This window comes from Antechinus flavipes, chromosome 1 (assembly GCF_016432865.1).
Source record: "Antechinus flavipes isolate AdamAnt ecotype Samford, QLD, Australia chromosome 1, AdamAnt_v2, whole genome shotgun sequence".
Taxonomy (NCBI): Eukaryota; Metazoa; Chordata; class Mammalia; order Dasyuromorphia; family Dasyuridae; genus Antechinus; species Antechinus flavipes.
In genome coordinates this window covers 698,159,431-698,280,027 of record NC_067398.1, presented here as the reverse complement: position 1 = coordinate 698,280,027, position 120,597 = coordinate 698,159,431, and the positions used below count along the sequence as shown (strand labels likewise).

Here is a 120,597-nt window from a genome sequence, read left to right as displayed (position 1 = left end):
TAGGGATTGGAAAAGTGAACACAGAGTACATGCAACAGATGTGACCACAGATATAACTTCATTCAACAAGCCTCTGATTATTTAGATCAAGTGAGGCATACAGAGGGAAGATGGATGCTTGCCCGGGGAGTTTAGTGCACACTTTTTTAAATCTAGAAGTTTTAATGGGCTGTGAGCACAATGTGATAGGATTGTCCCGGAAGCTGTCTTTGTTGAATCATGGAGGACAGGGAGGGTGATAGATCCGCCTTCTGCTCTAGTCAGAACACATTTGGAGTACTGGGTTCACCTCTGGGAATTACACTTTAGGAAGGGCATTGATAAAGCCTGAAAGCATCCAAAAAGGGCAATCAAAATTGTAAAGAGAGAGAGGGAGAACAAATATTTATATAACACCTACTATATACTAGGCATTGTGTTAAAGATTTTTACAAATAGTATTAAGATCTCAGCTCTTTCTGGTTCCAGATTCACCCTGAGGTTATGCCATGTTTGGATGCATTGCACAGTACCTAGCACCTCTAGAAGATGATAACTAAATGCTCGTTGTTAGATTGATTACTGGAAGGAAATGAAAATCTTAAATCGGAAAAGAAAAGCTAGTGAAAAGAAAGAAAGAGAGAAAGAAAGAGAAAAAGAAAGAAAGAAGAAAGAAAAAGAAGGGAAGGGAGGGAGGGAAGGGAAAGGAAGGAAGGGAAGGAGGGAAGAAGGAAGGAAAGGAAGAAGAGGTAGGGAGGGAGGGAGGGAGGAAAGAGAGAAAGAAAGAAAGAAAGAAAGAAAGAAAGAGAGAAAGAAAGGAGAGAAAGAAAGAAAGAATTGTGTTGTGTGTCTTCAAATACTTAAAAGGCTGGGGGGCAGAAGAGGCAACAGATCTGAGCTGTTTTGAACTCTGAAGACTGAGTTAGGTGTCATTTATGGAAGGCTACTAAGCTAGTGGGTTTCTCTTCCTTGGGGATTCTTTAAGCAGAGGCTGGAAAACCACTGGTTGGGGAAGGGGATCCTAATAGAAGAATTCTTGTTTAGATACTCTCTCTCTCTCTCTCTCTCTCTCTCTCTCTCTCTCTCTCTCTCTCTCTCTCTCTCTCTCTCTCTCTCTCCTCTTCTTTCAGAGTTTTTTTCTGATAATTTCTTTCTTTTCTTTCTTTCTTTTCTTTCTCTCTCTTTTCTTCCTTCTTTCTTTCAAAGCTTTTTATTTCCAAAACATATGTAGGTAATTTTTCAACATTGACTCTTGCAAAACCTTGTGTTCCAAATTGTTCCCTCCCCCCCCCTTTCCCTAGATGACACCTAATTCAATACATGTTAAATATGTTAAAATATATCCGATATATGTATACATATTTATACAATTATCTTGCTGCACAAGAAAAACCAGATCAAGAGGAAAAAAACTAAGAAAGAAAACATAATGCAATAAAACAACAACAGAAAGAGTGAAAACGTTATGTTGTGATCCACACTCAGTTCCCACAGTCCTCTCTCTGGATGTAGATGGCTCTCTTAATTATTGGAACTGATCTCATTGTTGGAAAGAGCCATGTTCAGGTAGATTTCTTAACCTTGTGGTTGAAAAGAATCTTTTAAAATTAATTTAAATAAATAAAATTAATTAAATGAATAAATGTAAAGATAAAATTATCATGAAAACCATCATATTGAAATGAAGTTATTAAAAAAATTTTTAAATGTTCACAAATGCCAGGTAAAAAGTCCCTAAGCTAAAAAGATGATGAGATTTCTCCAACCCTCTGGGATAGTTGATAAGGCAGTTGTGAGACTAGCATGAGAAAAAGGAAAGGAAGAAGAAATAACCATTTCTATAGCACCTACTATGTGCCACGTATTAAAGTACTAAGGGCATTATTAATATTAATTTATTTGATCCTTAATTCAATAAATCATTATTAAGTAATTATTTTGTGTTGGGTACTGTGCTAAATGTTAGGGATACAAAAAGAGATAAAAGGTAGTCCCTGGCTTCAAGGAGTTTACAATCAAATGAGGGAGAAAACCTGAAACAAAGAAAACTAGAGATAGGATATACTATACTATACTATACTATACTATACTATACTATACTATACTATACTATACTATATTGTGTTCCACACTCAGTTCCCATTGTCCTCTCAATGGGTGCAGATGGTTTTCTCCATAGCAAGACCATTGGAACTGGCCTGAATCATCTCATTGTTGAAAAGAAACACGTCCATCAGAACTGATCATCATATAATCTTGCTGTACAGAGTTCTCCTGGTTCTGCTCATTTCTCTCAGCATCAGTTCCTGTCAGTCTCCCCAGGCCTCTCTGAAATCATCCTGCTGATCATTTCTTATAGAACAATAATATTCCATAACATTTATATGGCATAACTTATCCAGCCATTCTCCAGCTGATGGGCAGAGGAAGGGCATATCAAACATGGGGAACACTATGTTTAGAGATGAGAAACTGAGCATCTTGTTTCTGAAGCAGCCAGAAAATCAGTGTCTCTGGATTGGAGGATATACTAGGGAATGAGATATAAGAAGTCTTGAAAGGTAGGAGGGGGATCCTCCCAACCACCCTAGGAGGTAGATATTCTTATTATGGCCATTTTATAGATGAAGAAACTAGGGCAAGCAGAAGGGAGGAAGGGAATAGAATAAAGATTTATATAGCACTTACTAGGTGCTAAGCACTTTATAAATATATCTTATTTTATCTTTTGTGAGGTAAGTACTCTTTTTATCTCTATTTTAAAGAGGAGACAGTAAAATGCTAGCAAACTTACCTGTCACACAGTAGACACTTAATAAATGCTATTATTTAATGACTGCTATTGTTTATTTCTTGGCCTGGGAATTAGAGGGGAATTAAATTCAACAAACATTTTTGAAGCTCCTATTCTATGCAGGACATTGTGTTTGGTTCTCAGGAAAGAGAGGAAAATCTGACATAGAGAAGCCTTGGTCTGATCTTTGCCCTTAAAAAGCTTATGTTTAAGTTAAATGGATTGGGAGCCTCAGAGAACCTAAGTTTAAGTATAAGAGTATTTACTAGCTGTATTTCTTCTCTTTGCCTCAACTAAATTCCTTCTCTTTGCCTCAATTTCCTTATATGTAAAATGAGAGGATAGACTAGGTAATTTCTATGTTTCTTCTAGCACTAAAACCATGATCTTGTGTCTTAGCTGGAAGTATCATGAAGTAGCGGGAAAAGTCTAGGACTGGGAATCAAGATTCTGGGTTTTGTCTTAAATCTGACCCTAAATCACTAGATTATGGTGTGATCTTTTTTCCCTTCTTTGGGAATGATCTCTTATTTCCCTATTATCTCTGAAACTCTATGCCTCCGTGATTATAAGATATCTTGTGCTTAAGGGCGGAGAACAATGAAGTGAGAGTTTATGGGGAACAGAGACAGAGGCTTCACTGGAGTGGGGTAATCCTGGTATGTCAGGGAACTGAGATTTTGAAAATGTTAACAGAGCTTGTGGCTCCTATAGCAGGTTGAAACAACTGCATTCAGGACATAGTTAATACAAATAATTGGAGAAGGAGCCACTCTGCTATCTTTGCCAAGAAGCCCCCAGTGGGGTCGTGAAGAAGCCCCCAGTGGGGTCGTGAAGAGTCATTCATGACGGAAATGATTGAACAGCAACAATAAAGCATGAACAGTTAATTAAAATAGGAAGCCATCTCCTATTATGATCCTGTCTAAGGTGAATTCCTTCCCAGCCTGGTGCTAGCCCAGTGATGACATCCCTAATAGCTCCTGATTTCATTCTCATTCATCAGGTAATCTTAGAGTTCCCCATATCCTCAGATCCTGCTGTCTGAAGTCTCCCCTTCCACTCCATTTTGTCCTGAGCACTTTTGGAGAGCTTGCCTTGGATACCTAGCTACAGCATAGGAGATGATATCAGAAAATCTGGGAGGTGGACTTAAAATCATTGGGTTTAATGCTAATAAAGCTTCTCTTAGAAGACCAGAATTGAGACTCACTGCCAATGTTTATTAGTTTTTCAACCTTGGACCAAGTCACTCCAACTCCAGACCATCAAAAAACCATTGACTCTGTAAGATGGAAGGTGTAGAGGGCTGGAACTCTGAAAAGGTGTACTTGAGTTTGAGACAGCAGAATGCTTATGGCTAATTCTCTGCTCCATGTGAGATAATGGTTCTCTATACATATATTTAGATGGATGGTGATGTGATAGCTCTCCTCACCATTGGTGGTGAGGTAATCGTTGGGAAGGATTGGAGGGCTGAGGGAGAGGATCAGAATCTCTCTACCAGCAGCACGCTCAGGAGGGAAGACTCCAGGTTCCAGACTCCAGAGTCCAAGGTCCACCTTTGATGAGCCTTCTGGCAGCTTGCCTGCCTTCTTCACTTCTCCTCCTAAAGACCAAGGACTTTGACTGATCTTGACTCCGACTGATCCTGACGCCCTCCAGAGACTTAGCCCCAACATTAGAGGAAGGGACTTTGACAGCCATATGATCCTGCCCACGAGGGAAAAGGGTCCTCACTCTAACATCCCTGATAGGTGCTTATCCTGCCTTTGCTTGATGATAGCATGGGTTCAATATTGATCCCTGGGGCACTCTGCTGGGGACCTTCTGTCAAGATGACATTGAACTATAAACTCTGTGGTTCATAAAGGTTATTCCAAGTGCATTGGTGTGCTATTAAGTTTTGTTAAATGTGCCACAAATTATACAGAATTTACAACTGCAATGACATGGGAGTCTCTCTCCTGACTTTCTTTCAATGTGCCTGTTTTCCTTACACCAAAGAATAATAAATCTCATGTTAAGGTTTTTTAAAAAAAGTTTGAGAACCACTGTATGGAGACTACTCTTTGAGTCCAGGTGTTCAAATCCATTTGAAGCCATACATTTTGTAATATTTTATTACTCTACTCTCCATCTTCCCTAGCAGAATGGCATAACAACAGATCCTGCTGAGTCCCTGGGAATCGGATGCTGGCACTCTCCCATTAAAGGAACCCTTTCTCTAGACCTGGAGTGGTTTGGGTGCTGGAGAAGTCTGGCATCTAAGAGAGAGCTCAAGCTCTTTTTTAATAATGTGTTTTGGCTCAAAAGCTCCATCCTGGAGCCTCAGGAAAAGTCACTCCAGGTTCTACTATGTTCATGTCTAGGGTCTCCCCCAAAAGTAATACTCAATGTGCAACATAGATCATATATAAGAAAACATTTTTTCCACCAAAAAGGACTCCAAAGAATTATAATCATCCTAGCAGCATCCCAGAGACAGTGTCGACTGTTGGCAGTGTCTGCATCAGGAACTAAAAGCAGACTGTGATGAGGAAAGTCAGGTTCAAGGCTCTCACAAAGAGCTCCAGAGCTATAACATAACCTAAGCAGAACTTCATGAGTACCATAGGAAAGAGAAAAGGACTTCCAGCAACCAGAGGTCTCCCTCCCTCCTTCTCTCTCTCTCTCTCTTTCCCCCTTTCTCTCTCTCTCTCCCTTTCTCTCTCCCTCCCTCCCTTCCTCCCTACCCCCTTTTCCTTTCTCTCTCTCTTTCTGTCTCTGTCTCTCTCTCACCCTTTTATCACATATACTAAGTTTAAACCCACTTTCCCTTGGAATTCTGAATGTACTTGTTGGAGAATATGTTATGGACCTCAGGGATGATGTTTTGTCCCAGTTTAGTAAAATAGCCCTTTCTAGAAAGCCAGTTAAGAATGGCTGACTGATATGAATCAATAACCATGAAGGCAGGACGCACCGATGGGGGCTTGTGAATTATAGAATTAGAAAGAAAGGTATCCTCAGGATAGCTTTAGAAAACAAGAAGTAGTCTTGCTCTAGGGACTTATCCTGCCCAAGGGGCCCCAGAGTATGTGCTGCATATGTCCAGTGTCAGTATTTCATGTCAAAGTATACAGACCTTAATTTTTTTTGGGGGGGGGGTGGTTCCGAATCCCTTTCCAGGATGGTTGGGTCACTTCACACCTCCATCAATAGTGCATTAGTGTGCCTATCTTCCCATACCCCTTTAAACAGATGGTATTTTCCTCTTTTATTTTATTAGCCAATCTGACACATGTAAGATACAACTCAGAGTTGTTTTAGTTTGTATTTCTCTTATTCTTAGTGATTTGAGTATTTTCTTCCATATTGTTGATTTCTTCCTCTGAGACCAGTTGATATCCCTTAACTCCAGACTTCAGTCTGTAGGCTTTGCTGTTTTTCAGTCATTTTTCAGTCATGTTTGACTCTTCATGATCCCATTTGGGGTTTTCTTGGAAGAGATAAATGAAGTGGCTTGCCATTTCCTTCTCCAATTCATTTTACCAATGAGAAAACTAAGGCAAACAGGATGAAGGGACTTGCTCAGGATCACACAGCTAGTGTCTGAGACTGGGTCTGAGCTCCAGAAGATGAGTTTTACTGACTCCAAGCCTGCCTACTGCCCCACTAGCTGGGCTCTGAGATTCTCTCAAGCTCTGTGATCCCTACCATTCTCTGAGAGACTTTTCTGGTCTTCCAAATTAGCTGAGTGAATGAAAAAATTAGAGAGAGGTTTGGGAGAGTTTTAAAAAATATGTCAGGCTTTCTCTGGACTTGAAAGGCTTTGGCTTCTGGTTCTGTGCTCAGCTCCTGCATTAGGGTCCATGGGCTCTCTTCCTCAGGAGCTTCTTCAGGACTCGGGGCTGGCAGATGAAGGGGGCACCCCTGCTGATGGCAGCATCTCCACCGCTCTCATGCCATTGCCTTGCTTTTCCAAGCTTGTTGCTCTCCTTCCCCATGGAGCTGGCAGGCTTAAGCCATCCGAGACGTGTGACTGAGGGTGTGAGAGAGGGAAGGGGGAGGGGGACCACTGCCGGAGGAGTCACAGCTCCTTCAGGCTGGGCCTGTCTGCCACCACCTCGTGCTCTTTCCCTCCCCTTCCTTCTCCCCCTGAGGGAGGGATTGATTGGTATTTTCTTAAGGATGAATATCCCCATTCTCAGTTTCTGTTTAGGGAAACCTGTCTCAGCTCCATTTCCTAGATAGGGAGAAGAAGAGTTCAAGGTGGAGTGGGGGTAGGAATTACAGGCCAGAAGTGGCACAGGGAATAGGGCCCTGCATCCCCAGATATTCTGTCCAGACGCCCCTGTTTGAAGGAAATCTCCTTTGCCCCTCCACGCAGGAACTTGGCCCTGTTGAGGAAGAAATCCTAGGAATTTCAGGGTGGGAGGTCATTTAGATCATTCCCTTCTCACCCCACCCCCATCCCCACAGATTTGGGGATAGCTGCAGCCAAGCAAAGAGCTTGGCCATCCCCAACGTTTAAGGGAGATTTTGCAGTTCTTGTTCTTTGGGGGGAAGCTCAAGAGACTCCAGTGGCCTCAGGAGGCCTGTTTTTCAGTCCTTCTCCCCCTTTGAGCCCCGCTTCCTTCCACTTTCTGCCAGGGAGTGTGAGAAGACTGCATCATCTGGCATACATTTGGGTTAAATTAGGAACCATAGGGGGATGGGAGAGAGGATGGGGAACTGGGTGGGGAGCAAGAGGCTCCTTGTTTTGCTGGATCCCAGGCCCCTCCCTCCCAGGAGTCTTCTAAGTTTGCTTAGAGATCTGGAAGGGGCTAAGGAGGCCCTCTGCTCGCCCCCAGGAGTGCCCGACCTGGCCAGCCGGAGAACTTTACCCGAAGGCTCAGATGGTCAGCCTCGAGAGGATCGGGGAGAGGCCCCTGGGCCAGGGGGACACTGGGGGTACCTGGAGAGGGATTGGATGGAACAGGGATGGGGGAGGAGACGTCTTTACGATTCAAACAACCTGCCTCCATCCCTAAACTGGCCTCGGAGGGATGAAGGCAAAGTCTTTCTCCCCAACGTCCTTAATTTCCCATGCATTCTCGTCCCCAGAAGCCGTGGAAAACTTCGGGTCTTTCTGGCCCGTGCTTCATCCCCGAAAACCCGGAACGGAGCCCGTCCCAGGCCAGGCTCTCCCTCTATCCCGGGGCAGAGCAGAGTTGGCCCTCCTGCCAAGCCCAGTCCTGAGGTGGGCGAGCCACAGACCCGGGGCCGAAGCGAGCGCGGGCAGTGCAGACCGGAGCTTGAGCCTCCCGGGAAGTCCTCTCCAGAGGAACCCCCACTAATCCCCGGCCAGAGCTGCGCCCCACCCATCCCGTACCAATCCCAAGCAGAGCTGGCCCCCAGCCCCACTGGTCCCCTCCGGGGCCCTCGGGCTGAGACTAGCGCTTAGCCTCTGTCCCCACCCGTGCCCAGTCTCTCCACCACCCAGTCCCCAGAGTTAAGTCCTTCTCCCCGCGCTCTTCCTCCCCCGGGTCAACCCCGCCCCCCTTCCTGGCTTGCTCGACCCGAGTTGCACCTAAATCTCCAATCTGGTTTCCACATCCCAGTCTGGGGCCGCACCCCGAGTTCCAAACCGGAGCTGGAAAAAGGGAGCTACTCTGCCCCATCCCACACCGCAGCTGCTTCCGCCCCACCCCCCAGCTCCCACCAGAGCTAACCACGTCTGAGCACCCCCTTTCTGTCCCGATCCTGGACCAGCCCCTCCCTCGCATTCCCACTTTCCCCTCTCCCTAGGGTCCGGAACTGAGTCCGGTGGCCCCTTCCCCATTCTGGATACGGAGGGCGCAGCCTCATCTCCGCCAGAGCTAAGGATTCTCCCAGATCCCACAGCGGCGCAGCAGCCCCAGTTCCGGGGGGATCCTCCCCCATTTCTGCCCAGAGTTGCGTCCCTCGATCCCAGCTTAGCTTTGCTCCCCGGTGTGGGAGACGTCAGTCTAGGGACGGAGCCAGAGAGGAGGGCGTGGGGCAGATCTGGGGGGCAATCAGCAGGGGGCGTGCTTGGGGAGGGGGGAATTACGATCTTGGAGGGAGTGGGGGGAGGAGAATTCTCCTGAGCCCGCCCCCTCCTCCGCCCTCCCCTCTACTGCCCCGCACCACACCCGCCTGTTCTGCGCTCCAGCTGGCCCGGGTGGGGCGCGGGGGGCGGGCCGAGGGAGGCGCTCGGGCAGTGCGGCGCTGGCTGCCGATGCCTCCTTCTTTGCTCGCTTCCACCCTCCGGAGCCACCTGTAGAGCCCAGGCAGCCGTTGGTCTCTCTCCCCCCCCCCTCCAGGTCCGCTTCGCCCCCTGCCCCTGCCCCTGCGGGCGCCCCCGCACCCCCCGCTCCCCATCCTCGCTCCACGGCGATCTGCTCCCCCTCTTCCCCGCCCCCGCTGCCTGGGGCGCAGCGCTCCGGACATGTAGCTGCCTCGGCTGCGGCCGCCCTGGGACACCCGGCCCCCCGTACCCCCAGCGCAAAGGGAGACCATGGCTCGGAACATTTCCCTGAATTTCCGCGTGGTGGAGGGACGAGACCTGCCGGCCAAAGACGTGTGAGTCTCCCCGCTCCCCGGCCACCCCATTTCTTTCTGCGCCTCCTCGCTGGTTTGTTATTTTTTTTCGGGGGGGGGGGAGGGAAATGAAGCCAAGCGTGTCACAAGTGCCTACTATGTGTCCGACACTGTGCTGGGCACTAGAGGCGCCCTGTGTCCCTCCCCCCTTAATCTAGGTGGGAAATCCTGGAGAAAAGCAACCTGTCCCAACCACAGCCCCACCCTTGCCCCCGCAGAGCCCGTCTATTCTCCCCGAAGTTTGGGGGAACAAGTCGTGCAAGCTTCGACCCCCCGGGGTCATTGTTCCCTCACCCTTCCTCTTACTCCCCTCCGCTTTCCCCCACCCCCCTCCCGTGTTCTCCCAGTCAGTCCAGGCAGATGGCTTCTCATTGTAGGCTGTCTGAAAATCAGGGCATCTCTCCCCAGACAGTCCTGGGGGAGGGAGCTATGGAGTTTAAGCTGAACTTCTCTCCCGGGGCTTCAAGGGGAGGGGGTGGAACAGTGGGGCAGAATAGATCCCCCTCCCCCAAGACTCGTTCAGCTTCAACTTGTTGGGGGCTATGGTAGATGGAGGATGACCCCTGGAAGATGAGATGAGCTGTTGGGGCATCCTCTTCTGTGCTTAAGGATCTTGGGGTGGGCTCCCCTTGAAAGGGCTTCTGGTCCTATGATTCTCACTCCCATACTCCTCCTGGGGTCTTGGGTTCAGTAACTTTTCATCCCCAGTCCCCACACTATGTCAGCTGATCGAGCTTGTTCTCAGCCATGGGCACATTTTACATTCCCCCAGGGTGCCCAGCCAGGTTAAGGCTATTTTGGGAAGGAGGAACAAGTAGTCTTTCATCCTGTTCCTTTCCTAGTCTAGACCTCAGCACTCCAGGGTATATCTGTTCACAGTGGCCTCAGGTGCTGTCAGAGGAGGTGGATCAGAGATTGGCCCATGGTTGGTATTGGTCTGATTGGAGCAAGAGACCCTTGGCTCTAGAGCTTCCATACTCCTTGTTTGTATGATTTTTTCTCTAGAGGCATTGGGTCAGCACCAATGTGGAACACAGTCTCCACCCCCTTTCCCAAAGGGCTTGTCTTTATCAGGGAAGGGACTGTGCTTGTGATTCAGCACCTAAGGATGGCTACTTTACAGAGGAGAGGAGAGAATCCCTGCTGAAGTCACTGGGAGTGTGTATGTAGGGAGGGGATTTCTACCATGGGTAGCACTCCATTTTTGGAGCAGCAAAACAGTATGCTTGGAGTAAGAGAAAACTGGGTTCCTGTATAATGGAATGGACATTGGACCTAGAATCAAGAGGGACCTAAGTTTGTATCTCAACTATAACCTTGGGTGAGCCACTTCAATCAGTCAAGTCAACAAGCATTTATTAAGCACTCGGGTACAAGGAAAAGGCAATTATGCGTCAAAGTGGATGGAGTGCTGGGTTCGGAGTCAGAAAGACTTATTTTCCTGAATTCAAATCTATCTTCAGACTCTTTATTACTACCTTAGTGATCCCAAGCAAGTCATTTAACCCTGTTTGCCTCAGTTTCCTCCTCTGAAAAAGGAGCTGGAAAAGGGAATAACTTCTCCACTACAGTATCTCTGCCAAGAGAACCCCAAATGGGGTTGAGAAGCCTGAGCAACAATAACATATAAAGATAAAGAAGGAAACAGTATTTGCTCTCAAAGAGTTTACATTCTAATGGAGGAGATGAGATTATATATCAGTACGCGGTGTGAATACAAATTAGTCCAGAGCAGCAGTTAGATACAAGGTAGTCTGGGAAGAAGGACACTGAAGTTGGAGGGGTTGGGAAGGGAAGGGAAGAAGTGGGAGCTTGAGTTGTGCCTTAGGGGAAGAGAGGGCTTTATGAGGAAGAGGTAAGTAGGGAGAACATTCCAAGTATGTGGGATGGCCAGTGTAAAACCACAGAAATGGGAAATGCGGTGGTGTAATAGAGCGGCGGAGAAAAAGTCACCTTGTAGGAGGGAGAGCCATGTCTAATGAGTCTGGAAAGGTATGTTGAGGCCCTCATGGGGTTAACAATATCAGCCGTACCTGGCTTATAGGGTTGTTATGAGACTCCAAGGAGATCATGAATATAAAAAGCAGGTTAAAATGGATAAAGTGAAATGGAAATTCCTGATATCAGTATTATGTGTGTCACAGCTGGGAGTGATCTCTTTTAATCCATTCTCATATTGAGGAAATTGAGGCATGGAAAGGCTAATGTGTTGGCCTGTCGGAGAGCCCGCCCTATCCTGAAGGGCACAGATATGTCTTGTCACCCATGCCCTGGTGGTTTGGAGCTGGGAGACACTACTGTCCATATTACTCGGTTGGAGTTGAGGCGCGCGTGCGCGCGCATGTGTGTGTGTGTGTGTGTGTGTGTGTAAAATGCATCAGGGCATCGGGCTTGGCTTCTGGCTCTTTTCTCCAGACACTTGGATTTAGAAGTTTAACAAGGAAGCTCTGAACAGAGCCACCTGGATGGGGGAGAATGGGGTAGGGAGAGCCCCGGGCTTTCCCAGGCAGGTGGAGGGCACTGGGAACCTCAGCTTCTCCCAGAACCTTATGTCCTAATCTTGCCCTACCCACACTTTCCTGGCCAGGAAATGCCATCCTTTCCCACAGATCCAGTTTTAGTCCCAGAGAAAGGTCCCATATATTGGAGACTTCCCTTTGGTGAGGGGGAAGGGAGTGGTATTCCCCTTCCGCCACCATAGTTCTGTGGCTGGCTTCAGAGACCATATTTGACTCAAGTCTAACTTCTTTGGCTCAAAGTACCAAAGCCAATTCTTTTGGCTCTTTCCCCCGATACTTTGATTTAGAAGTTTAACAAAGAAGATATGAACAGAGCCATCAAGCTGGGGCAGAATGAGGTAGGGAGAGCCCTAGGCTTTCCCAGGCACTTTTTTGACTGCTTGAAAATTGGTCTGAGTACCTAGTATCTCCCCTTTTCCTGGGAAAAATTGCTTTTTTATAATCATATTTTTTATTTTTCAAAATAGATGCAAAGATAGTTTTCAGCATTTACCCCTGCAAAACCTTTTGTTCCAAAATTTTCTCCCTCCTTTCCCTTCTTCCCTCTTCCCTAGATGGTAAGCAATCCAATATAGATTAAACATGTGCAATTCTTCTAAACATAATTCCACATTGATCATGCTACACAAGAAAAACCAGAAAAAAATGGAAAAAAAGAGAAATCAAATCAAAAAGGAAAAAAAAGGATAAAGAAAAAACAAGCAAGCAAAAACCAACCACAACAAAGGTGAAAATACTATATTGTGATCCATACTCAGTTCCCATAGTCCTTTGTCTGGGTGCCAATGGCTCTACCCTTCAAAAGACCATTGGAACTGGACTGAATCACCTCATTGTTAAAAAGAGCCACATCCATCAGAATTGATCATTGTATAGTCTTGCTGTTGCTGTATACAATGATCTCCTGGTTCTACTTACTTCACTTAGCATCAGTTCATGTAAAGCTCTCTAAGCCTTTCTGAAATAATCTGAGCAGAATTTTTTAAAGAACAAAAATACCAGTTTGGAAGTCAGGATGCCTGGGTTCTAGTACTGAGGAGATTTTTGGCTCTGTCACCAGAACTTGGGTTCAAATATTGCCTCTTTTGCTTGCAACACCTGTGTGATTAGTTTCCTTAGTTGGATATCTGAGATCCCTTCCAGGTCTAGATGCGGGAGCCTACAATTCTGTGTCTTTTTTTTCTCTGAGCCTCAGTTTCCTTTTCTGTAAATAAGAAGTTTGGACTAGATGATCTTTAAGCTCTGGTATTGTGTAGTGTTACATTTCCTCCAAGCTTGAAGTCAATAGATAGGATTTGGGACAGAGTGATCCCTTCCAAAGGGGATTTGGGAAAATCTGGACTGGACTAAGGAAAAGCAGCTGATATGATCTTGTTCTGAATTGTGACTGCTGTTGGCTTCAGGCAGACTCCATTGCGCTGCCTCAGTTTCCCCATCTAGCTGCCACCATCCACAGAAGGGGAAACTGAGGTACAGAAGGGGAAAGTTAGTTATCAAAACCAGGTAGACTGCTGATACCTTCAGCACTAGTTAATATGACTACTTCCTATTCTAAAACTCTCCAGCTTTGAAAGGAGTTTAATTTAGGACTGATCCAGAGGTCTTGGAAGAAAGACCCTCAGATGTCATATATCTTTACTGGACATGAAAAAATGGGACAGAGGGAAGTTGTAGTTGATTTCCCACAAGTAAGGAGCAAGAGGACCCGGTTCACATCCCCGTGGGAAAGGCTAAGGGGCCAGGGTTCAGGGCAGATAGCATCCTGCTGAGTAGGCACTTTCCCTGGGTGACACCGGATCACCCCTATGTGATGGGAGCTTGATAAGGACCTTTCCTCACGTCAGCAGCTCAGGGTGGAGAGTTGGCTGGGAGGGAGGGAGTCTTTTCAGAGTGGGATTCAAGAGACAGAATTTTGGGAGGTCAGAACAAGGGCATCTGGGAGAGCACTTTATTTATGGGATCTCCAGCCCGATCCCAGCCCTCCTCAATCGATTGATCCAAACGCTGAGGCAGAAGGGATTAAAACCGTTCACTCAGTGAAAGGAAGGCCGTGAAGCAGGAGTGGGCTTCAGATCCAAAGTGCTCTATGAATGCTTAGGTCGTACAGACATTGAATAAAGAGGTAGGCTTGGACCCTAGGTATTCCTGCCCACACTCTGCCCCAAGCACCAGCCCTTCTGTGTGGGGGCTGTTGTTCAACACTTGTCGTAGCTAGAAAATCATCACTTAAACCAGTCTTTTTCCCTGTGTGACAGAGAACCCTTTTTGGAGTCAGAGAATCTGAGTTTTAATTCCAAATTTGCCACCTACCCACCTGGATGAGAGCTCCTGGGCACGTCATTTCACTTTTCCAGGCCTTTCCCCTTTAAAATGAAGGGCTTCAAGTAGGCAGCTTCTATGGTTGCCTCCAGAGAGAGTTAGGTCCATAATCCTACAATTTGAGATTGAATTCCAGCTTTGCTTTGTACTCTCTTCATGTTGCTGGGCAAATCAATCAATCTCTGTGGTCTCCAGTTTACTCATCGATATAATAGCTTTTATTTTTATGATGCCCACTATGTGCCAACACTGTGCTGAGCATTTTATTTATTCTCTCCTTTGGTCCTTAAAACCCTGGGAGGTAGATGTGATGATGATCCCCATTTTACAGCTAAGGAAACTGAGGCAGACTTGAGCACAGGTAGTAAGTCTCTGAAATAGGATTTAAACTCAGGTTTTCCTGACTCCAGGCCTAGGGTTCTATCCACTGAGCCACCTAATTGTTGTGTGGACAGACAGAGGTTAAGTTACTTACACAGCTAGTAAGTTCTGAGGCTGGATTTGAAGTCAGAGTTTCCTGCTTCCAGGCTGGGTTTTCTATCCACTGTACCACTCAGCGATCTGTAAAACGAGAGGGTCGGATCACATGGTGGATGAGCTACCATCTATCTGATGCTGTCCATGATCCTACGCTCAGAATTAGCACACAAAAAAAGGATTCACATAATAAAGTTACAGTATATTTAGAAGGAACGGCAGGTTGTACATAGTAGATTTGCAGTTTCATGTGCCTTTATCTCATGTTATAGAAATGCTTGTTTTATTTCATAAATTAAAAACGAAATAAACAAACGTGGGAAAAAACAAATTAGCGCGAGCTTAAGTAAGTATTTAATAATTGCCTTTTGCTTCATTGCTTTATTCTTGGATTCGTCCCATTGAAAGGAGGTAGGGTTTTAGGAGGTGGTCATGGACAGCCGGCGCAAAGTCCCCGAGGTGGGTCATGCTCCGTTGCGTGTGAGGAGCTCTTAGGACCATCCTAACTGTAAGTGAGATAAAAGCTTTGGCTGCTCTGAAGGGAGGTGCTCTCTCCACAGGTCGGGCAACAGTGACCCTTACTGCATTGTCAAGGTGGACCACGAGGTGGTAGCCAGGTGAGCATTTTGGAAGCTGCCCGGCCACGGCAAGAGTGGGGGGGGGGCTTCCCTGGGCACTGGGCACAGCTCTCTGTCCTCAGAGGTTATTGACCTATGCTTGTGACCTTTCTGGGAAAAGGGCAATTCACCCTGACATTGGTTCATTCATTCATTTTTTTATTAAATGCCTTTTCATCTAGATGAGAAGCCCTGTGCTAGGTGTTAGACCTGGTGTTTAATGCCATTGTGCCTTAAATGGTTACTTGGGGCAGAGACTTAAGAGTCCTGGGTTCTATTCCTAAAAATGTTTAGAATCCAGGTTGTAGCTGTAGTGTTACCTCTGCCTACCCACTACCCTGGACAGCTCACTTTATCCTGTCTGCCTCAGTTTCCTCATTTGTAAAATGAGCTGCAGTAGAAATGGCAAACCACTCCAGTGTCTTTGCCAAGAAAACCCCAAATGGGATCGTGAAGAGCTGGATGACTGAACAATAAGAAGCTTTATGACTTTAACTAAGATTATTCTCCTTGTCCCGCCCCTGCCTCAGTTTCCTCTGCTGTAAAATTAGGTGACTTCTGGGTCCCTCCCTGATCTAGAGTTCATGATTCCCGTGTGGGATACATGACCCACATCTTGGCTCTTTGGGGAAGTCCTGGGTGTGACATCGATGGAGCCAAGCCCAAAGGGATTGACTCAGTCTCCCTGTCATCCATCCCCAAACCTGTGTCTCCATAACCTTCTTCTGCTCCTTCTGGCCTCCTCCCAGGGCTGACTCACCAGGACTCTTGCCTGCCACCCCTCCCATGGCTGTCCTGTGACATCTCCTCCTTCCCAGGCTGAGCTGGTTCCTTTCCTCCCCACCCCCAGCTCTAGCTATACTGAGGCTGTGTGAGTTAGTGTGTGTGTGTGTGTGTGTGTGTGTGTGTGTGTGTGTGTGCGCGCACACTCCCGCTTGGGTGTCCAGGTGCTCTCTTTCAACCCTCCAGGACAGCAACTGTGTGGAGAAACCTGAATCCTTTCTGGGGAGAAGAGTACACCCTGCATCTGCCGCTGGACTTCCATCATTTGGCCTTCTATGTTCTAGATGAAGACACCATCGGGTGAGGGCCCCATGGAGTGATCTCGGGCAGAGCTAGGGGCCACCTGAAGAACCCATCACATGCTAGCAGTGAGCGGGCTCAGCAGGAGCTGGGGATGATGGTCCTTCTCCCTGGGCAAAGCTTGTCTGGCTCTCAAAAAAGATGGCAGAACACTAAAGTGGGAAAGGCATTTAAGAGTAGTCAAGAAGACCTAAAGAATATGGCATGGGAGAGCTGGGAGAAGCCTTAGAACAGGGGATATCAGGGCTGGAGGGAAATTAGAACAGGGGATGTCTGGGCTGGGAGGGGACTTAGAATGGGGATGTCAGAGCTGGGAGGGGGCTTAGAACAGGGGATGTCAGAGCTGGGAGGGACCTTAGAACGGGGGATGTCAGAGCTGGGAGGGGGCTTAGGACAGGGGATGTCAGAGCTGGGAGGGACCTTAGAACAGGGGATGTCTGGGCTGGGAGGGGGCGTAGAATGGGGATGTCAGAGCTGGGAGAGAAATTAGAACAGGGGATGTCTGGGCTGGGAGGGAAATTAGAACAGGGGATGTCTGGGCTGGGAGGGGACTTAGAATGGGGATGTCAGAGCTGGGAGGGGGCTTAGGACAGGGGATGTCAGAGCTGGGAGGGACCTTAGAACAGGGGATGTCAGAGCTGGGAGGGACCTTAGAACAGGGGATGTCTGGGCTGGGAGGGGGCATAGAATGGGGATGTCAGAGCTGGGAGAGAAATTAGAACAGGGGATGTCTGGACTGGGAGGGAGCTTAGGGAATATCTAGTCCCACTGCATTATTTCACAGAGGAGAAAACTGCAGTCAGTAGAGGGGGAGGAATTCCTCTAATGTCCCACAACAAGCCTATAGCATCTTGTCTTCTGCTGTTCTGCCCATGGTGAAAAGGAGCAACTGTTAGGGACCTGAGTCTGTTTCCTCCTCTGTAAAGTGATGAACTTGGGACTTATTGCTTTTGCTATTTCTTCTAGTTCCAACTCCCATGATCCCACTTTGGTGGGAAGATCCAGTCATCCTAACAGGTCAATAGATGGCAGTGACCCTTTTGAATTCTAGATAGGCAGTGCTCATGGCAAAGTGACCACAGCCCCTGCTTGAGGAAGGGCTCAAAGACCTCCACTTGGTCTCACAGAGGAGGGCTTAGAACAGGGCAGGGAACTCCGCCAGTGATATCATTTGCATAATCAGGCTCAGGGATGATGAGCTGAAAGCTAGGGACAACAACCTCCCACTGTTTGAGTTCTCCAAGTTGGTAGTGTTGTATGGCCCATGAATGATGTTATAAATATCTAAATAGCCTTGGCAGAAAAAAGGTTCCCCAGTCCTGGTTTAGAAGGAGCAGGTTCATTGGCCCTCTTCCCTGCTCCCATCAGACTCTCACCCCGGGTATCCCTCACCATGTTCCCCGCAGACACGATGACATCATTGGCAAGATCTCACTGAGCAAAGAGACCATTGCAGCTGCAAGCCCCCGAGGTGAGAATCAGGGACTGATGGGAACATGGGAGTGGTGCCCAACTATGGGGAGTCATGCCCAAGGGCTGAGGGTTCCCAGAGAATCAACTATCAGAGCCAAGAAGTGTCTTAGAACAGAGAATGTCAGGGCTAGTAGGAGTCTTAGAACATAGAATCTCAGAGCCAGTAGGAGTCTTAGAACAGAGAATGTCAGAGCCAGTAGGAGTTTTAGAAAATAGAATGTTGGAGCCAGTAGGAGTCTTAGAACATAGAATGTCAGAGCCTGCAGGGGTCTTAGAACATAGAATGTTGGAGCCAGCAGGAGTCTTAGAACAGAAAATGTCAGAGCCAGCAGGAGTCTTAGAACATAGAATGTCAGAGCCTGCAGGGGTCTTAGAACATAGAATGTTGGAGCCAGCAGGAGTCTTAGAACAGAGAATGTCAGACCCAGCAGGGGTCTTAGAACATAGAATGTCAGAGCCTGCAGGGGTCTTAGAACATAGAATGTTGGAGCCAGCAGGAGTCTTAGAACAGAGAATGTCAGACCCAGCAGGGGTCTTAGAACATAGAATGTTGGAGCCAACAGGAGTCTTAGAACAGAGAATGTCAGACCCAGCAGGGGTCTTAGAACATAGAATGTCAGAGCTTGCAGGAGTCTTAAAATAGAGAATGTCAGAGCCTGCAGGGGTCTTAGAACAGAGAATGTCAGAGCCTGCAGGGCTCTTAGAACATAGAATGTCAGAGCCAACAGTTTTAAAACAGAGAACATCAGGGCTAGTCAAGGGGTCTTAGAACGCAGAATGTTGGTGCTACCAAGGGCTTGAGAATGAAGACTTTCGGATCAGGGAGGGGTGCTAGAGCAGAAGATAGAGCCTCTGGTTGGCATTTTGAGCTTCTCACATGTCATGGGGAAAGATCCAGCCTGATCCAGCCAGGCAATGATGTTCCTTCTGACCTTTTCTGATACAAGGGATCGATAGCTGGCTCAATCTGAGCCACGTGGACCCCGATGAGGAGGTGCAAGGGGAGATCCACCTGGATGTGAAGCTCCTGGCAGAGGCCCAGGGACCTCGGCTCCGCTGCCACATCATCGAGGCTCGGTACGGTCCCTGGTGTGGAGGGTAATGGGGGATGGGTGGAACCTCCTTGTATCTGGGGGACAAAATGGACACAGTGAGAAAGGGGGGGCCCTAGCGTTGGAGGATTCCTGCTGAGACACCTTGGGCAGCTGCTTCTGTCGAGGTGCTCTGAGACTGGGAAAGGTTATGGGCAGTTGGAAGTGGGCGCTAGTGAGTGGGTGGATGGTACCGAGGAGGCGGCATGGCTTCGTGCCAGCCTCGGGGGGCTTGCCAGTGTTGTCTTCCTCTGACTCATCCCCAGCCTGGCATCGTGAATCAGCTGTGGCCACTCTTGGAAACAGTCGGCTAGACCAGCTGTCTCTTCCCCAGCAATCTTCAACTCAGACCATCTTGCTTTTCATCCTTCTTCCTTCCTCCCCTCTCTCCCTCCTTCCTGCCTTTTTTCCTCTGGGAATTGGGACAGAGAAGCCAGCTCCTCTTCCCTTTGGGAGCCTTCTCTCCCGCCCCCCACCCTAGGAGTCTCTGTTCTCTGCAACGTAATAGGGTGGCCTGTGAGTGACAGACCGTAGCGTGGAGGAGGGGAAGCGGTTGACTCCCGAGAGCCTCTCTAGTGCCCCTCAAGGCTCATGGGACCTTGGCAGCATTGTCCTAGGCAGTGCTCTCCAGTATCCTTATATGGCATCTTAGATGCCATCCTGTTTTAGAGCATCTTTTCATAGGGTCATAGGAATGTAGAACGGGGTGGGGGAGATTTAGAACCTGGAATGCCAGAGCTAAGAGACCTTAGAACATGGAATGTCAAAGCTAAAAAAAGACCTTTGGATGTGGAATGTCAGAGCTAGGAGGGACCTTAGAATAAGGAATGTTAGAGCTGGAAGAACCTTAGGAACAGAATAGCAGAGCTGTAAAGGACCTTAGAATGTGTAATATCGGAGCTCAGAGGGAGCTTAGAACATGGAATGTTAGAGCGGGGAAGGAGCTTAGAACATGGAATGTTAGAGCCGGGAGGGAGCTTAGAACATGGAATGTTAGAGCGGGGAAGGAGCTTAGAACATGGAATGTTAGAGCCGGGAGGGAGCTTAGAACATGGAATGTTAGAGCCAGGAGGGAGCTTAGAACATGGAATGTTAGAGCCGGGAGGGAGCTTAGAACATGGAATGTTAGAGCCGGGAGGGAGCTTAGAACATGGAATGTTAGAGCTGGGAGGGAGCTTAGAACATGGAATGTTAGAGCTGGGAGAGAGCTTAGAATGTGTAATGTCGGAGCTGGGAGGGACCTTAGGGATAACTTTCATTTTAAAGTTGAAGAAATTAATTCATAGAAGTGATTTGTTCAATGGTCATTCAGCTGGCTACTGGGAGAGCTAGGAACGGAAGCCAGATCTTTGGACCCTACGTTTCGTGCTCCTTTCCGTGCCCAATATTACCTCTCAAGGAGCCCGCGGTACCCATTCTTCCCTTAACCTGGTGGGGCAGCGATCTGAAGGGCATTACTGCAAAGTGATCAAAGCCCAGGATGGTGGTGAAGTTCACCTTCTAGAGTATATATGTGCTCTAGTTAGCTCAGGTTCTCCAGAGAGCTAATCAGGTCAGGAGAATTGGGAATAGCACCCAGGAACTAGCCAGTCCCTAGCAGGGCTGAATCTCTTACGATACCTCTAGAAAATGAGATTAGAAAATGAATTCATCTTGAGGAGGCTCGTCTGGGATGTAAGGGGAGAGAGTATGGATGACTCAGTGCGCCCCATCTCCATTCCTGGAAATACACCTGCCAGGGCACCCTCAGGGGAGTGAGGGGGGGGAGAATATCTGTGCTAGTGAAGGATGCTACCTCCTCTCCATATGCCTTGTGCACCCTTAGTCACGTCCCCTCCCATTTTCACTCCCACAAGAACTCATTCAACCCCACCTCCCTCTGCTTCTAGATGGCTTTCATATGGGTCCTGTTCTTGGAGTCAGAGAGATCGGAGTTCAAATCCGTGCCCCGCTGCAGCCTCCATGAACTCTCCTGTGAAATGGGGCTAATAATAACACCTATCAATAATAAAAACACGGTTTTCAATCCATGCCCTGCTGCAGCTACTAGCTGTAAGATTCTAGGCAAGTCACTTTATTACTCAGCCTCCATGTCCTCTCCTGTGAAATGGGGCTAATAATAACACCTGTCTTCCAGAGTGGTTTTGAGGCACAAATGAGAGAGCATATGTACAATGCTTTGTAAACCTTAAACTGCCATTTGCGTGCTAGTTATTTTTGCTCTCATACTTCAGGTTTGTGACTTCAAAGCATCATGATGCTAGACAAGCTCTCCATGAGCCTCTCTTTCCTTGACTATAGTTAGATTGAATAACTTCTTACATCCCTTTCCTCTTGCATATTCTGCCCTGCAGAATTTCTTTATGTTCTTTCTGAGAGACAATTCATCGAGTTCCTGGCTCTGCCCTTGGCTTTCTGTGGGAGCACGGAGTCAGAGCTCTTTCTTCTCAGTGTTTCCTCCCCCCATCCCCCACAAAGCATGTGTGTGTGGGGGGGAGGAACTTAACCTAATATTGAATGTGGCTTTGAAATCATTTGAATGTAAGGCGGAAGATTGATTGATGTCATATGAAAGGGCTTTGAGGATGGAGAAAGGGGATGAATATGGAGCATTGAGAAGATAGGATATGAGAGCTGGAAGGGCTTTTAGAGTAGGCAATGTCAGGGCCAGGAGGGATTTTAGAACAGGGGATGTCAGAGCTGGGAGGGGTCTTAGAACAGGGGATGTCAGGGCTGGAAGGGGTCTTAGAACAAGGGATGTCAGAGCTGGGAGGGGTCTAGGAACAGGGATGTCAGAGTTGGAGGGGCCTTGGAACAGGGGAATGATAAAATCTAGGCAGAAGAGATGGTGCTTCTGATCTGCTCATTCCTAGTTAGGGGGCGGAATGGAAAAGAGATTTCAAGCCTTGTTCTCTGCCCTTGCTGCCCTCCACCCCCAAAGTGAGGCTGTGTGGGATCCTAGCACTAAGAGAAAGGACCATTGTATCTTAGCAACCAGACTCAGCTCCTAGGAAACCAAGGAGGGGGCCAATGGATGAGATATAGGGATGGGAGAGGAGGGGCTGGGCTGCTACTGGTGATGGCTCAGAGTGGGAAGAAGCTACCCCAGGGTCTCCAAGTGACTGTGACCTCCCCACACCCATTGCGCTTTGAATAGGGGAGGAGGTGACAGAGTTAGCCTTAAGAGAGATGAAATAAAGTCTGGATTGGAATCTTACTCAGACACTTACCACCTGTGTAACTTGGGCCCGATTATTTCCTTTCTCTGTGTTTCTTCTCTATTTCCATATTTTTATGATGAGGGATTTCAATTAGATAGTTTTAAATTTCCCTTCGAACTTCCAAACCTTATGATCCTTTCTTTTAGAAAATAGCTCCTCAGACTCCAGTGTCTTATTTCTCTCTTCTCTTTTTCCCTCTTTGCTTTTTGTTTTGCTCTCCTCTGGGGGGAAGGAGAAATGGTGTGTCCCTAAATGAAAAAAATGAACCCTTTAAGCCATTCAAGAAGAGAAGCTTGTAGAATCCTAAGGGACTGAACTGGAGGATCTGTCTGGGATCCAGTTGTTTGGATGTTGCCATGGTAACAGGGAGCTTTGAATCCATCAAAGAGGGAGGATGGAGGGGTAGAAGTACACAAGGCTTCTCAAAGAACCATCACCAAGGAAGGGGCCCTGATTCCCCGACACTGCATTGGGCACAGTATATTTTTGGTCTATGCTTCATGAGTTAATCAATGGGACCTGCTGCCTACAGTTGAGTTCTTCCTGCAAAGACTAGCTTTTCTGCTGGTTCTGATAAGGTAGCATTGTTTGCTTAGAGTAATGCACCCCTCCAACTCTTTGCCATCCTTGTTATACCCTTTGACCTTTGCTTCTTTGCCTTAGCAACATGCCTTCTGCACCTCAGAGTTTCCAGGGCTAACACTTCTTTGAGGGTCACTTGCCTTGACTATAAGAAAAAAGGAGTTAGATAATAAACTTCTGTGGTCTCTATAGGATTATTATAGATTTAAAGCTGGAATAAGCTTTAGGGATCATCTAAACTCCCACATTTTATAGGTAAGCAATATAAAGTGACTTAGCCAAGACCACACAGGTAAGGAGCAGAGAGAGGAAGTGGGACTTGAAACAGGGTCTTCTGACTATATATAATCCTCTTAATGCCATATTCTCGATGCTAACCGTCACCTCTTAGAATCCTAGAATCAGGAGCATGTGTGGTGTTGTAGAAAGAACACCGCATTTGAATTTATGGAACCTGTATTTGAATTCCAGCACAGCCATTTAACAAATGTATGACTATGGATTTTGCTTTCGTGCCTCAGTTTACTCATCAGAAAATAGGGATAATAATCCTTAAACCATTTATCTTATATGTTGGGCATGACAAATGTGCTTTGCAAACCTTCGAGCACTATAGACATATGGTGTTATCCCCTTCCTTTTCGGTCTTCAGAGACTTGGCTCCCAGAGACCTCTCCGGCACTTCGGACCCCTTTGCCCGCATATTCTGGGGCAGCCAGAGCCTCGAGACGGTGGTGAGATGGGTCCCATTGGAATCTTGGGAGAGTGACAGGGAATACCTTGGTTTGGGGAATGAGCTGGGGAGAAATGATACCTAAACTATGAGTCTGGGGCTATGGAGGATGGGGGATCTGAATTGGGAATAGTAAAGTTGGACAATCTTATGGGCCTGGTGCTCTGGGCCCATCCTGGGGGGGTGGATCTGAGTTCAAGGTACTAGGGAGTACTTTTGCAGAAAAAAAAATACCTATCTGGGAAAGAAGCTGAGATGCTACTTCTCATTATCACCTGCTTATTCCCTTCTTCTCTTCCCTTTTGTTAGCCTTAGTTTCTCTCTAATGGGAGTGATAATAAAATTGTCTTATGATGATTATTCCGGGTGATCCAACCCTGTTGGTAAACAAAAGCACCTATGTGCTTCCTATGGGCTGCCTCTGTGTGGGGAGGAGTGCCTGGAACTATCTTGGGATCAGAACAGGGCGAATGTTATGATCTAGGTCATGTATTATTGGAGAGAAGGGAAGGAAATCCAGGGAAGCAGCTCTCGGGTAGGTAGGACAGGCTCCCCTTTCTCTCAGCCGGCCTTGATGCTCTTCTCGCAGACCATCAAGAAGACACGATTCCCCCATTGGGATGAGGTGCTAGAGCTTCACGGCGAGGAGGGCCCACTCCGAGTGGAGGTGTGGGACTGGGACATGGTGGGCAAGAATGATTTCCTGGGAATGGTGAGTCAACCACCAGAATCAAGAACTCAGTTGTACGTACACCCCACCCCAACCCCAAGCGATGGAACCGTGGGACAGGAGCAGTTATAAGCAGAGGTTGGGGAGAGTGGGACTGGGAAGCCTGGAGGGAGAGTGTAACTGCATTGGGGATGAGAAGTAGACAGAAGCGGGGATGGGGAGGAGAGCAGAAAGGATTTGAATGGCAAGTCTTATAGACCTTGATTCGGAGATTCTAGAAGAAGACGGCATAGGATAGTCGATTTAATGCTAAATTCCACTCTGCCGTTATTTAATAGAGGATGTTCATTCATAGGGAAGTCACTTATCTCTTTCAATCTTAGCCATTCCTTTAAAGCTATAGGCAGATGACTTGAAGTCACGGGTCATAGAACCACCAATTTGGAGCAGCCATCAAGTCTTCTTATTTCTTATAGCACAATGGGAGATAACTTAGTTACAGTGCTTTGCAAATCTTGAAGTGCTATATATTATCAGAATATTATTATGATATTTATCATTTTTATTTATATATGATATTATATCATTTATACTTATCATCAATTACATTTAATAATTTAATATTAGTTCTATATCATAAATTGTTATTTTTATTATTATAATTTGTCCAGTCGGTCCCCAACTAATGGGGCACTTCTTTTGTTTCTAGGTCATTGCCACTACATAAAAAAGACAGCTACAAATATTTTGTTTATATGCAAATTACATTCTGCTCTCCTCCTCCCCCATTTTACAGATGAAGAAATAGAGCCAGCCAGGCAGATACAGGGTAATTTGCTCCGGGTAATGTAGGTAATAAGGATTAGAGGTAGGATTTGAACCCAGATCCTCTGACTGCAGATCCTATGCTTTTTTTTATTGCGACATGACATCCTGTGTTCTAAACTCCCCCCCCCCCCCCAGTTTCACCCTACTTTAAATGGTAAATAGAAGACTTGCTATTTAATCACAGGTGGAGTTTCCTCCTGATGTCCTGCTCCAGTGTCCCCCCAGTGGCTGGTTCCGTCTGCTACCCTTTGCCAGTGCCGAAGAGGATGCTGGGTAAATGAAGGCTTGAGAAAAAAGGGCCCTTGTCCTGGATGGGATGGGATGGCTAAAGATACAATGTTCTGGAACCTTTATAGAAGAGGGCCTCGGAATTCCCGATATCCCCCTCCCCCAAGTATGTTAAGAACTATCCAAGCTTCCTATAGAGCCTTGGTTGAGGTCTTTAGACCCCTTTTCTACTCTTCCCTTTCATCCCAAGAAGCAGGCAAGGAATTTAGGTCTCTTCATTAGCATGGAACTCAAACCTATGTCTTGGGTCTTGCCAAAAAGTTCAATAGCTGATGCCTTATCCATTGGGCAAGAACTGTGGTGGTGGTAACTGAATTCTAGATGGGCAGAAGACTCGGGTTTGAGCTTGTTGAGATTGTGCCAGCCAGGAGAATGGGCACAGGCATATCTGTTGTATCTTTGTATATCTATGTATGTGAGCAGTAGGAAAAACCCAAGTTGTGTGGCCCTGGGAAGTCCCTTCCCTTGTATGTGACTCAGTTTTTTCCTCTGTAAAATGAGAAGATTGGATGGGGTGGTCTCTGAGGATTCATCCAATCCTAACTATGATTTTAAAATTCTGTGGTACTTGAAGGAGAGATTTTAGTTGGTGGGTAATGAGGATGGCCTTTCCATTGGCTAGCTCCTCATCCTTTGTCAGAAAAGCTGTAACTGAGATATATCTATGTAGTCCTCTCCCACTTCAGACATTATCCCAGTGTGAAGACTTGCTGTGTGCCCTACCAGCTTACATGTACTGGTCCTTCTTTGCAGGGGGAAACTGGGGGCCCTGCGGCTCAAGGTGCGCCTGGCTGAGGAGCGCATCTTGCCTTCTGTGTATTACCAACCCCTTATTGAGTTGTTGGTGGAGTCTGTTCTGTCCCCGGCCCAGGTAGGTTCCTCTCTCAGGGTCAGGGATTGGTTTCCCTCCAGTCAGCTGGAGGACTGCCTAGGCTGAATAGGATAATGGATAGAGATCTGCTCTTGGAGGATGGAAAACCTGAGTTTGAATCTCTATTACCTGGGAGAGTTATTTATGCTCTTAGAGCCTCAATTTCCCTTTTAGAGAAATGGAAACTATAAGACCTGTAGTGACTGTCTTAACAGAGTGGACAGAGAGCTCATCTACAAATGATACATATTCATTGTGACTCTGGACAAGTCATCTGACTTGTCACTGCTCCATGAAACTCTTAGACCAGAAATGGTAGAGGGAATTTCCTCACTGGGAGTTCCCCAAACCAGGGAAATCCCAGTACTTTATAAAATACTCATCTCACAAGTTTGTTGAGATAGCAAGCAGATGTTGCATTTAAACCACACTGTATCAATGCCAATGAGGATGGTGAGGATCTCTTACCTATTTCCTTTTCCGTCTCATCCCTCTTCCCACCTTCAGTTCTTACCCACTTTGACTCTCTGGGGAGATCACATTCCCATCCCACAGAGCATGTGTGATTGGGCTTGTGGAGGCTGGGAATTCAAGGAGAACTTCTGGGATTATCCTTTCCTTCCCGTGTGATGTGTCCTAGGATGACACCGTGACCCCTTTGGCCATGCTGGATGAAGTGAGCTCTGGGGAGAGTCGGCAGGATATCGCAACCCAACTGGTGAAAATATTCCTGGGTCGAGGTCTGGCCGTGCCCCTCCTGGACTACCTCAATCTTCAGGAAGTATCCCGGACCAGTGAGTGACCCCTCCAGCCTATTTCCCACACGTGGGACTTCTCTTTGCTTCCCAGAAAGAGCTGATCTGCATCAAAAAGCTAACTCTTAGGTGACAGCCCCTCCTTCCTAAAAGCCTCCAAGGGAGTGATTATCTGCCTACTCAACTTTGGCAGGGATATCCCTTAGAGGTAACCCTGGTATAATGGGGTATAATGGGCTTAGAGTCAGAGGACCTGAGTTTGCTGTTCAAAGTACAAAGTGTACTTTGCTGAGTACTTACTGTGTGGGCCTTCAGTAAGTACATTTCCTGGGCCACAATAACCTCATGGGTGAGATGAAAAGGTTGGACTGGATGAGCCATAAGGATCCATTCTAACTTAGTCCTTCTGGGATTTTGTTAGGAATCTACCAAATAATATCTATCTATCTATCTATCTTTATCTGTCCATTTATTCATCCATCCATCTTATCTCTTTATCTATCTATCAATCCATTCATTCACTCATTTATTCATCCATCGATCCATCTATATATCTACTTTCTATCTTCCTCTATCTGTTCATCCATTCATCTACCAATTCATCTGTATCATCATTTGGAAATGAGGGAGGGTATTTCAGGCATGAAAAATAGCCAGTATAAAGGCATGGAGTCAAGAGGTGGAATGTAGAGGCCAAAGAAGACTGATGGGCTGCTGTGGCTGGGACATAAGAATATGTGAAGAAGGAATAAGATTAAATAGGGTGGGAGATGTACAGGGGAACCACATTAAGTTCCAAGTTGAAGCATTTATATTTTATCTTAAAGGTAATAGGAAGCCACTGAAGGCTCTTGAGCAAAGAAGGGACATGGTCTTACTTGTGTGTTTTTTCTTTTCTTTTCCTTCCTTTCTTCCTTCCTTTCTTCCTTCCTTCCTTCCTTCCTTCCTTCCTTCCTTCCTTCCTTCCTTCCTTCCTTCTTCCTTCCTTCCTTCCTTCTTCCTTCCTTCCTTCTTTCTTTCTTTCTTTCTTTCTTTCTTTTTTCTTTCTTTCTTTCTTTCTTTCTTTCTTTCTTTCTTTCTTTCTTTCTTTCTTTCTTTCTTTCTTTCTTTCTTTCTCTGAAGCAATTGGGGTTAAGTGACTTGCCCAAGGTCACAGAGCTAGGACATGTTAAATGTCTGAGACCAGATTTGAACTCAGATCCTCCTGACTTCAGGGCTAGTGCTCTATCCACTGCATCACCTAAATGCCCTTGTCTTGTTTTAGAGATATTAATTTGGGAGTTGTGAGAAGGAAGGATTGGAAAGGCAAAATACCCAAAAAGAGAAATATATTAGGAGCCTTTACGGTAGCCCAGGAAAGAAGTTACAAAGATCTCAACTAGGCAGTATCCTCATGAGGATCAAGAAGGAGGCAGATTTGAGAAATGTGGAAGTAGAATCAAACCTTGGCAAATGCTTACATATAAGGGTTCAAAAAATGAAGCGAAGGATCGTGGGTGACGCTAAGGTTGCAAACCTGGTATCTCGAGAGAAGATGGGATTTTTCTTAACAAAAATATAAAAGTTTGAAAAACGGCTTGGGGGATAGGATTGTGAGATGATAAATTCTGTTTGGTGCATGTGGAGTTTGAGATGGAAGTGGGACAGTTGCGTGGAGCTGTCCAGCACACAGTTGGAGCTTTGTTCAACAGAGAGATTCTGACTGCATATACAGAGTATCCCAAAGTCTCAGTGCAGTTTTAAACCTTAATAATCAATAAATAAGCAATAAGTATTTATTAAGCACCTGCTATGTGACAAGCCACAAGATAAATTTAATAGATTAAAAATACACTAAGATTTTTGGGATATATATACATTTGGGATTTGTCTGTATAAAGATACTAACTGAATCTGAGGGAGCTAATGACAATATCAAAAGAGGAAGTATATAGAGATGAGAAGAAATAAGACAGAGCATTGAGGAATATTCATAAAAAAAGAAAGAAAAAACATTCTATTTTAAATGTTTTTATTGATATCTTTTGTTCCTCACATCTTCATAATTATCCTAATATCTACTCCCCTCTACCTCCTGGACAGCCAGTCCCATATATTGAATAGTATTTTTATGGAAAAAAATCAACACAATTGATTGAAACATTGGAAAAGTCCAAAAACATTTGAAGTAGATAATACCTGTGGACATTCCACCTTCATTAATGGATAGGCTGAGGCTGTCTTTTCATGTTTGTTCATTCTAGTTCCACTTGGATCTTTATAATTTTGCAACATTTACTTTTGATTTGTTGGTGTGTCATCGTTCTTCCTATTTTTATTGTTATAATCATAGTATATATCATATTCCTGGTTCTGCTGATTTACTTCACTGTATCCATTCATATAAATCTTTCTGTGTTTCTCTGTATTCACCACAAACATCATTTCTTTCAGCACAGTCATATTCCATTACATTCACGCATCACAATTTGTTTCGCCATTTCCCAATTAATGAACATCTATTTTGTTTCGAGTCCTTTTTTCCCCCCACAAAAAGTACTACTGTAATTATTTTGGAGTATATACTGACTTTCCTCTTATTGACGGCTTCCTTGGGGTACAAACCCAATAATGGAGTCTCTGATGCAAAGGGTATGGGCATTTAGTCACTTATTTGCTTAACTCCAAATTGCTTTCTAAGATGATTGTACCTTTCATGGCTTCACAACAATGTATTACTGTGTCTGTCCTTCCATAACTCCTCCAATATTGACTATTGCCATTTTGGCCAGTTTGCAGAGTGTAAGGTGCACATTTGCACATGTACTTACATACATAAATACATATACATATATGTGTCTATGTGCATCACACACATACGTGTGTGTGTGTGTGTATATATATATATATATGTATGTATACATTATATATACATGTATCTTAGATAATAAATCCTTATTGGAGAACACATTTTTTCCCCATTCAGCCATCAGAACCAGCATTTATTAAACACTCACTTTGGGCCAAGTACTGGGCTAAGTATTTTATAAATATTATCTCATTGGATTCTTACGACAATGCTAGAAAGTAGATACTATTATTATTGCCATTTTACCATTAGAGAAACTAAGGCAGACGGATGTGAAATGACTTGCCCATGGTCCCCTTTCTGAGACTGAATTTGGATTTAGGTCTTCCTGATTCCAATCCCATCACGTTACCTAGTTGCCTCTAGTTAGATAATGATCTGACAAAAGAAACTGAGGAGGAGCAATAAGGCAGATAGGAAGGAAAGCAGGAGAGAGCAATGTCATGAAATCCAGGAAAGGGAAAGAGCTATAGGAAGAAAGGTGACTAATAGTGTCAAAAACAAATTTATACATCGAGTGAGAAGAGATCCAAGAAAAGGCCATTGACTTGAGTGTTGAAGATAAGAAGCTCAGGACGTGGGGAATCAGGACAGCTTGAATTCAAATGTGACCATAGACATTTACTAGCTGAGTTACCCTAGACAAGTCACTTCATCTCTTTCTGCCTCAATTTCCTTATCTGTATACTAGGGATAATAGCATTTACCTTCCAGGGTTGTTGTGAGGCTCAAATGAAATTATATATACCTTGAAGCACTGCAAAAGTGAACCATTATCAGCATCTTTAGGGCACTGTTGCTGCCACTGGATCTGTCTATGGGAGGATCCATTGGGATCAAGCAAACTTTTCATTGTGTCCAAGTTACTCAGCATCCAATGACCATTTCACTTATCATAGAATTTACAACTGGAAGGGAGGGGGGTGGAGTAAAAAGGGGTTGGATCTTCGATCTCATAGGAATCCTTTGTGTATTTGAATAATTTATAGTATGGAGAGTAAACTAAAGGCACTAAGAAAGGGTGGCATATAGCCAGGATGCATCACAGCCAGGACTTGAAGCCATATCTTCCTGACTGCAAGGCTTATCCTTTGTATGATTCAACTCAATCAATTATCAGACATTTACTGAGTGTCTAATTATATTCTAGGTACTGGGACAGGGAGTAGGGGGCCATATAAAGGGAGAAGTAAAGCAGGTCCTTCCCTAACAGAGCTTATAGTTCATTTGGGGATATGTACAGGAGAAGTGAAACCGATCCTGCCCTCAAAGAGCTTCTAGTTCATTGAGAGAGATAACATGTTCATTTGGAGATACCTCTAAAATAAATACAGTGTATAAAGATAAAGATAATAGAAATGGAAGATGGAATATGATACATGAAGGACAGAAAAAGTTGGCACAGAAGAAGTAATGTGTAATAAAGTTGGAAAGGAAAGTTGGAAAAGACCAAGTGTTTGGACGTATTTGTTACTATCTGTTGACGGCATGGTTAGATCTGTGCTTTAGGAACATCACATTAGAGCGAAAAAGGGAAAGACTTGACGCGGGAAGATATCTCTTAAAACTGAAGGGACCTTTAATGTTAGCTTGTCCGTCCTTTTCATTTTACAGCTAAGGCAAGTGAGGCACAGAAAAGTGAAAGGCCTTGGCCACAGTCACCAGATTTAAGTGGTAAAGTTGGGCATTGAGGACTTGTCCTCTGACTCCAAATCCAGTGCTTTTCCCACTCTGTTAGACTGTCTCCCTTCCTGTCGGTCTGTTCCCAAAAAGCCTTATGGAGGAGAGAAGTTACCTGGCTCTGTGTAGCTTCTTCTCTTCAGAAACCATCCCATTGACCGCCTAGGGCACCATACTGGGGATGCCCCAGACAGTATCCTGAGACACAGGAAGGTGCCCGGAGCATAAAGCTGTCCCCTGCTCCAGGGGCCATGTCCCTTCTCTTCCAGCGGATCCCAATACCCTGTTTCGCTCCAACTCTCTGGCCTCCAAGTCCATGGAGCAGTTCATGAAGGTGAGTGCTATCAAAAGGTATGAAACCTCTGGGACTGTCCCTGCTCTAGATTCTAGCCCTAAGATGTCAGACTTAGATCTTACCTGAGTTAGGATAGAATTTTGCCGAGTTGAATAGGGGAGGGGAGATAGAAGTCTAGTTTCAGTCAGTAGGGCAGCCTGGTGTCCTAGCTCTCATATCGGTTCCCTAAGCTGGTCTATCATAAAGTCAGAGAACTTGGGTTCAAATCCCATATCTGGTGCTTCCCACTTGTGTGTTCTTGGATAATTTGCTTGTGCCTCAGTTTCCTCAATTGTAAAGTAAAAAAAAAATGAATAACAAAGAACTTCTCAGATCCCTCCCAGCTCTCAAACTCTTTTCCTGAGTCCTATTCCAAGATCTGGCTCACCTTTCTCTCTGGGTTGTACCCTCTTTTTTCCCCATCTCCTTCCTGCCTGTTCTTTTCTGCAGTTGGTGGGCACACCTTATCTCCACGAGGTCCTCAAGCCTTGTGTCAATCGCATCTTTGAGGAGAAGAAATACATTGAGCTGGATCCAAGTAAGATAGAGCTGACCCGGACCAGGTGAGTAGGGGTATTGGCTTAGACCTTTTGGAGGCAGAGAAACTCATGGAAACAGAATAAGGAGGTGGGGAAGGGGGAGGAAGAAAAAGAGGAAGAGGAGGAGGAGGAAGAAAAGGAGAAGGAAGAGGAGGAGGAGGAGGAGGAGAAGAAGAAAAGGAACAGAAAGAAAAAGAGATTGATGATTAAGTAGGTATGTTCCCCTTTCATCCCAGAACTCATAGGCTTATATTTAGACTTCTCAGCCTAGTTCCTCCATTTTAGCCTAGGTTGGATCCTGGATGTTATCTCCACCCCTCCAATTCTGGGAACATGTTTTTGTAGGGTAGCCCATTCCAGACCCTGAATTTCCATTGTCAGTGGTTCAAATGGTCCTGGCCTGGTTTGTTTATCATTTATCTGACTTTGGTCCAATTCAGAGCTAGAAGGACTCTATTTAAAGGCCATAAAGTTCCCCCTTCCCACTCATTTTTACAGGTTCCAGAAATGTTAAATGACTTGCTAAGGGTCACACAGCTCATATAAAGACTGCTTGGGGAGGGCTAGATTAAAATTCCTCTTAAACACTTAGTAACTCGCTTAACTTTTGTTTGCTTCAGTTGCTTAATCTGTAAAATGAAAAGGTTGGGCTCACTCTGGTTCTGAAATCAATAGTCCTTGTGTGATCTATGATCCTCCATACCTGAGGAATCCTTTCTAGCCGCCAAAGCCTAGAATCCTAACCATTATGCTTCATGTATTTTAAAAGAATTTCCTGATGAGGGAAGGCAGACCAAGAAGGGAAAGGGAAAGAGCCAGAGCACAGATTCCTGGGATATTTATGGGCTACCAGAGGAGCAGGTGAAAGGGCACCAGGAAGTTTGAGACAACAGGGGAGGGGGCTCTCAGGGAGAACTACTTGGGAGACCTCAGAGCAGAGTGATGAGAGTGGAGAGCTTGGGAGATTCTCTAAAGTAGAGAATTGCCTTTGAATAGCTGGAGTGAATGGAGCAAAAGCTGGGAGAAAGGGGGATCATGGGAAGTCAAATCAATCATCTACAAACATTATTAAGCCTATGCCATGCACTGTGCTAAGAACTTGAGGATAGAAAGAAAGGCAAAACCAGGGTCCCAGCTCTCCAAGAGCTCTCATTTTAGTGGGGGAGACAACATATAACCACGTATATGTACAAAAAGAAGGTAGTCTCAGAGGGAACGAACCAGTCCTGGAGATGCACTAGGGAACAGGAAGGGACTCTCACTGGAGGTAGAATGAGCTGGGTCTTGAAGAAAGCCAAAGGAACTAAAAGGCAGAGGAGAGGAGAGTTCAGTGGGCATTGGGGACAGATAGTGCAAGAGCATGGGAATGGTAAATGGAGTACTGCGCTCGAAGAACAATGCTTCATTGGATTAAAGACTGGGAGTAGAGAGGATTAAATGAGAGTGAAAAGTAGGAAGAAGCTAGGTTCTGGAGAGTTTGAAATTTGATGTTTAATCCTAGAGATAATTAGAAACCACCGGGGATGGTTAGACTTAGACTTTAGGAGTAGTTACTTGATAAATGAGTGGAGGATGGACTGGGGCTGGGGGAGACGAGATGGGATACCAACGGGGGGATTGTTGTAGTCGTCTAGAGAAGGTGAGGAAGGGCTGAGCTGGGATAGAGGCAGTGGGAAGGGAGACAAGGGACCCGGAAGGGAGGTGTAGTAAAGATAGGAAGGAGTGGTAGGAAGGGAGGAAGGGATCATCAGTCTGGAGGTGGAAAGGATCTCAGTGGTCACTGAGGCAGATTAAATGATTTCCCTGCAGGTAAATATCAGACATGACATTTACACAGGTAAATTACACAGGTCATCACCCAGGTAAATGTCAGCTGTGGGATTTGAATTGAGATGTTCTGAGTGCTCCTTTCTTTAAACCATACCGCCCAGGTGATGTTCCCTTAAAGCAGCTCACGGGTGTGTGTGTGTGTGTGTGTGTGTGTGTGTGTGTGTGTGTGTGTGTGAGAGAGAGAGAGAGAGACAGAGACAGAGACAGAGACAGAGAAAGAGACACAGAGACACAGAGAGAGACAGAGAGAGAGAAGAGAGAGAGAAAAGAGACAGAGAGGAGAGAGAGACACACAGAGAGAGACACAGAGAGACAGAGAGAGACACACAGAGAGAGAAACACAGAGAGAGAGAGACAGAGAGAGAGATTGAGAAGAGGAGAGAGCACAGGGGGGAGGGAAGGAGGGAGAAAAATTTCATTTTGAGGGGGTGCTAATGAAAGTTGTGAAAATAGAGAGTCTTGTAAGCTGTGGCAGGACCTATAAATAGATACCCTGGGCCAGAATACAGGAGTGGGCAGCTGATATATAAGGCAAGGGTTCACAGAGAGGGTGCAGTTAAGGATTAGCCAGTAAGACTGAGAATTCTCAGACAGAGGGCATTCTCCATCCATCGAGGTCTCCCCAGAATCCACATTTCAAGCTTCTAGAAAGGAGGCCCTATTTCCTCCCATCTCACCAAGGTCAAGACCCCCGTTTCATCCATTCTCTTTTGAATTTCCCCAGAGGCATCGGAGCTGGTTGCTAAGCAACTGATCTCAGGGGAAGCTGAGGAGGGTGGGGTCTTTCCTCCCATTGGCTCCGAGGCACCCAGGGGTCTAGGACATCTCCTTCCAGGGTCTGGGAAACTCATGCCGACAATTTGTTAAACTAAGTCCCGTTTATGGGACTCAGACCTTAGGAGTTCTTCTTCATCTAAGCTCCATGTTATTCCACACAATCCCAGCCTGCCAGTTCTGGAAGGAAGGGCCCTCAGATTAGAAGCTAAAATGGTGGAGCTGGAAGGAGCCTGGGAGCAGAGGATGTGAGAGCCAGGAGAGAGAGTCTAGTCCAGTTGGCTCAGCTGATGGCTGGAGAAGCTCAGAGAGGGGGAACGTGATTTGCCAGAGATCATACCAATAAATTAATGGTAGTCTCCCCTTCTAGACTATAAGCTCCTTGAGGGCAGGGCTATATTATATTACCATAGTCTCACAGAACACAGAGCTGGAGAAGCACTTAGAAATCTAAAATGTCAGGTTTGGAAAGGATCCTAGAACGTGGATTGTCAGAGCTGGAAGGGACCTTGGAATACACCTGGAAAAGCCTTAGAATGGGGAATTCCAGATCTGGGAGGGAGTTTAGAATACAATGTCAGAACCAGAGGTTCAGTCCTCTCATGGGGACTGATGGGGAAACTGAGGCCCAGAAAAGGGGAAGTTACTCGCCTGTATCACACAGACATAAAGGAGGCGATATTTGAATCCAGCTCTTCTAAACCCTGTGCTCTTTATGTGACACTCCCTCTTCTAATCAACCTTCTACTCCCCTGGATGCCAACTGTGAGACCTTGTGGAATGGGTTGAATTCAGTTAAGCTTCATTGTCCAGAGCAGGAGATCCTCAGAAAGCCCAGGGGGGCCTGAGGGAGGCTGCGGGGACAGCTCACTCCATCGGCCTGGCTCGGGTTCTGTCCCTCTAGGAGAATCTCCTTCAAGGGCACCCTGTCTGAGGAGCACGTGAGGGAAAACAGCCTGGGGTTGCTGACGGGATACCTGGGAGAGATCCTGGAGGCCATCACAGCCTCCGTGGACAAGTGTCCTCCGGCCATGAGGGTGGCTTTCAGACAGCTGCACCAGAGAGTGGAGGAGCGATTCCCGGAGACCGAGCACGAGGTGGGAAGAGGCGGGGAGTGGGGTGGGAGATAGAAGGGGAGAGGGAATGGGCTTGGGAGCCCCCAGTGCGGGGGCAAGGGGAGCAGACAGAATCAGGCCACTTCACGTAATTCAATGCCTTTTGAAATTCTTTTCACAACTGATTCATACACAAGCTAGTGAGGTACCTTGGTCAGGTGCTGTTATCTGCGCTCTATAATTGGGGAAATAGAGGCTCAGAAAACATAGAATATCAGAGCTGAGAGGAACCTTAGAATAGACAATGTCAGGCTGGGAGGGCCTTAGAACAAGGGATGTCAGGGCTGGGAGGGCCCTTAGAACAGGGGAAGTCAGGACTGGGAGGGAGCTTAGAACAAGGGATGTCAGGGCTGGGAGGGAGCTTAGAACATGGAATGTCAGAGGTAGGAGGGGGCTCAGAGACTCCGTTTAAGCCCCTTGTTTTAAAGAGGAGAAAACTGGGGGTCCAAGGAGTTGTGCCAGAACCAGGCCCAGAACCTGGCTGCCTTGTCTCTCAGCCTCTGCTCTTTGCCCCACACCACATGCTCTCTCTTGGTAGATAAAGATAGAGGAGATGAGACATGAAGAAATCCTCCCTACTCCCTCCATTAGGGAACCCTGGACTCTCTTCTCTCTGTAATTGGGACTCCTTGGTCTCTTGGACCGGGTCATGCTGGGAGCTAACAGGGCTACATTATTTACATCCCTTGGGTCTTACAGTTCCAACCTAATGGATTTATATATAAGAGATACTGAAGAACCACTCACTGATTGATTTTCTTATATTCCCCAGTGGAGCTGCCCGAGCCTGTGGTCCCCTGCATAGGGACTGATGTTCTTCTGTCTCTCCATAGGGAGAACCTTAGAACATAGAACAGTATTTCCTCAAACCCCAGCTCATTAACTGGGGTCCCTTGCTCCAAAATGAATGAAATGTGTGACTACCTGGACTCATAAAGTTAAGTTAGACAGCTAGATGGTTAGACAGATAGAGTAATGGACTGAGTCTGAAGATCTGAGTTCAAATGCTGCCTCAGACACTTGCTAGCTGTGTAGTGCTACCCAAGTTACTTAACTACTCCCTGCCTCAGTTTCTTCATCTGTAAAATGGGGATAATGAGGCTCAAATGAAATAGGTAGGAGCTTTGCAAGCCTTAAAATACCAATAATACCAATAGCCAGTATTTCTAGGATACAAAGTGCTTTTACATTAGTTATTTCATTTGATCCTCATGACTGTGAGGTAGAAGCCGTGATTTTCCCTATTTACAGATAAGGCAGTTGAGACCCAGGGAGGTTAATTAACTGTTTCCCCTGAGGTCGCCCTGATTGTTTCAGAAGTGCTATTTGAACCCAGTAGAACAGGGTGGTATGAACCTCTTACCAAGCAGTCCAATTCTGACGTGGCCCTCCCTTCCCCCATCCCTCCCCAGGGGATCGAGTCAATGAGACACTGGGAGAGGCTAAAATTAGCCTCGAACAATGGAGGTGAGTGGGAGGCATTGAGGAAGCTGTGGGGAGCAGGGATCTCACTAAGAACAGCCCAAAGATGCCTGGGGGAAGCAGGCTGGGAGGGTCTCTCTCTCCTGGCATCCCCCCTCCCAGTGTCTCCCTGAGGGAGGTTCCCAGGGAGCCAGGACACCAAGCTGAAACATAAACACCCTAAATCATGCTGGAAGGACCATTTTCCAGATGTGGCTATGGGAGAACAAGATGTCTCCCAGGGTGCTGGCTCAAGCAGGGAGATAGGGATGTAATTCTTGCCCAACATAGGACTCCAGAACATTAAAACTTCAGGACCCCAGAGCCCAATGAAGCTACCCCAGCCTCGAACAGAAATCGCCCCCATGGCATCCTCAGCAAGGCATTGCCCAACCTCTGCTTGTAGAGTCAATTCTCTGCCCCTTTGGGACGGCTCCAATTGTTAGGAAGTTGATCCTGAACTTTTCTCCGTGGCTTTTACCTTTACTCTCCCCCCACTCCCCATCCCAGGTTCTGTTCCAGTCTCCAACTTAAATACTATCCCTTAAAAAAACCCCAAATGCCACCTCCTATGTACCCACCAGTGCATACAGACACACAAACAAATAAAGCCTGAGTACTCTTCTCAAAGGCTAAATATAACCAGGCTTAGGGGTGTGGCAGGGTGGGCAGGGAAGTGGGAAGCTGGCATTTCGGGCTGCTGATAAATCTGACTCGAGATGCCAGCTGCATCCCGGATGGGATGTTCATGGTTGGGGGGGGGCTCCATTGGGACTTCTCCCCAGAGCCGTCATGGCTGGGGACAGACAGCTCTAGAGAGCACTGGATCTTTGGCGAGCACCCTGGATTTCATGCCATCTTCAGGGGGATCGATTGTGAAATTGTAGGATCACAGGATGGAGGACTTTAGAAAGATCTTGTCTGACTCCCTAATTTTTACAAATGAGGAAACTGAGGACCAGAAAAGGTAGCTCACTTTTTGGGGGAAATAATTTATTGCTCAAGCAAGCAAGCAAAGATTTATTAAGTACCCACCAGGCTTTGTGCTAGGTGCAAGGCAGATAATGATAAAAATGAAGAGTCTGTCTTTAAGGGCATTGCATTTTATCCATGCTCTTTTTTTCCCTTTCCACTAAATCCTTGGGACTTCCTGTGACCCACCCACCCCTAAAGGAACCCTTCCTTATTATAAAGAGAAGTTCAGTTGAATCAATTTATTAGCCTTGTCTGAAAAGATATGTCTTATTTCATACCTACTGCTTCTGCTTTTCGGTGTCACTGTCAATCCTTTGGAAATTACAATTAATTATCCTTCCATGGATTAAAGTTCTGAAACCTTTCAGTAATTTTGGGGGGATATTTTTTGGCCCCATTGTGGCCACTGTATAAATTATTCTTTGGTTCTACTTATTTTGCCATGTATCACATTGTACAAATCTCCCCGGGTTTCTCTGAAACCTGAGACCATTCCCTGGGACTTATCTACCTAGTCTTTGGGTAAGATCTACAATGGCAGAGGGAGTTCCTAGACTAGGAGTTCTCCTAAAGTGATTTTTTCCAAAGTCATGCAAGTGATAGGAAGTTTCAAGTGGAAGCCAGGTCTTCCCTCTGCAAATCTACTATTCTTTCCCATTGTACTATGCTGCCTCAGTTTCCCTGTCTTGCAAAAGAAGGAGAGGTGTTGAGGAGAACAATAGGGAAAAGCTCCGAGCTCCCTAGCTGTGACTGCAGACATCTACCCTTGCCCTCCTAACATGGGGCTGTTGTCTTCGTGTCCAGGATGTGAAGTATGTGGCCATCAGCGGCTTCCTCTTCCTTCGATTTTTTGCTCCCGCCATCCTCACCCCCAAGCTCTTCGATCTCCGGGACCATCACGCCGATCCCCAGACCAGCCGCTCCCTGCTGCTACTTGCCAAGGTGTCTGTGGGGCTGGTGATGGTGGGGCTCACTCCGTAAGGGATGGATGATGTGAGAAGTTGGAGAGATCTCCCCCCAAATGTGCCAGATGCCTCTGGGAGACAGCACGGATCTTGTGCCCATTAGTCATTCACTCAGTCTCAGTATGATTCAGTTGATTAGACCATTCTTAACATCGGAAGCTCAGGGAAGTTTTGGAAGGAGATGGGATGGATACGTCTGGAGCAGGGTTCTCAGGGCTGAGGGAGCCAGAGAAAGGAGAAGGGATTACAGATGAAATTGTCTGAGTCTGACTGGCCTGCCTCAGGCAGGATCTTATCCAGAGGGACGCCAGAGCCTCCTTGGCTCCTTTTTTACTTAGTTACATTAAAATTGGACTGGAAGTTGAGACACTGGACTTTCTTTTGGGTCACCAGAGATGAGAAGTATGGCCCCCCCAATCTTGCCCTGGCCCCCACCATCTTGTCCCCCCTTCCCTTGCCAGAATTTTAGCCTTGAGCCGGCCCCTCTTCTGGGGACAGCAATGGGGAACGGGCCAAGGAGAAACTGCCTTCTTGATGACTGGAGTCCTGCTCCATTGTTCCCCTCCCATCAGGCTGTACAGAGCATTGGCAATCTGGGCCAGCAGCTGGGCCGGGGAAAGGAGCAATGGATGGTCCCCCTGCATCCCTTCCTTCTACAGAGCATCGCCCGGGTAAAAGAATTCTTGGACAAGCTGGTGGACATCGATGCTGAGGGTGGTGAGTTCTGCCGACCAGGCTGTGGCCATCCCCTCTCTCACGTCTTCAAGGCAGCTTCTCATTCTGTCCTGGGATATGACTTGAATCTTAGCTTTCTCCTCCCCCTTCCCCTTCCCATCTTTCTCCCTCTCTTTCTTCCTCTCCCCCTTTTTATTCCCCTTTCTTCCACTCCCCCTCTTTTTCTTTTTCTTTCTTCTTCCTTATTTCTCTCCCTCCCCCTCTCTCTCCCTTTCACCTCTATTCTTTTTATCCTCCCCCTTCTTCTTCTTCTTTTTTTGGAGGCTTATGGATGAATAGTGAGTCGATAGGGTGCTGACCTTGGAGTTGAAGTTCTCTACATCTGCCACATCACTGGTTAAGATCTGCAGTGGTGGAGAAAGTTCCTAGACTGGGAGTTCTCATATTCTGGCAAAATCATCATGTTTAAATGATTTTGTCTATATGTGGATTTTTTGGGGTCTCCTTTAAGATATCTCATTTTGGGTTATATTAAATGGAATCATAGATAACGAGAATGTCAGAGCTGGGAGGGGCCTTAGAACAGGGGATGTCAGGGCTGGGAGGGGTCTTAGAACAGGAGATGTCAGAGCTGGAGGGATCTTAAAACAGGGAAAGTCAGAGCTGAAGGGGCCTTAGACGGGATGTCAGGGCTGGGAGTGGGCTTAGAACAGGGGATGTCAGAGCTGAAGGGGCCTCAGAACAGGGGATGTCAGAGCTGAAGGGGCCTCAGAACAGGGGATGTCAGGGCTGGGAGGGACCTTGGAGATCATCTAGTCTACCACTTTATTTTACAGTTGGGAAAGCATGGGGCCCAGGATAGTGAAGAGTCCCACCCCATAATATATAGCCCTCATATGGCAAATTGGAGAGTAGAACCAAGCCCTCACCCCCAATGCACTGTCCTTTTCCCTTTGTTGTTCTGCTCTCCTTGAGGTCATCAGTATTCAGAGCAATATAGTGAGAAGCCTTAGTCAGTGTCAAATGACTGAAGTGGGTGGAGACCTCTGGGTCTTCTTCAGTCTTTCAGCATTCAGTGGGGCAATTGTGGTGGGAGGGAGCGGCGGTTCCACCCCCATTACTGGGGTACTTGTTGGGCCTCCTTGATCTAGGAGCCCAGTCTAGGAGTTTGCAGCTCAGATCACTGGGAGAGTTGAGAAAGCAGATTTCCTGGGGTCTGGAGGGTTGGAGACAGGCTATGACCTCACGGCCCCCCATGTCCTTCCCTACCCCTCACCCCCCCAGCCCTCGAGGCCCAACCACGGCTCCTGTTCCCCCCATCGGCAATCATCAAAGAAGGCTACCTGCATCTTCGGAAAGCTGAGGCTGGGGCCCTTGTCCCCCGCTTTGCCTTCAAGAAGAGATACTTTTGCCTTAGCAGTGAGACCTTCTCCTATTCCAAGGCTCCTGAGTGGCAGGTAAGGCTGCTCTGGGAGGCTTGCCTTGAGGGAGGAAAGGGGAGGGGGAGAATATGTAAAAGGAAGAAGGGGGGAAGAGAGGGGGAAAAGGAGGAGGGGGAGAAGGCAGAGGAAGAGGAAGGGAAGAAAGTAGTAGAATGGAGAGGGAGAGGGGAAGGAGAAGGAGAGAGAAGGGGAAAGGAAGGGAGAAGGGGAGGAGAAGGGGACCTTCAGTGCTCTCTTTCCCCTTCTCCTTTCCTTCTCCTTTTCTCTTGTTGCTACTCCCTCTGTCCTCAGCTCTGGCTGCTGGGCACTGTAGCTTGCTCACTTACTTACATGGGGACCGGGGGATCCACCCCCTGCTCCGTTCTCTGTTTAAATGAAGTTGGATTAAATGATTATGAAGATCCCCTCATAGCTAAGTCTCTGACCTTGAGTGGTCAGCCTAGGACATGTGGCAGATGTTACACACAAGTAGACCCATGCACACCAGCCCATTCCCACGAGAAAAGTGCTCACCAACTTTCTTCATTCTGCCAATGGGTCAATCGAGCAATTATTAATGGCATTCTGTGTGCCAGATATTTCTACTAGGTGTTGGGGACATGAATGGGTCCGGTCTTTCCCTTTAAAGAGTCTATATTTTATCTGGGGATATATATTTCCATATATATATATATATATATATACACACACACATATATATATTTCCCTTATTATATATGAAATATATAAATAAATAAATTATATAAATTAAATAAATAAATAAATATATTAAATATATATTATATATTAAATATATATATTTCCTTTAAAGAGTCTGTATTTTATCTGGGGATATATACATGCATATATACAAAAGGATTTTTATTATATTCAGCTTTAAATTTCTCATCTATAAAGTGGGGACAGTGATGACATCTACCTCTCAGGTAGGGATCAAATATTTGTAAAGTATTTTGTGAACCTCAAAGTGTAATATAAAGGCTAGATATTTTTTATTAGTAGTACTAATAAAATCAATAGTAGTACTACTAATATTATTATTATATAATATATAAAATAATAATATTAATAGTGATAGTAATCTTAGTGATATTAATAGTAGCAATAGTAATGGTGTAATATTAATAGTAGTAGTAGTAATAGTGATAATAGTAATGGTAGTAGTAACAGCAATATTAATAGTAGTAGTAATATTAATATTAGTAATAGTGGTAGTAATGGTGATAATAATAGTAGTAGTAATATTGACAGTAGTAGTGATAGTAATGATGATGTGATAATGTGATCATATTGATAGTAATAGTGGTAATAGCAATATTAATAGTAATAGTAGTAACAGCAGTAGAAGCAATAACAGTAGGAGTTGTAGCATTTTACTTGAGAGGGAGGCACTGGCAGCTAAGGAAATAAGGGCTTCGTGTAAGGTGCTATTAAGATCTTCGTAAGATGAAGGATAGCACTAGCCAGTATCTAGGATCTCTTAAGTTATGAATTCTATGATCCTAATAATAACATCATCGGATCACAGGTTGAGACAGGGAAGGGACCTCAGAGGTCCACTGAGGAGAAGTTGTAAAGGGCTGAAACTCTGAGTAGATGCACTGAGGTCGGACAACCGAGCATTTAAGGCTAATTACTGATTGGACAATACTCTATTAGCATATGCTTGGAAAATGGCCCTTCCCACTATTCTGTGCTGGTTCAATCTTTTGGTGTACACAGAGAATTGTGGGAAGGATTAGGGGGTGGAGTGAGACAAGCCAGAGTCACTTTGGCGGTAGATGAGGAAAAGGAAGGTCTCAGAAATCATGTGTCCATTCCCTTCACTTCTATCCTAAAGACCAAGAATAAAAACCAAGGACTTTTGCTTACCCTGACTCCGGCTGATTCTAAGGTATCCAGGGGGCTAATTCGGTCTTCATAGGAAGTGACTTGCTCACATTACACAGGTTGTAAATGTCCCAGGAAGGACTTGAACACCATAAGTCTATGAAACAAGCTGTATAAATATCATAACCCTGCAGAGAAACGAAACTTGACTATCTTGCAGTATCCCTGATAATTAGAGATGAGTGATAAACTAATTCATATGAAATTACAAAGATGCTTCATGAGACAAAATATTCTTGAAAATCAGAGGGGGATATAGCTGAATTCGAATAGGAAACATAGATATCATAGAATGTTATAGCACTCTTAATGTCTTTACACTATTGCTTAATTGATTCCTCCTTTAAACCTATAGAAATGTAAAGTGGTAGGTACCATGTAGAATTGGGGCAGCTAGGGGGCACCACAGTGCACAGAATGCTGGGACTGCAGTCGGGGACACATTCAAATTCACCTTCAGACATCTACTAGCACTCTGAACAATTCATTTTACTTCTGTCTGTCTCAAGTTCTCATCTGTAAAATGAGGATGACAGCACTTACTTCCCAGATTGTGAGGGTCAAATGATATAGTATTTGTTAAGGCACAGTATCTGGCACATGATAGATACTTAATAAATTCTTTCTCCCTCTCTCCCTCCCTTTCTTCTTTTCTTCTTTTCTCCCTTCCTTTCTCTCTTCCTTCCCTCCTTTCCATCCCTCCTTTCCTTCAGCCCTCCTTTCCTTCAACCCTCCTTCCCTCCCTCTTTCCTTCCTTCCTTCCTTCCTCTTCCTCTTTTCCTTCCTTCCTTTCTCCCTTCCTTTCTCTCTTCCTTCCCTCCCTTCCTCCCTCACTTCCTTCCTTTCTTCCTTCCTTCCTTCCTTCCTTCCTTCCTTCCTTCCTTCCTTCCTTCCTTCCTTCCTTCCTTCCTTCCTTCCTTCCTTCCTTCCTTCCTTCCTTCCTTCCTGATTCTGCAAGTCATTTAACTCCTCAACATTGGTTTTCTTATCTGTAAAATGGGCTTAATAATACCTCCTGGGATTGTTGTGAAGATCAGAAGAATGCAATTTATAAAGCACTTTGAAAACCTTAAAGTGCTATATAAATGCTATCTGTTGCTCTTGCTATTACTATTATTATCATCTTCATCACAGTCTGTTTCCCTTTGTTCAAATAAGGAAAATATTTTGGCTTGTATGACTGTGATTCATTCTGATTTTAAAGATTCTTCATTTTTCAAATGAGCAAACTGAGGCAGACAGAAGTGAAATGACTGTTGTAGAACACACGGGATGGCAGCATCTAAGATAGGGTTTCAACTTGGATGTTCTTGTCGGTGAGAGCTCTAGCCACACAACCCAGTGCCTTTCTAAGCTCAGGTCCCAGAGGCAGCAGCACCCTCCCTTACTCACATCTTCCTGCATCCACACAGACATTCACTTAGATGCCCACACTCACTCATGGCTAACCAAGGAGCCAGACCAACTAAGGAGCCAGACCAGAGGTGCTCAGAGGGCCCCTGGATATCCTCGGCCCTGCAGCTAGAGCTCTTGGATAGAGTCAGTTGGTGGGGCCATGTTGGAGACAGGGGTTGGGTGTCGGGGTGGGAGAGTGGGTGGAGGGGAACCCTCCTTCCCTTCCTGCCTCCAGCTTGGTGTGAGCAGGGTGTGGGGGCTGGCCTGGGGCAGGTGCGGACCTCCATCCCGGTGTGTAGGATCTGCGCCGTGGAAAGGGTGGATGAAAATGCCTTCCAGCAGCCGCATATGATGCAGGTCATCACCAAGAACAGGGACGGGCAGCTGGACACCCTATACATTCACTGCAAGGTGCGAATACTTTATCTCCCTTCCTCTTCCTCACCTGCAATCACACACCTAAGTACTCTTGCCCCTTAGGTCTCAGTAGAGACCATAATATCATCTATTCTGTCTTTCCCCGGTACCACCCTCCCCTTCCATTTTATATAGGGAACTGCTTCATGAGGAAACTCCCCCTCCAACATAGATCACCACTCCTCCTTTTAAAGGCCCCTATAATATGGAAAAGTTAAGTGACTAGCCCAGATTCAGAGGCAAGAATTTAATTCAGGTCTTCTGGATTCAAAGACCATATCTCTATCCACTATGCTATCATCATCATCATCATCATCATTTCTTTTCCTCCTTTTCCTCCTCTTCCTCCTCTTTCTTCTCTTCCTCCTCCACTTCTTCCTTCTTCTTCTGCTTCTTCTTCTTCTTCTTCTTCTTCTTCTTCTTCTTCTTCTTCTTCTTCTTCTTCTTCTTCTTCTTCTTCTTCTTCTTCTTCTTCTTCTTCTGCTTCTTCTTCTTCTGCTTCTTCTTCTTCTGCTTCTTCTGCTTCTGCTTCTTCTGCTTCTTCTTCTGCCTCCTCTTCTCTTTCTCCTCCTCCTCCTCCTCCTTCTTCTTTCTTTTTCTTTCTTTTCTTCTTCTTCTGCTGCTACTACAAGTACTACTATGACTACTACTGCTGCTGCTGCTACTGCTATTGCTACTATTGTGCTCCCTGTCTAACCCTGAGCATTTGTTCCTCCTCAGAATGTGAATGAGCTGAACCAGTGGTTGTCGGCCATCCGCAAAGCCAGTGTTTGCAACGAGGGTATGCTGCCCTCGTGCCATCCGGGGACCTTCCGAGGCAACCGCTGGACCTGCTGCCTCCAGCAGGATCGCACAGGTGACCCACAGGCTGGCCCAGGGGTACGGGCGGGCTCCCGCATGGGGATGGGTCTAGTGATGGCCGAGGTGGACCCGAACTGGGGCTTGTCTGTCAGATTCGGGCTCTCCCCTACCAATCTGGTCCTCCTTGCCCTTCTCTGGCAGTCCAGGGCTGTAGCCGCACTCACTCAGCCGTGACCCTCGGAGACTGGAGTGACCCGCTGGACCCCGACGCAGAGGCCCAGATGGTGTATCGGCAATTGCTTCTGGGGAGGGACAAGCTCAGGTGGGTGTGCGGGAGTTTCAGGGAAGGGAGGAAACTCTAGGGTGGGGAAGAGAGCTGGGGAAATGCAGTAACAGCTCTGACCACCAGAGGCCAGCACTGTGACCAGAAATCCCTTTCAGGTTAGGAACTTGAAGGAAACTTAACCTTATTTTACAGATGAGGAAACTGAGACCAAAAGAGAAAAAGGGACTTGCTCAGGCTTACATAGGTAGTAATTAGCAGCGCCAAGATTTGAATCCAGAGCTCTAAATTCCAAATCCACCATTCTTTCTGCTACCACGGGGTCATGGACTCAGAGATAAGAAAAGACTAAAACATTTAAATAGAATAATGATGATAATAGTTAATTAATGTGCATATACACAAAGTAACAACTACATAGCATTTGCTACATATCAAGCACTGTGTGTATATATTAAAATGTAACATTACATATACAACACATATAACATTGTATATATAAATCACACATGTATCACATACATGTAACATATACAAGGTTATATATACATGTAGCAGATCGCTAACATTATACATGTAACACATGCCATGACAGTGTAACACATATGTATATAATATGCATGTGGCACATATGTTAAGGATTATGAAGACTTTACACACATTTCACTTAATCTTCAGCATAGTTCTACGAAGCACTGTTGCTTTTGTACCCACTTTAAATGTGAGAAAACTGAGGCTCCAGACCCTGGTCTTCCTAACTCTGATGTCCCCAGTATTTCTACCATATTACACTGATCTTTGAGTGTCAGAACTGAGGGACCGCAGAACATCATTTGTAAAGTGGAGGATGTTGGACTAGCTGGCCTTGGAAGTCTCAACTTAAATCCAATTAACTCCCGTGGTTCTATTGAGTTGGAAAGGACTTTAAATTCCATCTAGTCCAACCCCCCACTTTACAGATGAAGAAAATGGGTCCCAGAGAAGGAAAATGACTTGAAGTTTTCACAGGTATAAGTGGTCTTGGGCCCAGTCCTCTGACTTTCCAGCTGCGTGTGTCTATACGTCTGCGTGTTGGTCTTTATCTGTTTTTCTCTGACTCTTTCTGTTTTTGTCTCTGTCTTCATCTCTTTCTGTCTCTCCCTTTCTCTCTGCCCAGGAAGAAATATGTAGAGTTTTCTGAGGAGATCAAGCTGGAACAGGAGGCGACGCAGGTCCAGAGTGGCCAGGAAGGTGAGAACGTCTGGCTGGAGTCCTTTTCTTCTCTATTCCCCCGTGGGTATATTTTCATCACTTATCCCTATGTGGGTCCAGCACCAGGGTTTCCTGTGTCACTTCTGACACCTCCTAACCAGAGCTCTTGGGGGACTTTGACTCAGGGTGGAAAATTTAAAAAGCTCCCCCAGCTCCATCTGGCCCCAGTTCCTCAGTTGCGCTGCTTTGCAGAATTCCCAGTGGCAGCACCAATGCACATACGCTCCTTTTCCATCTAGTGGCTGCATCCTAAGCGAGCACCCACTGGTGGTTTGTCTCAAGCACAAAAATCCATGCTTCCAACAAACACTGTTCTGTTCTCAACCATCTCCACAACCAACTTGGGAGGCAGAAACTTAGAACTAGCATGTTCTCTGCTGCACTCAAGCACATGTGGGCCTAGGATCCCCATCACTCATCTGTGGCCATGATCTAACTTCATCCCACCTTCCCAAATGTCTGTGCACTCCAGGAATACAGACTGAATTTAGTATTAGCAGATTCTCACAGGTGTATCTCCCAAAAAGGAAGCTTTATAATATTTTCCGCAGTTCAAGGGATTGTTTTATTTGTTCTTTGGGCCCTTATTCTCCTATTGGTTTGGATGGACAGTTCATCAGATTTAGAGCTTTGAACTCATGTCCAGCTGATTGATTTTCCAGAATAGGAAATGGATACCCACAGGAGTACAGTGATTATTAAGCCTAAGGTATTGAGTAACAAATATCAGAGTCAGAATTTGAACTCAGGTCTGTGATCCCAAACCAGTGACTCTGACCCATTTGACTTCGGCCTAATGGTCACGGTGATCTTCTCTTGACCATTTTCCTTCCTTTTCTCTTCCATCAGGAGAGATATCTGTTGTTCCCGAGCAGCAAAGCCCCCCCACAGCCTCAGCTGCTGTCCGTCTACTGGCTGTGATTGAGGACCTGGAGCAGGCCCACAAGACCTTTGAGCAGGAAGAGAAGGAGCAAGTAGCTAGAGTCTCCCTTCATTCCTAAGATCTCCAGCCTTCAGTCCGGCACACTGTCCTCTCCCTGTAGTCCTGGACATTTTTTTTTATCAAGGAAGGAAGAGCTGATGTCCAGTGAATAGTGAATAGTAAAGGGCAGGAGCCCAGAAGACAGCTGGCCAGGCCTTGTCTCTCTTCAGGGCTGCTTCCTGTCTCTCTGGCCCCTCCCCTTTACTTACTCCTTGGTTGCCCAGAGACGCTGAACCTGGAGACTCACTTGCCTGAAATGACCACTCCACCTCTCTACTTGCCATCGAGGCTGAGTACTGGGATCACTGACTGAGGAGGCTGGACTATTTCTCAAACAGCCCACACTGGCTCAAATCCTCAGAGTGCCCTCTGGGGTCCCTTCCAGTGTATGGTGCTGACATTGACAGCCATGCTATGAGCCCAGGATCCTGTGTCTCAGCTCGTACGTATCATCCTAGAATGGAGGACAAAGCCATGTTCCATCCAGAGGAGACAAGACTGAGCTCTCTCTGGGGCTCATAGATGAAGGAACCCCAGGAGTCATCCAGTTTACCCCTCATTTTACAGATGAGGCAACAGAGCCTAGGAGTGACTTGACCATGGGCAGGAAGAGTTAGGGTCAAGCTTTTAAATGCAGGCCTGGACTCCAGAACCAAGAACAGACTTCTGGGAACTAGACATGTCACTCCAAGAAGTGGATGAAGGAGGATTTGGATGCTGATGGATTGGTGTTTTCAGGAGAGGAGATGGAATTGCTTGGAATCATTTCCACTCTCCCTTGAGAATGATGGCCTGCACTGGCAGGGAATGGCAGTAGGGGAACAAAACATTTTTCTAACCACTCCAGATGGGAGCAAACCTCAGTTTCCTTAGCAAACCAGTCATCCTCTAAGTTGGTTGAACCAGTCTGATCCCTATAAGTTATGGTGGCCTATGGTCATGAGATGTGAATTCTTTTTCAGTCATTTTTAACTCTTTAGCTCACTTACAGTAGCTGCTCATTGCAGACCCTTTGCCCCCATTCAGAGGCACTCACCAACCCCCTTTTTGTTTATTTTTTAACCCTTGCTCTTCAATCGCCACCTGATCATTGAATCCCAGATGGAAAAGAAATCTCCAGAGGCCATTTCTGTCTCTGTCTCTCTAGATCAGTGGTCCTCAAAGTGTAGTTCAAAGAATTGTTGGGGTCTCTAAAACCCTTTCAGAGGGTCTACAAATTCAAAATTATTTTTTATTTCTAATGTAGTAAATAGCTATAAATATAACCCATGTGAACAAAAACTCTTTGAACTGATCCTCGATAGTTTTTTAACAACATGAAGATACTGAGAACAAAAGTTTGAGAACCACTGCTCTAGATGATTCTAATCCTCCACAACATCCCAGACAACATGACATCAAACTTTCTCTCGGAGACCTTCAGCGATGGGGAACTTACTACCTCCTGAGGCAATCCCTTCCATCCTGGACTGATATCATCATTAGCAAGCCTTTCCTGACATTGAGTCGAAAAATGTCACTGTGTAGCTGCTGGCATTCTGCTCCAAGTTAGCCCCTCTGGGGTCTGGCAGGACCCACCTAATCCTCTTTCTTTTGTCTCCTCTCTGGGCTAAACATTCCCAGTTCTTTCGATCGGTCCTTGTCTGGTCCAATCCTTTGTTTCTTCTTAGTGCCTCACGGGGCCTACCTTTGGACCTCCGCGGCCAATTCTATACCCACTTTGCATGAACCTTCTTAGTTCTAGGCTGTTAGTCTTCTGAAGGAGGAGGAGATGGCGCTCCCTCCTCAACCCCAACCATAAACCTCTAGTTTTGGTGGTAGATAATATTGTTGGTCTGTAGAGGCTCCGGAACCCACCCATTCATCCGGGTCCTTTCATGAATCAATTTTGGGGGATGTCTTTGTCCCATTATCTATCAATTAGGGGCTCCTCCCATGACCTGTTGTGCTTTGAATGGGTCCCCAGCTCTAAATTTGGGGACTGAGTTTTTAGAAACAAGAGGGAGATAGCCCACACTATCCATGCTGAGAAGGCTAGGAGTGGGGATGGGATATTGTTTTTCAGAAGATTCTAGAATTTACTGGCCTCAGACACTTAACATTCCTACTTGTGTGACCCTGGGCAAGTCACTTAACCCCAATTGCCTCAGGGAGAAAAAAAAGATTCTAGGATTTAGATTGGAGAAATGATCTAGTCCAGTCCCCATATTTTACAGAATAAACAGGGCCAAGCTCACCTAGGTAGGAAATGAGAATTTAAATTCAGGTCCTATGACTGCTGGCCAAGAGCAGAGATTCTGGAGTCTGGGATTTGATTCTACCAGAGACCATAAAATGAATACACTGGAGAGAATCGTAGGCTGAGGGTTATCAGGGATCCCATCTCCCCGTTCCTCCTCAGGAGCTGGGCTTGAGAAAGGCAAGAGTAGATTTAGGTTTATCGGGAGGGAGGGGCAGGGACAGTAGAACCTGGAAGGGTCCCAGGTGCTCCCTTCATCCAATTTCAGAGCCAACTGAATAAGATGCAGCTTTACCTCTGGCCAGCAGGGGGAGCTGAGCTCCACTTTCTGAGATGAGATTTGGGGCTTCCTAGAGCCTTCCCCAAATAAGCTAGGACGGTGTAGAGGTAGGGCAGATGACCCAACGGGAAAGCGGGGGAAGTCAGATAGGGGTTTTCTGCTAGTGGAGCCCCCCAGATGTAGGCTTAAAGGCACATGTTCTAGGGTCTTTGTGACCATTGGGAAAGGGATCCTCTAATAAACATTTTTTCCCTAGGAGGGGGAGGAGGTGGCTAGTCCCCCTAAATATGCCCGTCGTGATTGGTGAGCTTTTGCAGGGGGCAGGAGGGGTCTCCCAGAAGGGATGAATGAGGGGAGGACGCTGCCAACCCCTGTTCTCCCTCAGTTCTCTAGGGACTACAGCCTGGAAGGGATCCTTGCTCTGACTTTCCTTTCTCTCTTCCAATATCCTTCCAATCAACCTCAGGTACCACTGGGCCCCAAGCTCCCCAAGAGAAAGTACCCTGGGGCTAACGGCACAGGGCTGGGACTTCTTGCTTTTATTAGTTCTTGAAGAACATGGGCTCAGAGAGGAGAGGGACCCCAGAAGCCATTTTTATATAGTAGGTGCAGCAGATGTGTGGAATAACGGATGTGAATGAATGAATAAGTGAATTAATGGCTGAAAACTTGACGCTGTGTGTATATGGTGGGAGGGAAGGTGAAGAGATAATGAGGATATAGACCTTTCTCTAGAACTGACAGGGGAAGATGCGAATTTCACTTGCTATGATTTTTTGGGCTCTCCAGGATTTTCCCAGGGGGTCTTGCTGAACCTGGGTAATAACTCTCTGTGTGGAGCTAAAATCACCTCACCACCTTGTGGTCAAGTTCAGAATGGTATTTCCCTAATATGCTAGGCTGTTTTCCCCAGTGGGGCAGTAATATCTACCCACCCCCTTTCCTTAATCCTTATAAGCCCATTTCCAGAGAGCAAGGGAGTGCTATGGACCTTCCCCTCATACCCATTCCCCAGTCTTTACCAATAGGAGGACAACATGGGGAGGAGAAAGGCGATTTATTTCTCCACCCACAGTGGGACTGGTGTTTTTTTGAAAGAGCAATTGTTGACATCCCTTTAATTCCTGGCCGACGTCCACAATGGCAGCCAATCGACAGAGGCAGAGCTGGTGAGTTGCCTAGGCAACAGGTGCCTGGTTGGCTGGGAACTGTCATATCTTTGGGTTTTTTCCCCCCCAACACCAAAAAAAAAAAAGTTAACTCTTTGTCACCCACTCTCCTTTTTAAGGGTTTTCATGGTAGGGAGGTCTCATCTGAGTCCTTATCCCCCACCCCACCAGCTAGTGATTGCCTCCAGAATGGGGCGCACACGTCTCAAAAGGGGTGGCTCAGAAATCCCACAGTTGGATTGGGAAAGGGTTGGTATGGGAAAGGGACCTCCTGTGTGGTCACATCTGTCACCTCCTATAGGCAGATTGCAACAGGACAGATAGAATACAAGGTGGGAGTAAAAGGGAAGGTGAGACAAAGAGAAAAAAGAAGCAAGATTCCTCCCCTTTCACCCTAGTGCCACCCTCTCCCCCCTCCCCACCCAGGGTTATCCGTTTATCGAGGCAATTATATGTGAATGTTTCCCCTCCCCCACCCCCCAAACACACACAATATAGAACCTAGAATCCACTCTGGACTCTTAAGTCCATCCCTGTCTATTAGCAAGAGACACTGTGGGGAGGGATTGGGAGAGAGGGAGAGAGGGAGAGTGGGGGCGGGGAGAGAGAGAGACAGAAAGAGAATGAGAATGAGAGAGAGAGAAAGGAGAGAAAGGGAGAGGAAAGGGGAAAGGGAAAGGAGAGAAAGGCAGGGAGGGAGACAGAGGAAGGGAGGGAGAGAGGGGGAGATGGAGGGAAGAAGAGAGGGAGACAAAGGAAGATGCTTCTAAACAGGTCTGGGTGTTTTTCTATGGGGTGTGTGTGTGTGTGTGTGTGTGTGTGTATGTGTATGTGTGTGTGTGTGTGTGTGTGATAGCATGGGTGAGATGCTTTCCCCTTAGGTTAGCATGTCAGCCAAGGCACAGATCTGTTATTCCCTGGCTGTGTGGTCTCGGACAAGCCCCTTCTGCTCTAAGCAAATGAGCAGTTCAGACCAGCAGATCTCTGAAGACTTCTTCCAGTTCTAAGTCATTTCCTCCTGCCTGAACTTCATTTATTCATCTGTAAAATGGAACCTGACTTACCCACCTCATAGGGTTGTTGTGAGGAAAGTGTTTTGTAAACTGAATGCTATAAAATGGAAAGTATTATTTCATTCAGGGGTCCAGGGTTTTTTCTTGGAGGGTTATTTTGGGCGTGTGTATCTTTTCTCCCTCCCAAGAAAGCATGTTTGCTTGTCAATCTTACTTGCTGTCATAGAAAGAGGGAAGATCTAAATATTTGTCCCCAGAAAAGACCCTGCTAGGAATGATTTCCACCTTCCCAAGTAGGAGAGGTCCTGGCAGCCTGCTGTTGGAGGAGGTGTGTGTGTGTGGGGGGGGCAGGGGGATAGAGGGTAAAGGGATAGAAGAGTGAGATGTCCATTAGAGCAAGGAGTATGGACAGCCTGGAGGAGGGTCCCAGGTCTCAGTCCTTTGAGGATGGCTCCAAGACCCCTTGGGCTGTGAGCTCTGCCAAGACGTTGTCTAGGTAGTTGGGGTCTGGGTAGCCGTGCCCAGTGAGGTTGGAGCCGAACTCCGTCTTGTGGTGGATCTCGTTCCAGACCACGGTGTCCGATTCACCCGTTGTGTTGGACGTGCCAATGGTGAAGATCAGTCTCCGGTCCCAGGCCATGATGAGCAGTCGGAGCACCTGGAGCAACGGGGACAAGGGAGTGATGGACAGAGCCAGGGTTAGGGATGGGCAGCCATCCCTGTGATATAAAAACTCTTCTAAAATGATACTCTTGCCTGCTGATACTGCTCTTGATATAAACCACTGTCTCTAGAAGGCTCCTTTAAAAGGCAAGTGTTATCCCAAAAGGGAGCATCCTTTAGCAAGAGAGAGACTCTGCTACCATCTTGGTAGGTGATTCTGGGCAAGCCATTTTCTCTCTGAGGCCATTTTCTCTTCCCCTACAAAGTGAGAGGTTACTGTATCCTTACAGGATGTCTAAGGCTTCTCCCAACTCAGAAATTCTCTCTTCCCAGACTCCATTTGGCTGCCAGTAACAGAATTCAATTGGGGTAATGTAGCACCTCCAAACCTGAGCCCTGTGCAGGATCCAGGGACAGGAGATGCACACTACAGAAGGCAGTGGACCCCACAAAGAAGCTCCCAAACCTGTCCACTAATGGTCTCACCAGCCTGAAGGAAGGGCACAAATAGAAAGAAGCTACAATTCTCCCTCCACTCCCCTCAGCCTGTTATGTCGGCTTGTGGGATTCTGGTCCCCTCCCTTTCTTTCCTCACGACCCACCTTGCGGCCCTTTTCGTTGTCAGGCAGATAGCAGTGCCGGGGAAAGCCTCTCGCCGTGAACTTCTTGCCAGGATTGGGGTGCTCAGGACCCTGCAATGGGAGGGAGAATACCAGAGGGGGCAGGGAAGAGAAAAGCCAGATTCAGGGATGGGAGATCTGGCCCTCCCTCAACCATCTGGAGCCTCATTTGTGGGCTAAATTCTGCCCTGGCTGTTCCTCTCTTAAGCCTCAAGCCTTGAATAGTAGAAAGAACTTTGGGAGCTGGGAGAGCTGTAACGGGGACACAAAGGGATTATCTTTGGCAGCCAGCAGGTGGAGCAGACACCAACCTAGATTTATCCCAGGGAGCTCTTGTGGCGGGACCAATCTCCTTGGCTTTAGAAAATCTCCTAGATTCCTTACTATCTGGAGCTCTGAGGTGGTCCTGGGTCCCTATTTTCTCCCCATGAATGGCCTTCCATGAGGGACCCAGAAGATCTATGATAGGTCCCCTAGGACCATCACACCTTGGAAATGGGACTCTTAGGCAGAAGTTTCTGGGCCTAGGTCATCCAGAGGGGTTCCCAGAATGAACTCCTTATGATTTGAACCCCTAATACTAGAGAGGAGAGAGGGAGTTGGGCAGCTGGGGGCAGGGCAATGGTAGACAAAGGTACATCGTGGACTAGGGCAGTTGCAGTCTGGGGTGAAGGGTGTCAATTCACCTGGATCCCAGTGGGGATGTCATAGACGATTCGGATAGTCTGGGTGTCCGTGTAGCCAGGGAGTGAATGGGGGATGAGGTGGAATTCCATCTTCCCCGGGGGTTGAGTTCCTGTTTTCTCCCCATAAATGGCCTTACAGGTGGGGCACTGGAGGCTGCCATCCTGCTGGGCAGAAGACAGAGATCGGGATCAGCACCCTCCCCCATTAAGCTGTTCTCCCATTGACTCTTGGCCTTTTCCCAGCCCAGAGGCCTAGCCATGGCAGAGGTTCCTGAGGTCTGTCTCTCTCTAGCCCTCAGTCTTCCTCTGCTCCCTTCCATCTATTCTCCCTTCAGCCTCTCCCCGCTTAGTCAGTCACTTTTCCTTTATTTTGTCTCTCCCTTATTTAGCTTCTCTCCTCAATCTCTTCCTTCTCAGCTGGTCTCTCCCGCCTCAATCTCTTTCTTGAAATTGTCTCTTCCCCAGTCTGTTTCTCTCCCCACAGCCTCTTTCTTCAACCTCTCTTCCCCCACTCAGTCTATCTCTTCTTGAGCTTGTCTCTCCTCCTGCTGCCCATCCTGGGTTTTCCCATCTTCCCCTATTTGCTTCCCCGAAGCCACCTTCCCCAGGGATACCTTGTTACCATTGTTGTACATGGCCACCAGGCACAGGAGGTGGTACATGTGCCCACACTTGCCCAGCTTGCCCACAAGCTCTGGTCTCACGCCCTTGTGGCGGAGAACGCCCTCGTAGCCCGATGCAGTGACCAATCGCTCCATGCAGATGGTGCAATCCTGCCAGAGATGGGAATAGAGATGGGGCAAAGACTTACTCACAGAGACACAAGATGGAGGGGCTGTGAACAACTGAGGGATCCTAGAATCACTTTATTGGGGAAGTTGGAAACTGGTATCAAGAAGGGCAAGGATCTGATCAAGGTCACACAGAAATTGGCAGAGGCCAGTTCTCTTGACTTCCAATTTGGGCCTCGAAACTGAAATTTAATGAGGAAAGGACTCCGAGAACTACATTTTATTTTGGGGAGGGGGTCCCTACTTGTGATTTCTTCTCAATGCTCTCAGTCAGTCAGCAAGCATTTATTAAGTGCTTCTTTATTAGACAGGTGGCACAGTAGAGAAATATAGCATAGTATGACATTGTTCCTATTTGATTTAGCTCTCCCTCTGGGCCAGAGTTAGGGAGTCCAAATCCATGCTTAAGACACTAATTGGATGTCCTTGGAAAAGTCTATTGTTATCTATTGCTGCCTCAGTTTCCTCCTCTATAAACTGGGGATGATAACAGTACCTATTTCCCAGGATTGTTATGAAGATCAAATGAGTTAACAATTATAAAACATTTTGCAAATCTTAAAGTGTTATGAAAATATTAACTATTATAGATATTATTATTAATACTACATGATAAGCACTGGGGATATAAAGAAACTCTTTTTTCTCTTTTTCTCTTTCTGTCTCTCCTTTCTCTCTCCCCTTGGCTTTCTCTTTCTGTCTCTCCTTTCTCTCTCTCTTTCTCCTCTCTCCCCTTTCTCAAAGCAAACTGGCAACTACTCAATAATTTATAATTTTTGAGAGTTTCCTGGAACATTAAAACTTTCCAGGAGAATCCAGATGGTGGAAATTGAACCCAGCTCTTCCTGATTCAAGAGGCCTCTCTATACATTATGCTACAATGTGTCTCTGAGCAAAGGATTGAGGAGGTGAACTTCTCTTCAGTAATGTTTCATTGGGGGACATCTGTTAAATTATGCAACCTCTGTGGGCCCTCCAAAAGGAATAATGCTATGTTTTCTATGCTAGAATATTTCATAGAATTGTATATTGAAAGCTTAGAAGAGTCCCTTAAGGATAATCTAGTCTGATTCCTTCATTTTAGAGATGAGGGAAACTAAGATTCAGAATTGAGTCACCCCAAATTCAATTTTCTTTCCAACTCTGAGGTCTTCGATTCATTTCATTCATAATTTATCGATTATTTATTTATACTTCCTTGTTGGTCTCCTGCTCTAATTGGTTGACAAAGTCCATGAATTTCACTCCTCAGTGTTTTTAAAACATCTGCCCCCTCTGCTCTCTTCCAACTACCCCTGATCTAGTTTAGGCTCTCATCACTGCTTACTTGAATTATTACAATAGCTTCTTAACTAGATTCCCCTTTCCAATTCATCCCCGACTAAGGATAAATAACCTTAAATCACTGCTAAAATCATTATTCCTTTGCTCATAAACCTTCTATGGCTCCCTGTTACCTAGATAAAAAGTGTCAACTCCTAATTGGTATTCAAGATCTCCAAAATCTGGCTCTAGATTTTGCTTCATGCTACTTTCCTGGACATACTCCTTGCTCCATCAGACTGGATTATCCTCTATATGCTAATCCTATCTCACCTCTCATTTTTGTGCTTTTGCTGTCTCCTCCCTCCCAAATCTTGAGAACAGACCTCTCTGACCCAACTCGAATGCTACTTCCTTTGTGGAACCTCTAGTACCTTTAACATTTCCTCCAGATGTAAAGAATCTCTTGGAACTTTTCCTACATCTTTGCTAGGAGCTGTCCATTGTACTTAACCACTTCCCTTGGCGTTGGTTACTTGTGTGCGTGTCTTCTTCCATACTCCACAAACACACTTTAGACCAGGGATCATCAAACTTTTTAAATAGGGGGCCAATTCACTGTCCCTCAGACTGTTGAAGGGCTGGACTATAGTAAAAACAAAATCTTTGTTTTGTGGGCCTTTAAATAAAGAAACTTCATAGCCCTGGGTGAGGGGGATAAACATCCTCAGCTGCTACATCTGGCCCGTGGGCTGTAGTTTGAGTACCCCTGCTTTAGACTATAAGCTTCTTGAGAGCAGGTCATTTGCATTTTCTCTCTCTTTGCATCCACAGAGCTGTACATGTAGTAGGCACTTGAAAGTGATGTTTTTAAAGCACATGTCACTCCCCCGCTCAATAATTTGTGGCTCCTTGTTATTTCCAGGATCAAAGAGCAGTTCCTCTGTTTAATATTTGAAGTCCTTTAATCTGATGTCAAAAATCAAATATAATTTTTTCTGACACTTGTAACTTTGCCTTTATTTACTTTTCCAATTTTCTTATACTTTACTCCCTTCCAGGAAATCTTCTATCCATTTGCATTGGCTGCTTGCTGGTTTTGCCCTTCACTCTCCACCTCCCATCTATGTGCTTTTTGCACTGAATTTTTCTCATATTTGAAATGACTAAGTATCCCTGGCTCCTTTAAGAGGTAACTCAAAAAATTTCTTCCATAGCAAGTTTTTTTATAGGAGGTATATACCAACATGTATGGACTTAATTATTAAATCTTGTTCACTCCATTAGAATGGAAACTCCTTGTAGGCAGGGACTGGATTTTATCTTTTATTGTATTCCTAGTTCTTTTTTTTCCTGAGGCAATTGCTTAGTATCACACAGCTAGGAAATATTAAGTGTCTGAGGCTGGATTTGAACTCAGGTCCTCCTGACTTCAGGGCCAGTGCTTTATCCAGTTCTTAGCACAATTCCTGGTACATAGTCTTTCCTTAATAAATGCTTGTTGATTGACTAATTATCTCCCCAGCGTTATTAGAGATTATTTTCCTTCCCCTTTTTATTATTCCTCACATATGACACTCCATTTCCCTTCTCCAGATCTTTGCCCAATGGGCCCTCCTTATCTCTGCCTCTTAGAAACCCTGAAATCCCCCAAACTCAGCTTTAATCCTTCTTTCTCAGTGAAACCCCTTCTGATCTCTGCTGGCATCCCCACCCCACAAACATTACTCAGGAATAGGTTTTGTACCCACTATCCCCTAGACCAGAAGTTGCAGGGCCTATGGTGATCTGTTTTATTAGAGAAGATTCCTCACAGGGCATAAGTCTAGACTGAACACTGTTTCCGCAGCAGGTTACGTCTCTCTCTATAGAACGTGAGCTTCCTCAATGTGTCCTGCTCTCCTTCTTCCTTCCTGGACCCAAACCTCCCTTCTCTGAATGGTTCAGGCTCAGGATCTCTCCCACCCATAACCTTAGTCCCAGAGAGCCCCTTCCTGAGGTTCAGGGGGCTCTGCCTCCCTCTCCAAGCTGGGAAAGCTTGGATCCAGAAGAAGAAACCCTTGCTCCATCTCAGACTCAGGTCTGGATATGGCCCATGAGACGGGTGATGGCCAAGCACCCCACCTCACGGGTTCTGCCTCTGGTTTTACCTCATCAGGTGGATTCTTCACCTTCTGCATGTATCTTCGAACCACATCCTCAGGATTCTTACCTATGGAGGAGCAGGGGAGACAAGGGTGGGGCTGGGCCTGGGTCACAAGTCCTCTTCACTCCTTTCTCCCCCACCTCCAGGGTCACCAAGCCCTTCAGGTAAGAACCTCCCCCAAGCTGAATCCCTCAGGGACCCCTTCCCCAGCACTCCACATCCCACATCCCACCCCGAGAGGCTTCCCAAGTTCTTAGGAGTGGAGGAATCCATGATTGAAAGGAGAGTGGAGGGGGAGAGTAAATTGGGAAGAAAGTTTAATTCTGGGGAGGAGACAAGAAGTCCAGCCATACTCTTTTTCAGATGTTTCTTCTTGGTTTTCCGACAGATGCCTGGGATCCCGGGCACAGGTTTGATGTCACTCTTATTAATGGGAGGTGGGTGTAGGATGGGTTTGGGAGCCCGGGTCAGGCAGACCGGCAGCCCTGCTGCACACATCAGGATTCCCGTCATCCCTAGGGAGGAGACGCGGCGATGAAAGCGGAGTCAGCTGGGGAGAGGTGCTGTGGGGCTCTGCTATCCTCCCCAACCCCTCTCTTTCAGGCTCTGAATTAGGAGCGGCTGAGATGGTCATTGTTCCTCCTAGCTGTGGAGCCCCATTCATCTCCCCTTCTCCCGATTAATCTGATTCTCCCTTTTTCATCAGCGATAGCTCTAGAACCTCAGCCATCCTCCTTGAGGACATATCTGGGCGTGTCTGTCTGGGTGAGGGTACCAGGTGTGTCTATCTGCCTGTATCTGGGTGAGCATAAAGATGTTTGTAAGAATGGATGGATATGTGCAGTTGTGGGGGTGATTGTGTGTATGTGTGTGTGTGTGTGTGTGTGTGTGAGTGTGTGTCACCGTGAGTGTGTAGTGTGTGAGCATGTGTGTGTTTGTGTATATGTGAGTGTATGTGTGTGTGTGAGTGTATGTGAGTGTGTGAGTGTGAGTGTGTAGTGTGTGAGTGTGTGTGAATGTGTGTGTGAGTTTGTGTGTGTGTGTGTGTAGTTTGTGAGCATGTGTGTGTTTGTGTGTGTGTGAGTGTATGTGTGTCCCTAAAGTGCTAGGGTTAGAAGGAGCTATCTTACCTGCCAAGGCTGGGTGCACAGGTCCTGTGCCATTCAGATTCTTCACAGGAAGTGCTGGGACCCTGGAGGTAAGAGGGAAGAGGGAGATGAGATTTCCTTCTGACACTCCCAAACCAGATATGGCAATTCAACCTGAGGCTCTACTCACTCCCTGGTTGTGTGATCTTGGGTACCCCACCCTGACTTGCCATGTTGTGCTCTGTAAAATGGTGGGACTAGACTAGACAATCTCCAAAGTAACACTAAACTTGGACATGTTTTTGCTCTGAGAATTTAACATTCTATGTCCTAAGGCTCCTCCCAGCTCTGACATCCCCTGTTCTAAAGTCTCTTCTAAGACTTACTCTGTTCTGACTCCTCTCAATTCTTACATCCCTGTTCTAATGTCCCTCCCTTACGAATGTGGGTTTGATCCATTAGGCTCTGCCCGTCTTCCATTCTCAATAAAATTCTTCCTAGTTGCTATTACATTTTTCCTTTTCGACCTAGAAATCACTCTTCTCTTACCACTACCCTGAGCCATCCAACTATCAACTACCAACACTATACTAGTCTGACATTCCCTGTTCTAAGGTTCCGACCAGCCCTGACATCCCCTGTTCTAAAGGCCCCTCCCAGCATCCTCTACTCTAAGGCCCCTCTTACCTCTGATATCCCCTATTTTAAGACTCCTCCCAGCTCTGATAATCTATATTCCAGGGTTCCTCCCAGCACTGACGTTCTATGTTCTATGGTCTAAAGGATCTTCTAGTTCTCGTGTTTTTCCTAGGGAATATTATATGACCATTTTCCCCTGGGGTGGGGAGCTAAAGGTGGATGGAGTGAAATAATAGCTTAAGCTTTTCCTTAGCTCCCGGAGAAGGGCCCTATTGTTCCTGGAGGTCCTAGTTTTGGTCCCGGGCTGGGAAGCCACTTTCTTGGTCCTTTCATCCAGAACATTAGCAACTATCTCTCCCACACAGGCCATTAGTGTTTTTTCCTTTGGGTGACTACATAGTCTCTTATTGTTTTCTCCCTCTCCCACGGAGGGCCTGGTATCAGTTACCAGCTGGCTGGCACAATGTATACTGGACTTAAAGCAGGAAGACCTGATTGCAAAACAACCTAACGCATGTGTGGGCTGTGCGTCCCCGGACTTGATCTCTGCCTGCCTCAGTTTGCTCATCTGGAAAATGGAGATAATAGTAACATGTACCTCCCAGAGTTATTGAGAGGACCCAAAGAGAATAATATCGGTAAAGCACTTTGCAAATCTCAAAGCCCCATTTAAATGCTAGTTATATTTATTATTAACGTTGTATTTATTATTAACATACGGCCTGCCTCTCTAGGATGATGTCTCACGTTTCTATGGTGCTTTGAAGCTTCCAAAGCGATGTTCTCACCTACCTGGTGAGGCTGGTAATATAAACATTATACTCACTGAGCCAAAAAGACATGGGGGTGGAGCTTAAGTAAAGATCCCGAAGGAGCCTTCCAGGGCAAAGAATCACCCATTTCCATCTAGAAGGGCCCTTAAAGGTTACGGGGGTTCACAGATCTCACCAGCCAGCCAGCCTTAAGGTTAAAAATCCTGGCTCCCGGGCTCAGCTGTGGTGGGCACGAGGCAGGCAGACAGACAGACAGACAGGGACTGGAGTGCGAGAGTGCTAGATGGAAGGCTGGGGTGGGGAGGGTATCAGGCTTGCCCAACTTCCCCTTGGGCTTTAGATGAGTGGGCAGGCTCCTGGCCTCTGCCATGCCAGGCTGGGTTAGGGAGGAAAGGGAAACTGCTGTAATTCAGCAGATCCTGCCCTGGCCTCCTGCCCGGCCCGAAAGCAGTCCAGAAGAACCGCTCCGAGGGGGCCTCTCCAAGCAGATGGTCCCCCTGGCAGGCCAGCAGTCAGGGCTCCTGCAGCAGGCAAACACGCTTCTCCGTGGAACAACACAAACACACGCACAAGGCAAACACACACAGACACTAGGAACACAAACCCTCACAGGGGCTCCTTGCAAAGCCTGGGACTCCAGACTGGGGAAGAACTGGGATTTCAGGGCTGCCCAGACACCCACACACACACACACACACACTCACACACACTCACACACACACACCCCTCTGAGAGAGCAGACCTCATACTGCTGATACACAGGTGCATAAATGCCACGCTGTCAGCCAACTCACAAAATAGGAGTCCCAGAGAAAGAAGTGGGCAGGGACTCCAAGTCACACACACTGACCACACACCGGCACACAAAGAAGCATCCAGAAGCATGATCCCATTCTGAGAGACAGAGGGAAGTGGGATGGGGGGGGGGGAAAGGAAGAAAGACAGACAGAGACAAAGAGAGAGACAGAAAGACAGAATAGACAGAGAGAAACCAAAACAAAGACAAAGACAGAGATAGAGACAAGAGACACACAGAAAGAGAAACACACAGAGAGACAGAGACTGAGAGACAGAGGAGATAGAGAGAAATCAAGACAGAGACAGAGAGACAGAAACACACACAAAAAAGACACACAGAGACAGAGGAAACAGAGACAGAGATAAAGACAAAGACACAGAGAGACACACACACAGAAAGACCCTGAAACAGAAATAGAGACAGAGAAGACAGACACAGAGACAGAGAGAGAGAGAGATAGAGACAGAGTCGCACACAGAAAGAGACACAGAGACAGAGATAGAGAGACAGAGACACACAGAGAAAGAGACAGAGAGACACAAAGACAGAAAGACCTAGAGAGTGACAAAGACAAAGACAAAAAGAGAGAGAGAGACAGAGAAAAAACAAAGAGAGACAGAGACAGAGAAGAGAGATAGAGACAGAAAGAGACAAAGAGAGGCAGAGACAGAGAAGAGAGATAGAGACAGAAAGAGACAAAGAGAGGCAGAGACAGAGAGGGGAGGTTAGAGATAACCAGAGAGGGGACTATGGGGCTGAATGTGAATCACAACCTAATATTTTAATCTTTTTTGTTGTTGTTTGCTCACTTGTTTTTTTATTTCTTAATTCTCCCCTTTTGATCTGATTTTTCTTGCATGGCATGACAAATGTGGAAATATGGTTAGAAGAATTGCCCAGGTTTAACCTATATTGAATTACTTGCTTTCTAGGTAAGGAGAAGGAGGAGAAGGGAGGGAGAAAAATTTGGAACCCAAGGTTTTGCAAGGGTGAATGTTGAAAACTATCTTTGCATGGATTTTGAAAAATAAAAAGCTATTTTAAAAAAAAGTATAAGCTGAAATCACATTGGCAGAAGGAATTACCTTGACCAGTGATATTACATATTTATCTGAGGCCCTGGTAGGCGCCCACACACCTACTCCACTGTCCCTCTCTCTTCCCTGGCCTGATTTCACATAGCCTGACCATCCTGCCTGCTTCCATTCTGTGGAACTCAGTCCATTCTCCATTTAGACCAGACTCTGTGACCACGAATGAATCTGAGGCTGTTTGTGTGACCGCCTCCCCTTCCCCCAATGCTATTGTTAGCCTGAGTCCAGCAACATCAGGTAGGCAAAGCGAACAATAAGAGATAAAATGGAACAAAGAAGCCAGACTCCATCCCTGAGCCCTGCAGCAATGACAGCTCTTGCCCTCTCTCCTGATTCAGGTCCTCTGTTGGCAGAGAGGGGATTCATGGGAGGGGTCCAACCCAATTGTATCTATGGGGAAAGCTGTTCTGGGTTAAGGGGACTCACTCACTCCATCCCAGAATCCTAGAGTTGCAGAAGACCTCAAAGGCCATTTAATTCAAGCAAGAGGAAGCACAGAGATGCTATTGGGGACGACACTTCATCTCTTCCCTATAAAATGAGAAAGTCACTGACTTCTAGCATCCCTTTCAGAGCCAAGTCTATGACCCCCAGAAGGAGGATGTTATAAAATAAATGATCTCTCTCTTCATCTCCCTTCTGAGTGACAATGGTAGATAGAGAATCTATCTTGGATTCAGGATGATGTGGGTTCAAATTCAGCTTTCAATGCTTATGCTGGCTGTGTGTGAGCTCATTTCCCTTCTCAGGGCCCCCAATCCACTCTGAATGCTGTAAAGTTCTGGGATGGTGGCCAATCTGCACCACTATAGAAAGTTTCCTAGAGGAAAGGGAGAACCCCATTCCAATAATCTCACAGATTGGGTGGAAAACCTTTCTCTGCTCTATTGGCTGTCCCCCTGAAGGCTAGCACCCATGCAGTGACAAAAGCTCCAGAGGGATGCTAGGTAGAAGAAGGCATCTTCTCCTCCTATCCCTTTATTTTAAAGGGGACTTCAAAGACTATCTAGTCCAATCTCATCATTTGACAATTGAGGAACTTTAATGACTTGCTCAACATCACTAGGTAGTAAATGTTAGAACCTAGATATGAAATAAAAACCTCTAATGATCATTGATTCAGAGTTGGAGACTTTAGATGTTATCAACTTCATTTTGTAGGTGAGGAAACTGAGGCAAGGGGAAGTTGAGTGACTTGTCCAGGACTGTACAGCTAGCAAGAGTCTGAGATGGGATTCGAACCCAAGTTTTCCTGAGTTACAGCTCTTTCTGATATGAGGTCACCTAGTTCTATTGAACCCAGAATGTCCATTATTCCCTCAAAGGGTCATCTAGTCTTTGCTTGAAGCTTGTGGCATTTTGGATAAATCGCAGTAGGATGTTTTCTCCTGACAAGAAGCCAGACATTTCGCCACTCTCCTTAGTACCCGCGCTAATCCTAGATCTGCCTTCTGGGGCCAAACTAGGCTAATCCCACTTTTGCTGGACAGCTCCACAATTACCTGAAGTTAGCTCCTTTCTGAGTCTTCTCCAGCTTCACTAGTCTGCTCCCTGTTTGTTTCAGAATGATTTTTTGCCTTTCTTTGTATCCTCAGTACATAGTACAGTGTCTGGTACACAGCAGGTGCTTAATAAATGTTTGTTAACCCAGTGACATTTATATGCATGGAACTTGATGAGCTCCTTAAGAGCAAAGTCAAGGACTGAGCCTTGAGACCTCCTTGTAGCCAATGGAGATATCACCACCAGGGGTCTGTCCACAGTACCAGTTCTGTATGATGGTGAGTTCAACAATCACCAGTCTAGGTGTTGGAGGACATAAGAAGATTTAAGGTGGATTTTAAGTTGCTTTATCAGGTCATGGTAACCTTGGGAGGAGTCTGGTTTTTTTAAATAAAACTTCTCAGCAGCTTGTTCATGATGGAGATACAGTGTAATATGATGGACTGGACTGGAGCCAACATGCCTGTACAGGTTCAAATCCTGGCTCTGGCAGGGAATTGGGGGAGGTAACTTCCCATTTCTGGGCCTCAATTTCCTCATCTAGATCTCTGGGGTCCCTTCCAGCCTTAGATGCAGGATATCTCTGTCCCTTGAACAGAGTACAGAGTGTACCACTCCTAGCCTCAGCTAGACTCACCAACTATCTGAGATAAGAGTTCATCAGTAATTTTAATTAGCTAATTAATTAGATGGTTTACTTTTTAATCAGATAGGGGAGTGGACCTTGGGATTGATGATTGTATGTGCTATTTGTGTATGACCTTTGCTGCCCATGTGAGCCAATGTCTTCATTTTACAGAGGGGGAAACTGAGGCCCAAAGTGGTTACATAACTGCCCCAAATCACCACAGGTAATGGCTGAACTAGAATTTAAACACACATCTTCCTGACTCCAAATTTAGTAATGTTTCCACAACATCCAGAGAGTACGAGTTTCTGCTATCTTTTAGGTGATCAAATGGACATTGAGCTGACTCAGAACCTAAGTAACTCCATCATGGTTTTAAGCCATCAGGGATTGCTATTGTTTTCTGGGAAAACAAATAGGACAATCCTTGTCTGAAACCCTTCTCTACCCTGTATCCTTTTTGAACAGATTCCTAGAGTTAACTGTTCCACACATTTGTTTGTTTGCTTTTTTTTTTGGCAGATGTTTAACTATAAGATTGTTCTCCTTTTCCCCCCATGAATCTTTGTATCTCATTAGTATAATCAATCAGAACAGAGCAAGTATTTCTTTTGATTTTGATGCTTTTCTGTAAATTAAACAAATTCTCTAAATTCTGTAAATTAGCCAACTAGATGATGCATTCACCTAAATAGAGGTAATAATAGGACCTATCTCCCAAGATTGTTATGAATATCAAATGAAATAATATTTGTGAAAGGTTTAGGATGGTGCCTGGCATATGGGTTCTGTCAATAAAAAGTTATAATAATTAAAAAAAAAGAACAAAACAAATAACACACTTAATAAATGCTTCTTCTCTCCCTTTCCCTCAAAGACACCTTACAATAAAATCTAGTTGACTTTGTATTTAGACATCTCTCTGTTTATGACTCTTTACATCACTTCCTCTCCCCTTTCCTCTCATCTCCTCTCCTCTTCTGTTCTTCCCTTTCTTCTCCTCTTGTCTTCTTTCCTATCTTCCCCCTTACCTCTCTTCCTCCCCCTCCTCTTTCCCTCTCTCCCTCCCTTCCCTGCTTTTTTTCTCTCTCCTTCCCTCCTTTCTCCCTCTTTCTTTCCCCCTTGAATTACAATAAAAAAAAAAAAAGCAAAAAAATTGTTTAATCTGTTGACTACCTACTGTGTCTCAGAATTTTTGATTCGGGTACTTCAATGACTTCCTCTGACTCACTGAGCTGGGCCTTCCTACTAGATACTCCAATCATTTCTTCTTTAAGATGGGGGTGGGGAGCTAGAAAAATCTCAGTTCTGTCCAACTTCCTTCCCTATAATCCTTCTCGCCAGTGAATTGGTCCAGAAATTGCTTTCCCTTCCTTGAAACTGAACCCTGGGCTTCTTTTTGCCCCCACCTAAACTTGTCCCAGTCAGAATCCGGACTCCTTCCGGAAAACAGCATCTGGATTTTTTTTTTAAAGACAATCAGGTTGTTGAACTAATTTGGAGATACCCCGTTCCCAAGAGCTAAAGCTCAGTAAGCAGGCTGTGTTCTAAGCTTGGCATAACAATAATCCTTTGCACTCAGGATGATATCACCCTCTGGCAAAGTGTATCGCTTGGACTAGCACCAGGTGTTTCACTGAGGGATTTAGCTCTCCCTGTTTCTCAGGACCATCCATCACATGCTCACAATCCCTGTTCCTTGTCACTGACAGGTATCCACTCCCGCTCCCATTACAGAACTCTGATGAGGTGCCCCGATGGTGGCCACGGCCCCAAAGATTTAAGATAATTGTTTTCCCACAGGAAAGTGCAAACAGTAACTCAAGACCTAGAAACTATTATGTCACAATCCTGTCCACTTGTGGTATATAAGACCTGCTTTTGGCCAAGCATGTTAAGCCCTCCTCCTTAGAAGGGAGGACTTCCACTTGCAAACATCACTCTGAAGTGAATTAAATTTTTGTTTGTGTCCTGATTCTCCTGTCTCTAGTTTATTTTTTTGGCTTTGGCCACCAACAGCTGATTTTGGTCTAGTTGATAGGGATTACATGACTTGTCCAAGGTCACACAGCTAGTAAGCATCTGAGGCTACATTTGAGCTCTGGTCCTCCTGATTCTAGGATGTTCTGTGTGAGCATTCTAGGAGTGTGCTCTGATTTTCCTAAGAACATTCCTTTTGGACATTATGTATGAATTATATTAGAATTATTAATTATAATTTATAAATTGAGCATTGGAAGGAAGCTTGGAGGCCGTTCAGCCTAATTCCCTCATTTTACAGAAGAGGAAACTGAGACTAAAGATTAGGTGCCTTGCCCAATATTACAGAAATAGTGAGGAAGAGGAAAATTTTCAAATTCAGGTCCTCCTACTCCACAATCCAATACTCTATTCACCGCACTATGTTGCCTGAATGGGGACTTTCTTTTGCTTTTCTTTGTACACCTAGTATTTACATAATACCTGGCACACAATAGGCACTTAATAAATGCTTGTTGACTTCTTTGTATCACCAGTACTTTCTACAGCGCCTGGCACATAGTAGGCACTTAATAAATGCATGTGGATTGAGTTAACACTCATCATTTCCAAAGATTGCTATTGATTTCTAGAGGTTAAGAAACCCCAGGTACTCCCTTCAGATTCTCATTTAATTAGTCACCTATTTATTCACATATTGATGCTGCCATTAGAGTATAAGGCTCTTAAATGCAGGGAGTGCTGTTTCTTTGCATTCTCATGGACTAGCTCCAAACCGGGCATACAATTGGTGCCTAATAAGTATTTGCTCACTGATTAACTCAGTCACAGAATCTCAGAGACGGAAGGCATCTCTGAGATTATCTTGTCCAACCCATATCCACTCTACCACCTTTGATCATCGCTCAAAGACCTCCAGGGAGAAGGAGGGGAACTCATCCCACTCCTTTCTTCAAGTGGTTTATTGGACTTTGCCACGGCTCTGACTCTTAGGCGATTTTTTTGAACAAGCCAGTATTTATATCTTTGCATCTTCCACCCACTATAGACCAAGATGCAGGCTTATCAGCACCAATATTGGAAGGAAGAAGGAAGAATACAAGGATGGATCGGAGAGACATCTTCAGCCCGGAGTAGCTGAGGCTGCCACAAGCCAGTAGCTGGGACCGCTGTCCTTTGGGGCTAAATCCAAGACTAATAATCCCTCTTCTCCATGACTGCCTCTCAAGTCTTTGAAGGCAGCCATCACTTTGTTCTTTCTCCCTGCCCCACTTAACATTCCCCATTCTTTCAAATGGGTCCCATATGACAAAGACTTGAAGCCCTTCATCATCCTGGACATTGACTTGGCACTGTCCATTACCTTTGACAGTTTCAGTGATTCTGGACCTGTTCTCAGAGCATGATAGCCGATCCTTATTTCAAGGGATAAGCCATCTGATTTATGTCTGTCTCTGTTTCTCTCTGTGTGTTTCTTTCTCTGTGTCCTTGTCTCTGTCCCTGTCGCTCTGTCTCTGTCTCTCTCTTTCTCTCTGTGTCTCTTTTTCTCTCTGTCTCTGTCTCTCTCTGTTCCTGTTTCTCTGTCTCTGTCTTTCTCTTTCTCTCTCTCTCTCTCTTTCTGTCTCTATCTCTCTCTGTCCCTGTCTCTCTGTCTTTGTTTCTCTCTCTTTCTGTCTTTCTCTCTCTGTCTCTGTCTCTCTTTGTAGAATGTTACGATGACGAGAACTAACCACATGGCTCTGACTGGACCCACCCCAGAAATAGGCTTTTATTCTCTCACTGGAAGTCTAACCTCCAGCAATTCTATCCATTCCTGACACCTCTCTCCCCTCCAAGTTTATGGCCCCCAATTTCAAGGACAGATGCCAGGTCCCATGTCCTACCAAGAAAACTTGAGGTCCCAGAAAGAACAATGAATCCGATGATAGAGGATATGGTTTGAATCTCAGCTCTCCTACTTAAGTGTGAGACTCTGGGCAAGTCACTTTCGATGGGCCTCTATTTATTCATCTGTAAAACAGACAGCTTAGAGTAGGTGCTTTCAGGATGTCTCCTGACTCCAATTACCTAAAATCCTATGCCCTTGTGCTCATCCTTCTGGTCTAACCTCTGTGATTTTAGGGAAGCCAGTTTCTCTCTTTGGACCTCAGATCTCTCCTGTGTAAAATGAAAAGATGGCTGGACTAGATAGAAGGTCTCTGAAATGAGTGGAATCAGGGAACTCCTCCCAGTCAGATGTTTGTTGTTCAGTCAAAGGCCAGCATGTTACCAGGTAACAGAGGTAAGGGCAACGCTATCATGACTAAGACCCATAGACAAAAGGCAAATGTCATCTCATCATTCAGCTCATTTGTGTTAGAGCTAACCCTAGGGATTGGCTCTGGATCTCTTGGTGATATATATATATATATATCAGGTCCTCCTGACTTCACAGTCCTAAAATCCTATCACCATGTCAGATCCGAAGTTTGCTTTGCCCCACTGTTTACCTGATGCTACACCCACCACTGGTCCTTAGTCTCATGCTGCTGTTAGTAGCCAAATAATTCTTTCTTACTGACCTGCATCCTACTCATGTTGGGTAAGAACCAGCGCCCCTCCCACTTGAACCTTGGGGAAGGACTTCCCACAACCCTAACCCGCAAAGGGTACAGAGACAAAGGGTAGGAAGTATCTCTTATCTGGGTGACAGAGCTGGTTTAACTTTGTGGTAATTGGGGATGGGAGATGAGTTGGTGTGGTGTGGAGGGGAAGAGAGGGGGAAGGAAGACTGCGAGAGCTCACTTCCCTTGGTTCTCCTCAGTTCACCACACACTTCTGCTTGTCTGTTCACAACTTCCTCCCCATCCAGCTGTCTGGACCAAGGACCGGGGAATCCACCAACCCAGAAGAAGTGGGAGTCATCAGCAAGATGCCATGACCTCTTCTTTTCCACTCACGGCGACACAAACTCATGTTGGCGGGTTGTTGATTTTTTCCCCCATCCCTTTCATACACGTTCCCTTCCTGTGTTAAATTCCATGAGGGTATCAGAGTTGGAGCCAAGTTGGGAAGACATGAGGATTTTGGAGTTGCAGGAGCTCTCCTCTGGAAGGGACTCAAAGGCTGTCTGGATCACCAAACCTGAACACATCTGGGTCCCCTCTAAAGCACCCAACAAGAGCCCAAGACCCTTCATGCCCCACTTTGGACGCCATCCAGGTTGACCATAAGCCTTCTGACTAGACCAGAATACAGTAGGAGTATTCTTCCCTAACATTGGACAATATACCTCTTTCGTGTTGCCATATCACAATACTGACTTAGACAGCTAGGCGGTGCAATGAATAGAGTGCTGAACCGGAGTCAGGAAGATCTGACTTCAAATTCAGCTTCTCAGTTACTTACTAGCTATATAGTCCATGAAAGTATCACTTAACCTCGGAATGCCTCACTTTCCTTACCTGTGAAATGGGGATAATAATAGCACCTACTTCCCCCAAGACTGTTGTGAGTATCAAATGAGATAATGTCTATACATCAAGTATTCTTGCAAATCTTAAAGCATTCTATACATTCTAAGCATTATTCCTGAGTTTAGATTTCACTAAAATGCTCAGATTTTTTGGGGGGCCAACTATTGTCTGACCTTGTGCTTGCAAAGTGTCTTCCTTAACCCAAATGTGAGTGCGTTTCCCGACTAATCACTGATCCTCAGTCCAGGCCCCGAGGTTTTTCACAGCACCATGATTCTGCACACATGTAAGTTCCTAGAGTCCAGCTGCTTTTTATCCTCATCGTCCAGCACAAAGTAATCGATTGATTCCCTCAAAATTGTTCCAGAATTAAGACTGTGGAGGTGGAAGAAGTCTTAGGATTCATAAGCTGGAATGGATCATCTGGTCCATCTGTCTCATTTTACAGACAGAGAAACTGAGGATCCAAAAGTATAAATGATTTCCCCAAGATCATATGGACAAAGGAATGAGTAAGTGACAGGGGAGGATTTGAACCAGATCCTTTGATTTTTAATCTAAGGGCTCTTTCCAAATATTCTTTAAGGTCTGAAGAAGCAGCTAATGGGGAAGGGATGGAGTGACCATGGGAAAATCTGGACCCTATCCAAAGACTCAATTCTATAGCTCTGTGTTGGTCTTGTCCTTCTTCCCTACCAGAAAGCTTTAGGAAATGGGACTGGGAAAGAGGACTGAGGAAAAGCCCATTCAGGTGCTTGCTTCCTTTCAAAATAAAGATAAATCATCCTCCCTCATACACAGACTCATAAATCCTCTCCCTCCACCATGATTCCTGCTTTCTCCTCTTAAATCCCTCCCTCCCAACATACCCCGTACTCCCTCCTGCACACATATAAATCACTCTCCCTTCCATCTAACTTTCAATGTAATGGAAACTCTGAGTCTGTTTCCTCCTCCCCAGCAACATCTGGTCGCAGAAACTCTGAGGATTGACCCTTTTTATACACAGTTGGGTTTTTCTCAGTTACCTCTTGGCCTCCCATCCCAGACTTCCCCTGACCTTCCCAAGAGCGACTGCCAGACATACCTTTTCTAATGTCTCATTGTCTAGATGAAATGGAGGGACCCATGAAGATAGATATCTACAAACTAGAGGGACCCTCAGAAATCATTTAGTCCAACCTAAAAGGGGTCGGGGAGGGAGGAAGAATTTACATAATAACAATTATGTGCCAGACACTCTGCTTTACAATTACTCTAGGAGGTAGGTACTATTATTATTCCCATTTTGCCACTGAGGAAACTGAGGCAGACAGGTTAAGTGACTTGCCCAGGGACATCTAGTCAGTATCTGAGGCTGGATTTGAACTCAGATCTTCTTGATCTAATCCACAGAGCCACCAGCTGCCTGATTCCTGGACAGGAATCCTCTTTACAATATCCCCAACATGTGTTCATTGAATCTTTGGCCCATTACCACCCAAAACCAGCCCTTTTTACTTTCTCAGGACTCTTACTGTTGGGATTTTTTTTCCTAAATGAAACCTCATTGAAAAGTTCAGCCCATGCTCTATGGTACTACTATTGATGGTTGTTATTTATATGCTTTAAGATCTGCTAAGCCCTTTGCACACATTATTTTATTCGATATTTATCGAGACAATCGACATGTATTAATGACTTCAAATCATCTTATGTGACAATACCCTGTGAGATAGGTGCCATTACTAGCCCCCCTTTTACCCATGAGGAAATTGAGAATTAATGATATTAAATGACTTGCCTAAGCAGACACAATAAGTATAAAGGAGATCACAGAGCTTCTAGCTATAAGTCTGCTCCCTGTTACCTCCTCATTTTAATGTGCTTCAGCCGACTCTGGGAATGACCTGGGGGTGAGTCCCTACCACTCTCTTCTCCTTAACTAGGTTTTGGCTCTGGTTTCCTTCCCCCCCACTCCTCCCCTCCTCCCACAAATGATTTAGGTCAGACACCAGAGAAAGCTTTCTGCCATGTGTTCTTGAGGGAGGTCATGGAATCTCTTTGTGTTTAAAAAGCTGTGGGTGAGGTTTATTAGGTTAGGATGAGTCTGGTGTGCTGTGGTTAGAGTGGGGGAAGGAAATAGAAGGGTTGGTTTTTAAAGACTCTAAATTGAAGAGGCTAGAAGTGTATGAGGAAAAAGCTGTCTGAAAGGAGAGAGAAAAAAACAGAGAAACATAGAGATGGAGACAGAGAGGGAGGGAGGGACAGAGGAGAGAGAGAGGAGAGGACAGGGGAGAGAGGGAGGGAGGACAGGAGAGAGACAGACAGACAGAATCAGATCAGAAAAGGGGGGGAGGGAGGAAGGAAGAAGGAGACAGAGCAGGGGGAGAGAGAAAGGAAGAAAGAGAGAAGGAAAGCGAAAAGGGAAGGAGAGCACAGGGAGGGGAAAAGAGGGAAGGAGATGGAGATGAAGAAGGAGATGAAGGGAAGGAGAGAGACAGATGGAAATGGAAAGGAAGAGGGAGAGAGAGAAAGGAGGAAAGAATGAAAAGATAGAAGTAGGGAAATGAAGAAAAAGGATGGGACAATAATAAGAAAGGGAAGGAGATATAGAGAGATGGGAAGAGTCAGAGGATAGGAGAGAGAAAATATAAAAGAGGAGAGACAATCAGAGGAGAAGCAATGAGGAAGACATGGAGAGAGAAACAAGGAGGATCAAGTAAGACAGGCAATTGGTGAGAGAGAATCATTATTCAGGAAGAGGAAAAGATAGAGGGAGGGAGAGATAGAAGGAGGAAGAGACAGAGGGAGGGAGAGCCAGAGGAAGGGAAAGAGAAAGAGGGAGGGAGAGACAGAGAGGAAGATTCAGGGGGACAGAGATGCAGAATCAGAGAGGGAGAAGCCCAGAGACAAAGGCACTGATGGAGAGAATTGGAGAGCAATGAAGGAGGCGAAGGGCTGAGGACGGAGTTTCCTGGCCAGAAAACTGCCCCCACTCCCCCAAAGGCTTCTCTAGACACTTGCCTCTGCAGTGCACCTGGGCCCTTGTTGCCATGGCAACTGGAAACCTTGGCCTTCGGGAGCCGGTGCCTCCTGCGCATGTCACCTCGTTCCCCACCCCCACCTCATCAGACACTGCCTCCCCCCTCCCCCACCCCCTCTCCCAACATCTACAGTGGGTTAGGGTTGGGGGGGCTCAGCCATTAGGCTGCACATGTGGGGGCTGAGATGTTTGCTCCCTGGGCTGGAGAAAGGATGCTAGACACTCCAGGCCAGGGCCAGGCTTGGTCTGCTGCTTCCTCAGACTCCACCCCTCCTGCTTTCTCTCTCCCTGGTTTACAGAACCCCTCAGCTCCCACCATTACCCACAGCAGGATCCTGGCTTACCTCCTCTTGTCCTAGACTTTGGGGTCTGAACGAGAATAAAGGAGACATTCTAGGGGAGGGGACCAGCAAACTTCCTGCCACCTGTAGAATTCCCTCCCCCTCCTCCCCGGCTTTCAAGGACCATGCTTGGTCACGGCAGAAAGATCTCATGGAGATCTTTGATTTTACTAGTCGTGTGATTCTGGGCAAACCACTTAATATCTGATTGCCGTGGTTTCTTCATCTGTAAAATCAATTAATAAATTGTTCCAGGACCCAGCTCTCTGCATGTTGGGTAAAACTTGGAGAGATCAAAAAGGAGTAGAGAGTATGGGTTCAGAGATACCTGGGTTCCTCCCTAGTTCAGGGTGATTCCAAGTCTAGAAGATAACACAGCAGGAAAAAAGGAAAATTCTGGGCAATACATAAGAGCTAGCATAAAGTTTGCCCGGTGCTTTATAATTATTATCCCATTTGAGCTCTCCAGGTTCTAGGTGCTGTCATCACCCTCATTTTACAGATGAAGATACTGAGGCAGCCAAAAGTTAAGTGACTTGCACACTTGGAAGTCTCTGAGGCTGAATTTGAACTCAGATCCTCCTCACTCCAGGTCTAGCACTGTTCAATAGGCTACCTAATTTCTTTATGCAGTTTAGGAAGATCACTCATAAATTGGGAAGGGTGAAAGGTGTAGAAGGATCAGCTGAAGAGACTGAGAATGTTTATCCTGGAGGTGAGAAGACTGGGTGGGGGAAATGGGGACATTAGAGCCATCTTCAGTCAAGGTCGGAATGACTGTCCCCTAAAAAGGGAATAAGCTGTATCCTGCTATACAGGGGCAGGACAAACCAGGAGAAATGGGTGGATGTTGCAGAAAGATAGATTTGGGAAAAGTTTCCTCACAAGTAGTATAACTATCTCAAAGTGGAATGGAAGGCTCTGGAAGTGGTGGATCTTCACTCCCTGGAGGCCCTCAAATGGAGGCTAAAGGACCTCTTCTTGCATTGTCATCCTGGGGATTACTTTTGTATAGAGGTGGGATTAGATGGTTTCCAGGGTCACAGACATTCGTTGATTCTGGGGCTATTCTTTAACCATTCTTCTGTTGCTCAGATGAGGCCCTAGCTCTTCCTGTTTTCCCTCACCATCCCCGCTTCCTAGTATTTTTTGTATTTTTGCCATATCTTCCCTGTCAGCTTCCCTGTCAACTTCCCCAATTAAAATGTAAGCTCCCTGAAGGCAGGGACTGTCTTGCTTTTGCTTGTATTCCCAATTTAGTACATTGCCTGGCACACAGTAAGCTCTAACTAGGTAATATCTATTTCTATTTCTCTTATCTATCAGCTATTTCTCTATCTCAGTCTCCACCAACCCAGCGAGTCTCTATCATCTGCTTCTATCTCTTTTTATCAATCTCTATATAATTGTCATTTATTTCCATATCTCTCTACCTCTAGCAATCATCTATTTCTATCAATAATCTATCGATTATCTATTTCTATCTCTTGACCATCTATCAATTATTTCTCTCATCATCTCTCTATCTTCTAATTTTACCTTTATTATCTATTGCTATCTCTATATTTCTAGCATTTATTTCTAAACATCTCTATCACTTCTATCTCTATTTTTGCTATTACTATCTCTATGTTTTTATCATTTTTCTAAGTATCTTTATCAATCATTTATATCTATCTCTATTTTAGCTATTTCTATCATTTATTTCTAAATATCTCTACCAACAATCTGTCACTTATTTAATTCTATATCTTATCATCTATTTCACCCTTGACATCTCTCAATTATTTCTATTTCATTATTTATCTATCCTCTAATTTACATTATCTATTGATAGTTCTATCATTTATTTCTAAACATCTCTATCACTTCTATCTCTATTTTGGCAATTACTCTCTCTCTCTTTATCATTTTTCTAAGTATCTCTATCAATCATTTATATCTATTTTAGCCATTTCTATTATTTATGTCTAAATATCCCTATCAATCACTTAATTCTCTCTATTTTAGCTATTTCTATATTTCTATCATTTATTTCTAAATAGCTCTACCAATTATCTGTCAATCATTTAGTTCTACATCATATCTATTTCTATCTCTACCATCTATTTCTTTCTCTATCATCTATTTGTCTATACATCTTCCAGTCATTTCTCTCTGGTTTCCCCTCCCCCTCTCTTATCTATCTACGTCACAGAGCTGCTGTGAGAAAAGGGACACATGTTGTTAGTCAGAGTGGCTGCCCAAAGATATTACTTTCCCTTCCTCTGCTCTACCCTCCTTTCCCTCAACCCCTGTGTCTCCTTCCTCCTCCTTCTGTTTCTCTTTTTTTCTTCTCTCCATTTTCCTGCCAGGGACGGTGATTAATGAGACTGGCTTTGGCTGGTGAAGCTCAAGATCCCTGGGGAGCCAAGCTTGCTAACTGGCAGCAGCTGGAGCATAAGCTGCTCCGACCTGCCCCCTCCTTCTTTATCTGGGCACTGGGCACTGGGCTCCCTGTATAGGTCATTCACCCCACTCTGCCTGCACCAAGCCCTGGGGACTTGGACTACTCTGGCTGCACCTAGTGGGCTGGTCCTGGAGATTTCTTTAGATCCTACAAGATAGAATAGAAATCTAAGCTATGATGATTATTTTAGGGGATAGAAATTAGCTCTATGAATTCATTGGTACAGGAGATTCCTGGATGAGGAAATTCTCTCCACCCGTGCAGGTTGGCACCTTCTCTGTGACTTAAGAGTCCTGGTGAGTTGTCTCGGTTACTAAGAGCTTAAGTAATTTGCCTAGGATGCCACTGCTAAAAAACGCAGAGACTCAAGCTCCCTAGCTCCTTATTTACTCTATCACCCTGGTTCTCATGGGTATTATTACCTGGGAGAACAGCGTGTCTTACTGAAGCTCTCTTCCCATACCTAATAAAGCCCTTTTGCTCCTGAAGGCTGTGCCGATCGAGTAATAGCAGTGGTAGGGTCCGCTGGCTCGAAGATTTGGAGGGCAGGCTGGTTGATGCTGGTCATCAGAGGGCTAGGCTGACTAAACTGCCAGCTTGGCAGGGCAGGAAGGGGGTGGGGCAAAGATTTGTGTTTGTTCTTATTCTTCCCTCTCAAACACTCATTGGGATGGGACACATCTCCCAAGGCTGGCAGCCAATGCAGACGTTTCTGGAGGAGATCTAAAAGTAATCTGGATCTACTCCCTTGTGCTCCCAGAACCCCGTGTTTCTGAGGCTCAACTCAGACACCACTTCCTCCATAAAGCTTTCCCTGATTGCTCCCCAGATGAAAGATCCTATCTTCTGTCTCCCGTTTTTTTTTTAGATGTGGCTCTCCCCAGAGGCATAAGACAATGGTGAGAGCAAGAAAGAGACAGAGACAGAGAGACAAAGAGACACAGAGAGATAGAGACACAAACAGACAGAAAGAGGCAGAGAGAAAGAGACAGAGACAGACAGACTGACAGAGACAAAGAAACAGGACAGACACAAACAGACATACAGACTGACAGAGATAGAAAGAAAGAGGAAGAGACAGAGAGAGTGGGAGAGAGATCTTGGGCAAATCATAGAATCCCCTCAGGCTCAGTTTCCTCATCTGTAAAAGTTAGGGGGAAGGGTCACTTCTGAGGTTGCTTTCCATTCTGGACCTATGACCCCCATGACCTGCTTGGACCTCAGCTTCTCTCTAAGGTTCCCCACAAGTTCTAAATCCTGTGGACCCTCTTCCCACCATCCCTTCACGTGCACATCACATAATCTCTTTGGTCTCAGTTTCCTTAACTGATAAATGTAAAGGGTTTGCCTATAGGGCCTTTGAGATACTTTTGTGTTCTTAATGTATCTTTTTTTCAAAATTCTCCTCAGACACTTACTAGCTGCATGATCTTGGACTGTCTTGTTCCTCGGTTTCCTCCCCTGTAGCATGATAGAATTAAACTAGTGGGCTCTGGGGTCCTTTCTGAATCTAAATTCTTTGCTCTAAAACCCATGGACTTGTGCCAGGTTGGTCCCCTCCACAGAGCAGCTCAGAGATCACCTGGAATGGCAGCTGTGCTCTCCTCCCCCATCCCTCCCACCCCAGGACTCCTTGGAACCATCCCATCTTACCCAGGTGGGATCGATGCCCTGGTGCTCAGGACTGCCACACGTTGAGTCCCAGGCCGGTTCAGATTGTTTTGTCTGGGGAGCTGGGCACCGCCAGGGGCACTCTGGCTCCGGGAAAAGTTGCCCCCCGGAGCCCCACTGGGCGACCGCCCAGGCTCCCCCTTGGCCGCCCCTCCGGCGGGGCCGTTGCCCCCAGTCCACAGTGTCGTCCCGGTCCCATTGAAGGTGTTACTCTGGCGCACGGGCAAGGTGCCCGTCCCTGTGCCGGTGCCTGAGGACTGGTACATCTTCCTCCTCTGAGAGGCAAGGATGGCGTTCGAAGCAGCTCGGGTACTGTTGACTAGCAGGCACTGCTGGCAGGAACACGGCTGGCCCGAGTTGGCGCCCACCGGCCAGGACTGGGACTTAGGGATGGAGCCGATGGTCAGCGGGTAGGCCAGGTCCATCCGCCGTCTCACGCGCCTTTTCCGCTGGGTCTGCCGGTTCATCTGAGACATGCTGTTGAAATAAATCACGTAGCCAAAGCCTAGCGAGGAGAGGTCCAGCCACGGATGCTGCTTTTCGTAGGCATTCTGGATGGTGATGCAGATGTCCATGTCATATGGCGTCCAGGAGCCCCCGTCGTTCTCCCACTCCCATACGATGCCCTTGCCCGGCGCAGAGGACGGGTCGTAAAAGTTCCTTCTCACCGGCCGCATCGTCCCTGTCGGGAGAAGAAGGAGGCACACGGTGAGCCTGGTCCGAGCTCTGCCAGCTGCCACTCTCCTACCTCTACCATCAGCATCAATCAGGTCTGGGCAAGCCGGCCCCTTCCATCCCCCCAACTCCTCATTTGTAAAAAGGAGGGATCGGTCCGCTAGGCGACCCCTGGGGCCCTTCCAGCTCTACATCTGTTATCTTATGACCTAGGTAGGCAGCTAGGTGGTATCAGCCCTATAGATAAAGCTCTGGACCAGTTAGGAGAACTGGGTTCAAATTCATCCCTAGTCACTTCCTCCCTGTGTGTCCCTTTATCATCTGCCAAGTGGGCATAGCAAGAGTACCTACCCTCAGTATTGCAGTGAGGATGATATTTGTAGAACAAAATGCTAGTTATTATCTAGGTTCTAATTGAGGGCTTCTGTTTTCTTCTCTGTAAAAGGAGAGGGTTCAATATCCTTTCCAGCCCTCAGTGTAGGATGCTATGATCTGAGATGCTTCCCAGCCCTCCGATTCCATGTGCCTCAGACCTCCCACAGATCCCACAGATCTCTGACCTCCAGGAGGACAGTTGTGTGGACAGAAGGACTGCTCAGTCTTTTGTGGCAGGCTGGGATTCTGTCCTTGGAGTCAGGAAGTCCAAACCTTGCTTCTGATAATACTGGTGTGACCATGAGTAAGTCTCCTAACCTACATGAGCCTATATTTCCCAATACCTATCCTACTAGCCTTATAATTATTGTTTTTATATTACCATTATTTTATATTACTATCAATTATCAATAATTATTATTGATCATTATATAATTAATTAATATTATAATTATAATTATAATTACTCTGATGAAAGGCTCTAAAGAGATGATGGAGGTAAAGTCTTTACAAACCATAGCTTTCTAGCAAACTATGATTTTTCTGATTAGAATCATAGATTTTAAAGCTGGAAGATAGTCAATCAATAAACATTTATTAAGCAACTGTTATGTGCCAGGCACTGTGCTAAATGCTGGGGATACAAAAAGAGGCAAAAGATGGCCTTTGCCCTCAAGGAGCTTACAGTCTAATAGGAAAGGCAACATGCAAACAAATATATATGAAGAAATACATATAAGGGATAAATAGTAAATAATTATGAGAGGAAAGACTCTGAATTAAGAGGAGTTGGGGTAGGTTTCCTATAAAAGGTGGGATTTTAGTTGGAACTTGAAGGAAGCGAGCAGGGGTCAGTAGTCGGAGCACTCCAGGCATTGGGACGGCCAAAAAGAATGTCCAGGGTTGAGAAATGGAGTATTGTCCAACCCTGTCATGTTACATATTAAAACTCTGAAGTCCAGAGAAGGAAGTAAACTTGCCCCCAGATCACCAAACGATTACATGGCAGAACTCAGGTTCTAGTCAGCATCTGAAAATTCTAGTGCTAGGCCCAGGAGTCTCCCACTTTATTATATACACCGTCTGCTAAGAATGGGGACTAGGGCGCAGGGATCTGACCCCCCCCCCCCACCTCACATGTGTCCAGGGGTTCCATGAGTAGTCTCGAGCAAACATTCCCATTGCTCTCCCTCTTCCACTCTGACTTCCCTGGCTTCCTTCAAACCCTAATTCAAATCCTGCCTTCCATAGGAAGTTTTCCCCAACTCTTCTTAAGTCAAATGCCTTCCTTCTCATAATTATTTCCTATTTATTCCGTATCTGGATTTCTTTGTAAATGCATTTCCAGCACTGTGAGGCAGTATGGGAGATCAGAAATATATGGGACAAGTTCCTGTCATTAGGTAGTGTCCAATATAGCCAAAGAGACAATAGATTCCCAGGGGCAGAAAATAAATGGAAAATTGTGGGGTCTTCATGAGAAGGACAGAGAAAGAAGAAAGATCAGTGAGGGCTTTATAAAGAGCCCTAGCATCAGAGCTGGAAGGAGCCTGGCAGATAATCGAACCCAACGAACCCAACCATCTCATTTTACAGAGGAGATGAAGTGATGAAAACCCAGAATGGTTACTGATCCAAGACTAGATAGTGTCTGTGTCTTGAATCTTTCTCCTTGCCAGACAGATGCTCTCTCCACTCGTGAGGCTAGCTAACAGAATATCTTGTTGTAATGGAAAGAAAGCTAGATTTGAACAGTCAGAAACCTCAGTATGAATTTTAGCTCAGACATGGTCTAACCGGGTGGCTTTGGAAAGTTGTTTCATCTCTCCGGATCGTTGTTTTCTCTGGGGTGAAAGGAGAGGATTGGGTTAGATCACTTTTAACTCTGGATTTAGGATCCCATGACATCCTTGGGTCACATTTTCCTCAATTGTCAAATGGGATGGTTAGATAAAATGGCCTCTGAGATCTCCTCCAAGCCTACATATGTGATCTTATCATCAGCCTTGTGATCTGGGAGTGGTCATTCATTTATTCCCTCCCCACTCCGGCACATCCTCCATTCAGCTATCATATTACTCTTCCTAAAGTATAGACCTGACAATCTCATTCCTCTTTCAATAAATTCTAGTGGCTCTCTATCACTTCAAGGATCAAATATAAAATCCTCAAAGCCCTTCATAACGTGGCTCCTTCCCATCTTCCCAGTCTACTTATACCTTAAGCCATGACATATATTCTACTGACACTGACCTCCAGGCTGTTTCTGCCAAGATACTGTTCCCTCACGTTGGATATTTTCTGTGACTGTCCAGACCTTAATTTAGAATGCTCTCTCCCTCTTCAGCTTCACTTCCTAATTTCCTTGGCTGCCTTCAAGTCCCAACTAAAATCCCACCTTCTATGAGAAGCCTTCGAACAACTAGGTGGAGCAATAAAGTCAGGAAGATGGTCAAATTCACCCCCAGATTCCTACTAGCTCTGTGACTCTGGACAAATCACTTAACTCTGTTTGCCTCAGTTTCCTCATATGTAAAATGAGCCAGAGAAAGAAACAACAAACTACTTTACTATCTCTGTCAAGAAACCCCTAAATGGTTCACAAAGAGGTAGAAACAACTGAATGATAACAAAATGAGAGGTCTTTCCTGATTCTCATGTTAGCGCTTTCCCTTTATCAATGATCTCTAATTCATCCTGCAAATATCTTGTTTGTACATAGTTGTTTTTCTGTTGTCTCCCCAGTTAGACTGTGATCTCCTTGAGAGATGTCTTTCGCAGGGGGTAGCACGGTGCCTGGCACAAAGTAGGAACTTAATAGGTAGAAACAAAGTTCAATGAGAGGTCCAAGTTACCAAAGGCACCAGGGAAGGCTTCATGGAAGAGCTGACCTTTGAGTACTGACTTGTAGAGTTTTCCACAGGCAAAGATTCAGAGAGAAGGCATTTCAGACACAGGACATAGTGATGTGAAATGTGTGTGTGTGTGTGTGTGTGTGTGTGTGTGTGTGTGTGATGAGATAAAGTTGGAAAGGCACGGTGATGTCATGTTCTGGAGAGTACCGAATTTCAGGCAGTGGAATATGAACTTTACCAGAAGCAATCAAGTCGAGGGGTTTGGGCCAGAGTAGCAATATGACCCAATTTACATGTTAGAAATGTTAGATTGGCCCCATTAGACTGAAAAGAGATGAACAGATCTATTAACAGGAGAATATTGCAATAGTGGGAGTGAGTGGTAATGAAGATTGATATGGGGGAGAGTCAGTAGGGATGAAGGAGGGAAGAGAAGGGAGAGTTACTTAGGAGGAGGTAGAATTGGCAATGGTTCAGATCCCATCTCTTCCAATTACTACCTGTGAGACTTGGGTCAAATCATTCCCCTCTCCATTAACTTCCTCTTTAAAAAAACGAGAGTTGGACTTAGATGGACTTTTAGGTCTCTCTGACTTCGGGAAGAAAGAATCTATATATCTACGATCAGATTGAGAGGTGAGGGGAAAGATTTCAAAAAAGAGGGAGGAAAAATAGTCCCGTTGTCTGAGTCATTCATTGTGAACCCTGGCACAGTCCAGGGGCCCCAGAAATTGATGGTGAGGCGAGGGAGAAGTGGAATTTTTAGTAGAGGATGCTGGTTTAGTGACCTATAGCAGGGATGTGGGGATAGAGTCAGAGGGAAGAGATCTGGGAGGAGAGTACCAAAATCTAACTGGGTCTGGTCGTGTCTAGCAGCAAAGGATTCTGCAGAAACCTTCACCTTACTTTGGCCATAGGGATAGGGGAGAAAGCCAAGGGAGCTGGGTAGGTTGGCGCTGTCCAGCACAGGCTAGCTGCTGAGTTCTTGTTGGCCACTGCTCTATTTACAAGGGTATTGATTTTTCTGCCTGTTTTCTGGTAGTTATTAAGATTTGGTCCCTGGAGCCCTTTTGAAACGAGATTGAAATCTCCAGAGTGGGGCCTTTGGGAGTGGAGTAATTAGGGAGACTGTCCTTCTAGAGTAGGTTACCCTATACCCTTCGGTTCTTGTCTCCGCCTCCTTGGCAATTTTCCACAGCTTCCTTCCAGTGCAGAGTGGCTTCTAAGTGCAGTCCAAGACTAGGGCAGTGACATCCCAGAACCAGCAAGAAAAGTAGCCTGGAGGCAGATTCGGAGTCGAAGGAGACAGGGATGCTTGAGTTCCAATTCTCTGGGATGCACCCACTATGCTGGGGAAGTCACCATTAGGTGGTAAGCTCCTTGAGGACCGGACCAGTTATCTGCCTTTCTTTGTATCTTTGGTGCTTAGTACAGTGCCTAGCACATAGTAGGTGCTTAATATAAGCTTATTGACCTCTGGATTGGTTATCTCTTTCTATGCCTTTGGCTACCATGTTTCCTAAGGAGGATTTCATAGGACAGGCCAATAAAAGCATCTCTTCTCACTTAAAAGGATCAGAAATTTTTTGTTGTGGTTTAGTCATTGTTCGGTCATGTCCTGTTGTTCTTGACTCTGGGGTTTTCTTGGCAAAGAGACTAGATTAGTTTTGCCATTTCCTTCTCTAGCTCATTTCACAGATGAGAAACTGAGGCACAAGGAGTCAAGTGACTTGCCCAAGGTCACGTAGCTAGTAAGTGTCTGAGACCAGATTTCAATTCAAGAAGATGAATTTTCCTGACTCCAGACAGCACACTTAGCTGCCACCTAGCTTTAAACAATTAGAGCTCTCCAAAAGTAAAATGAGCTGCCTCAAGAAGTAGTAATATCAAATGAGATAATATTTGCAAAGTGCTTATTTAGCCACCTAGCTGCCCATTTCAGAGATTTAAAGCTATCTAAAATTCAGATTTCCAGCTTCCAAAAGAGCTGACTTCTAGAATTTCTTTTCTAAGGCTGGCAAGAAATAGTTTACAAATGAGCATTATAGCTTGGCACCATCTTAGCAGGAACGCATGTTGAATCCAGGATTTAAATACCAGTTCATCTAGACTACAAATCAGGAAACTGAGGCAGGCAGAGGTTGAGGGACTTATTGAAGTAACGCAGGGAGGAGACATCAGAGGGTGCCCTTTCAGGACAAGAATGACTTGGGTCTGGGAGTCATTCTCAGTTCTGCCACTGATTCATTGAGTGACACAAGGTAAGTCATTAAAGTCTCTGGACTTCTTTCCTAATCTCATAGGCAGCTGGGTGACTCAGTGGATAGAACACAAGACTGGGAGTCAGGAATAATAAAAATAATAATAGCTAACATTTATATAGTTCTTACACATGCTATGTATAAATATAGGTATATATGAATACTCATTTAAATATTGTTTAAATTTAATATATATACACTATTCTATGCATAAATATATATTATATATACTATATAAAAATATATATGAATACTCATATTTAAATATTATATATTAAATATTCATATAATAAAGATATAAAATAGTATTTATTCTATGTATATATATTATATGTGCTATGTATATATACATATATATGAATACTATTTAAATATGATTTATAAACATATAAATAAATATATAAAATAGTATTTATTCTATGCATATATATTACATGTGCTATGTATAAATATATACACATATATGAATACTCATATTTAAATATGATTTATAAACATATAAATAAATATATAAAATAGTATTTATTCTCTGCATATATATAATGTGTTATATATAAATAGATATGTATATATGAATATTCATATTTAAATATTATTTATAAACATATAAATAAATATATAAAATGCTATTTATTCTATGCATATCTATTATATGTGCTATGTATAAATATATATGTATATATGAATACTCATATATAAATACTATTGTTATTATAGCACCTGTCTTACGACCTCTATCCCTTAAAGATCTGGATTTAGGATTGTTGAGATAACACATGGGAAGAACTTTGTAAAATGCAAAGCATTATATAAATGCTGATTATTATTATTAGTGGTATTATTAATGAGCCCAACTATAATATGTCCCCGTGAGACAAAGATGAAATCTCGTGTTTGCTTTAGGAAGGCGGCTAATAAGTGGGATGGGGGGTGGCCAGAGAAGGTCAATCAGGACGTAACGAAGGACCTTGAGTTTCTGACACGTGAGGGAGGAGCTGAGGCAGTGCAAACAGAAGAGAAGACTTTAAGGACAAGAAAGCATCTTCAAATACTTCAAGGGTGTGGAGGAGGGATTGAGCTGGTTTGACTTGGCTCCAGAATAAGGAGTAGTGGGTGGAAGCTGCAAGGAGGCAGATTTAGGCTTGATGTCTGGGAAAACTTCCTAATAATTAAGAGTAATCCCAAGCTGGAATGGGCTGTCTGAGGAGAGAGCGAGCTCCCTTGATCAGATGTCTTTCAGCAAAGACCATTTGCCAGTTTTATGGAGAGAAGCTCTTCGGTCCTGTACATTTAGGATGGATGGCCCCTGAGGTCTGAGATTCTGGGTTGATGGTTTGGGAACCATAGCCCAGTGGGTAAGGGCCGGAATAAACCTTTTAGTGTTATTGCTTCATCTATTCTTCACCTGGATGTTTCATCTAGTGCATTACATTGGTTCCACACTGCCTCATTCCGGTCACCTCTCCTAAGTGTGTTTCCTCAGTTTCCTCACTTGTTTAATAATAACATCACTCCTTTCACAGTTGCTTTTGAAAATTTATAATTTATAAACCTTAAACCATTATAGAAATGGGGCAGCTGGGTGGGTAGAGTGCTAGGTCTAGAATTAGGAAGATGTCTTTGTGAGTTAAAATCCAGCTTCATACGATTGTTATCCATGTGACCCTGAGCAAGTCATTTAACCCTGTTTGCCTCCGTTTCCTCATTTGTCAAATAAATTAGAGTTGGAAATGGCAAAGTGCTTCAGGACCTTGGCCAAGAAAACCACAAATGTGGTCATAAAGAGTGGGATGTGGTTGAAAAACAATTTTAAAACCCCAACATTTTTTATTGGTGGTTTTTCACCACCATCTTCTTTCTTAGGTTTTTTTTTTTTTTTTTTTTTTTTTTTTTACAGTGCAGCTCAAATTGCCTCCTCACTATTTTTCTTCCTCCTACCTCCCTTTTGCAGGGGGGCCCTGAAGAGCAACAGCTGTGACCTCCTTCCCCTTCTCTCCAACCTCGGCCCTCTTCTCAGGGGTTGAGGGAAATGACTTCAGTGTGTGGGTGGGAGAGTCATGAGGAAAGGGGGCCCCACCGGCTGACCAGAGGGGCCCCCGCCGGAAAGGGAGCCGGGCCAGGGCCCAAGAGGGGAAGGTGGTCATGGGACATCCTGTCAGGCTGTGGGGGAAAAACATGAAGGCAGCAGCTATTACAGAGAGCCAGGGAGAGAGTTAGAAAAGCATGGTCATGTGTCTATATATGTAGCCTGGAACGATCCCAGTGCAGAATAAAGACCTTCCCTGATCAGAACTTTGGGAAGAACAAGAGGCCATCAGAAGCCTGGCTTTAGGGTCCCTAAGTGACCATAACAACCACAGGAAACAAAGCTTGTCCATCCCCAGTCCTTCCTAAGTGCCATTAAATCAGTTATCAAAGACTTGAAGGATCTACAGAAAGCAAGGTTTGGCCACCTTCGTCCTTCCTAAGTGCCATTAAGTCAGATATCTAAGACTCAAAAGATTTTAGATTTGGCATGGACTTCAGAGGTCATAGAGTCCACACCTGAGCAAGAATCCTCTTTAGCCTGCAATAGGCAGCCATTCAGCCTCTGTCTGAAGACCTCCAATAAAAGGGAACCCACCAACTCCTGAGGTATCCAGTTCTACTCTTGAACAGCCCTCACTGTTAAATTTTTTGGGGGGGACATGAAGCCTTACTCTTATTCCTTACTATATCCACCCATAGTGCCTAGTTCTGCCCTCGGGGGCCAAGCAGAATGTGGAATTTCTCTTGTACCTCTTCTGACTCTTTTCTAGGAAAAAGATCCTCAAATCCCATCAATCTTTCTATGTCATGATCTTCAGACTCTTTCCTATGTCGGCTTCTTTTTTCTTATTGATTTCTAGCTTATCAATTTTTTTTTTAGCCACGATGCCCAAAGCTGACACAATACTCCAAGTATGGCCTGACCAGGACAGAGTGCAGTGGGTCTATCAACACAGCCTAAGATCAGCAGCTGTTCTTAAGATCAAAGAGCTGGAGCTTAGTCCAATCCCTGTAGAGGTTAAGAGATTTGCTCTTCTTTTTACAGATGGGGAAACTGAGGCTCAGAGAGGCTAAAAGATTTGCTCAAGATCACAAAAATAATGACAGAAGTGTGGTTTGAATGAAGGGCTTCTGAAGCCAAGTGCATTGCTCTTTCCACTGTATCCTTTCTGAAAATAATTATACTTAAATGTTTCACCTGTGGCCAGAGACAAAGGCACTCACTATAATTTTCTGGTTTTAAACCAGATGATCTCTGGATCCTGAATCATCAAAGGTGGAATCATGGGCATTGGGGCTGGCCAGTAGAGAAGTTATTTTGAAATTGGGAAGAGGGGGCTTATATGCTATAGGGTATATATCTATATATCTATACCCTATATCTATAGGGGTATATATCTATATATAGATACATATATAAGGATTATACCATATATATATATATATATATATCACACACACATATATATGTATATATAAAACAATTTAAACATATGGGATTTAGAGCTAATCAGTCCCAACTCCCCCATTTTATTGATGAAGAAATTGAGATTCAGAGATTTTATAGATTTGCCCATGGTTACACAAATAGAAATTTTCTGCCTACAAATCAAGGGCTCTTTCTCCCAGGTCATGCTCCCAAGCACTCATACCCTAACATCCGCTCTCCTTCTAGTTCTATGGTGGTGACTGACTCCAAGATTCTATTGATTATCTTGACTCCCTTTGCTTTGAAGAGACAGCAGAAACAGATCAGAGCTTCCCTGAGCCTTTGAAGACTCTCGGGGTCCTGGCTGACCTGGTCCCTGGTTCTGGAGGCCCTGAACAATCTCGTTTACCTTATCCCAGTTGTATGTTATCCTTCTTTAAAAACAGGGACTGGCTTTTGTTTTTTGTTTCTTTATTTGTTTCATTAATAATTAACACATGGTAAGTACTTACTGATTTACTGGAGAGATCACTGGAACTACAGTCCTAAAATCTGGCATATAATCTGCTCTTTAATACTTGTATGATCTTTTGGCCAAATCATTGCCCTTTTTTCTGGGACTCTCTTTCCTCATCTGCAAAGGCAGGAGGTTGTGTCTGGACATCTCTCACTGAATGTTCCACAGACATCTCAAACTCAACATGTCCAAAATAAAACTATCTTTCCCCACAAATCCTCCTTTCCCAACTTCCCTGTTATCACTCAGGGCACCATCATCGTCCCAGTTAATCAGCTGAAAGCTGGGGTCATCCTCCGCTCCTCACTCTCTCTCTTTACCCTCACACTGGGTGTCTCTCAGGTCTGGAATGCTCTCTCTCTCATCCTCATTGCTTCCTCTGAATTTCTCTGGTTTCCTTTCAGGCTCAGCTCAAATTCCTAGCTAGGTAGTGCAAAGAATAGAGTGCTGTGACTTGAGTCAGGAAGGTTTGTATTCAATCTGGCCTCAGAGGTTTCCTACTTATGTGACCCTGGGTAAGTCATTTTACTCTGTTTGCCACAGTTTCCTCGTCTGTAAAATGAGGATTAATAATTGCATATACCTCCCGGAATCATAGTGAGAATAAAATAATAATTGTAAGTTGCTTGCCCATAGTAAGCATATAGTTCAGTCATGTCCAATTCTTTGTGATCTGATTTGGGGTTTGCTTGACAGTGATACTACAGTGATTTACTATTTCCTTCTTTAGTTCATGAGGAAAATGAGGAGCACAGGGCAAAGTGACTTGCCTACGGTCCTCCCACTAGCAAGTGTCTAAAGATGGTGTGATGTTTTCTTGGCAAAGATACTGCAGTGATTTACTACTTCCTTTTTCAATTCACTTTACAGTTGAGGAAACTGAGGAACATAGGGTAAAGTGACTTGCTTAGGGTCATCCAGCTAGCAAATGTCTGAATTTGGTTTGATGTTTTCCTGGCAAATATACTGAAGTGATTTACTTTTCCTTCTTCAATTCATTTTACAGTTGACAAAAGTGAAGAACACAGGGCAAAGTGACTCGCCTAGGGTCCTCCCACTAGCAAGTGTCTGAAGATGGTTTGGTGTTTTCTTGGCAAAGATGCTGGAGTGGCTTGCTATTTCCTTCTGCAGTTTATTTTTACTAATAAGGAAATTGGGGCAAACAGGGTAAAGTGACTTGCTCGGGGTCACCTAGTTGGTGTCTGAGGCCATTTGAACCCAGGTTTCCCGGACTCAGCTATACCCTGAGCCACCCAGCTGTCTCCATAGTAAGCACTAGAGAAATGTTATTTTTATCTCACTGTCTAGCGAAGCTCTTCTGCCACTGCTAGTGCCTTCCCTCTCTTGATTATCTTCAGTTTATTCTATCTATAGTTTATTTGTACACAGTTGTTTGCGTCTTGTCCCCTCCGTTAGACTGGGATCTTCTTGAGGACGGGGACCGTTTTTCCTCCTTTTATCCTCAGTGCTTAGCACGGTACCCGGCACCTTGTAAATACATCCCAGATGCTTGCTGACGGACTGCCTAGACGCTACCGAGATTCCCCTCCAGCTAGCGACCCCGTGATCCTCAGGCCCCTCTGGGAGCCCATGAGTGTAATCAATAATTGCGTCTGAAGTGTAATGTTGGCTATGTATCCCTCCCAGGGGGCTCATCTGGCTAAACAGACACACATTAGTGGTTTCCGTGGGCTCTCTTGTCAACAAAGCTGGCCTGGCCCTGGGCCCTGCAGTTAAAGGGAGGGGAGCAGCAGGGAAAGCAAAGCAAGATTAGGGGATGGGCAGGGGTCCAGCGCCCTGCTGGAGTCACCAGGAAGAGCTCAGATTCCACAGAGGCAAACAAGTGGCCTTGGGGACGACGGCACGGAGAGAGGGAAAAACAGGCAGGCGTCTATTCCCAGCTTGCAGGGGTGTCTCCTAAGATCTGATGACGTCTTAACCTGCTTTCGTCTCAAAACCACAAGAGGAGTCTTGTGCAATGAGTCTTGGCTGGGCCAGCGCCAAGTCTCTGCTTCCTGATTTGGGCCCTTTTCCTTCAAATGCCCAGGAACCGAGTCCTTTTAATAAGCTTTTAACCAAATTGGAAGGGGACTGGCTGTGCCACATTGTCCAGCTCTTGGGCACCTGGACTATGGATCTGAAGGGGCTGCTGAGTGGGGAGAGATGGGACGCTGATGCTGACCTCCGCTATCCTAGGCTGGCCTCAGTCTACCTGCCACGCTCCTTTCCTCTATTAAAGAATCTTAGACTTGGGAGGAGAGAATGGAAATTGTGAAGCCAGAAGAGCTGGATTCAATTACTATCTTTGCTTTTTCTCTATCTGATCTCGGAGGCTTATCTGGAAAATGAAAGATTTATTTGAAGGATTCTTCCCCTTCTAGAGCTGTTCTCCTGTGTCCCTGTGACCCGACAATATAAGCAGTGGAGACTATGAGAGAGATGGGACCAGAATTCTAGCACAAGGTCTGCCATTGACTCATGATAGGGAGGGACAGAAGGAAGCCAAGATCCAGAGACTGGGCTGGGCAGACCCATAATGACCTGATGTGATGACATTACTCCTTTCCCTCTCTGTCACCTGAAATGAAATAAGACCTCAGCCATGGCTGAGCCATCTATCTTACGTAGGAGAGGATGAGTTCCACAGGACCATCTGCACCCACTGACCAGGATACCTTTTAATCAGTGGGTCTCGGTGGTACCCATCCGAGAGACCAGCCAGTCTTGGGGTACAGGCTGGTTTGGTCCCTGCTAAGCTACGTATAAACATAAACCTACATATGTACAATATACATACACCCTACATACAGACACAATGCAATGTGCATATTGAAATAGTGTGTGCATATGGCACGAAAGAACTGCACATGATTAACATAGATTGGATTCCTTGCAGTCTAGGGGAGAGGAAGGAGAAAAAAAGTGGAACACAAGGCTTTGCAAGGGTGAATGCTGAAAACTATCTCTGCAGATGTTTTGAAAATAAAAAGCTTTTTAAAAGTCATTGTCTTCATCTATAAAAGGAGGAGATCAGGCTGGGTTCCTTCTTCTCATTAATGCGCATCTCCTCTCCTATTCCAATGAGTTAAACAGCTCCAAACTGAAGTCCTTAATGACTGGACCCAAGAATATCTTCCATAATCTCCATGTCTCTCCCCTTTGCCTTCTTGTTGCCTCCATCAAAGTGAGACCTGTTGAAGCCCTTAGCTTAAAAAGGCCAAGATCTCCCTTTGCATCCGTGGCCATCTCCAGTTGTCCAGATCTATATCTGGCCACTGGACCCAGATGGCTCTGAAGGGGAAACTGAGGCAGGTGCCCTTGCCCAGCCCTCCCTCACTCAAATCCAATTCGCCAGCATGTCATGGTGTAAACCTTCCTGAGGTCATGGTCCTCTTTGAGAACAAAGAACAAACACTCTCACCACCACCATCATCACCATCATCATCATCATCATCACCATCACCATCATCATCATCATCATCACCATCACTATCATCATCATCATCATCATCAACATCATCACCATCACCATCATCACCATCATCATCATCAACAACAACAACAATGCTCCTGGAATTCTCAGAGCTCAATAGGAGAGAAAAATAGCTATCATTCATACCCATTTAATCTGTATCTATAGATAAATATCTATACACACAACACATATATACACAATACATGTAGATGCATTATATTACACACATTGGTATTAGAAATATATATTATCCAGACATTATACCTATCTATGTGTGTATATACACACCTACATTACAGATTACATATACATTGTAGTTGTGGTTGATCCATTTCAATGGCACCTGAGTTTTTGTGACCCCAGTTGGGATTTTCTTGCCAAAGCTTCTGGAGAGGTTTACTGTTGCCTTCTCTAGCTTATTTATTTATTACCAATGAGAAAACTGAGACAAACTGCTGAGGGTCCCACAGTGAGTAAGTCTCTGAAGCTAGATTTGAACTCGCGTCTTCCTGACTCCAGACCCATCCACTGTGCTATCCGGCTGCCTCATATAAACATAACAGTGCAAACAACACATACATGTGCGGTCTAGCTATATATGTAGAATATACATATATTCTGCACATAGATACAAGATACTGCTATTTATGTGACATTATACACATAGGAACACACTATCTAAACATGTACATTGCATACCTGTATGTGTAGTGTATATATTATACATATATAGGTATCTATTTGCACACAGTATATGTGTGTTTATATATATAAAAACTGTCATATGCATGTATATATGCACAATGTTATAGGTATGTATATACACAGACACTGTTATATGTGTGTTTAGATATGCAAATTTATACTGTCACACATGTATACATACAATAGACATATGTAATACACACACTCACATGATCCTCACAACAACCATAGGAGGCAGGTGCTTTTCTTTTTCCCATTATACAGATAGGAAATCTGAGGCACAAACATGGCTAAGTGACTTGCTCACGTTCACCAAGCTAGTAAATGTCTGAGGCTGACTTTGAACTCAGGTTTTCCTGACTCCAAGCCCAGCCTTCTGCAGGGCACTGAACTGGATTTTAAGACCTCAATAGAAACCTTTGGACGCTGCCTCTTGTGTGCGCCCTTTCCTCTAAGTTTTTTCCCAGGTTTTGTGGAGGAGGCATCTGTATTTCAGAAGAGTCTGCTTCCCCAAGCTAGTGGATTAGTTAGGGTGGCTTGTTATGGCCGTGCAATCCCAGGACACCCCGGGAGGTTCCCACAGTTGATACTGACCCAGCCTCATCTGGGAACCTTGGCTCATTGGGGCTCATTCCTGCCCTGCCCTTCCTCCTTCTAGGGGAGCAGATCCTTTTTCTCCTCCCCTTGTCCTTGACCATCTCCCTTTCTATTCCTTCCTTTGGACTCCTCCATTCTCATGCTCCGTCCCCTTCCTGCCTCTTTCTTTCTGCTTTCACTCCTCCCCAACTCACTGCTCTCTCCTCCTTCCTTTATCTTCTTTTCTCTCCTCTCCTTTTCTCCTCCTTTTCTTTCTCCCCTCCTTCTCTGTCTTTGTGTTTTCACAGAAAAAGACCCCACCCCCACTGTCTCTGGTCTGTTTCTCTGATGTGCTCATCCCTCACTTGTGACAAGGGAAAGATTTCTGGCCCTGGAGTCAGAAGCCTAAGTTCAAACTCTTTCTCTGATGTTCTCTATAAGGTTGAGCAAGTCACTCTCCCTCCCTGGGCCTCAGTTTCTTTATCTGCAAAATGAGGAGGTTCAACTAGCTGGCCCCTTTTTGGGATCTGGATCTAGGTTCATATGATGGATCGTGGCCAGCTCATTTCCCCATCCTGCGAGCTCTGAGTCTCTGCTGCCTCTCTCTCTTCCCCTTCCTCCTTTTTCCCTTTTCTGATCCCTCCATTCCATCCTCCATTCTCTCCTTTCTAACTGGGGCTGCCCTAGATTTCAACGCCAGCCCCCCTCCTGCCAAGCTGTGACAGGCCAGTTGTCCTGGGGAGGTTACCCAGGGGACAGTGGGCCTGTATCCCAGTGGACAGGAGCTGCCCAAGCTGTACCCAGCAGAACAGAGCGGGTTCCTAATGCTCTAATTGCTCTTCCTTCTGCCCGTCACCAGCACAGAAAAGCTTCTGCGAGACTCTTCCCCATAACAATCCTGGCTGCTCTGATGGCCCTTTTCTTTGTTAGGATTTTAAATGCATTCAGTTCCAGGGACAGGCGCCAGCTTTGCCATCCTCTGCCATCAGGGAAGGCTGAGCCAGCCTCTTTCCTCTGCACCCCTTTCACCCACCTGCCACCCTTGGAGAAATAAGGCAAGACACAGCCGATTCCTCTGGCCCTGGGCCACAGAAGCCCGGAGGAGAGAGGAATGAGAAAAGGGGTGTTGGGTAAAGAGGTTAGGGGGAAGGGTGGGCTGAGATGGGCAGGAGAGCCTGGGGCCCTTTTAAGCTAGTGAATGAAGGCAGGAAAAGGGGGTGCTCCTTCCCAATGAATGGGCAGAGCCAGGTGACCAGATTGAATCATTAAAAACCAGAGCTGGGAGGGGGTATGGAGCATAAAATTATAGTTGGGGTGGACCCTCTGAATCCAGAATGTCAGTCGGGAGAAACCTTAGAGCAATGAATGTCAAAGCTGGGAGGGGACTTAGAATAGGGAATGTCAGAGCTGGAGGAAGGGCACAGAATAAAATGTCAGCACTGTGAGGAGTCTTAGAACAAAGAAGGCAGAATTAGAAAGGGGTTTAGAACACAGTCTAAAGACAGGGGCTTTAGAACAAGGAATTTTAGGGCAGAGAGGGACTTTAGAATGGAGAATGTCAAAGCTGGGAGGGGTCTTAGAACAGAATGGGGAAATGATGGGAAAGTCCACAGAATATACAATGTCAGAGTTAGAACTGAGTGTACGAGATTTTCGAATCCCATTGCCATCATTGCTGGAAACCAGTTTCCATCACTTTCAAAAGTTCAGCTCAATTACCTTTTCCATCCAAGCCCTATCATCAACCCAGTTTCCATCCCAACACTGCCTTATCCCAGACACTGGAACCCTGCGAAGATACTGTGTAGGGCTAGTCATATAATAGGGTTGATGAGGCTAGGGTTGTTTTCATTTAGTGGCGATAGAGGGAGGAATTCAAAGTGAATCACTCATATCACCTCCACTAATTCCCCATTAAAGGCTCCATCATCACTGACACAATCCTTCATTTCTCAATCCTAGCTCCATCATCCCCAACATCATGGTTCTATCTCCTTTGCCATCCCAATTCTATCATCAATGCAATTCCAACTCTATCACTGCCCAGTTCCTGCTCTATCACCTCCCCATAGCACCAATCACTTCTTACTTTCCCAGATCTACCACTCTCAATCCAGCTCCATCAGCCTCCCACTTTGGTGCTATCACCTGTGTACTTTATCTCCTTAATCCCAAAGCTCCAACCTTTCCCCCTTCTTATAGGTCCATTACTACATCTCCATTCCAGATCAGAAACATAGAATCCCAGAGTTGAAAAGGACTCCAGACACCATCTAGTCCAACTCATCTTCGAACAAGACAATAATTCCCCAAACAAGTCCTCCATAATGTTCAATAAGTGATCATCCAGCTTTTGCTTGATCTCCTCTCTCCCAGTTCCATAATCCCTTTTCATCTTGGCTCCATCTCCATTCCTATGCCTCTTACCTCCTCTACCACTGCTCCATCACCTTCTCCAATCACAAATCCCTGTCCTTCCTCTGAATCTGTCCCTCTTTCCCCTTCTCTAGAGAACTCAGTCTAGACCTCATCCTTCAGCTCTATAAGCCTTCATCCCTAAGGATTCTCTCCAAGGCCAGGAGCATAACAAGCTCATTAGCCTTGAATGCAGCAGGGCACCTGGTGTGAGGAAGAAGACCTTAAAGAATAGTAACAACCTCTACTACCTCAGTTTCCTCATCTATAATAGGGAATAATAATAGCACTTAATTCCCAGGGTGGTTGTAAGTGTAATATTGTATCATTATAACATTATTATATTAAATTATTATATGATATTCCAAATATTATATAAACAAATTAAATATAAATGTATTAAATAAATATATTTTTGAAAATCTTAAAACTTCTATGGTGCTAGTTGTTATAATTATTATCATTATAAACATTATCATTACATAGCTTGTAATACCAGGCAAGGGTCAGGGTTAATATACAAGCAGGAGAGGAGGGAGAAAACAGTGGGAGAGATAAGAGGAAAAGGGTAGAGGGTCAGGAAGAAAAGAAAGAGGTGTCATAGGTGGGGGATGGGAGAAAAAGAATCCCCCCTTCAGGATGAACCTAGCAGGGGCTGCTCAGAGCTCTAGGTGGCTAATCCTGCTTTGGGGGCTTTCTCTTCAAGGTGCCCTGCTGAGTTCCATATGGTACAATATATCAAAGTTTTATTTCTTTTTTTTCTTGTTATCAGCCTTTAGTAAAATGAGATCCTAAAGAAGGATGGCTACTTTTGCTTGAGAGATTAAGGGTGACACCCAACAAAGCCCTGACTCTCACAGACATGCAGCCAGTAGAAGAGGGAGGTTTTTTTTGGTTGTTGTTGCTTTGTTTTGTTTTTGCTGAGGCTATAGGGATTAAGTGACTTGCCCAGGTCACACAACTAGGAAATATTAAGTGTTTGAGGTCAAATTTGAACTCAAGTCCTCCTGACTTCAGGGCCGGTGTTCTATCCACTGCACCACCTAGCTGTCAAGGGGGATATTTTTAAGGGGATCCATAACATGCCCAAGATCTGAAAACCATCCCAGATTTAGAATTAAAAAGGATACAGGAGGAAGCTCCCCCATTTTTAAAAATAACTTGGGAGACAGTAGTACTGAAGTTAGAATCTCAGGACCTGAGTTCAAATCTACCCATCAATGACTATTACAGGGCGATAAAATAGAATGCTAAACATGGAATCTAGAAGACCTTGATTTGAATCCGGCCTTGAGTACTTATCAGCTGTACAACTCTGGGCAATTTACATGGCTCCTTGAGTCTGAGGTTCCTTCTCTTCAAAATGAGGGGGTTTGGGTTGGGAGCTCATTTTCACCTCTACTTCCTATGAGATCTGCAAAAGTACATTAATTTGTCTATAGTCACTCAGTCTGTAAGTGGCAGAGAAGGGCTCCCCCCAGCACAGTGGCCCCCAGTTCCACTGTCCTTCAAGATTTTGACCTTCTCTTCCTCCTCTTCCTCCTTCTCCTGCCCCGCCTCTTTCTCCTCTCCCTTTCCCTGCTGGGGACAGTGATTAATGAGGTTGGCTTGGGCTGGTGAAACCTGGAGTCCCCTGGGGAGGCCGCCTGGTAACTGGCAGCAGGCGGGAGCAGGCATCATCCCAGCCCCCATGACGTACCATGGCATAGTGGGTACTGAGGGACTAGATCTGCCTCTCTTGCCTGCTTTCCTCAGTTCTTGGTGCCCCTGTTTCTCTGGCAATCTCAGGCAGGAAGTGTGATACAGTAAGAAAGGAACTTGAGTCAAAAGGTTCTGGTTTCAAATCTCACTTTGGTTGCTCATTACCTTGTGACTTTGGGCAAATTATTTCTTCTCTGGGTTTCCATTTCCTCATAAATGAGTCTGGAGATTGGAATGATAATCTAAGATTCCTTCTAGCTTGAAAGTTTAGGAACCTATGGGATAAATCCTAGATCTGATAGTTATTTTTTAGGGATGTGGCCAATGCTCAGACTATGCTGAACAATGGGGATCCATGAGTCACGTAGCCCCGCCCAGTATGGAAAGGTAGCCTACCACAGTGTTTAGGGCATTGGATTTAGTGTCAGGAAGACCCAAATTCAAATTTTACCTCAGACCAAACGGCAATGTGGTCCTCAGAAAGTCATTTAACTTCTCCGAGGTTCATTTTTCTCATCTATCGACTGAACTCAGATCCTGGACTCCAACTTCAAAACTGCTGTCTAATGAGGGGGGCTCCCATATCCCTTTGAGTTCTAAATATGGGATTGAGCTCAGTAATTTCTAAGGTTTTTTCTAACTCTAAATCTACGTGGTCATATGCTCTACAACCTTATTGCCTCCTTCTACCTCACTGTATACGGACTGTTACTCCTCAACGTTCCACTTTTCCTTCTCACTCCTCCCCCCCCCAAAAAAAAATCATGTTTATTTTTGCTATGATATTGATTGCTCTAAGGATTGTATTACCAAACAGGACTTTTAGGGAAATACCTAGTACTGAGCCTGATACAAAGTAGCCATTTATCAGAAAAAGATCATCATGTCTCAGTGACATACAAATTCATTCAGTCAATAGTATAACATGAAATCCAAAATAGCTAATACCGTACACACTTAGGGAGCTTTAATGTGCTGTCACTGTCTGAGCTGTTCTCATTCTGATCCTTCTCTTTGCAACAGTTCATAAGACATCTTCTCATTTCCTCTGAACCTGATCATTTTTATAATTTTTTAAGGGTGCAATAATTTCATTACACTATATGTCATAATTTGCTTAGCCATTCCCCAATAGGTTGGGAGGCATTTTCCTATTATGAAAAGAGCTTCTAGAAATATTTTTGTACATATAGATTTTTCCCCTCTTTCTTTGAGGTCTTTGGGGGCACATACATAGTAGGTGTGTATATTTTAGTGACAATTTTGGCCATAATTCTAAATTGCTTTCCAAGATGACTGGACTGATTTACAATCTTACTAACAGTACACTAGTATTCCTGCTTTTCCACTGCTTCTCTGACATTTGTGATTTTCCCTTTCTGTCATCTCTGCCAGTTTTATAGGTGAGGGTTAGAAACTCAAAGTTGTTTTATTTTGCATTTCTTCAGTTATTAGTGATTTGGAGCATTTTTTCCTTGTGGTTGTTGATAGCACAGTATCTGGTATATAATAGTACTTAATAAGTATCTATTGATTGAGCTTCTTTGAAAATTGCCTGTTCATATCCCTTGATTATTTATTTTTGGGAGAATGGCTCTTGTTAGTATAAATTCACATCAGTTCTTCATTATATGTTGGATATGAGACCTTAAAGGAACTTGCTACAAAGATTTCCTCCTAATTACTTGTTTCTCATTTAAATTTACTGCATTGATCTTGTTTGTATAAATATATCTTATTTTTACATAATTAAATTGTCCATTTTGTCTCAATCCTTTCATTTCATCGTTATATCTATGAACTATTCCCCTATCCATAACTCACAAAGAATTTTTTTCCTCGCTCCTTCAATTTATTTATGTCATCTTATCTATGTTGAAGTCATATATTTATCACTTGAAGTCTATCATAATACATGCTGTAAGATAGTTAATTTCTTCCAGACTGCTTTCCAATGTTCCCGGCAAGTTTTGCCAAATTATGAGTTCTTATTCCAGTAACTGGGCTGTATGGTTTCATTAAATGCTATTTTACTGTTTTTACTTTATTCTGTATGTTATGTATTAAATCTGTTCCAATGATTGACTGTTAACCGGTATCAAATCTTTTAAATGGTTTATGGTTATAGAGTACAACTTGAAATCTGATACTCAAATACACGTTATTGTCAGATTCTCTTCTTTCCCATTTTTAAAAAATTATTTCCATTGAGATTTTTGACCTTTTCTTTTTCTCTATAAATTTCATTATTATTTTTTCTAGTTCTGTAAAATATACTCTTTTGGGAATTTGATTGGCAAAGTTAAAATTAAACAAGCAGTTTAATGTGGATATTATCATTTTTATTATATTGGCTCAGATTACCCATGAGAAAATAACATTTCTCCAAGAATTTAGGTCTTTGTTTTTTCTGTAAAGAGTGTTTTGTAGCTGGATTCATATGATTTCTGGGTGTGTTTTGGTTGATGGACACCCAAATATTTTATATCTTTTATGATTATTTTGAGTGGAATTTATTTCTCTAGCCTTTCCTGCTGAGTTTTCATGGAAATATACAGGAATGTTAATGATCTATGTGGACTTATTTTATGACCTGAAGCTTCCCTGAACTTACTATTTCAATTAATTTTTAAATTGATTCTTTCAGGTTTTTTAAAGAAATCATTGATTCAGCTTCAAAAAGTAGTAACTATTTCCTCCTTGCTTATTCCTTTGTCTTATTGCTGTAACAATCATTTCTAGATCTATGCTAGAGAGTAGTGATGAAAATACACATCCTTGTTCTGATCTTACAGGAAAGGACTCTTACTTTTTAACCATTACATATGATTTTTTAATCTCCATTTAAGATACTTTAGATGATTATTATTTATTAAGGAAAAGTCTATTTTTGCACTTCCTAGAGTTCTTCCCAGTAGAATGGGGTGCTGGATTTCATCAATTTTTAAACATCAATTGATATAATCATGTGGTTTTAATTATTTCTGGCATTAATATGGTAAGTTATGGATAATGTCTTCCTTATATTGAATTAGCCCTGCATTTCTGGAGTAGGATTAAAATGACCATAGTGTATAATATTTTTAATATTTAGGCAGCTTTAAGAGAAGCATGAAGATGATATAAAATGTTTTAAATTTTTAAAAAAGGCTGAGGTAAGCAGAATATATGGGATGAGAAAGAATATTAATTCAGACACATCTGGAGAACTGGGCTTTGTTCACTTAGGAAGGATGAAGAGCTGGATAGCCCCCAGAGGCGTGTGTCCAAGGATAGTGAGGAGTCTTGAGAATTTGCTACAGGAAGAGAAGATGAAGGTCTTGGGAATATTTTGCCTAAAGAATAGAAAGCTTTGAAGGGTGTGATAGCAGTCTTTAACTATGGAAACCATGTCTCTCTAAGTCCAAGCTCAGATGTCGACGATACAGACTATGCTGACTGATCCAGAATGGCCACCTAAACCCTTATTAATTGGCAAAGTTAGAATAGTGGAAAGAATGCTGTAATCCAAGGGTTCAATGTGGGCTCTGGCTCTTAGAAGATTTTCAGTCATTTATTAGTAATGGGGTTCTGAGTAAGATGAATCTGAAGGTAGGATCACAGATCTAGAGCTCAGAAAGATCTTAGGGAGGCCAACCCTCTCAATGCCTGCCCATTTCATCATTTTACAAAGGGAGAAATTGAGACCCAAAGAAGGGATACAAGGATGCACAGGTAGCAAGAAGCAGACCTGGGACTTTTCTAGGATGAGGTTCTCTGACTACATTCAGTATTTTTTTCTGCTTTATGTTGTCTTCCTTCAGTTACTTCCACTAAAAGGCTGGTGAGGAAATTCTTCTAACATAGTTGATAGTTTCTCTGCAACTTAGAATTTTAAAGAGTTGCCCTAAACATCAAAAAATTTAATAATAATAATAATAGTGTTTATTTAGTGTTTTACAAATATTATCCTATTGTTTCCTCATAATAACCCTTAGAAGTAAGTGCTATTCCCTTTTTAAATTTAAAAAAAAATTTTATATAGCTTTTTATTTTCAAAACACAAGTATAGATAGTTTTCAACATTTATCCTTGCAAAACCTTATGTTCCAAAATTTTTCCCCCTCCCTTCACTCCATCTCCTTCCCTACATGGCAAGTAATCCAACATATGCTAAACATGTGCAATTGTTCTAGATACAATTCCACCATTATCATGCTGCCCAAGAAAAATCAGATCAAAAAGGAACAAAGTGAGAAAGAAAACAAAATTCAAGCAAACAATAACAAAAAGAGAAAATACTATGTTGTGATCCACAATCCTCTCTCTGGGAGCAGATGGCTCTCTCTATCACAAGACCATTGGAACTGGCCTGAATCTAGGTGCTATTACTAATCCCCATTTTTCAAATAAGAAAACTGAGGTGGATAAGAAGGAACTTACCCAGGTTCACACAACTAGTAAGATTGGATTTGAATCCAAGCCCAAAGCTATATCCACTGAGATACCGACTTGCTAAAAGTCCTAGAGCCAGTGTGCTTGACACATGAGATTTGAACCCAGTTCTTCCTGCATTTTTTCTATGGGGATAACAACATATGTGTGCCTTCCAGAGTGGAGAGGAATAAATGCAGTGCTTTGTATATGTTAATGCGACAGACGCAAGAGCAAATATCGAATATTGTGAGCCCCCAAGACTGGATCAGCAGAAGTATAATTGAGTTGGGAGCTGTGTTTTAGGACTCCCACCAGAAAGAGAGTCCCATGTTCCATTTTTTCTCCCCAACCTTCATCCCCCCCACACTCATCAGGGGCTTTTTACCTTTTTAAAGCAGTCTGACAAAGCCTATAAAACCCTTTTCAAAACTATGTTTTTCAATACATAAAATAAAATTCATAGAACTATGAAGGAAACCAAATATATTGAAATAAAGTAATCAAAAACAAAGTAAAAATCAAATTCACAAGCTCTAGGTTAAAAACTCTTACTATAATCTTTTCAACAATGCGATGATTCAAGACAGCTCCAATAGAGTTAAGAAGAAAAATGCCATCTGCAACCAGAGATAGAACTATGGAAACTGAATGTTGATCAAAGCATAGTATTTTCACTTTTTTGATGTTGTTGTTTGTTTACTTATTTTTTTCCTTCTCATTTTTTCTATTTTGATTTGATTTTTCTTGCACAGCATGGTGAATATGGAAATATATTTAGAAGAATTGCATATGTTTAATCTATATCAGATTACTTGTTATCTTGGAGAGGAGGGAGGTGAGAGAGGGAGGGAGGGAGAAAAAAATGGAACACAAAGTTTTGCAAAGGTGAATGTAAAACTATCTTTGTATGTATTTGGAAAAATAAAATACTATTTAGAGAAAAAAAAAACTCTTACCCTAAAGGGAGCAAGTCAAAGGCCCTGAGTTCAAATTTCAGCTCTGTCCCTTATTATCTAACTTTAGGTAAGGTAAGCCTCAGTTTCTTCATCAAAACAAACAAAAAAATCCAAGAGGGTTGGACCTGCAGAAGTCCCTTTTAGCTTTAAGCCTACAATCCTATTTTCCATGACCTTATAGTGCCTAAGCTAGGGCTCTAGTAGAAATAATGTCCAAGGTGCCACAGTGTCCAGCCTAAAGAAAGGACATAGGCTGGTTGTTCACAAAGCCAGAGCAAGGGGAAAGTAGAGAGAAAGGTGAAGCAATGATGACAAAATTGACTGAGAAATTGAGTTTAGGTTCTTGCTCCTCCCTCTTCCTTAAGGGGCAGGCCACAAGGGGACTGCCATTGTTTTGGTCCAACAGGTACATGACCTTGGCCTTATCCTCAACTCTGTACATCTCACTGGCCTTATCTAATCTATCGCCAAATCTTGCTGATTCTTTTTCTAAAGCGTCTCTCTGATCTTTCCCCTTTGCTCCACTCACATGGATGTCATCCTTCTTCAGACCTTTATCAAGTCACCTGGACCATGGCACTAACCTTCTTAAGTAATTGGTCTCCCTGTCTCAGGCTCCCCAATGTGATTTTCTGTGAGCAGAGTTCTGACTATTCCACCCTCTGGAATTAAATATAAAATTTTTCATTGTTCAAAACCTCTCACATCTTGTTCCATCCTTACCCTTTCATGCTTCTCAGCCTTACTTAGCCCCATGTGCTCTGCAACCCTGTGACATTGCCTTCCTTGATGTTCCTTGACACTCTATCTCGCAATTATGGACATTTTCAGTGGTTGATCACCATACTGGAATTCTCTCCTTCCTCATCTCCATTTCTTTGCTTTCTTCAAATCCTAGCTAAAATCCCATTTTTCTTCTTTTTATATACAATAGTTTGTTTTTCACCAATTAGACATTAAGGCAATTAAAAAAATTTTTTTTTAAGTTTTAAGTTCCAAATTCTATCCTTCTCTTCCTCCCTCCCCTCTCCCCAAGATGGTAAGCAATCCATAAAAATCTATCTTCTACAAGAAGTCTTTCCCCCTCTTAAATGCTACCAGTGCCTCACATCTGTTGATTAACTCCACTTTATCATGTCTACAACTATAAAGTTGTTTGCAGATTGTCTCCCCCCTCATTAGACTGTGGGCCCTCTGAGAACAGATCCTGTCTTTTGCCTTTCTTTGCATCCCCAGCCCTTAGCACAGTGACATTGTATACTAGGCATTTAATAAGGGTTTGCTAATAGCCTGACTTCTCCTAGACATCAGTGTTTTCCCATTATTTCAAGGATCAAAATACAAACTCTTCCATTTGGCATTTGTCCCAAACTTTTCATTCTTTTTACTCTTGCCTTCCCTCTCTGATCTAACTCAGGGGTTCTCAAACTTTTTGGACTTAGCACTCCTTTATACTCTTAAAAATTATTGAGGAACCTCTAAAAGCTTTTGTTCATGTGGGTTAAATCTATTGATATTTAGTATATTAGGACTTAAAATATTTTAGTATTTTATGAATAGTTTTGACCTCATGGAGCTCCCATATAGGGTGTTGGGGACCAAAAGGGATCCTCAAGCCATATTTTAAGAACCAATGACTTAGCCAGACTGGTATGTTTGCTATATTTCATACTCCAAGCTTCATTCCCCCCTCATCTGCACTTGTTTGCACTGGTGTTCTCCAAACCCCCAATGTTCTTCCTCCTCCTCTCTTCCTCATGGAAATCTCTAATTTCCTTGAAGAATCATCTCCAAGTCCAACTTCTTCAGGAAGTCTTTCCTGATCCTTATTCCTCAATCCAGCTGCTAGTGCTTAGCTTAGCTTGTTTTAGCTTCTTTTAGCTTAGTTTGTAAGCTTCTTGTGTATGTGTGTGTGTATACACATGTATATGTCTGTACAAAAATGCAAATATACAAACAATATACACATACAAATTAGAATGCAAGCTCCTTGAGGGAAGGAACGGTCTCCCATTTCTCATTTCTAGTGCCTTTTCTAGTGCCTGGAACACAGGACACATCTGAATGCTTTTTGAGGCTTTCCACTCTCTGGGCCTTAGTCTCTTAAGGACTTAGAATAACAGAGGCAGTTCTCATTTATATGATGGTCCAAGTTTTACAAAGGGCTTTACAACCAAAAGGAGCCCATCTGAGTCTCACAAGAACCCTTCGAGGCAGTGCTTTTATTGTATTGTATTATTGTTTACAGATCAGGAACCTGAGACTCAAAGTGCTCTGAAATTGACTTATCTAGGTTGATAGCTAATGAATGGTAAAGGTGATATTGAGTCAGTGCTAGGAAGGACCTCAGAACAGGGAATGTCAGAGCTGGAAGGGGCCTTAGTATAGGAGAGGTTAAGGCTGGAAGGGACCTTACAATAGGGGATGTTAAGGTTGGCAGGGGCCTTGGAACAGGGGATGTCAGAACTGAACAAGGTCATATAACAGGGAATGTCAGTGCTAGGAAGGACCTCAGAACCGGGAATGTCAGGGCTGAGAAGGGCTTAGAACAGGGAATGGCAAGGTTGGCAGGGGCCTTAGAAAACAGCTTGTCTCTTTCCCCTCCCCCTCCTTATTTCTGAGATGAAGTGACTTACCACGATTCTATAATAGTAGTGGAATGAATTCTAAAACCTGGCTTTTTTTTCACATCCCAAAATCCTTTCTCTCATAAAGATAATGGAAAGTGAACTGGATTTGTAGGCATGGGTTCCAATCCTGTATCTATTACTTATTTACTATCTGTGGGACATTGGTCAAATTATCTGGCCTCTCTGGATCTCAGTTTCTCATATCTGTAAAGTTCAGAGTCTAAGGTCACTTCCAGTTCTTAATCCCAAGACTTCCCCTTTCTGTCCCCCCTCAGTGAACTATTGTGGTTCTCCTACAGGGCCTTGCTTTTATCTTCCAGCCAATTAATCTCCAGTAAATTGTGAGTGGCTAGTGACTGAATGTGGGGTGATCCCTCCTAGAGCATGTTTATTTGAACAGAGAACTCTTATTGGCAGAAAAAGCCAAAGGAACAAATCACAAATAGTAGAACTTCAATTTCTTAAAGGAAGGAAAGTATTTATCAAGCACCTACTATGTACTAGCACTATGTGCTATTTTTAAAAATATCTCTTCACAAGTTTGAGAGGTAGATGCTATTATTCGCATTATTTTATAGCTGAGGAAACTTTGGCAAACAGAAGTTTAATCACTTATTCAAGATTTTGTAGCTAGTAAGTGTCTGAGCCTGAATTTGAATTCAGCTCTTTTTGATTCCATCCCAGCACTGTAAACACTGTGCCATCTATGTCCTACTTAAATAAGAGATATTTCCCAGTAGATGCCGGACCACCATTCCCCATATCAATTCCAACCCTACTCTTCCCAAACTGGTTTGTCCCATGACATCTCAGTCTTAATGTATTGAGTTGGACTTGCCTTATCTGGAATTACATCTCTGGAAATGGCCCTGAGCTCTAGAACCTGCTGGGCGAAAGGGATCTTTTGTAACTGTGTTGGCTTTCCCTCCAAAATTCCATAGTTTCCTAGGGCCATCTTGGTTCCTGCCCTGGTTACTGACTCTGACTCTCCATTACTAACTCAGCTCTTTGGCTTATTTGTTTGCTGCCATTGTCCTCCTCTGAAGTTGGATTATTCTAACTTCACCTTATCAGGATTAGGAATATTGAGACCAGCTATGTTCCTCATTCACAGAGCAATAACCCTTTGTTTCTACTTCTGTACAGTAAGAGGTATGGACTGAGCAGTCTTCAAGCGCTCAACAATCCCTGAAATATAGAATTCTAAGAGTTCCCATCTATCTCTGCCATTCCCTGTTCTAAGCCCTCTATCAACTCTGCTATTCCCTGTTCTAAGCCCTCTATCAACTCTGCCATTCCCTGTTCTAAGGCCTCTACCAGCTCTGGCATCCTTGGTTCTAAGGTCCCTCCTGTCTCTGCCATTCCTTGTTCTAAGCCCTCTCCCATATCTGACATTCCCTGTTCTAAGAGCCTTCCCAGCTCTTGAATTCTAATGTTCTCAGGATGTTCTCCCATTAATTTTTCTTCCTCTCCTAGTCTGAGCGGGGCAGGGGATTGGTTTGTAGGGAAAGAGAGGATGCTGGGTGCCTCACCCTCACTCCCAAAGCCCCTAAACTAGGCTTCAGTTTACCCCTTCCTTATTCTCCACTGATTGTCTTCCATGTATGGCTTCTGGACAATTCTTCAGGGCTGGCGTCAACACTGGCTCGAACCCAATTAATTGTTGCTTTTATTTCTTTTTTCCAAATTGACCCCACCAAGCTGAGAGGCAGGAGTGGGAGGCTTTGTAGGGAATGAGTAAGACCTCTTTCATAAACTAATACTATGCAAATAAGCACCTGGTTGGGTTTTTTGAGTGTGTGGGTTGGCTTTTTTTTCCTCTTGTTGGTTTTTTTTTTTTTTAAGTATTTTTAGTAGATGGCTTGGGTACCCTTAGTATGAAGATAAGGCCCAGAAAAGTGGTTGAAATCCTTTGGGAGGCTAACCACCATTTGTTGACTGGTTGATCGATTTTGGCTAGCAGCTTGGCTACTTCTCCTTTCTACGACTCCTGTCACATCTGTAGGAGCTCATCTTATTTTTAACAACAATCCTGTGAGCTAGGGGTTCTACATTAATCCCATTTGACAGATGAGAAGCCAAAGTCTCAGAAAAGTTTAGAACACTAGACTGAAAAATGCTCTGCCAGGTGGGGAGAAATAACAAGAAAGTCCAACTGGGAAGAGACTGGGTATGTTTGTCCTACTCCCGGGGGGAAATCAGGGAGGCATCCAATTACTGAGTTCTCCCTTGGGATCAACTTCCTCCACCCATGCATGTTTACTCTGCTCCCCAGGATCGATGCAATAAAGCCACATGCGAAGTCCTTGTTTCCACAACTGGGAAAATCAAAACACTGACAGTGAAGACTCCGCTTCCACAGCCTGACAATGACCCTGCCCCAGTAGGGGGAGGGAAGGGAGGGAAAGGAGACAGTGAAGTCTCAGAAATATAGCTATTTAAAATGTTTTATTATTATTAATAATATCATAACTACCTACGGCATAACAACAATATGACACTAGCAACCACTGAGATTAAGGAAGGGGCCCTCTTGTCCCTTAGCTCCAGATCTGGGCCCCTCTATTCCTATCCACAGCCCCTTTCCACCTTCATCTCTCATTTCCATCCCATGACCCGAGTCCAAAAGCTCTCCTCCCACCCCTTTTTCTTCCTCCATGTGGGAAAACTGTTTCCAGACTGGGTTCCCAGGTCCTGACCCAGGACCTGGGGAAATATTTCAAAGCAAAACCCATCTTCCTGTGGGAGCAGTGAAAACAAGCTGTGGGTGGGGCAGATAGATGAGCACCCCCCCAGGGCCTGGGGCCACCAGCTGAACAAACACCCTGACCCAAAGGGGCCTGGGGAGGGTAGCTCAACCCCACCCCTGCCGGCTCTGTGCTCTAGGGCCCTGTCCACCCTCCCCCCCCCCCCCGATTATTTAACAGATGGCCATGTTTATGGATAGATCATGAGTTGCCCTGGTATACTGGCCCCTGTTCCACATGCTGGTGTCCTTTGAGGTGAATCTATGTGTAACCAAGCATTCGGGGGAGTTGGACGATCTTGGGCCCAGCTATTAGCTTCCATTTACTCAGCTATAAGAAAGTCAGCAAGACTGCGGCTAAAGTACTCCATCTCCTTCATGCCGTGTGACCCTGGGCAGGCCACTGAGCCGCTCATTGATCTGCACAAGTCACCAAGACTTTTAAGTTGCAAAAAAAAGAGCAGGCTTGCACTGGTAGAGGGACTATCCTCAATGGGAGGTCTCCACGTCAATAAAACCAAAGCTCCATCCCCCTGCCCCCAAAAGATACACTGATATTCATCTTGGCCAGGCCTTTTGAGCCTTGTGAGGAGAGCTGTCCATAAAAAGTACTGAGAATTATTGGCACATGTGTGAATATGGATCAAAGTCCACACCTAGGCGTGTCTGCCTTAGTTTATAATTCAACACACGTGTGTACAGGGAGCAAAAGGAAGCCGAAGCTCCCTTTAGCCATCCTGGCAGGCAGTGTGGTGCAGTGGAAAGAGTCTTTGGGATTGGGAAGGCTTGGGTTGCAACATGACTGCAGAACGTGTAGGACCCACGCCCTAACCCAGGGGGATGATCCCTTTCACTCCCTGGATCTGGGTTTCTCTCATTTGTAAAATGAGATGATGGGGCCACATGGTCTCTCCCTGACAGCTCTGATAGACAGCAAATCTAAGTGGGTGAAGGCACAGAAGGAGGGGGCTTTCTGGGATTCCATATTGCTTTGTTTTTACAGGATTGTCTATTCCAGAAGAGTAGGACCTGAGTGATCCTCCATGGATTAGGGGTTCCAATAAGCCTTAGAGATATCTCATGTCAGAGGCAAAAAGAGGCTCTGGGAGAGTTCACTTGGCTGAGGTGTGCCTGAGTGGCAAGAGCCAGGATTAGAATTCAGACCTCCAGGCCTCTTTCCCTTGACAAAGGGGCAAGGGGTCCACTTCCTGACATTTTTGCTTGATGGGAGAGGGTGTGAACTGGAAGTTATGGAGGCTTCTGTTCTAGGCCCCTGGATCCCTCCCTGGACCCCCTGCCAAGCTGGATAGGTTTCCAGGCCTCCCTTGTTGGGAAGCTTGGCAGGGTCCCAGTAGACCTGGGATGGGAGAGAGAGAGAGTGTGTGTGTGTGTGTGTCCCTCTTTTCCTGAAAACAGATAGTAGATATTGTGTGAACAGCCTGCTCTAGAAGGAGAAGAAAAGGTTGGCTAAGGCTCAGGAGATTTTCAAAAAACCACAATTCACAAGGTTGGAAAGTAGGAAAAGAAGGGACTTTCTTTCTAGCTAATACCAGTAAGAATCTTCCTCCTCTCTCTTCCACCTTCCCCACCCCAGGGAACAGACACAAAGCCTAAGGTCTAAGGGGCTTCTATATGAACTGGCTTTATGTGTAGAAAAAAGTGGCAATCTTCTGCTACATATGACATGAGGGTCTCTTGTCCCCAGATGGTCCCTTTGATAACTTGTGCAGTAATTGAAAATTTATCATCAGAGAATAATTCTTGAGTCTTTAGGATCTGTGGCTCTCTAAGTAAAGGTGTCTCTTCTTGAAAAGAGGGTGAATTAAATTAAACTTTTTCTTTTCTTTTCTTTTCTTTGCTGAGGCAATTGGGTTAAGTGACTTACCCGGGATCACACAGCTAGGAAGTGTTAAATGTCTGAGGCTAGATTTGAACTCAGGTCCTCCTGACTTCAGGGCTCTATGCCTGTGCCACCTAGCTACCCCAAATCATTTTGAAAACACTTTATGCAGGGATAATTTATCAGTCTTATGGGGGCTAATTGGGATAGAGAGTCAGATAGAGAATGATCTGGAAACTCTGAGCAGTCATAGGGGATGGTAGCACGATGGCAGGGAGGAGACACCAGAGATACAATGAGAACTTTGCTCTATCATTCTGAGAGCCATAATTGAGATTCAACCAGCCCTAACAAAATATCTAAGCTTCCACTCTCCGGGATCCCCAGGAGAAAACTTGTCCCCCCTACACACGGGGTGTGCCCATACCCCAAACACATGGGGATTAGAGCTCTCTGTCAGAGCCTCAGCTCCCCTTCTGAGATAGGGCAGGATAATGACGCTGGGAGGTGGTGTTCTTTGCCCATCTCTGTCCATCTGCAATGTCACCCGGTCTGGGTCTGCCAAGGGCAGCAAGGGATGTCTTAGAGGAGGCAAGGAGGATGTGGACAACTCCTATCTTCCTCAATAAAGTGCCAGAATATGTATTGGAGCCCTCGTTGGCACATGTTTGCTTAGATATATACACATATTCATCCACAGGCAAGCCAGCCAATCCATGTCTCAAGCTCATCTTATGCCCTCCCTATTGGGTCAGTTAGGTGGTGCAGTGGATTGAGTGCCAAGCTTGGAATCTGGAACACCTGAGTTCAAATATAGCCTCACACAGCCAGTAAATCACCCTTCACCCTGTTTGCCTCAGTTTACTCATCTGTAAAATGAGCCAGAGAAGGAAACTGTGAACCACTCCATTGCCAAAAAACCTCAGATGGAATCAAGAAGAGTCAGAAATGACTGAAAAACAACAATAACCTAGGGTCAAAGGTTCTACATGTTTCCTCCCTGCTATGTAAAATAGGACATCTGTTGACCTGCCCTAACATCACTCCCTCCTCCACCATCCTACTCCAGCCAACACCTGAGCCACATTTCCTTTCTCTGTGCTGCCCCTCGCAAATTTCGGGGTTCCATGCTGGGCCCTCTTAGCCTTCATCCTTCTTGGCAGCAGAGCCCACACATTTTCAGTTCATCCTCATAGATCTCTGGTTAGACTGGAAAAGACCATGGAGACTTTCTATCCTGAAATACTCGTTTTTACAGAGGAGGAAACTGAGGCTAGAAGGAGTTAAATGGCTTACCCCGAAATAGTATAGACAGAGAACGATTGAGTCTGATCCAGGTCCTTAGGATCCAGGTCACTCCCCTCATATAGCTACCTCCATACCCCAAATATGGTTTTTTTGAGCCCGATTATGTGAAAGGAGCTGAATTTGGCAACAAAAAACTTAGGGTCCGAATTTGGATCAGTAACTTCTCTAACCCTCATCTTTAACCCCAAAAGGCCATATTAGATCCAAGGGGGCTTAACCTAGGGTCACTGAATTTAAAAGAAACTCTTTTGAAAGCCATATTTCATTTTAATTGTAGCCCTCTGTATTTCATTGTATACATTCAACAATATGCTTCTCAGAAAGGATCCATAGGTTTCCCCAGGCTTGGCACTCTATCCACTGCACCACCTAAGTGACCCGATAGGAAGGGCATAAGATGCCAAAGGGGTACAGGACAGGTCCAAAAAGGTAAAGGATAATTGGCACCGCGTTTCACATATCCCCTCTGAGCTCCAAATCTCCTAATTCTCCCTATCTCCTGGGCTGCAGGGTATGTCAGCCCGGCATACGTCAATATTCTGAGTGGGAATTCCACTTCTGGTCTTTGTTAAGCATTTGGAGTCTAGCACCTCTGTTCTGTCTGTCTCTTTTCCCTCTGGTTCCACCCTCTCCCACAATCCCATTTACAGTCCCGGGAGCCCCAGACTCAACCTCCCCAGAGTGGAGTACACTACAATCCCAGAGGGTCACGCTCCTCCCGGGAAAGCTGCAGAAAATAGGGCCGGCAGGCATCAGGAGGAGAAGGAGAAAGACAGAGAACAGATTGGATATCTGCCCAATCCTAAAACTGCTTTTCACCATTTTCTGCCCCGTGGAGACACACTCTAGTCTGACAATCCTGGCAGTCTCAAGGTTGGGGACTGGCTGTAATCCTCTCTTTGGGATGGTCTGCTACCTCTACTCTGACCCCAGCTCAATGAAGCAAACCCAGGGCCCGGGGCAACTTAGAAATTTGGCTCCCAGGTTCTGCCCCGCAAAGAATAATGTATAAACTAGAAACCCTCAAGTATTGATAATATTTAATTTTCATTTTAAATTTAATTTTAAATATGGATAGTTAAGCATCAAGTACTGATAACATTTAGTGATAATTAACAATTAAGTATTGATAATATTAAATATTACATGTGTCTAATAATTTGTAAAGGTTTAAATGTTACACAAGTAAATCTGAAAGGTAAAAATTTATGGTTTATAAAGAATCTTTAGAATAGAATACTGGTCTTGGACTCAAAAGGACAGGAGTTCATGTACAAGCTAGAAACATGTACAACTCTCAAGTACTGATAACATTTCATTTTCATTTCACATTTAGTTTTAAATCCTGATATTTAAGTATCAAGTATTGATAATATTTTAGCACCGGCCTTGGAGTCAAAAGGACGTGGTTCAAATGTGTCCTCAGATATGTAATACTTAATAGCTATGTGATACTGGGCAAGTGACCTAGCCTTGACTCACAAAAAAAGTCCCTCTCCCCCCCCCCCAAAAAAAAGCATCTACTTTTGTAGGCTAATGATAATGCTACTGTATGGGAAGGGTTTCAGGTATTTAGATTTCCATTTTACAGATTGGGAAACTGAGACCAGTTATAATTTGCCTAAGATCACCTGGCTAGTAAAGGGGAGAGGCAGAATAGCAGGGGGAAGGAAGATTGATTCTTGAACTTGTAGTCAGGAAATGTGAGTTTAAATGGCAGTCTGTCACTTAGTACCTCAGACAAATAATTTCTGGCCTCAGTTTCCCAACCGTGAAATGAAAGAATTGGAGTCAGTGACCTCTAAGTTCCTTTGTAGCTCTCGGCTGATGACCTGACAAGTGACATTAGAGGCAAGAGGGCTCCTATTCAACCCTACAACTCAGTTGGCTCTCATGTATTAAAAATAGTGATTTAATCATAGTAAGGGCAATCATTTATTTATACAATACCTTAAAGTTTACAAAGCATTTATAGGTGTAAGCTCATTTGATTCTCCTTCTAACCCCCTTTTGTGGTAGATGTTATTATTAGCCACTTTTTACAGAGGAGGAAATTGAGTCTGAGAGGGTTTAAGTGAATTTCCCAGAATCACTCAGCTAGTGGATCCACCATACCATCTACCTACCTGCCCCATGGCCAGCTTCAAACAGGAGAGACCTAAGACTGGGGATTCTAGTTTACTGGACTCCTCTTTTTGGACATTTTGGGGATTGGGTCCTATAGACCCATTATCTAATCCAAGCCTGTCCCTGACACTGAACTCTGGGCATTGGGGTGAGAGTAGAGGTCAGCTTCCCCTTCAGAGGGCAGTAACAGCATTATGTGATATAAAAAGAAAGCACCTAGGATCTCAGTCAATGACTCTGGGCTTGAATCGGAAGCTTGCCGGTTACTACCTGTTGGACATGGGGCAAATTTCTTGACCTCTGAGCTTCTGTACAAAAGAGAACAAAAGTCCCAGAATTCAATGGGAAATTTCTGATCCTATGGCTGGGCTCCCCAGGGGGAAAGCTTACCTGTGTCCTGGCGAAACTGGTGCATGGACTGCAGGTCGATGATGTAGGGCACCAGCTGGGCGTCCACCTGTCCGAGGACCACGCTGCCCCTGGCGTCCTCCTTGAGCACATTCTCGATGTGGTGGCACACCGTGGCCGTGTAGGGACGCCAGCGGCTGTATTCGTTCAGCCATTCCCATACCACCACCCTGGCCAGGTTTTGGGGTGGGAAACCCAGACCATTGATGGAGATCAGCGCCCCTGGGCCTGGCCTGGACATGGTGCAACCACACCTGAGGGTCCCCAGAAGAGGGGGAGTGGAGGGCTGAGAAAGTCCAATGGTCCCCTTCTCCCTCCTCTCAAAGGGGAAGGGGTCAGGAAGCAAGAGAGGCCTCCCTGACCCCAGTTAAACCACCTTCTGCTGAGGTATCCTGCAGAAGCTGAAGTCCATGAGTCAGTGAATGGTCCGGTTCAGGCCTCCACAGGCCTGATGCTACAAGAGGGGCCAGCAGCCAGCCCCCTCAATCTGGCTTTCCTGCCTCCACTTGAAGGGGCTGGGTCCCGGACTCCTGGGTCCCGTGATCCTGGAAGGCACCAATCTCGGGCAAAATCCTGGCAAGGGAGGGTGGGGTCACGCCCCTGCGATCCTGGCTGGCCCCTTCCTCCTTCCTCCTCTTCTTTCTCCCTCTTGGGCTGCCTCTCTTCACATCAGTGGACTAAGCCTCAACCTCCCCCGGTCATCAGCCCAGGCGGGCCCAGGGCCTGGAAGGCACCAAGTCTGCGTCCCTCCCGGTACCAGCTTCAGCCATTGCCCGAAGCAGCAGCAGCGGCAGCGGCCCTGTCGCCGCCTCAGTCTGCCTAGGGGAGGCGGATCACCCGGTTGTGGGGCCGCCCCCCCGACGGCCCTGTCCCAGGCCTGGCTCCCAGCTCATGCTGCAGGGGGTGTCCCCGCCCCCCTCCCCAGAAGAGGGGAGAGTCAGGAAGCCGCCTGCTCTGCTGGACTTGGTCAAGGAGCCGCAGAATGGACCCTCTGCTGCCTCCCCCCGCCCCCCGCCGGCCCCACCCAGTGACCTCCCTAGATAAGGAGGCTCTTGAGGTCACTGAAGGCGGTGCCTTGGCCTCCCCCACCTGGCCCAGCCCGGTCCTGACACCACAGAGGAGCAGCGGCGATTCCCCAGCCCACTTGCGATCGAGACCTGCGGGGGAGACAAGAAAGGGAGAGGGCTCTTTAAGAACGCGTCTCTCCCGACCCTCTTCCCCAGAGAGATAGCGGCAGAGAACAATGGGGAGCCCCAGGGGAGGGTGCCCGCAGGAGAGGGCGCTTAACAACAGCTGGGGGGGGGGAGAGTAGCACCTGGAGGCTGGTGCTCCAGGCCCAAGAGGGGAGACCTGACGCTGGCCAAAATGGGCCGGAGGGCTTCCCGGGCTCCCTCCCCACTAAGCTCCCCCGCCCCCGCCGCAGCCCAGGGGTCTCTGAGCCCCACCGGGCAGGACCTCCTGCCCGTCTGGAGGAGGACTAAGTGGGTGGAAGCTGGGGGGAGAGCTCGCCCTAGGGAGAACCCGCTGCGTCCCGGGGGTCCCGGGGGATTGGGAGCCGCTGCCTCTGGGCGCAGACGTAGTCTGTTGCTTTGGTGGGGGGCATCCCCCTCCCTCTCCCAGACAGGGTGGGTTCCGTTCCCTCCGGCCCTTCCACGGTGTGGCGAGGAAGGGCTGGGCATGGGGCCGGAGCTGAGGGCGAAGTCTCAGGGCAGCCGCTCTCCCTCTCGGCTCCCTCCTTTCCCTTCCCGGCCGGAGCGTTCTCCTTACCGCCAGATCCACTCCGCTCCTGTCCTCCCCGCTCTTGGCCGCGGCCGCTCTTCTCCTCCCTTTCCCTCTCTCTTTCCTCCTCCTCCTCCTCCACCTCCTCGCTCCGGCTCTAGCTCTCCCTCTCTCCGCTTTCTCCACCGATGGCTGAGGCAGTTGGCCCCCAGGCTTGGAGACCCTGTCCCGGGGCTCCTGGACGCCCCGGAGCCCGGGGTCGGGGAGCAGGGGTGCTGATCCTGAGGGAAGACTGTTCCCTCTGCCAAACCCGCAGCCGAGATCGTTTCTCCCAGGACCGACTGACACCCGGATCCTCCCGCTGGAAGGCAACAGCGGCTGCTCTGGGCAGGGGAGGGGATAGGAGGAGGAAGGGGAGGGGGCCAGCGGAGGAGGAGAAAGGGGAGGAGATAGCGCACACCCCTTGTCCTGGCGAACCCCGGTTCCTCAGGCCAGGCCTGGAATGGGAAGGACCATCCCCCCAAACCCCCAATCTGGCTTTCACTGTCAATACAGAGACTTGGTCCCCGAGGGTCCACTAGGGTGGGGAGAGCTCCAGCCCTCTAGGGACCTGGGAAGGAGACATTAAAGCCCTCGAAGGGCACGATTACACTTCCCTAGCCTCTGTGGCTTAGAGGGGTCTAGGAGATGCCTTGTTTTCTTGTTTTTCTCCAGGGTAACTAGAAGGTGCCTTTCCACCACCCTTCCCCTCCCAGTGTCCAGCTGCTAGAGAAAGGAAGTCAGGAGTCCTAATTCCCAGTCAGAGGAGGAATCGAATCTCATGGCTTTAGGTGAGATGGAGTGGGGGCTGGATTATATCTGCTTTGTCTGTTGTGCAGGATGGGAGCCGCCAAGGCACTCTTGGCATCCCCCAATCCACTCCCATTCTACAAAGACTTGTCCCTTCCCCTGCTGGTCTGGCGCTGGCTGGGTGCCTCAAGAAAACAAGAGCAGAGGGGGAAATAACACAGACCAGCTGGGAAAATGACAGGACCACCTTGAGCCTTGTGTTTATTCTAGGCAGAAGGAGCCATACAACTGACCGGCAAGGCGGGAGGTCAGGGGACTTCCCAATGTGTTCTCCAGAGTATAGGATTGCAAAAATCCCAGCCCTCCCTTCCCCTGATGCCCACAAGGCCTCACAGCCACTAGGACTTCAGTGAAAGGGGGTTGGGGACTGGTTCTGACATTAATGTAGGAACAAAGAAGGCTAGGGCCACTCTTGGCCCTACCTCATCTACGAAACCAGTCCTTCCTGATCAGGAAATGGCTTTAACCCATTGGGCTGTGGTGGAGAGTTCTCTCCACTGCTAATCAGAAATTCCAAATCCTGCTTTGTTTTCCAGTGCATTGAGCTTGTAGTGAAGAAGATTGACTTTAAATGTAGCCTCAGACACTAGCTGGGTGATCTTGGGCAAGATATTTTCATCTCTGACTCAGTTATCTCCACTATAAAATGGGCATAATAACAATTTGACTTGAAGGTTGTTGTAATGCATGTAGCCCAATGCCTGGCACGAAGTAGGTGGGAGGAATACCCAACAGGTAAATAGAGCATTTATTCTTTACTATGTGTCAGGCATAGCACCAGAGGTATAAACATGAGCAAACAAAAAGGTCCCTGCCTTCCAGAAGCTTACTTCTAATAAGGGAATAAACATAAAAAAAAATTCTTGAAGGGAAAACCAGTGCCACAGAATGGGAGGAGATGAACAAGGGAGTAGGTGCAGTTTCCTTGCAGGGGAAGAGCTCCCTCTCGGTGCTTATTGATCCATGAGTGGTGTCTAAGGTTGTAGAGGAAGGAGATAAGGATGATGCTGAGATTGGTGAGGCACAGTGCACAAAGGGTCTTACAAGTCAATACATACAAAGCTGATATAGTGCAGAGAGGGTCTTACGAGTCACTACATACAAAGCTAGTTTAGTGCAGAGAGTCTTAGGAGTCGATACCTACAAAGCTAGTTTAGTGCAGAGAGGGTCTTACGAGTCGATACATGCAAAGCTAGTATAGTGCAGAGAAAGTCTTCCAAGTTGATACATTTAAAGCTTACAAGTTGATAGATACAAAGCTGATGTAGTGCAGAGAGGATCTTACAAGTCGATACATATAAAGTTAGTACAGTGCAGAGAGTCTTATAAGTTGATACATATAAAATTAGTATAGTACAGAGAGAGTCTTCCAAGTCGATACATAGAAAGCTTACAAATGATAGATACAAATGTATCTACAGATGTAGTACAGAGAAGGTTTTTAAAAAAAAAATTTATTTAATAATTACTTTATATTGACAGAATCCATGCCAGGGTAATTTTTTTTTTTACAACATTATCCCTTGCACTCATTTCTGTTTCGATTTTTCCCCTCCCTCCCTCCACCCCCTCCCCTAGAAGGCAAGCAGTCCTATATATGTTGGATATGTTGCAGTATATCCTAGATACAATATGTTTGCAGAACCAAACAGTTCTCTTGTTGCACAGGGAGAATTGGATTCAGAAGGTAGAAATAACCCGGGAAGAAAAACAAAAATGCAGATAGTTCACATTCGTTTCCCAGTGTTCTTTCTTTGGGTGTAGCTGCTTCTGTCCGTCATTTATCCATTGAAACTGAGTTAGGTCTCTTTGTCAAAGAAATCCACTTCCATCAAAATACGTCCTCATACAATATCGTTGTCGAAGTGTATAAATTTTTTTTAAAAAACCTTCTCTGTACTACATCTGTAGATACATTTGTATCTATCACTTGTAAGCTTTCTATGTATCGACTCGGAAGACTCTCTCTGTACTATACTAATTTTATATGTATCAACTTATAAGACTCTCTGCACTGTACTAACTTTAAATAATCCTGGTTCTGCTCATTTCACTTAGCATCAGTTCATGTAAGTCTCGCCAGTCCTCTACAGAGAAGGTCTTACAAGTTGTTAGATACAAATCTAGCACTTCAGGAAAGGACTCCTTTATGTAGTCTTCCAGCTGAGGTGCTGCCCAAGGGGTTCCAAAAGACAGATCTGTGACAAAAGAGAACAATCCAGGCAAAGAAGGAGAGTCTGAGCAAAGATTGCAGGGTGGGAATGTCCTATTCAGGGAAGAGCAAGAAAGCCAGTCTGACAGGAACACAGAGTTTTGTCAGGACCATTCCTCCTCAGCCTCATCTGTTAAAATGAGAGGTTGGAAGCTTTGAATCCTTCCCATACACACAACTCATTAAAGCTTTGAGATGTAGAACTGGAAGGGATTTTTTCAGAGAACATCTGGTCTAACCTCCTCATTCCCCTGGTAGAAAATCAGCTCACTGAGGGCAGGTGCTAGTTTTTGTTTTTGTCTACCTGTTGGCCAACATTTTTCTGTGCTTTCCAAGGAGAAAAATTCTTCCACCTATGCTGACTTGCACCTGCTCTGCAGTTTAATAATCTTAGCATTGGCTAGCGCAATGAGAGATGAAATCATTTGCTTGGAGCCCCATAGTGAATGTGTATTAGGGGTGGGATTTGGAGCTCCAGGCCTTCCTGTCTGCATAGCCTGCCCTGTCTCCCAACTTTTCCATGCTGTTTCCTCTGCCTTGGACTCAGCAGGCATTTAATCAATGATCATTGAATTGAGCTGATATTTCTTTTTTGCTGTGAGGATCCCATGGACCTGCCTACTTTTCCATCTGTTTTAGGCTGAAAGCTCTCAGGGACCTGGCTCCAGTGTAAATGGTTTTTTACCCCTGAGTAAATTGTAATTAAATGCTCTAGAAACCCCCTTTTCCCCCCAATGTTCAGATCATACAAGAATTACCCCTAATGTGCAAAGCCCTGCCCTAGGTACCATGAGCATAGGTGACTAAAGATGTGGCAAAAAAGGTTGGATGATATGAAATCTTGGGGTCTTTTCAGTATTAAATCCTCTGAAGGAAAGGCCTAGGAGCCTGGGAACATAATCCTGTGGTTTCTGATTCAGCAAGAAGGCATTGTCCCAATTTGGCTTTTTTTCTCAAACCTAGACCCTAAAAGACTCAAACAGGCCTTTAAAACCCCTCTTCTTTCCTCCTCTACTTGGTACTTTGCCCTGGTCACACTGACCACGCTCTTGATAAAGGCCTTCTGACTGAGAAAAATGACCTCAAATTTATAGGGACTTTAAGGAGGTTATTTCCCATGTGATTGGGAGAAGGAATAGAGAGCCAATAAATCTGCTTCTGATTTCCCTGAGAAGTCAGTGGAAGTCACCTGGCTCTGGCAAAAGGCTGGGCCAGTGGAAGATGGCATCTTGCTGCCTTTGACCACAGCTCCTGCCCCTATTAGACACAAAGTGCCTGAACCCTGGGGAGGCTGGGAGCCTCAAGTACTCCAAAGGATCCTGAAAAAAAGGGCACCAGGGGCCTTAGTACATAAAATGTCAGAGCCTTAGAGGGACCTTAGAACAGGGAATGTCAGAACTGGGAAGTCTTAGAACAGGGAATGTCAGAACTGGGAAGGGTCTTAGAACAGGGAATGTCAGAACTAGAAAGGTCTTAGAAATCATTTCATCTAGCATGAATTTTACAGAGAAGAAATT

At 45.2% G+C, this 120,597-nt stretch overlaps 3 protein-coding genes across 6 annotated transcripts; 1 reads left to right on the top strand and 2 right to left on the bottom strand.

The window, feature by feature from the left end:
• The first annotated feature begins 8,958 nt into the window (after positions 1–8,958).
• On the top strand, positions 8,959–50,180 carry RASAL1 (RAS protein activator like 1). 3 transcript variants are annotated; one of them, XM_051972825.1, is made up of 21 exons: positions 8,965–9,340; positions 15,234–15,290; positions 16,260–16,373; positions 17,780–17,844; positions 18,794–18,923; positions 23,393–23,474; positions 24,063–24,185; positions 25,156–25,244; positions 26,013–26,130; positions 26,771–26,924; positions 31,683–31,747; positions 32,198–32,310; positions 35,795–35,987; positions 39,246–39,383; positions 39,979–40,123; positions 41,366–41,538; positions 45,082–45,219; positions 45,946–46,081; positions 46,228–46,348; positions 47,466–47,539; positions 48,410–50,180. In XM_051972825.1, exons 1-21 carry the CDS (start codon positions 9,276–9,278, stop codon positions 48,559–48,561), a joined length of 2,445 nt encoding a protein of 814 aa, XP_051828785.1. In that variant the 5' UTR covers positions 8,965–9,275; the 3' UTR covers positions 48,562–50,180. The 3 variants fall into 3 exon arrangements, with proteins under 3 accessions (XP_051828788.1, XP_051828785.1, XP_051828786.1); XM_051972826.1 differs by lacking the exon at positions 45,082–45,219; XM_051972828.1 differs by lacking the exons at positions 47,466–47,539; positions 48,410–50,180 and having other exon boundaries at positions 8,959–9,340; positions 46,233–46,349.
• Positions 50,181–53,348: 3,168 nt separating this feature from the next.
• Positions 53,349–114,685, bottom strand: DTX1 (deltex E3 ubiquitin ligase 1). Of its 2 annotated transcripts, none has more exons than XM_051972829.1 (9): positions 114,283–114,685; positions 78,840–79,539; positions 60,543–60,604; positions 59,766–59,927; positions 59,417–59,478; positions 55,827–55,985; positions 55,213–55,377; positions 54,509–54,598; positions 53,349–53,901 (listed from the first exon to the last, which is right to left on the bottom strand). In XM_051972829.1, the coding sequence occupies exons 1-9, from the start codon at positions 114,539–114,541 to the stop codon at positions 53,677–53,679; spliced, it is 1,884 nt and encodes a 627-aa protein (XP_051828789.1). In that variant the 5' UTR covers positions 114,542–114,685; the 3' UTR covers positions 53,349–53,676. The 2 variants fall into 2 exon arrangements, with proteins under 2 accessions (XP_051828789.1, XP_051828790.1); XM_051972830.1 differs by having other exon boundaries at positions 55,213–55,374; positions 114,283–114,683.
• A 613-nt stretch (positions 114,686–115,298) lies between these two features.
• LOC127548549 (translation initiation factor IF-2-like) lies at positions 115,299–120,308 on the bottom strand. The gene is made up of 3 exons (XM_051975994.1): positions 120,270–120,308; positions 116,068–116,621; positions 115,299–115,457 (listed from the first exon to the last, which is right to left on the bottom strand). Exons 1-3 carry the CDS (start codon positions 120,306–120,308, stop codon positions 115,337–115,339), a joined length of 714 nt encoding a protein of 237 aa, XP_051831954.1. The 3' UTR covers positions 115,299–115,336.
• Between the last annotated feature and the right edge of the window lie 289 nt (positions 120,309–120,597).

Coding starts and splice junctions, on each gene's coding strand:
- RASAL1 (XM_051972825.1), top strand. CDS start 9,276: ATGGCTCGGAACATTTCCCTGAATTTCCGCGTGGTGGAGGGACGAGAC. Junction 15,291..16,259: donor GACCACGAGGTGGTAGCCAG/GTGAGCATTTTG, acceptor TCAACCCTCCAG/GACAGCAACTGTGTGGAGAA. Junction 16,374..17,779: donor CTAGATGAAGACACCATCGG/GTGAGGGCCCCA, acceptor TGTTCCCCGCAG/ACACGATGACATCATTGGCA.
- LOC127548549 (XM_051975994.1), bottom strand. CDS start 120,308: ATGCCATCTTCCACTGGCCCAGCCTTTTGCCAGAGCCAG. Junction 116,622..120,269: donor CAGCCTTTTGCCAGAGCCAG/GTGACTTCCACT, acceptor CCAGGTCCCTAG/AGGGCTGGAGCTCTCCCCAC. Junction 115,458..116,067: donor GGAGCGGAGTGGATCTGGCG/GTAAGGAGAACG, acceptor TCTCCCCCGCAG/GTCTCGATCGCAAGTGGGCT.
- DTX1 (XM_051972829.1), bottom strand. CDS start 114,541: ATGTCCAGGCCAGGCCCAGGGGCGCTGATCTCCATCAATGGTCTGGGT. Junction 79,540..114,282: donor CCAGTTTCGCCAGGACACAG/GTAAGCTTTCCC, acceptor TTCTCCCGACAG/GGACGATGCGGCCGGTGAGA. Junction 54,599..55,212: donor ACATCCCCACTGGGATCCAG/GTGAATTGACAC, acceptor CTCCCATTGCAG/GGTCCTGAGCACCCCAATCC.